Raw genomic sequence first — 129,689 nt, 5'->3', positions numbered from 1 at the left:
AGGGTTAATTTTATGCTGATGACTGAGGGTTAATTTAATTAATTTAATAAAGTTAACTGTAGGTGCAGTTATAGGTAAAGGGGGGCAAACTCAGGGGAATCTAAATCCTGGGGGCAGTGTGAACATTATTAATGTATTTATTTATAAAAGTATGGTATCAGTGATATTCTCTGAATGATTCGAATCTCTGTAAGATTCGGATCCTTGTAAGATCCGGATCCCTGTAAGATTCGAATCATTCGACTCTTCGGTTCATTCGACTCTTCGGTTCATTCGACTCTTCGGTTCATTCGACTCTTCGGTTCATTCGACTCTTCGGTTCATTCGACTCTTTGAACGACTCTCTGACTCTATGAGTCATCGTTCCTGTGAGAATTAATGAGCTGTAACCTGACCCCAGAGTGCTCTGCAGATGACTCACAGCTCTAGGATCAGGTTACAGCTGCATGATGATTCACAGACTGAACCGCTACAAACGAATCGTTCAGTCTAGTGAACCGACTCATCCGGATCACTAAAAAGAACCGGATCAAATGAACGATTCGTTCATGATCCGGACATCACTACTAGCTGATGCACCACCTATGACACGGTAGACGAGAGTAGTGATGGGAAGTTCGGATCATTAAAGTGAATCGGATCATTTCGATTCGTTCACTGAAATGATCCGATTCATGATCCGGATCTTCGGATCACTCAGTGTGTCTGCACGGAGTTACTGTTTTCCAGTAACTCCGTGCAGGCACACTAACGATTGGCCCCGCCCCTTTTATTATGAATCCTCCCCCCTGCCTCCAGTGATGTCAATGAAGGCAGAGAGTCGTTCAAAGATTCGGATCTTACAGGGATCCGAATCTTACAGTGATCCGGATCACTGTAAGATCCGGATCATTGTAAGATCCGGATCATTGTAAGATCCGGATCTTTGAACGACTCTCTGCCTTCATTGGCATTCTAATCATTAAGAGAATGTCACCATACTGTTATAAATAAATATATTAATAATCACTGCCCCCAGGATTTACATTCCCCTTTACCTGCAACTGCACCTTAAGCTAACTTTATTAAATTAATTAAATTAACCCTCACCATTAAATTAACCCTAAACACCCCATCAACCATGACTGCCCTAAAATTAACCCTTAACACACCATCAACCATGACTGCCCCTTAAATTAACCCTTAACACCCCATTAAGCATAACTGCCCCAAATTAACCCTAAACACCCCGTTAAGCATAACTGCCCCTAAATTAACCCTAAACACCCCGTTAAGCATAACTGCCCCCAAATTAACCCTAAACACCCCATTAAGCATAACTGCCCCCAAATTAACCCTAAACACCCCATTAAGCATAACTGCCCCCAAATTAACACTAAAGACCCCATTAAGCATAACTGCCCCTAAATTATCCTTAAACACCCCATTAAGCATAACTGCCCCCAAATTAACACTAAAGACCCCATCAACCATACCAATTTATTAGGTAATTTATCTGGAGTACATGCAATTAATTTAGGGGTAGTTATGGTTAATGGAGTATTTAGGGTTAATTTCAGGGGCCGTTATGGTTAATGGGGTCTTTAGGGTTAATTTCAGGGGCCGTTATGGTTAATGGGATCTTTACGGTTAATTTCAGGGGCAGTTATGGTTGATGGGGTATAAGGGTTAATTTTATGCTGATGACTGAGGGTTAATTTAATTAATTTAATAAAGTTAACTGTAGGTGCAGTTATAGGTAAAGGGGGGCAAACTCAGGGGAATCTAAATCCTGGGGGCAGTGTGAACATTATTAATGTATTTATTTATAAAAGTATGGTATCAGTAATATTCTCTGAATGATTCGAATCTCTGTAAGATTCGGATCCTTGTAAGATCCGGATCCCTGTAAGATTCGAATCATTCGACTCTTCGGTTCATTCGACTCTTCGGTTCATTCGACTCTTCGGTTCATTCGACTCTTCGGATCATTCGACTCTTTGAACGACTCTCTGAGTCATCGTTCCTATGAGAATTAATGAGCTGTAACCTGACCCCAGAGTGCTCTGCAGATGACTCACAGCTCTAGGATCAGGTTACAGCTGCATGATGATTCACAGACTGAACCGCTACAAACGAATCGTTCAGTCTAGTGAACCGACTCATCCGGATCACTAAAAAGAACCGGATCAAATAAACGATTCGTTCATGATCCGGACATCACTAGACGAGAGACGTGGGTGCTGACAGAGACTTTGGATTCCTCCTGCATTTTGGAAACGGGAGTGTAGGGATTGTGGAGATACCGGTTTAAGGGGGAGTTTGTTTTCCTTTTGTTAGTTTTGTTTGTCATATGGGAACATTGGAAAAGGAGTGGTAGATGAGATTTCTCACATTGTTGTTCTCTCAGCTGAATGCTACAAATGCTATGCTGTTAAAATGTGATGACTGATACCTTTGGACTTTTTATGCTTTATTTCTCATCATAATAAACAGAGTTTAAATATATATATATATATATATATATATATATATATATAATATATATATATATATATATATATATATATATATATATATATATATATATATATATATATATATATATATATATATATATATATATATATATATACTGTATTGGCTCAATTCTAGGCCGCAGCCTTATAGTTGCTTATGGTGCTATTTTAAAGACGTCTATTTGGTAGAACTTTGTTTAGCCTATGGACTTGTGCTAGTTAAGGTGAATCCACTGCAAAACATGTGGTCAAGGGCGTACCTAGAGTATTTGGCACCCGGGGCAGATCCTGTATGTGGCTGTATAGGGGGCTGTATAGGGGGTTAAAAGGCATTTCTAGAGGCAGAGTGGCAGATAGGGGGTATGAGGCAGAGTAGCCCCCTATATGCAACTCTGCCTCCAGAAATGCCTTATACCCCTCTAAATGCCACTCTGTCCCATGATATGCCTTTTAACCCCCCATATGCCAGAGTAGGTTGACAGATATGATTCAATATGACAGATATAATTCAATATGTAATTTGTTAAAAAAAAAATGTTTTTGTGGGGGGCCCTTAACAGATTCTCGTACCAGGGCCCTGAGGGTTCTAGTTACACCCCTGTGTGCCACCTCTGCAATTGCCCCCCAGGCCGCCCTAAATCCGGGCCGATGGGCCGGACGGACGACCGTCAGACAGGCATTTAATGCGGCTGCGGCCGCAAAGTTAAAAACTAAGCGGCCGCGAGCAGAATTGAATGCGGCCGTCACGCGTAGCTGGCGGGGGAGGGAGGGGGGCGGTCCGCCGCGGCTGCCGCTCATCTGAGGGCTGCCACCATGCCGGCACGCCTCCAGAAACGGTGCGCGCGGCAACTGAAGCCATGCCCACCGTCTTCCGCGCTCAGTGCACAGGACAGGAAGAAGAAGAAGAAGTAGAAGTAGAAGAGGAAGAGGAGGAAGAGGAAAAGTGAGAGTGAAAGAAGAAAAGGTAGGAGAGAGTGGATTAGTAAGTGTGTGAGAGTGATGGGTGTTATGCTGAATGTAAGTGTGTGAGAGTGATGGGTGTTATGCTGAATATAAGTGTGTGAGAGTGATGGGTGTTATGCTAAATGTAAGTGTGTGAGAGTGATGGGTGTTATGCTGAATGTAAGTGTGTGAGAGTGATGGGTGTTATGCTAAATGTACGTGTGTGAGAGTGATGGGTGTTACGCTGAATGTAAGTGTGTGAGAGTGATGGGTGTTACGCTGAATGTAAGTGTGTGAGAGTGATGGGTGTTACGCTAAATGTAAGTGTGTGAGAGTGATGGGTGTTATGCTGAATGTAAGTGTGTGAGAGTGATGGGTGTTATGCTGAATGTAAGTGTGTGAGAGTAATGGGTGTTATGCTGAATGTAAGTGTATGAGAGTGATGTGTGTTATGCTGAATGTAAGTGTGTGAGAGTGATGGGTGTTATGCTGAATGTAAGTGTGTGAGAGTGATGGGTGTTATGCTGAATGTTTGTGAATGAGGGTTTCAGATAGCATGGATGTGTAAGTGTTGGGGGATAGCTTGGCATAGGAAGTCCGTAATCACATTCCTTTCATGCCCAGATTCCAGCATGTAGTGGCTGCCTAGGCATGATAGGAGTGTGATTGCTGTTATAAATTATTTTTTGGTCCAACTTCGGTGTGTTAACACTTTTATTGGACAGAATAATTCAATGACAGTATTAATATATATATATATATATTTATATATATAATTGCAAACAGCAATCACACTCCTATCATGCTAAATCAGCCAGCACATGCTAGAACCTGGACATGATAGGATTGTGATTGTTGTTATATATATATGTGTATATACATATATATATATATATATATATATATATATATATATATATATATAATGTGTGTGTGTTAATATTATTGTTGATTTTTTTGTCTAATTTTGGTGTTACTTTTAATAAAGTATTTTAAAGTTTTTTTTTGTTTTTTTTTTCAATTTTGGCCAAGTGAATGCTGAATTTTTAGTTTCAGTCCAGAATTTTCATTTCGGTGCATCCCTACTATATACTATGCCAGTCACTAAAGTGGTAAGCCTACACCACATCAATGTTTGGCTTAGTATATAGTGATAGGGGTTGTCAGTGTCTGGCTCAATGTATAGGCACACATTGACGGTGGTACCGCATAATCCCTAAGTATATAATGATAACAATTATGCTGTACCCCTGTCAATGTTTGCCTAACCATAGAAACTATGCAGTTTTAAAGTGTGTGTGTGTGTGGGGGGCACATACAGGATCTGCCACAGGTGCCAAATACTCTAGGTACGCCCCTGCATCATGCGGCTGTCAGACCCAATGGCCATTCCTCAGCTCCTCTTCCCACGTCTTAAAAGGGGTGTGATGAAGAGCTGAGGCATGCGGTGTGTGCACGCCGGCCACTTTAATTTCATTAGGCGCTGGTGGAGTGACTGCCGCACGACGGCCGCTTTCAATGTCGCTCGCAGCCGCTTTGATGGTGCAATGGGCCAGCTGACTAGACTTGCCCCCCAGGCCTTAGACTGCCAGCCCTCCCCTGGCCATTTCTGCCCCTAAACACAAACTTACTACTAACTAATTTAATTAATTCATTCACCCACTCAATAACATTCTTTCACCCATTCACTCTCCCTTACCTCGCTTGATTTCCCTGGCCCGGTTCCTGCTCCCTCTGCGTGGGAAAAGAGTTTCCTCATACATTGCGGCCACTGGACACACCCCAGATGAGTGGGGCGTACCGCCCTCTTCGCCCCCCCCCTTTAGGTATGCTACTGCACGTAGCATAATTCTACCTGCGATCGATACAGACTTGACAGTTTTTTTCAGACTCTCCACTAAATTGTTCAACATTGTGGTGAGAGATCTTGTTGGTTTCACATTTAATGTAATTGTTCATGTAAAAATATGTTTGATACACCCAGCCCACAAATGCCATTTCATTCATACCTTATTATTTTTGTTTAATAATCCAAATGCTTTCATAGATTCATGAAAATCCTCTCTGTACAGTACATTTGGTCTGTGTGCCAGCTCCCCAGCCCATCGGATTGCACATCAGTACTGTGCACATGCAAATACACACTGTCAGCGAGCTCCAGCTTGCATAAGATTTCCGAGTGGCCTTAAGTGACTCTTTGATGAGCCTTTAAATACAGGAATCGTTTGTAAAACTAGTAATTAATTTTTCAAACTGAGATTAGTTACATAAGTAGACATGCCTGTTCAAGTATGGTGAAAGGAAGTGATTTGTTAACAGTGTTAAGTCGGAGTTGACTTTAGAGACAATTGTTGGCTGAGCCTTTATTGCAAAATTAGTTTGCCATTCTGACCTTGACTACACTCTCCTTAGTGCCACTTCAGCCACAACCAATCTGCTTCCAACAATGAAGAGGAACAACATAAATGAGGGACAAGTTTGAAGGTAAAATCATGCAGATCAATTTAAGACACTTTTACTTACATAATGAATTGGACCTGTTATCCCATCATCAAATAATGTGTACTTAAATTAGTATATAAGCATGAAAAAACATTGTTTAGAAAGGTTGTACTAAAGGAAGTTTTGCTTTCTTGTTGACTGGTGGGTGATGACACGGTGAATTCTGTAACAATGCCAAAAAATCATGGGTGTCCATACATGCGGAGACAATTTCAGTTATCAGCTGTGCCCCTGGCTTTTATATCAGTATTATATCAGAACTTCATAACAGAGTTTGTTCAATGGGCAGTAGGCATAACTATACTTAGTGGACCAGAACTGATTCTCTTAGGGAATTTAAACAATGGTGCCTTTTAGTACTAGTTTGTTAAACAGATCAGTGGTTTTAACACATTAATATACTGTGTATCACTCTAAGGCTAGATTTCCACTTGGTTTTTTTTTTTTTAAACGCCAATAGCGCCACCTGGCGTTTTTTTAGTGAAAAACGGCTGCAGCCAGATGTTAGCTGCTCTTCAATAGGAAATCGCAAAATGCCATTTCCACTTGGCGTTTTTCTGTTTGGCGTTTTTCTGTTTGGCGTTTTTTCAGTCCTCTTTGGCGTTTTTCTGCTTTTTTGGGCTCTGTGGCAGTTTTTCAAAATCGCAGCATGTTGACACTCTGGCGTTTTTTTCCAATAGAAGTCTATGGGAGAGAAAAAACGCCATGAAAAAGCCATGTGGGTTTATTGCCTTGGCATTTTTTATGGCGTTTTTTTCCACAGTTACAATGCAGAGGATGGACCCAGTATCTGTGTGTCCTACGAGAAATAGGCTGAAAACAAACAGTTTCACACAAAACAAAGTCCTGGACTGGTTCATATTGAATTTTACACCATTTGGAACAAGCATGCCATTACAAACAAACATACCCAACGCATCAACTGGATCCTGCGTGCCAAAAGCTACAGCAAACAATTTGCACCATCATTTGGGGCCAATCTTCCCAGAGGAGCAGACATTCGGAATAAAGCATGCCTTACAAACCACAGAAAAGAGACAAAAGGGTCTACCAAGTAAATGACATCAGGAGAGGGCATTTGCCATTTATCCTAATCCCTTTTAGCTGGGTGAAACTTCTAACTTGTAAAGGCTGGAAAAACTGCCTAAGGTCAAAAAAAAGCAATTTCCACAGAAAGGCTAAAACTCCAGAAAAAAACGCCAAAACGCAGGTAAATGCAGTGGCAGTTTTCTTGGCGTTTTTCCTGACGTTTTTCATCAAGAAAAAAACGCAGGACAAAAACCCAAGTGGAAACCTAGCCTAAATGTGATTTGATAGTAGTGTGTCTTTCACCCTTTTAATTTAGTTACATTAAGCTAATTTTTATTCTTAATGAATTGTTTTTGAGCAGTTACTTGTAGACCTTCCATTTCACAAAAACATGAAAGGTGGTGTTTTTTTTCCATTTAGCCCTGGGCTAGGATCCAGGTCCCTTGCAGCGCTGCAGGCAGGTGGTGGACGTCTGCGCAATACATGCAGATAACCTCTGCTCCTGCCCCCCACTTCTGCCGGGGCTTCTATGTGCGCCGCCCAGACATGACCTTTCGTTGCTCACAGGAGCCCCAGAGGAAGTGGCGGGCAGCAAGAGCGCAGATGTTCACCGGCAGTCTGGAGCGCGGAAGGCAAGTCTGGGGATGCATTGGTGAATCTGGGGGCATAAGGCATATCTATTCGTGTTTATTAGATAAAATACTCTTTTAACGTTCCACTAATGTGCATCTTTTCCTTAAAAATATTTTTTCTTTAAAATAGCATTAAACTATAAGGGTGTCTAACTGCATTATCTGTGTTGGGACTCTTCATTTTTGCAAACAACAAAGATGAAATTAGCTAATTTTCAGGGTCTTAAAATGTAATGGTGGACCCTTGTACTCAGTGATATATTCTGGCCTAGGCGATCTAGAGAGGTAGGTCTAGGAGGATGGCAGCCCCTGTGCCACGTTACAAGGAGCCAATCACCCATATAGAGTCCCTATAGGCAACTGTTCAATGGGCAGTTAAAAAGGGAGATCACTGATCTCCCCAACTCACTATAACACTATGGAAAATTATGCTGAGTTTGCACAGTTCTCTACCAGCCAGAGATAAATACAATGCTGGTACTGCTACTTTATAGGTGACTAAGTTGGTGAATGTTGTCAATTAAACAAGGTGAATTAAAATCTGTCTTCTGAGTCTAAATTCTAATCAGATGATACACAATACTTATAGGCTTTCCTAGTAATGTATGCCTGCTTAGCCAATTCAATAAAAAATTCAAGCAACAAGCAGAAAACTAATTTAACCAGAAACCAGGTAACAATTTAAAACCACTGAGAAAATAACTAAACCAACCCAAAAAATTAAAAACAACTAGCAAGCCACTAGATAAACTGACCATTAAATTAAAACAACTGAAAACCAGCTAGCAAGCAAATGCTTAAAAAAATAGGGATTATCTCTGGCAATTAGGTTAGTATCAGTAATCACTGATTCGACGCCCGGATTACTGGTTCCTGCGGCAACTGCTATGACCTCACCTGGTCACAAATGGCCATTGACTGCTGGATCAGAAAGAATGGTATTTTACGCTTTAGAATCAAGCAGCTTTGGTTTTCTAAAGAGGAGGTCTCTGCCATGTTCTGGACTTACAGCAGCACAGGCAGGGCCGGCCTTTGGGGTGTGCGACCGCACAGGGCGCCACACTCCAGGGGGGCGGCGGCTTTCCACACCGGGTGCCGCTCATCAGGGGGGCACCCGGCACCCCTCCAGAGACGGACAGTAATGTCAGCCGCTGGAGGAGCAGGCTCGCAAGGGAGCGGTATCGGAGGTCTTTAACAGACCTCCCGCTCCCTTGAGTGATTTTAAGCCGGTTCAAGGATCTCCCTTCAACCCGTCTGAAAATCACTCAAGGGAGCCGGAGGTCTGTTAAAGACCTCCGATACCACTCCCTTGTGATCTGCGCGGCAACAGCTGCTGTGCGCCGGGGTTTGTTGTCAGATCCCGGCGCACAACACTGAAGCCGCGCCCACCGCTGTCCGTGCCCTCTGACCCGGAAGAAGACAGAAGAACTGAAGAAGAGGAGCAAAGAGAAGGAAAAGGAGCTGTAAGGAGAAAAGAGGAAAGGTAGGAAAGCATTCAGTGAGAGTGGATTGGTGTATGTGTGGATGGGTATATGTGTGGATTGGTGTATGTGTGGATTGGTGTATGTGTGGATTGGTATGTGTGTGGATTGGTATGTGTGTGGATTGGTATGTGTGGATTGGTATGTGTGGATTGGTATGTGTGTGGATTGGTGTATGTGTGGATTGGTATGTGTGTGGATTGGTGTATGTGTGGATTGGTATGTGTGTGGATTGGTATGTGTGTGGATTGGTATGTGTGTGGATTTGTATATATGTGTGGATTAGTGTATATGTGTGGATTGGTATATATGTGTGGATTAGTGTATACGTGTGGATTAGTGTATACGTGTGGATTAGTGTATACGTGTGGATTAGTGTATACGTGTGGATTGGTATACGTGTGGATTGGCATACGTGTGGATTGGTATGCGTGTGGATTGGTAAGTGTGTAAGAGTGATGGGTGTTATGCTGTACCATTTCCAATGTCTTTTTCATGATCTAATTATGCTCTAAAAATACATCATAACTCCCATCACTCTATAATGTTCCATACAGTGGCAGAGCTGAAAGGCAGAGGCCTTGCACCCCCACTGCAGGACTCCTGAAAGGTAAGTGAACTTCAAAGAGGGAAAGGGTAGATAGTTAGATGGGGGTAGATAGGGAGAAGGGAGTGAGACAGGGGAAAGGGGGTAGATAGGGAGAAGGGAGTGAGAAGGGGTAGATAGGGCAATCATACTCCTATCATGCCAAGTCTGCGAGTACATCCTGGAATCTGGGTATGCCTGGGCATGATAGGAATGTGATTGCTGTTAATCATATATATATATAATATTGTTATTTAATTGTTTTGTCCTATTTTGGTGTGTTACTTACTTTAAATAAAAGTGTTAGATTTTTTTATGGTGTGTGGGGGGGTCATATTCGGTTTATGGCCAGGTAAATGCTGCACTTACGGTTTCAGTCCAGAATTCGTTTCGCTGCATCCCTACTACTAAGCCAGACAATGAAGTGTTACGCCTACACCACATCAATGTTTGGCGTAGTATATAGTGATTGGGGTTTTGTTACAAGTTTTGTTACAAGTTTTTATTCCTTTCTTTTTTTGGGATGGGGGGGCGCCAGAGTAGTAGTCCGCACAGGGCGCCAGAACACCTAAGGCCGCCTCTGAGCACAGGGCCATCTTTAATATTGATTAAACCCTGGGCAAGCACTTTCTTGAGCTCTCTAGCATGCAGTCACGCTCTTCACCTCTTCCCTCCTTCTGACCTGCGTGACTCCACGTGACATGGCCTCTCCCAGACACACGCAGTGCAAGGGAGGAACTCAATACTACGCCGATCACATGGTGTGGGTCCGGCGCGTGATCTGAACCGGACATGCAAGTTTCAATCAAGTTCAGCCTTAGGTGTTCAGGTGCCCTGTACGTCCAATTATCACCAACATAGTGCCTTTGTCCCCTTCTTCTTTGCCACAGCTCTATTTTCCTCTCTCATGTCAAATAAACAACACATGGAAATACACCATTGCAAGTATAGTGCATTGCAATAAATAATGCATGGAAACCTTAGATTACAGGCATAGATCACAGATAACACACACCCAAAAGGCCAGTCCTGGCACTCAGATTACACAGGAGTTGCCCCAGCAACCAGATTTTTCTTTTCGTTCAATCTCCTCCTGTTTTGGTTCTGTCTTCCTCTTTCTTCTTTCTCTCGTCTGTCTTTCTCCTCACAACTGTTTTTGTCTGTCCTCATCATATATTCACTTTATACTTATATCTTTCATTCTTCTTTCTCTGTAGCTTTACCTATTTTTCCTTTCTTCATTTTCCCGTTCTTTCCTTTCTATCCTTCTTAATTTTTCACTTTTTCTTTTTTAACGTCTTTCATCTCTTAACCTTCTTTCTTTTTGTTCTCTCTTCTCCTCTTATCTCTTCATTTTTTCCTCCTTTCAGCACACATATTACAATTCACTTTCATTACTCCCATCACACCTCATTCCAATTACACACCACTCCTATGATACCCAGCCATCACATCTAATGCCCATTATGCCTATCCTCTGTCACGGTAACCCCCTGAGGCTCAGGACACATGAGGGTAGATTTGAATTTGGGAAGGGGGCACTGATGGGTTCCTGGGGAGAGTCCTTGCCCATCTGCCCAGTCCCCTGTTATGTCTAAGTCACCCTCATTAGGGGGCACAGGGTGACCGGAAAACCCTGTCTGGTCTTCCCTAACCAGACTCCCATGAACTAGCCAGCTATGCACCTGACCAGGACATGCACCTGACCAGGACCTAGGAGCAAATCCATGCAACTGGACAGCGGCAATGACCGCCGACAATTGGAACTGCATCGCTACAGAAATCCATTGTCCCACCACGTTGTTTTGGGCTTATAGTATGCTCATGGTGGGCAACACTCGGAGGTGGTTACGGAGAGGGAGCTCATTTGGGAACCCTGGTTTTATTATCTTTAGGACCACGATTTACCCAGCTGCTGCTATGGAACTCTGGCTCGGCTACTGCAAGTACTATTCTCGGGGACGTGTCCCGAAGCTGGCGCACGGAGTCCCAACGTCAGATCAAGACGCTTTTTCGAACTCGGACCCTGAGCTTTCCATTGGTACCCCGGGATTGACCCTGCTCCCTCTGGATCTATGTTTGTGTGTAGATAAACTCAGTTCGTGTTTCACACCACAACATTAGTTATGTCTGATGATTGGGGTGGGCTGCTTTGACAACTTATTATCCTTTTCAGGACAATATTAGCACTGTGTAGCTAGCACAGCTCCGTGAGATTGCTGTCCCGCTCCATCTTGCCAACGTTAGTCCCGTCTCTTGGCAGAAGGATGCGCAGTTTGGCGGGTGTACCCAGTCAGGGTATTGGGCATCCCATTACAGCCACCACATATCACACTCCACTCCTATCACACCCAACTATCACACATCACACCCATCATACCCAGCTATCACACATTACACCTCTGCCATTGATGTCAGTGCCATAGCCAAAACCCTGAAAGAACTAAGAGTTCTCAGAGAGTCTACCTAGACACTGTTGGAATCTCTTCCTCCCTGATGGCTTATCACTATAACAGTAATTAACAATGCAGGGCTATATAGAGCCCTGCAACTGCAGTGGGGATTTAAGTGAGTTAAAAAAAGGTAATGGTCTTAATATATAAATAAAATATATATATATAATGAAAATAAATACAGTATGACATAATAAAGGGTTATAAAACAGATCTTTAACCCCTTGATGACAATTGCCGGTCCAGGCACGTCGCGGAAAATCAAGGCCTTAACGACAAATGACGTGGCAGGACCGGCACGTCTTTAAACGGGTGCAGAAAGCGATCTATTTTCGCTTTCTGCACCCCGACCTCAAGGCATTCAGCAACGCCATGATCGGCACAAAGGGGCCATCTCTGGCCCCTCCCCGGGGCGTCAACATCCGCCATACTTTGTATGGCGACGGACGCCCGTTTTTAAAAGCGTTTAGGAGGCGATCAACGAGCGCCTCCTAAACTTAAATGGTGTCGCTAGAATGCCTCGATCAGGAGGCATCCAGCGACACCAAACACTTACGCCTCGATGGGCTGTGACCGCTCCGGAGAGCGGTCACAGCCGCAGCTGCCGATGATCTTCGCCTTCCGCAAGATGGCGGCGGCCCGGGAAAAAAAACAATTAAGGTGAAAAAGTTCACTAGAAGGTCTCCAGACCCTCTAGAGAACTCTGGCTCCACTTGCAGGTTGAATGCAGGTACTGCATTCACCATGCAAGTCAATGGAGCCTAGCTTTCTAATCACAGTGTGATTAGTAAAAATAAATTAAAAAAATAAAATAAAATTAATAATAATTAGAAAAATAGTAAAAAAACAGTAAAATGTAAAAATAATTTCCCACTGATGTCACTATCAGGGGAACCTTCAAGTTGAAAAAAAAGTTAAATTTTTTTTTTTAAAAAAAAGGCAAAAAAAAAATAAAATCTATATATAAAAAATATATTTTTGTGAGCAAGTCCTAAAATTGGCATATTAGCTTAAAACAATTCTCACATGGAAAGAGTTAAAATACTGGCATATTAAATGCCCATGGGGTGTCTACTTTTAAAAATTGTATGATTTGATGGGGTAAATTGAATTGGCCGGGTTCAACAATGTCCCAAATAACACGGGGGGAGGATGGCCACACATCTAATTTCCAATTAGAAAAATGCACACGTACCAAATGTGGCCTTTTAGTTCCCCCCAAAAATGACAAACCCGTGCATGTGGGGTATCACTGCGCTCAGGAGATGTTGCTGAACACATATTGGGGTGTCGTGTGACAGCGGCATAAACCAGGAGCTGTAAATTCATACATAAACTAGGTGTGTGGGGGAAAGATACACACAAAAAAATACTACTGCAAACTGTGAAAAGATTCTGGTGGTAAAATGTGTGCATGCAAAGAGTTAAAATAGGTGTTTTGTGATAGTGACATATACGAGAACCTTTTAATTCATACCTGAAGTAAAATGTGTGTGGAAAAACAAATGCAAAAAAATGACTACCACAAAGTTTGACAAAGACTGGTGGTAGATATGGTGCATGGAAAGAGTTAAAATACTAGCATTTGAAATACCCTGGGGTGTCTAGTTTTCAAAAATATATGGCTTTATTGGGCACACTGAAATGGCCCGGCTCGAAGATGTACCAAATAGGGCATGGGCGGTGGATCCCCAAATGCCAAAGTTCAACATTGAAAAATGCGCATGCCCCATGTTTGCTATGCCTGCTATGCCATGTTTTCATACATTATGCATACCTACAAAAATAGGGTTTTTGTATGTCTTATTCAGTTGATCTACATACGCAAGTGCTGTTTACATGTGTTTATTTGATCTATACCTGAACTACAGGGAGGAAGGAAAAGGGAGGTGTGGCTAAGTGAATGAGGGGACAAAGGGACTCTGGGGATGATTACGGATGAGAGGACCTCTCAAAGTCACAGTGGAGTCAGAAGGAGGAAAGACTGCACTGACTCTCACAGTCTTCCCTTAATCTGCAGTAGGTGTGGCAAATATTTTTTTTGGTGTGGGAGCGGAGGGAGTGATTGCATGCTGGGAAGCGTGGAGCGGGGTTCAAGGAAATGCTTGCCTAGGGTCCCATTTTTTGCAATATTTAAAAAAATGTTTTTATTATAAAGATTGCACTTTTTTACTATATTTAGTGTATTTTGTGTACATTATGGTTACCAGTGTTTCCAGTTATAAATTATTGTACTTATTTGGACTTTTGCATAAATAATCTATAATTTAAACTGGTTGTTTGTTACAAGATGTTTTTCCTTTGTTTTTTGTTGGGGGGGCACCAGCAGAGTAGTCCTCACATCGTTGAGTTGCGCAAGAGTGATTTAAAAACAAATCAATAAAAATGTACATATTTAACATTTTGAAATGTTGGGAGGTATGCAGTAGCCTAGTTGGATTCCTGGAGTCTCTGGTCTAAATTTAGGTCTAAAATGTGGAGTGCAGTTTGTTTTCTTTTTGCCTTATCGTATTTGGGTCGAATTCATTACAGTTAATTTCAAGGTGAACCAAGACATCTGTGCAGCAACCATGTCCCTTGAGACCTCAACAGCTGAGTGCCAGTTGTATGGTCATGTCCCCGGATGCAGGGCTGGATTAAAGCTTCAGCTCCAGGCCCCTACTTGAAAATAGTCTTTAATGTGGGGCAAAAGCCTGCAGCGACCATGATCGTTTCGCACGGGGCCTGCTGCTTACCTGTGCGTCGCTCACACACTGTGCGACTTACGTCTCTTGTACCACCCAGGGGAAGCACCAACCCAGCAGTCATATCAATTTACGTCACGTTATATGACCCTGCTGTGGTCCTGCTTCCCCTGGGCGGTACAAGAGAAGTTGCTTGCACAGAGTACAAGCAACACAGAGGGAAGCAGCTGCCCCTGCGGATGTCTGTAAGCGGCACAGAGATCTGCATTTCGGGTAAGGGTGTAGGGGAGGGTGTATGAAGTTGTATCTGTGAATAAGTGAATGAATGAGTATCTGTAAATGACTATATGAATGAGTGAATGAATCTTTGAGAATGAGTAAATGAATTAATATGTGTGTGATAGCATGGATGTGTAAGTAGGGGAGCAGGGCACTGGGAGGCTATGTGTGGCTAGGATGCCACATGGAGGCTGTTTGTGGCTAGGATGCCACATGGAGACTACTTGAAGGCAAAGATGGTGTCATGGAAAGGGCTATCGGCCGAGCTGTGATGTGAGAGTGTGGGTGTAACAAGGGTTAAACGCCAACCAGACTTCTGGTGCGTTTGGTCACTTTCCCCACAGGGCACAAGGCAGCTACCACCAACGCCAGCCAGTCACCCCAAAACTCCCAGTGTAAAACAAGCTGCCACCACCAAGAACTTTAAAACACAATCCTCTAACTGATATCTATATAGTTAACCCCTTGGTAACTTGATATATATATGTATATAAAAGGCTATCTCTGTTTAATCTGAGTACATTAATTCACAGTGCTGTTACACAAAAAAATGCATATAAAAAGAGACAGTCATAGTTGGTACAAGCAGAAGCGTACCTAAAGTGGGGTGGTCCGGCCTTGGTGTCACTCATTAGGGGGGTGCCCGGGCAGCCGCTTTACACGGGCCAGCAGCTTACTGCTGTGGTGCTTGTGCATTGTATGAGGGAACTCAGCAGTAAGCTGCGGGCCTGCTTTAGGCGGCCTTTGGGCTGCATATATGTCTGCACGGCTGCCCCCCCCGGACCAGGGAAATCAGCAAGAGAGGTAAGGTGGTGCGGGAGAGTAAATGTGTGAGTGGATGAATGAATGAATGAATGAAGGTAGTAAGTTAGTGTTTAAGGGGGCATAAATGACACAGGCAGGCTGATTGGGTGCAGAGATGGCACAGGCAGGCTGATTAGGGGCAGAGATGACACAGGCAGGCTGATTGGGGCAGAGGTGGCACAGGCAGGCTGATTAGAGGGGCGCCCGCTGATCAGGGCTAGTTGGGGAGATCACAATCTTGCACCTACCTCGGCGCGGCCCTGAAGACCGGCCCACGGGAGGCGGCTTCTCCGCACGCCCCTCCCCTAGAGATACGTGGCTTCGTGGGGAATCGTGATTCTCCGGCTCGGTAAGTGCCCGGCGTATAAGATGACCCCCGACTTTTGAGAAGATTTTCACGGGTTAAAAAGTCATCTTATACGCCGGAAAATACGGTACATTTAACCCCCCAGTAATTTTCATTTTTAGAAAACTTACTATGCATCCATGCTGCCTTCTCCTACTGCTGTATTCCCAACACAGGCTGTCCAAACAGCAGTTCTGGAGGGTGGAGCGTTGACGTGATGACGCTGACGCTCTAGGAGGTGGAGTTTAGGGGGTCTCGCATGGCGGGGGAACGCTGAGAGGACTCGGGCGTGAGACCGTGAGAGCTCGGCGAGCGGGGTTTTTCCGGTGGCTTGGCGGTTCGGCGGCTTCCCCAGGATTAAGTGTGGGGCTGTGCCGAAGTGCCGAAGATATGTATGCCAGAGCCGACGATTGCCGGGAATAAAACCCTCATTAATGATTAAGCCGGTCCGGCTTTAAGCGCCAAAAGAAGGGGGAAAAAGAAGAAGAAGAAAGAGAGAGAAAAGAAAAGAAAGAAGGGGAAAAAAAAGGAAGGGGAAGGAGAAAAGAAAAAAGAAAAAAAAAACGAACAGGAGCAAACAAAGGGGAGAGAGGAAAAGGCGTTTGTAATATAGGCGTTTGAGAGGGGAGAAAAGAGGAGAACGCCTAGAAGAGAAAAGAGGCTGTGTTTCCTTCCTCCTTCCGGGTCTATGAAACGGACTGGACAAACAGATAAGAGTTTTCTCTATTTTTCCTTTTTTTTGCATATATTTGTTTTTTTTTTCTTGTCATTTACTACCTATCTAAAGATATCAAAGTAACCTACATGAACTTTGAGCGTTTCTATACATTACAAGCAGGAGTATACTGTATACTTTAAATATAAAAGCTCACTGAAATTGGTTAAATTCTTGGAACGAATCACTGTAACTTCTAAAAGAAAACCTGACTGATTAACTTTTTTTTTATATATATATACAAAATCGGCTTCTTACAATATGCCTCCTAAGTATCAAAATACTAAAAATAAAGAAAAAGAAAAAAAAAGATCCGAAACAAGACAAAGGAGCAATTTCCTTTTTTTCGCCTAAACTAACTAAAGAGGTTTTGATTACTCACATATAGACTCATTTTCTTCAATGGAGGAGTCACGGTCTACTCCCACTAAAACAAATAATGAAGCTATAACTCCTGATATGCTAAGAAATTCACTGGATGATTTAATGAAAAATATAAAGTTAGAAATTCACAACAGTTTTGAAGACCTCAAAATAGAGATCACTACATTGACTAAGAAACTAACAGGAATAGAAACTAAATTGGTGAACCTGGAAAATCAACAGATTATTACTGCGGAAAGAGTTAAAAACCTAGAAAAAAAACATGAAGAACTACAAAATAAGATCTCAGATCTTGAGGACCGCTCACGCAGAAATAACTTACGTTTCAGAAATATCCCAGAGTCATTCTCTAATGAAAAATTGCAAACATTTCTAATGGAATTGTTTCAGCATATACAAATAAAAGATATCCCTATAGGGAATCAAATAGAACGGTGCTATCGCTTGAGGAAGCCTAAAACAATTGCCGATGAAATCCCCAGAGACGTTATAGTTATATTCGTATCCTATCATCTGAAGGAAGAAATTATAAGAGCAGGAAGAAACAACACTATGAAAGATTCTCGCTTTAAGAACATTCAAATTTATCCTGACCTTTCCACTTTAACAAGAAACTGGAGAAGAACTTTCCAACAGGAGCTAAGATACCTTAGAGAAAAAAATATTAAATATATTTGGGGTTTCTCTAGAACCCTGAAAGTCTTTTGGAATAATGATTTTGAAATTTTCACTTCAGCGACTGATTTGAAAAATTGGTTTAAGAAGAATAATTTATAGGTTCAGTGAATAGATGTATTAGTATTATGATTATATTAAAATCGGTAATATTTTTTATTATATAAAGGTAATAATTTTTTTTTTTTTTTTTAATATACTCTATCTAAGGCCATATTGGGACATAGTCTTCCGTTATATGTTATTAAACGGGTCTTATATATTTTTTTTTTTTTATTACACATTATTAATACTGCACTACCTACAATATACACATACCACCATAATGAAATCACAATTAACAGCAACATATAATACTGACTGGGTATATAAGATACCTATTAGATGAGATAATTTTTCTTTTTACACATTATTAATATTTGCACTACTTACACTATACACATATCACCATAATGAAATCACAATTCACAGAAACATATAATACTGACAGGGTAAATAAGATACCCATTAGATGAGAATTTTTTTTTTTTTTTTCCCTGTATAGTATACACAAACACATGAATTTACACAACACTGATAAGGCATGAAGTAGCTATAACAAACACTCTTTACACTTCAGTTTGATTTATGTTTTGATTATCACTAGGAATTCTTCCATTGTTTCTTTTTTTTTTTTTCTTCTTTTATTTTCACTGTATATAGAGCGGTAGGACTTACACTATTATCATATACACATTAATGAATTTAGGTACCATGAGACACTCATACACGTTTTTTATAATTTTTTATGTTTTTGTTTTTTTTTTTTGTTTTTTTGTTTCTCATCCTTTTTTTCTTTTCCCCTTTTATACGGTTGGTAAAAAAAAAATACCAATATGGCTCTACTGGGATGTTTTCAAGATAATGATTTTTTTTTTTTTCTTTTTTTTTTTTTTTTATATATAATGATAGTCGGAAGGAAACTATCTAAAATTTGTATATCTCGAGCTATATCCCTATAATCTTAAAGCAACTATGCAAATATCTAAAATAGGATATATTAGTGAATTAACATTGTCAAATTAAGATATTTACGAGATAATGATATGTTTGTGAATAATTATTTAATTATGTATTTTTTTTTCTTTGAGATGTGATAAGGATAGTTGGATTGAATCTATCTACAACGTGTATATCTGGAGCTATACCCTTATAATCTTAAAGCAACTATCTAAATATTCAAAATGGGATATATAAGTGAATTAATAATTGTCAATTAAGATATTTGCAAACAGGGAAAAAAAAAACATGTGTCGGTGCGCTAAGCTAGTCACAGGCTATTAAGATACCGTATTTGCTCGATTATAAGACGAGGTTTTTTTCAGAGCAAATGCTCTGAAAAATACCCCTCGTCTTATAATCGGGGTCGTCTTCTAATCAGACCTCAAATAGAGGTCTGATTAGGAGACTAAGATCCAGATCCCCCGCACCGCTGCAGGGGACCTGGATCCTCCTATCGTCGCCCCCCCCCGCACGCACGCACGCACGCACTTACCGGTGCTTCCGGACGTGAAGTTGGCAGCGGGGGTTTGTATGCGTCTGTCGCAAATACCTTCCCCGACTGTCAGAGATCAGAGTTCCAGAGTTCCTGATCGCTGACAGCCGGGGAAGGTATTTGCGACGGACGCATACAAACCCCCGCTGCCAACTCCACCTCCTCCCGGCTGCCGCGGAATGAGACGTCAACCCGCTGCCCCGGCAATACAGCAGGAAATTGGAAGCACCGGTAAGTAAGTAAGTGTGTGTGTGTGTGTGTGTGTGTGTGTGTGTAGGGCATTTCTGGAATGCCTTACACCCCTATATGCCACTCTGGCACTTAGGGGGTTAAAAGGCATATTATGGGGAAGAGTGGCATATAGGGAGGTATAAGGCATTTCAGGAGGCAGAGTGGCGTTAAGGGGGCATTTAATAGAGCACTCTGCCTCCTGAAATGCCTTATACCTCCCTATATGCCACTCTGCCCCATAATATGCCTTTTAACCCCCTAAATGCCAGAGTGGCATATAGGGGTATAAGGCATTTCTGGAGGCAGAGTGCTCTATATAATGCCTTTTAACTCCCTTAATGCCACTCTGCCTCCTGGAATGCCTTATACCTCCCTATATGCCACTCTGCCCCATAATATGCATTTTAACCCCCTAAATGCCAGAATGGGATATAGGGGTATAAGGCATTTCTGGAGGCAGAGTGGCACGTAGGGGGTCAAAAGGCATACCATGGGGCACAGTGGCATATAGAGGGTTAAAAGGCATATCATGGGCCACAGTGCCATATTGGTGTGGCAAGCCTGGGGGCAGATGTGCGTAACTGGGGGCAGGTTGGAAAATACAAGGAAATAAAAACAAAAAAAATATTTTTCTCAATCATAGCTTTTATTAAAAAAAATAGTTTACATGAATTAACATTTACTGGTAAAACTTTTTTCCTTTAGGGTCGTCTTATATTCAGGCTTTTTCTTTTTTTCCTAAGTTAATATTCAGATTTTGGGGGGTCGTCTTATAATCAGGGTCGTCTTATAATCGAGCAAATACGGTATTTTCAAGATATGGATTTGTTTTTGAATTTTTTTTTAATTTATTTTTTTTATATATATATATAATGATAGCTGGAAGGAAACTATCTAAAATTTGTATATCTCGAGCTATATCCCTATAATCTTAAGATATCTACAAGATAATGATATGTTTGTGAATAATTATTTAATGTTTTTTTTTTGTTTTTTTTAATAATGATAGTTGGAAGGATACTACCTAAAATTTGTATATTTGGAGCTATATTCCTATAATCTTAAGGTACTCATGTAAATATCTAAAATAGGATATATAAGTGAATTAACAATTGTCAAAATAAGATATTTACAAGTTAATGATATGTTTGTGAAGAATTATTTATGTATTTTTTTATTTTTTTTATTATAAATGGTGGATTTTGACTGGGGGAATAGCCTTAATGATATATACATCTATTTTGGATAAGGAGATAGACACGCAATGAACAATTTTCTTTTCGTTTTTTTTTTTTTTTTTTTTTTTTTTTATAACATAGATAACCCGCCTAACTTCCACCACGAGACCCCTAAAAAAATTCTCTACCTGTTTGTTCAATTGAACTTAAAAATGTGTCTAGTTACTTTGGTAACAATTGTGACACATGAGTGTGTTATGTTCTTTGTGAGAAAGATTTTTTCTTTCGTTATAAAGTCTTTTTATGTTTTTTGTTGTGTTGGAGACATTATATGTAAATTATATCGGGAAATAGAGGTTGCCCTGATTTTAGGAAGGAGAGCTGGGACCCGAGTGGCAAATTTACTATAACTATAGATAAGCTTCACCATGGAATGGTGATTAAATGTATATCAGTAAATGCCCAGGGTCTAAACTCTCCTACAAAACGTCATAGAGTTTACTCACATCTGCGTAAGGATAAGATAGATGTGGCTTTCTTTCAGGAAACCCACTGGAGATCTAAGGATAAAATGTTATGGGGAGGGAAAGCCTACCCATTTACCGTTTCTGCATCATTGAATAATAAAAAGAGGGGGGTAGCGATAACTTTTTCGAGCAATATCCGAATACAAACGAACTTTGTGGATTTAGATTCAGAAGGGTGCTATATAATTTGGTTAGGCTTAATCAATGAGATAAAGTATACCCTGGTTAATATTTATCTTCCCAATACAGAACCTTTATCACAATTTCAAAAACTATTGGATAAGATTGATAAAATTAAGATAGGCATATTAATACTAGCCGGGGACTATAACTGTATAATAGATGAAACTATAGATAAAGAGGTAGGCAAAAATAAAATGATTAACAAGAACTTAAAAAAAAAAGAGCGAAATCATTTCGTAATATTATACTAAATATTTTTAATATTATATTAAAATCAGCGAAATTGCCGAATATAACAGAGGCACAACAAGAGTTATTATATAGACCACTGGAAAAAAAAGAGCTAAGCGATATAATAGATAAGTTACCAAAACAAAAGGCCCCAGGTCCAGATGGATTTACAAATTTATTTTATAAATCCTTCAAAGAGGAACTACTAGACCATTTAATGGGGACTTATGACGAGATAACAAAAACAGGCACCTGCCCTCTGTCACCAATATTATATATTCTTTCTCTTGAACCCTTTGCAATAAAAATAAGGAATAATAAGGAGATAAAAGGTCTTAATATAGGTACGATAGATTATAAGATTTCATTGTATGCGGACGACGTGGTAATTTCTTTATCTAATCCACTTACTTCTATGCCCCACTTTTTACAAGAAGTAACAAACTTTAGTAGAGTATCAAATTATAAGTTGAATTTGAATAAAACTATTGTTCAGAGCAAGAATATCGACCCCCAAGCATGTAAGAGACTTCTAGAAGCCTTTTCTCTGACAACTAACACTCACGAATTCGAATATCTAGGTATACTCATTACTGAGAAAACCGAAGATATAGTTGAGAGGAACTTTCTAAGCTTATTGAAATCGACAAATGTAACTTTAAAAGAATGGCGGAAAGGATATCTTTCATGGTGGGGTCGAGTAAATGCTTTAAGAGCTTATATAATACCTAAATGGTCATATATGTTTCGGATGCTTCCATTAAATTTTCCACAGAGCTGGTTGGAAATTATCCATTCCTGCTTCTTAAATTTTGTATGGAAAGGTAAAACTCCCAGAATTAATGCTAGGTTAATGGGAGCTAAAACAAAAGAAGGTGGAATGGGGTTTCCCCTGATTAAGCTAATATATGAAGCAAGTGTTCTATTTCATATAGTTAGAACCTATCAGGAACAATCAAAAGAGGAAGTGTGGTATAAAATCGAACAGAAAGCAGTAGATAAACATAATTTGAATAGTCTTATTTGGACTACAAATGATAGAGCTAACATTGCCCAAATACAAGGTAAAAATAGGATTTTAGAAAATATTATAGCTAAATGGAGCGACATTAAAAAAAAGATTGGCATTAAAGATAAACTTTTAGATTTATTAGACATACAAACATTGGAAGATAATATAGAGAATATATCACTAAATACATGGAAAAGAACGGGAGCTAAAAAAATCATAGACCTTATGACTCAGGGACAAATAACTCCATTTCCCACCCTTATGGAAAAATATCAGATAACAGACCCATCGATATTTAAGTATTTGCGAATAAATTTTTTTATAAACAAACATGTTTTTGTTATACAAGAAGAACCAATTAAAAAGTTAGCTCAAATCTTTAATTTAAATATGGTAGAGAAACTTTACTCTAAATGTTTGGAATATACAAGAACAAAGGAGGGAGATAAGCATATACGGGCACCTATAATAAAATGGGAGAAAGAATTAAACACAACGATCTCAACAAGAGAATGGCTAAATGCATTCAACAGATTGAACTCTAGGATACATGACCTGTCTTTGCTCGAAACTCAATTTAAAGTTTTAAATAAATGGTATCTTGTCCCGACTAGACTTGCTCATATGTATATTAACAGTTCTAAATTGTGCTGGAGATGTAACCAGATGGAGGGTACATTTCTCCATATTTGGTGGTCTTGCCCGATAGTGGTGGAATTCTGGAAAAAGATTTTCGAATTCCTAAGGAAAATTAATATTATTTTAAATATGTCTCCATCATCTTTTCTACTACATATAGGTTGGCCATCCCTGTCACAGGTCCAGTTAAATATTACTATCCACAGCTGCTTAGCCGCAAAAAAAAATAATTGCAAGGGAATGGAAGCAAAGTAGAGACTTAGAACGGTCCTGTTTTTTGAACCAATTGAAGACTCAATTAATAATAGAAAAAGAAGTCTCCCGGTTATTAAAAACAAATATTAAAAAAACATATATATGGGATCAATGTCTCCAAAAACTGGGATATACCAATAGATAGCAGATGAAGCTGATAAAAGGGCCACCTCTATTTTAGTTTCTTTGTAAACATGATTTTGTCTCCAAGTATGTGTATGTCTATATTAGTTTTATTTTATGTATGGATTATATAGTAATTTTATTTATGTTGATTTATATATTATGTTAGAAATGTTGTTTTTGACTGTTATATGTATATATACCTCTGTGGTATATTTTTTGTTTTATTGTCTTAAAAGAAAATGGTAATAAAGATTATTTGAAAACAAACAGCAGTTCTGACAACCTGTGAGAGAAAGCTTGCCCATTATAAACCGGTCACTTGATGACCCTAAATATCTTACATGCAACCAGATTGGCATGTGCCTTGGCTTAATACCTATAATTTGATACTATTGATATCAACTGTGGTTGATTACAAACTTTAATAGTTAAACAGAGAAAAGGTATTTTTTTTGAAATTTGTTTTAGCATTGACTGGTTAATGTGCATTGTTACTACTGATATTAGGAGGATACCTATGTAGGTTGTTGCGCTGCCAGTCTCTCTGGTGTTGTGAAGTAGAATTTTACATATAATTTCTTTAAAATTAAAGTTAATACTGGATAATGAGTCACACTGCCAGAAGACAAGGAATCAGTGCATGATTTGGTGTCTGACAAGGATGTACCACACTCCATTTCTCAACTCATTGACATTCTATACATAAACCATAAACATTTGTGTTAATAAGTATTGTGATTGACAATGGCTGAATTATAGGACTTAGGATATATATATATATATATATATATATATATATATATATGTATATATCCTATCAGCTTTTACTGATAAAAAGTGTAAGCCAATGTGTTACCCTACTCCCTCTGCTTTTGTATCAAGTGAACAATAATCACAATGATTTGAAGTATCTATTACACTACCTGTTATGAACATGCTTGCTAATCTATGGCCCTACAAATTTATGCCGGGCTACAATTTATAGGTCATAGTGTCAAACTATAGGGAGTAGTGTTGATGGGTGGATCTATGGAGGGAGAAACGGCAGAATCCTTTGGTTGTAGGCATAAAGAAGAGGATGTGGAGTTGAGCGAAGTGAGGTCGATTTGCATGACTATGTGGCGCCACAAGCTGAGGCTTCATGATGGTAAGTATGACGGGACACCCACCATTGCTTCCTTCTGCCCATAGTTACCAGGAATACAAGACTTGGATCATCAGCTGGAAATAGCGTTAAAGAAAGCAGGAAACACAGCCTCTTTGGTACCTCGGTGGCACTGGAAAATAGTGCTTTATTTATAATTCTTCTATGTGGCACAGTGTTAAAGGCCTTACTGAAATCCAGATACGCAATGTCTACTGCACCACCTTGATCAACTACTTTAGTCACCCAATCAGAAAAATCAATAAGATTTGTTTGGCATGATCTTCCTTAGGTAAACCCATGTATTTTATCTTGAAACCCATGTGACTTCACATGTTCAACAATCCTGTCCTTTAACATAGTTTCCATGAATTTCCCCACTACAGATGTAAGACTTACTGGCTCCTCCCTACTGCCTTTTTTGTGAATGGGCACAACATTCGCTAATTTCCAATCCCCTGGGACGACTCCCGTTACCAATGATTCGTTAAATAAATCAGTTAACGGTTTTGCTAGTCCACCACCAAGATCTTTTATTAACTTGGGGTGTATCCCATCAGGCCCCATCAACTTATTTGTCTTTACCTTAGACAACTGAAGTAGAACCTCCGCCTCGATAACCTCACATATTTCAAATTACTCAGTCTTTTTTCCTAATTGAGGTCCCATTCCGCCATTTTGATTTGTAAAAACTAAACCGAAATATTAATTGAGGCAGTCAGCTAGACCTTTATCCTCTTCTACATACATTCCTTCGTTTGTTTGTAATCTAACTAATCCTTGTTTTACTTTCCTTTTCTCATTTATATATCTAAAAAATGTTTTATCTCCCTTTTTTACTAACAGGGCAATTGTCTCTTCTGCGTGTGATTTGGCAGCTCTTATAACTTTCTTTGCTTCTTTCTGCCTATCTTCCTCACTTTTGGGTATTTTTGAATTTACTAAAGGCTACCTTCTTACAATTTTGGCCACTTCTGGAGAGTACCACAGCGGTTTCTTTAATTATTTACTCTTACTGACCAGCCTAATACAATTTTCTGTTATCTTCAATAATACAACTTTTATATAATAATCCCATTTCTACATTGCTTCAGTCTGATAAGGACTCTCCTAAACATTCTCATTTTAGAAAAGTCAGCTTTTCCAAAATCTAAAACTTTTGTTTTTGCGTGGTGTGACTCAGTAACTGTTCGTATATTAAACCATTAAACTGTTGGCACTGTGGTTATCCGAAGCTTAGCTACACAGCGTGGCTATTGTCCTGAAAAGGACAAAAAAGCATCATAAGGCCCACCCCAAGCATCAGGCAACACTCATGTTGAGGTGAAAACAGGACTTATTTATTTAAAGCAGATACAGAGCTTCACAAGTAAGAAAAGGGGCAAGACAAATATCACAGGATGTAATTACCATGTCAGGAAGGAAGTAATTAGAGACATAAATAATTACATTAGTGGGGGACGTAGACATGGAATGATGATAGACATATCATTGGCTTGAGACAGACAATGGCTAGGACACAGAGATAACAGGAGCTCACAGGATTAACAGCTACCTGTTGTGTAATTGATAATTAGGTATGCAGCAGTGACACCTAGTCATACCTACAAGGGGTCTTAAGACAAGGGCTAACTCACACAATAACAGGGGACTGGGTAGTAAAACATGGGGAAAATCAGTAGAAACCGACCGCCTGTGTCCACACACAGAAGTCTCTACAAGGCCTGGGCCCATAGTCTGTAATGAGGAGGCTGGCTCTCAGGCCTCTCCAGGGGCCCCAGTGATGGAGGGTTCTGTCACAGTTTAGGGATCTTATTCCCTAAACTGCGAGCATTTGTAGACCTGACCTTTAGCTTTTCATTTAACACTAAAGCTGCACTTTCTGTCCTTATTTTGGGGGGCAAAATATATGCTTCTCCCTATTATCTGTATAGACCAAGCCCCCAGATCCACCCACCTGGTTACTAAGTAAATTGCCTTCACTTTCTATACTGTCTAGCCCGGTATTTGCCCCCTCCCATTCCTAGTTTAAAATCTCCTCCAACAGTCCAGCCATTCTCTCCCTAAGCACATTGGACCCTCTTGCATTTAGGTGTAATCCATCATGACTATAGAGATCGTACCCCAAAGCAAAATCAGCCCAGTGCTCTCAAAACCCAAATCCCTCCTTACACCAAGACTTCAGCCTTGCATTTAGCTGCCTAATCTCCCGCTGCCTTTCTAGTGTAGCGCATGGCACAAGTAGTATGTCTGAGATACTGATACTACCTTGGAGGTCCTTTTTTAATATTACTCCCTAAATCCCTAAAATTACCTTTTAGGACACTCCATCTTCCTTTTACTATGTCATTGGTGCCAATGTGCACCAAGACAGCTGGATCCTCACCAGCCCCTCCCAATAATCTATCCACTCTGTCTGCAACAAGCCGAACCCGGGAGACAGCAAACCTGTTTTCCTAATTATAGGATCCCCTACCAACCACAATCTGCCTGGGCTTCCTTTCCTTCCGGATCCCCTACACACTGGATGAGCTGCTCTCCCGGCTCTGAGTCTGCTTCCCCATCATTCTCTCTTAAATGGGCAAATTTGTTGAGATGGAGAAACTCTGGCCTGGCTTCCTTCTTCCTCTTCCCTCTCCCACTGTCACCTAGCTATGTGTCTGACTCCCTTCTGACTGATCTCCTCCCTCCTTGTTAGGGGCCCCATCTAAACTCTGCTCAGTGAGCAAGAGACTCTTCTCAAGATTGCCAAGCTATCTAAGTTTTTCAAGCTTCCTCTTACTCTAGGGAGGGACGTGAGCACTTACAGAATTCAAACAATATCTAGCTTACCTTACTTTCTCTTTACAACTCCTTTGTTGCACTGCTGCGGTGCACAAACTGGCCACTTACAGAAAGCAAGTCACTTGGAAGTCCCTTACTCTGAGCATTAACAGACAATGACTTCACCAAAACCAACCTAGCTTGCCAAGTTATCCATGTACCATACCACACACCAAATTTGGCAGGATGCCCCAACCCAGATCTGAGGTTCCAAGCACCACTCCCTGCAAGGAACTTCCCACCAGTTATGACCACCAATGATCATATCACCACATTAACCCCTTGGATACCTGGCAAGCTACTGCCCGTGACTGTGACTAATGTAACACCACTCCACAAACTCAACCATATAAGGGATGGGGTGGGACAAACACCAGGTAAGGTTAAACTGCTCAGCACTCTTGCCACTCTAGTCCATTCCGGCCCCCATGGGCTTCAGGATGCTGGGGCAAATCCTATGGCTGCAATCTGGGTGCTGGGGCATATCCGGTATATGCAATGTGGGAGCTGGGGCAAGTTTATATGTACATATTACAAAGTTGAAATGGGAGGTCCAAAGCAGATAGACTTAGTTGCATATTTCACAGGTTGTCATTAATGTTTTGCAAATATTTTTCCTTATGTATGTACAGTACTGTATATATAGTTTTATAATTGCCCCCCCCTTCTGTCCCTGTCCCCTCATGTGCCCTCCTAAATATGATTGCTGGAGATGCCACATGGTAGGCCTGCATTGCAAAAGCTAGTCTGTATGTCTTTCTAAGACCTATGATAATGCTGTAAGGGAAAGTTAAATCTAGAAGGTACCAAGTCTAATGCACAAGTCTAAGATTTAACAATACAACGTAGGGATGCACCGTTATAGGGGTGGCTGAAATATATCAGCCGAAAAGGGCATTATCGGCAAAATGCCGAAAAAAACAAAACAAAAAAAGGCTGAAAATAATCGTCTGCAGGGGCTGGACTGCTTACCTGCAAGTTGGTCGCACAGTGTGCAAGCAGCATCTCGACCAGGAAAAGCAGGAACCCAGCGGATTCACGTGAATGCATATCACGTGACTCTGCTCCGTTCCTTCTTCCACTGGGGGCGTGGCCAGAGAAGTTATTAGAGAGGAAGCAGCAGGGCCCCTGCAGTAGTCTGCGAGTGAGATCTGCAGTTCAGGTAAGGGGTGGGGGAGGGTGTATGAGCAAGTATGTGTGATTAAGGGAATGAATGAGTACCTGTAAATAAATTAGTATGAGTGTGTGTGTGTGGGGGTGGCATAGGGAGCCTGTAATAAAACTACTATCATGCCCAGGTTCTAGCATGTGCTGGCTGCCTGGGCATGATAGGAGTGTGATTGCTGTTAGACATTATATATATAATATTGTTATAGATTTTTTTGTGTGTTACCTATTTTTAATAAAACCAAATGTTAACCATTTTTCATAAAAGTAAGTAACACACCCAAATTGGACAAAACAAAACGTAGTGAGTCAGAATGATTCAACTATTCAACAGCAAGAATAGAGGACTCTATGCCGATTTGGGTTTCCTGTCCCACTACACAGGTTTTACATAACCCCTCACCTGCTATATGTACTGTATTTTTAAGTGCACCATGTTCATCTATATTTACCTGTATATATGACAACATGTGTAGACATATACATTCCCATCGCTATATTCTTAACGGGGGGGGAGGACAGTGGCAGCATATCTCGGGGGGGGGCAGTGGCAGCATATCTCGGGGGGGGACAGTGGCAGCATATCTCGGGGGGGCAGTGGTAGCATATCTCGGGGAGGGAGGACAGTCGCAGCATATCTCGGGGGGGGGACAGAGTGGCAGCATGTTTTTTTGGTGCTTTTTTAAAGAAAAAACTTTTTCTTTAAAAAAGCACCAAACTTTTAGGGTGCGGCCTATATACGGGGGCGGCCTATATCCGAGCCAATACGGTATATATATGATTGTTAACGGCAATCACACTCCTATCATGCCCAGGCATACGTAGATTCCAGCATGTACTGGCTGACTTTGCATGATAGGAGTGTCATTGCTGCTAACAATCATATAAGTAAAATTGTTATTGAAATCACACTCCTATCATGCCCATGTTCCAGCATGTACTGGGCATGTGTCAGGCTCATCATCTGAGCCTTTAACTGGATGTTGGAGTCCAGAGCGCAGGAGTGTAAGAACACACACAGCGATAGAAACACACTTCAAAAATGAGACACAAGCGGAATGTTTGGTTATAGGTATATTAAACAAAGCAAAGCAGACATCTCACCGTAAGCAGCAGAGTAGGATGCATATCATGCATACAGACTGCTGGGGAGTATGAAGGTAGAAAAGTTCAGGTATCCAAAAGGGTCTTGGACAGGTAGCAAGCAAAAGGGGAAATCCAGTAGGCAGTCCAGGTCAAACAGGCAACAGGCTGGCAAAAGTGTAAATCCAAAAGGCAGTCCCGGTCAAAAAGGTAACAGGTGGCAGGCAGGCAGGCAAATCCAATAGACAGATTCAGAGTCTGTCATGAACTGTGGCTCCAAAGAACTTAATGAACTCACAACGTTGTTAGTGAGAGGCAGGGATATAAAGCCTGTTCATTAGGTCAGGTATGAGTGATCTAGGCTTCAGGTGAGGGAGGCAGCTGAACAGAAATACACAGCTGAACAGAAATACACAACACATTCATTATAGCAAACAAAGGGTAAAACTTTAACTATCCTGCAGTCAGGATAGAATCCTGACAGCATCATAGCAGTATGATTGCCGTTAACAATATATACCGTATATATATATATTGTAATTTGCATTTTTTTTGTCCCATTTTGGTGTGTTACATACTTTTAATAAAAGTGTGTTTTTTTGGGGGGGTTTTAAAGGAGGGGAGGGTCATTTTCGGTTTCGGCCAAGTGAATTCTTAATTTTTGGTTTCAGTCCAGAATTTTAATTTTGGTGCATCCCTACAACATAGCTCTAGTCCTTACTATCAGGCCAGGCCTGTTAACAGTATGATGTAGGTTTATATCTGTTACTAAAATGGACCCTAATTGCATGCTTTCTGTTAGGAATGATTGCTTATGTGCAAAGTAAGCTTTGTGTATTTGAAAGTTGCTGAAGGGAAATTAATATTGCATTGTCGGGCGACAGTGTATGAAATTTAGTAACAGAAGACAAGCATAAGGGGCAGGGTGGAAAAGCTGTGACCACTGTGTGGGCAGTTCATTGTAGGTTTGCAGAAAAAAAGACAATTTCAAAATTCATGGTAGAGATATAATGAGAATGCAATATAAATTATGTTGCAGGGACATCACTCACGGCCTTACACCTGCAGCCAGCGTACAACTTGTGAGTACAGGGTTACGACCATGACCTGCAGCTAATAGTAAGCTTTTGCTTCCAATAAGATAACTGAAGTCCATGACCATCTAATACTTATCTCAATGATAGCTGCTCATGGGATATGCTCATACTTTGTAATTTGTGTGACAGTAAAAAGAGAAATAAAAGTGGCTTTGTGTGTACATTTTGGAGTACTTCCCAAGTGCATTTATTGTAACAAAAATGGACATGGCCAAACAAAAATGGACATGGCCTGGGGCAAATGGGGCCCCATAAATTTACCCTTTTCCATACTTGATGTACTCACATAAATCAGACATTGTTTTGTTCAAGAAAAGTGGTGCCTTCATTTAACCCCTTAAAGACCAGGCTGTTTTTTATTTTGTGTACCTTTTGTGACCAAAGCTGTTTTAACTTTTGGGGTCCTCGTGCTGTCATTTTCTCTTCTCCCATTTAGTGAACCCACACAAGTTATACCGTATTTGCTCGATTATAAGACGACCCCCCCAAATCTGAATATTATTTAAGGAAAAAAAGAAAAAACCTGAATATAAGACGACCCTATAGGAAAAAAGTTTAACCAGTAAAAGTTAATTCATGTAAACTATTTTTTTTAATAAAAGCTATGATTGAGAAAAATATTTTGTTTTTATTTCCTTTTATTTTCCAACCTGCCCCCCCAGTTATGCACATCTGCCCCAGAAATGCCTTATACCCCCTATATGCCACTGTGCCCCATGACATGCCTTTTAACCCTCTATATGCCACTGTGCCCCATGATATACCTTTTGACCCCTTATGTGTCACTCTGGCATTTAGGGGGTTAAAAGGCATATTATGGGGCAGAGTAGCATATAAGGAGGTATAAGGCATTTCAGGCGGCAGAGTGGCGTATAGAGGGTTAAAAGGCATTTCTGGAGGCAGAGTGGCATTAAGGGGGTTAAAAGGCATTTCATAGAGCACTCTGCCTACAAAAATGCCTTATGTCCCCCATTTAACACTCCCCCGTCCCCCAAACTTACCGGTGTTCTGACTCCCCGGTGTGTTGTCCGGGCAGCGGGTAGACGGCTACATGATTCGTGTAGGCAACTTCCGCTGCAGCCGGAAGGAGGCGCGGTTAGCAGCGGGGGTTGTCTGCGTCCATCGCGCAGACCTTCCATGACTGTCAGAGAGAATTCCCCACACCGGTGGGGGGAACTCTGCTCTCTGACAGCCGGGGAAGGTCTGCGTGATGGACGCAGACAACTCCCGCTGCTAACACACCTCCTTTCGGCTGCAGCGGAAGTTGTCTACACGAATCGCGTAGACGTCTACACGCTGCCCCGGCTACATGGCCGGGGAGTCAGAAGCACTGGTAAGTTTGGGGGGGGGTAATAAATGGGGGGCATAAGACAGGAGGAGCCAGGTCCCCTGCAGTGCTGCGGGGATCTGGATCTTAGTCACATAGTCAGACCTATTTGAAGTCTGATTATAAGACGACCCCGATTATAAGGCGAGGGGTATTTTTATTCGAGCAAATACGGTATATTGTTTTTTCAGGACAAAAATGGTTTTCTTCAGTGTCGCAGAATGCGACTACAATAGAAATGAAAACCATTTTTTTGCAATTTTGCTTAGGGTTTCTTCTGGTAGTAGCTGGGGAGACACAGGGAAAAGTTATGACATACAATAAATAATTGCAAAACATCATCTGTGTTGGCAAAGTACAGGTCCAATCCCAAATCAATATCAGCACTCCACAGTCCTCAGAGCTTCTAATATTTAGGCAATATGGAAAAACCTGTAACAGGGGAAAATCAGTAGCCTACACACAGAGGTCTTTACAAGGCCGGGACCCATAGTCAATAGAGAGGCTGGCTCTCTGGCCTCTCCAGGGGCCCCAGTGATGGAGGGTTCCTTCACAATACAAGGCTGTCTAGAGTACTGTGCCAAACAATATTCAGTCATGCTTTTTTCATATATCAGGAAGGTAATGCCCAGTTGTATGATCAGACATAACTATTGTAGGACTGTACTGGCGCTCACACCAAGCACCATTATACTCAATCTGTCTAATAGAAGAGAGCCCAATCTGTCATTAGGCAGATGTTTCTTGCAGAGACAGGGAGATGTCCCTTTATCATGTATTTAATTAACATGTTTATTGAAGAAACATATAAAAATACTAACTACACCTATCTTAACATAAATATGTTTATTAAAAATGTTTTTTTAGATTATTATATAGTATATTAAATAAGAATGCACAAACACATAGGATCTTTCAGAAGTCACATTATTTATGATTTATCCCAGCCAGGTAGACAGACAGCTATGAAGACAGGTGCTCCATACTTATGAGCCGAGGTCATTGCTAGATGCCTCCTCACTAAAAGCAAATACAAAGGAAAAACATTTCTTGTTCTCTAACAGTTATCGAGAAAATATAAAATTGTTTAAATACTCATGTAGTTAAATAGTGATTTTCATGTCTAAACCCTGGGCACTAAACAGTAGTGGGTGTTTTTTTAATTCCCAAAACTTTATAATTTCTACCACCAAAGTCAGATGCACAGAGTGATGCTTGGTTAGTTAGTTGACTAGTATTTGTTGGCCATTATATTTGTTTCATAGGCAATTTTCTTTACAAAAACAGATAGCATTTATCTGATACAGGTAAGGCTGCTCCACTGAGCAAATGCCCTCCTTCTCCATCTGATTAGAGCTCCTCTTGAAATCACAAGGAGCATGCAGTGGTCAGGCTAGCCGATATCATACAAAGGAGGGGGCAGTACAGAATGAAGACCACGGGGGTCAGTATGGACTAGAGTGGGTCCTGGCAGAGTGCTAAGCAGAGCTAGGCTAAGATGGAAATTGTGGAATTTCAGGGAGGAGTTTTTGTTTGGAGGTTATTTAAGGTTGCTGGTCACAGGGGTAAGGAGCCACTTTGTTTAACCTTACCTGGTGTTGTTTGTGCCACCCTTCCTCCCCTTGTGTTGCTGCATTAGTCACAGTTGTGGGCTGTAGCTTGCCTGTTATCCAAGGGGTTTATGTCGTGCTATGGTCATTGGTGGTCATAACCGGTTGGAGGTTCCTTGGAGGGAGTGGTGGTTTGAACCTCAGGTCTGGGTTGGGGCTTCCAGGTATGTGCCTTCCCAAAATTGGTGTGTGGTATGGTACCTGGATAACTTGCTTATTGTCTCTGTTAACACATCTATGTTTATGTTTTCAGGTTTTACGCAACAATGACTGTGTTAAATAAAAACAGCTGTGGCCTTTCCTATATTGTGTGTTGGTGTTTTATTTAATTAGTAACTGGGCCAAGCCTGGCCCTTGGGTCAGAGCTACATCTGTGAGGGTAACTGCTAACAAATAATCAAGACTGTATTCCAGATGATCATAGTCATAGACAAGATCATAGTCAAGTGGGTCTAATCTGAAGCATCTGTGGTCCAGCAAGGGCAACTGGGAGTAGCTCAACATACAAAGGCCCCTGATGAGCTACACGTATGTCAGATATCCAAAAAGACACTAGACAGGGGACATGGGGGAGACCACAGAGCCTCTTGGTGGCAAAAATGGATTAAGGTGCATTTGTCCCCAAACAGCTTGTCTGTGCCATCATTCCACCTCGCCCTCCAACATACACGCTAGCAAAAATAACATACTTACACAAGTTTACACATGCTTACTCATGCTCCCTAATACACACTTACACACTGATGCCAACACACATTCCATCCTACTTACACATAAATGCTTACACACAAACATGTACACATACATGCTCACACTCAAACACTGACACATACACGTATTCATGCTTACATACAGTTATACAGACATTCATAATCACACACACTAATAGACATTCATGATCCCATACACATACTCATAGACATCCATGCACACATACACTTATACATAGACATCCATGCCCACACACACTTATACATAGACATCCATGCTCACATGCACCTATACATAGACCTTGTGACCACCTGCCTAATATTGTGTAGGTCCCCCTTTTGCCATCAAAACACAAAACATCCCTGTCGAGACCTCTGAAGGTGTGCTGTAGTATCTGGCACGAAGACGTTAGAAGCAGATCCTTTAAGTCCTGTAAGCTGCAAGGTGGGTGCGCCATAGAATGGATCTTGGTGCCATGTGTTCTCCAGGTAGTAGACACACAAGCAACCAGCCATCCTTGTGATGTAAAGAAATTGTGATTCATTAGACCAGGTCAACTTCTTCTATTGCTCCGTGGTCCAGTTCTAATGCTCACAAGCCCATTACAGGAGCTTTCGACAGTTGGTGTTGTACCAGCTTTCTATCAGAACCAGCATTTTCAGTCATTTGAGCTACAGTAGCTCATCTGTTGGATTTGACCACACAGGCCACCCTTCACCCCCGCCTGCATCAATGAGCCTTGGCTGCTCATGACCAAGTCGCTGGTTCACCAAACTCAAATACAGTGCCTTGGACCACTTTTGATAGGTCCTGACCACTGCAGACCAGGAACACCCCACAAGGGCTGCAGTTTTGGAGATGATCAAACCCAGTCATCTAACCATCACAACTTGGTCCTAGTCACAGTTGAAAACCTGGAATTAAAATGGATTTGTATTTGGATTTCATGTAATGGACGTACACAAAATAGTCCAAATTGTTAAAGTGAAATGAAGAAAATAACTTTTCAAAAAAATGTATTCACACCATTTTCTATGAAGCCCTAAATTAAATCTGGTGCAACCAATTACCCTCAGAAGTCACACAATTAGTTAGATTGCACACAGGTGGACTTTATTTAAGTGTCACATGATCTGTCATATGATCTGAGTATATGTACACCTGTTCTGAAAGGGCCCAGAGTTTGCAACACCACTGAGCAAGGGGCACCACCAAGTGAGCAGCACCATTAAGACCAAGGAGCTCTCCAAACAGGTTAGGGACAAAGTTGTGGAAAAGTACAGATCAGGGTTGGGTTATAAAAAAAATATCCAAAACTTTGAACATCACACGGAGTGCCATTAAATTTGTTATTAAGAAATGGAAAGAATACGGCACCACAACCAACCTGCCAAGAAAGGGCTGCCCTCCAAAATTCACAGACCAGACAAGGAGGGCATTACTCAGAGAGGCAACAAAGAAAACAAAGATAACTCTGAAGAAGCTCCAAAGCTCCACAGTTGAAATTGGAGTATCTGTCCATAGGCCCACTTTAAGTCGTACACTCCACAGAGCTGGGCCAAAAAAAACACTGCTTAAAGAAAAACATAAGCAAACACATTTGCTGTTTGTCAAAAGGCATATGGGAGACTCCCCAATCATATAGATGAAGGTACTCTGGTCAGATGAGACAAAAATTTAGCTTTTTTGGCCATCAAGGAAAAAGCTATGTCTGGCACAAACGCAACATGTCTCATCAACCCATGTGAAGCATTGTGGTGGCAGCATCATGCTGTGGGGATGTTTTTCATCAGCAGAGATTGGAAAATTGGTCAGGATTGAAGGTATGAGGGATGGCCCTAAATACAGGGAAAATCTTGAGGAAAACATTAGGAAACCTGTTTCAGTCTTCCAGAGATTTGGGACTGGGACAGGGGTTTACCTTCCAGCAACAGCTAAATCAACTCTAGTGGTTTAAGAGGAAACATTTAAATGTCTCTACACAAGGGACCAATTGAGGTCATCTTTTCTTGCAAATGTATACAAAAGAAAAAGACAAGTGATCATTTCTTTTTAAATGTTTTCCACCCGGTATGACTATCACACCTTTCACCTGAACCCCTCATTTCCTTCTGTTACCCCTGTTTTCCACCTGGTATGTCTTTATCCTGCATGTCTCCATACCCTGCTGCTCTCAAAGGGTTAAATTTGGTGCCCTCTAGCTTAATTGCATGTGTTAGCCAAGGTGTGAAACATCTGCCTCCTGTATGCAATCACCTTATCTGACCACTTGTGATGCAGCCTTATAAATTTCTAGGCCTCACTTGGAAATGTAGCTGCTGTGGCCTTACCCCAAGTAAACAGTTATGAGTTACACTGGAGTTAAACCGGAGGGAAGGACATACCAAGTACCACTGCAGAAAGCAGGATTTCACCCGCGCCGCACCCCTCCTGTGGAATTCCCTTCCCCGTTCTGTTCAGACTTTCTCCCTCATACGCAGCTTTCAAAACCTCTCTGAAAACCTACCTGTTCTGGGAAGCGTACAACATTCCTTCCCAGTACTCCCAACCATCATAATCAAGCCATCTGAACAATCAACAGCTTCAACGCATCATTGGAACCAGATCATCCCCATCCAAGCAGTCCTCTCCTATTGTCTCACTTCCCCTCAACCAACGACTAGATTGTAAGCTCTCAAGAGCATTGCGCTCCTCTCCTTTGCACCAGTTTGTTATTGTATGTGTTTTTGTATGTGACATTTTTCTACTGACTGTAACAGCGCTGCGCAATCTGCCGCTGCTTTATAAATAAATGTAATGTAATATGACTGAACTTGACCTAACAGTAAAAATCACAGTAATTTGCAAAGCATATTGATATGTATTCTTAACAGTTATTTAAGGGGGTATGTCCAATTAAATAATAGATAAATACAATCTGTACGCCCACCACTTTATATAGAACAATAAATTCTTTCTGGGACAGTAATACATACTTAATATTCTAAGTGTTTTTAAAACTTACATTTTACTTATCTGGAACTTTAACACAAATACTTCCATACCCATGACTTCTAAAGCCTCTTCCATTGTGGCTTGGAAGCCTCCTGGAGCTTAGAACACTGCAGCAATGACATTAAACACTATCTAGCACCCAACATCATTATGTAAGTGCACATTGTGGCCTTATGTATGTGGAGGCTGCCTTATTGTGGCAATACGCGGTTTCACACTAGTGCGTCTGATGCCATGAGAGCCATAGTTTGGCTGAGAGAGTTAATGCTGAAGTGCTGTGAAGACTGAAGAAATGACAGCTTGGGCACATGGAGGGAGCCAGAAAGCAACAATACCCATGTAACACTTGGGTACCCTATTCACTACACAGTTATGCCATCAGCAACAAAAAACACAATTGGCAATTTCCCTTTAATATGTTATTGAAGGCAAAATCACTTTGAGTAGGACAGTTCATTCAAGGCAAAATCACTTTGCGTATAACAGTTCATTATCCTTTTTTATGACATTGTGCCTCTAAAAGGGTAAGTTAGATGAGGTGGCTAACTTGATGGGGTGTCTCTTCCTGCAGCTGTTAATTTTCAAGGATAAATGAGAAGGACATGTCTGTTCTTATCCCAAGGATTTTTTAGCTCAGAATTTCAGTTGGACCTTGGATAGATAATGTCTCATCTCTCAAATATAAAGAGTCTAGTGCTTAGATCAATACAGCAAGCAGGTTAGACATCATACAGCCTCTTTTTGCACAGCATGTCTCTGCGCATTTGCCTTCTCACCCTACTAATTGCTGTCATGATGCCCCATTGCTGCCAGGGCATGGAGCGAGATGAACTTGGGATGAAACTTTGTGGGAGAGAGTTCATCCGAACTGTTGTCATGTCCTGTGGTGGATCCCGATGGAAGAGGTACTCCCCAGAGCCTGGACAGGAAAGGCCTAACCCATACAGTGAGTAACTTTCCTTTGTTGTTTTTAGGGTAAGTGTTTCAAGGGGTTATTACCAGATGTATGTGGAAGGGATGGATTAGAAAGAAAATTTGAGATAAGAACTCAAAAAGTACTTACCTCAAGCTAAAGGGCTAAAAGAGGTATGTTTCTTTCTCAGAAGTGATTGTTCCCTATTAGTTAGTTAACACAAAATAATTTTATGGTGTATGTTTTTTCAACTGTATGTTTATGGAGTATTTAATGATCGAGTTATATATTTTGACAAAACAACATGGTTATTAGCTCTGTGAGCTCATCTGTGAGCTCATCTGAATAAGACCATGGTTATCAGTAATTGTACGTTCTTTTTTTTTTAAATACACATATATTTGAGATTTAAATAGATCATTGATCTTTTAGAGGAGGATACTGATAACCCAATTGTAGCTTTATGGGCTTATAAAAACCATAATGTCTTAGTAGATTTTAACAGATAAACCAGATTACAAAACTGCCCATTAAAGCTGGGGACTAGCAGACAAATATTTTTCCTGGTATGTCTTAAACATATACATTACAGGGCCTCCAGCTGTGAAACATTCACACAAAAACACTGGTTTTATTTACAAATGTCTGAATATGTAAAAATGTATCATGCACTTATCCACATTAAACATTAGTTTGACTATTTTTCTAATTTAGCTTAATCATTTGCCATTTGTAATTATATACATTAGATGAAGAGCTGACTCTAACATCAGATCAGTTTATTTTTAATTTATAATAAGAAAACACCCGAGATATATGTAGTATGCTAGGTCTCACATATCTTTAGTTTGTGCACATGACACATGGCTATGATTAGTAATTATATAAATTATTGGTGGAATGGTCTGTTAATAAAATAGTTTTTTTACTGTAAGACAAAATTCACTATGTATTCCCCCCCAACTGCAGGAGATATTATCGACTGGCTCAACAGAGATTTCCAGGAAGATCCTGAAGGCCTGAACTCAGTGTATGGAGAAGGAGCGCGTGATCCGCCATCTCCATCCTTACATCAAAGAGATCCAACCATGGAGCAGTTGCGTAGTTCCCTGTATGATACACTAGTTGGAGAGGAGCAACAAGATGTCAGCCTCCGTATGAAGAGAAGTGCAGGACCTGCTGGATCGTGCTGTCAGCGGGGATGCACTAAGACTGACCTAATGAAGTTTTGTTAAAGACAACAATGCTATTCTGTAGTGTTATCATCTTCCCAAACTTTGCCTGGCCTGTCATGCTGGTGATGGCCACCCATATACCTCCCCTAAAAACATTAAATAGCATTATTATAATCAAAATGGCTTTTTCTCCCAATTCTTTGTTTTATTGATGTTGTAGTACATGTTAGGGGTTTCTAAATAAAACCTGGTTTAACGTAAAGATTAATGGTAACATTAAAACATGTAGCAGACACTGACCTTCTTAATAGGACAGTCAACATCTGGGGGCACCTACCTGCCATCTATCATCAGATTGTTGTGTAAGTGTGACTACACACACCATACAGCCTGGACACAAACATTAAAGTCTCAAGACACCAGTGCCATACACAATGTCCGGTGTGCTTGTCCCCAATAAAACCGCCTAATGGAGGTGACTGATTGTTCAAATGTCTATCAAAATAGATGTGATAGATGGTGTTGTGATGTTTGGCTTGGTTTCTGGATACTGATAATTTGGTGACCCTGATTTCAACCTGCTCTGATTGCTAAATACTTTCTATGGAGCTCCTTCCCTGATAATATGATTTGTAGACATTCGTTTTAAGGCGAACATGAAAACGAACACAAATAGTGTATTTTCTTCCTTCAAACCGAGAAACGACATTGTCGGCACTGGGGTGCCCTTGCCCTGGGATGGCAGTGCCTACTGCCTGCCCTGTCTTCCCTTAGTTTTTAAAATATTTTTTTTTCATTAGATTTTGTAATTTCAGGACAGTCAGTCAGTCAATAATATAGTTATTTAAGCTGAACTGTTTGAATTATGAATTAAATAATATAATTTATAAATTTAATAGTACTACTACTACTACAATATAATATATGATAATAATAATATTGTCATGTAGTATACTAGTGTACATGACTACTAGTGTGTAATATAAAATCATTAATATTTAATAATAATATTATTCTAGTTCATTTTAGCTAGCTAAATTATCTATATTATATTAGCTTATTTTGCTTGAGAAATTCTGTTACTTTATCCCACATAAAGATTAACCAGTCCACTACTACCCTTAAGCTTAAACTTTGATTAGTTGATAATTAATTTTATTATTAATTAGATTAATATAAGAAATCCCTAATAATGTATTACTTTGTTAATAATTTAGTTAATAGATGTTAATTTTAAAGTTAAGCTAATCTTACTAGTACTGGTGCTGCAGTGCTTTAGATTGTGCTTTGCAACAGCAAGAGACAAAGTAAATTTTTCTTCTTAATATTATTAATTAATGATTTTATTAATTTTAATTATTTTTAATTTCATTTGTTTTGCTCACCTCAGTCCATTAGTGAAGTGAACATGTTGGGCTAGTGAGTGCAGCCACATAAGTGCTGTGTGTATTTTTGTTCAGCAAGCAGTGACGGTAACTGTTTTGCTAAATATTATTTTCTCATTTTTAATTTTATTTTATTAAACACCAGGGGCGTAACTAGAAGTCTCAGGGCCCCAGTGCGAGAATCTGTTAAGGGCCCCCCCCAACCCAATCTACCCTCCTCTCACACCATCTACCCCTTCTCAGGCCACTTTTTTGTTTTTATTTCCTTTTATTTGCCAACCTGCCTCCCCCAGTTATGCACATCTGCCCCAGGCTTGCCACTCTGCCCCCTGATATGCCTTTTAACCCCCTATATGCCCCTCTGCCTCCAGAAATGCCTTATACCCCTATACACCACTCTGGCATATAGGGGGTTAAAAAGGCATTTCTGGAGACATAGTGGCATAAAGGGGGTTAAAAGGCATATCATGACAGAGGTGACACTGGGGAGCTGAATGGGGACAGGGTGACACTGGGGAGCTGAATGGGGACAGGGGTGACACTGGGGAGCTGAATGGGGACAGGGGTGACACTGGGAGGGGCTCATTGGGGACAGAGATTACATGGGGGGCTGAAAGGGGACAGAGGTGGCACTGGGCAGCTGAACTTGTGAACACATACAGGCACAGAGATTTTTTTTGTTTATTCATTTAAAAATAATAATTTAAAAAAGCATTATGTTGTTTGTCCCCCACGGACACACTTACATACACACACATACTGATTGTTTTTGTTTTTGAGAAATACAAAAAATATTATACAGTTTGTTCAAACAATAAATTAGTTCACCTCCTACTTCTTCCACTTTGGGGCTTTTTCATCTTGTCCTCCGTCCTCTGGTAGCTGCACACTGTTCTCTCTGCTGACAGGATGTCACTGACATGACATCTGGTGCTCCAGCACTCTGAATGCGAGGGGGCGGAGCTTTCACCCCTCAACCTGCTCTCATTCTCATCATCACTAGGCGGCCATCAGATTGCTGGAAATGTAAATCTAAACGGCCGGTGCGTGCTGATGCCGCCGGCCAGAGCTACTTTAATCCTTTTTTTATTTATTTCATATGCCAGATAGGCTTGCCATATTAAAAACAAATAAATAAATAAAGTAGTAAAGTAGCTCCGGCCGGCGGCATCAGCATAGTGATGGGAGCAGCGTGAGGGGAGAAAGGTCCGTGTGAGGGGGCGGAGCTTTCATACCGGCCGGCGCTGCTTTAATACTTTCTTTTTAAAAAATTTAATATGGCAAGCCGATCCGGCCGGCCGCATCGGCACGCAGTGGCCGTTTAGATTAGATTTCGGCAATTGTCCCCCTCCCCAGCCCGCTCCTACCAATCCCGCCATCCGCCGGCCCTGCTTGGGCCCCTCTGAGTGGCAGAATTCCAGGGCCCGGTTGCAGTCGCGACCCCGGTAGTTCCGCCACTGTTAAACACGCCTTAATGTTTTGCTCACCTCAGTCCATCAGTGAAGTGAACTTGTTGGGCTAATGAGTCTAGCTGCATAAGTGCTGTGTGTTTTTGTTCAGCAAGCAGTGACGCTAACTGTTTTGCTGTTAAATTTTATTTTCTAATTTCTTTTCAAGAAAGAATGACTGTGTGACGACAACTGTACTAAGCAAAGCTTCAAGGCAGCTGTAGTACTAGTAAAAAGAAAATAATTTAGCAAATTTCTGTAGATTTAGCAGTAGTACAACTATATCTGTCTTCTGTATCTGTTTTAAAGTAAAAGTTGTTTAACCCCATTATACAATAATTAATTATAATTTATAATCTATTAATATTATATACATTTATAATATTAATTAATAATTAATATGATATACTGATATAACCTCTCTTTAGCTTAGTGGGCTTGAGAGTGTCTGCCCTTGCCTACAGGTAGACTTAGAATAGGAAGGAAATATAGCTTTAGCATAGTAGTAGGCTCTTAAGCCCATGTAAATTTTAAAAAATAAATAAAATACTGCTTTACAAAACAAAATTAGTGTATTATAGTTAAACTTGAGTTAATAACACCATTTAGTGGCTTTAGTTAACCAATTTTTTAAATAACTTGAGCACTTTAGCAGACTGCCAGTGCAGTTGTGCATAGTTTTTCAGCAGTAGCACTGAAGAGAAACTTCCTCTAATTTCTTTGTGTTTCCATTTTTTTAAAATCCTATTTTTCTTTATAAAGATATTTTCCCTGTCCCTCTAGTTTTAAACACTACACTACACACATAACAAAAAAATTGAAATGGATCCTCCCTTTGTGACTAAGAAAAGGAGGGAGGGACAGGCTCCATCTACCACCACCACCAGTTTTTCTACGATGCAGCCTTTGCGTCAGTCTAGTAAGACAAGTAAGCCAAACTCTCGGTTGTTATCTGGGGAATCATTGCTTGAAGGATCCATGTCATCAAGTAAAGGAAAGGCACCAATAGCAGGCAGTAGTAGTGCTGCAAGGCCTACCAGCTCTATGTTTTTTTACTGAAAGCCTAAAGCACCAGATGCAAGTTCAAAGTTAAAGGGTAGCACAACTAGTACTACTACTAGCTCAGTGAGTAAAAAGAGGTGCCTTTTGCCCCCAGCAGCATCTTCCTCATCCACAAGCAGCATGCAATGTACCAAGCAGAGGACATTTCGCAGCAAAACATAGTGGTGTTCCCAATCCAAAGCAATCTCGTTGTTTCTCATTCAGGCTTTTTGTAGAAAATCCGCCTCCCAAGACTACCACCTCTACCACCACTAGTGCTATGCCTGCTGTTCCCACCGGTACTGCACACCATTTCCTCCTAGCACCCCCTCTAGCAAGCCACCAAGTCCTTACAATATTTTTGTAAAGACCGTTAGAGAGAGGGCTACACATAGTGGAACTCCATCTAGCAAGGTACCAGAGGAGAGTTAGACTGAGAGGCCAAGTAAAGAGGCTCTGTTCTTCCTGCTCGCACTACTACTCGTCATGATATCAGTCTTAGCTCCAGCCTAGCATGAATTCCATTTGATCTGGCTAATGAAGAACTTGACTATGAGCCAGAGGAAGTGGAGGAGAGTATAGAGGAGATGAGTGGTCAGAAATCAGATTCCTCAGGGAGCGGTGTACGAATGACTAGTGCACAATTTTCCCCTGAGCCTCCACCTTTTCCGCTACTATCATTATCACCACCTACAAGCAAAACCTACCAAATCTGGTAGAATAAAAAACAAAATAGCAGTCCCACTAGCATTTCTATGGCCAGTACTCCTGTTTGCACTGGCACAGTTACCAGTGCCACCACCAGTGCTGTAACTGTGCCAATAAGAAGAACAATCACTGTTAGTAGCAGCGTAGAGAGTCTAGAGACAGAGAGTGTACCATCTCCCAGTGTTTGCAGAACTAGTCCTGCTGCTCATCCACCCAGAGCAGTAGAAGCAGCAACCAAAGGAACTGTCCAAGGCTCTCCGTGCTCCAATTTGGGAGCCCTATGAAAGTGTAGAAGAAGGACGCTATGGAAAGTGCAAACATTGTGGGAAGCTAATAAGCAGAGGGAAAGTGTCTGGGCATTTCACCAGTGTTGGCCTGAAGCATCACCTCAGCACTCAACACAACACTGTGTTATTGGGGAAAGATGCAGAAAAACGTAGGGCAGGCAGCATAGCTGGTGGCTGGGGTACTAAAACAACAACTAGTATCATCTCCAGAGAGACTGGAAAAAACACAACAGCTGCTTCTGAGCCTATAGCAGCTACAGCTAGTGATGGCAGCCAAAGACTAAGACAGGTTGGAACACTACAACATGTCCAGCCCACCCTGGAAGAATTTGGGGCATTCCACTCCAGGAGGTCAATGTCCAAACAGCAGGCCAATAAAATAACCACTTATGACTTGTTGGTCAGTTCATTGCTGTTGGAGAGGCATCCTTCTCCATGATTGAAGGGGAGCCTTTCAAACAATTGATGGAGGCTGTGGCTCCACAATACACAGTTCCCTCACGTTCCACTTTCAGCAGGAATATTGTCCCCTCACCGTATGGGTCCTGTGTTTCAGCAGTGATAAAGGAGCTTTCCAAGGCTGCTGGGTCAGTGTGTACATATCACAACAGATTTGTGGATTGCACCTAGCAGGCAGCATGCCTTTCTTTCCTTGACAGCACACTGGTGGCAGCCCGGTGTGTCTAAGGAAGCTGCTGCCGCAGGCTAACGATCATTCCTTCTCCATGCAGAAGTGATGGATGAAAAGCACACTTCTGAAAATACTGCATTCAATAAGGAAAATGTTTTGCCTTTGGGTGGGAGCAAAGGCAGGCACCAATGTTGAAGTTGGGTTTGTGGTAACTGACGGAGGTGCAAACATGGTGAAAGCGCTGCAAGATGGTCATATTGTTGGTGTGCGCTGGGCAGCCCACATCATCCATCTTGTAGTAAAGGCAGCAATGTCAGAAGGAGGAAGTAATTTTGCAGCAGTAGTTCTGTCACGCTGAAGAAAGATCGCTGGGCACTTCCACCACAGTGTTAAGGCTAGCCAACTTTTGAGGGAAGAGCAAGAGAGGTCAGGTCTTCCCGTACACTGTCTATGACAAGATGTGAGTACGTGGTGGAACTCCACGTTAGACATGCTGGATAGGATTTTGGCGCAGCAGAGGGCAATCCATAATCTTGCCTCAGAGCACAATATTGGGATTACATCTCTATTGAATAGGGAGGATTGGACAGTGATCGCCCAGCTAGTGGCAGTCCTTAAACCATTCAGGAATGCCACAGAAAATTTAAACTCAAACACTGCCAGTCTGGCCCAGGTAATCCCAGTGTTCTACCATCTAGGCAGCAAGATGGATGTGTTCATTGAGAACTGTGAGGCTGTTCAAGGTGGCACTCTAGATCCTGACGTAGCAGCCATAATCAGGAAGCTGAAGGATCTGCTAAAAGTATGCCTTCACAAACGCATGGAAGAAAGTCCATAAATGATGCTAGCGTGCCTTTGCGATCCAAGGATTAAGGGAAAGCTAGCAATCAAATGTAATGTCCTTAGTAGCTACCGGGAGCAATTGGTTCAAAAGGTGCATGACTAGCAGCATAAAATGGGAATGCTGTCTGAAGAGGGAGAGGTGCAGGGGGAGGAAGAGATGATGTTGTCTGCTACTCCTAGCACCAGCATCAGCAGCAGTGCCATAAGCAGCACAACACAGCTGAGTGGAGCAGCTGCGTTTTGTAAGAGGCACTTGGGAGTATAGTTGAAGCATCTGACAGAGCTAGCAGCGGAAAGGAGAGTAGTGCTGCGGAAATGGTCAAACTTTACCTCTGTGAAGTTCCTGCTGCGCCTAATGTTGATCCTCTTAGCTACTGGGATGAAAAGAAGAGTGTGTGGCCTGCACTCTCCTGGATTGTGCAGCAGCTACTATTATGTCCGCCAACCACTGTTCAAAGTGAGCGCATGTTTTCTATGACTGGAAATATACAGCATCCACACAGATACAGAGTTTCTTAAATTCAATTTGCCAGAGTTGGGGTACCCAGCTCTTAGCTTAGAAAGTTACTTTTCCCAAATGGTCAAGGTAGTTTCTCCCCCCTGGTTGCATCTGTTTGTGCTGTGGCAACAAAAAAGAAAACCCAAATCCACGTGTAAATGTAAAATAAACAAATGAATACTTCCCACAATGAGAGCAGCTACCAAACAACACTCTTCCTCAAAGTGTATACAGATGCAGGTCAGAAAAATTGGAGCGCATATACATAGGGGAAGAAACAAAAACAACGCCAATAGTGTAATAAGTCCAAAAAATAATAAAATAAATATAGTGTAAGTACCACTCACAAAAGGACTGGATAATCAGGCTCATCAAATGTCAAACTTCAAAAAACGTTATCTGTAAAACCAAACATAAACCAGGATGGTGCAGTATCTTCTGTAACCTGATCTTAAAAGATCAAAATGCACTTACAGTTAAGATGTAGCACAACTCAAGGAGTATTGTGCAAACGCATGTGGAAATAAAACATCCGGTGTATGGTTAAAATCTCTCCAATTTATTTTCTCTCTCTCAACGCGTTTTGCCGATGGATCGTCGGCTTCATCAGGAGGAAAGGAAATCAAACGGCAACATAAATCATCCATGAAACCATGTAGTTGTGCTACATCTTAACTGTAAGTGCATTTTGATCTTTTAAGATCAGGTTACAGAAGATACTGCACCATCCTGGTTTATGTTTGGTTTTACAGATAACGTTTTTTGAAGTTTGACATTTGATGAGCCCGATTATCCAGTCCTTTTGTGAGTGGTACTTACACTATATTTATTTTATTATTTTTTGGACTTATTACACTATTGGCGTTGTTTTTGTTTCTTCCCCTATGTATATGCGCTCCAATTTTTCTGGTCTGTGCTGTGGCAACGCCTACTACCTCCACCGGTGTAGCCAGCTTACGCTTGGGCCAAGTGTTTGAGCTCTGGAAGTCCGCTGCCAAACGTCATTAACTGACAGTGTTTGGATTCTTTGCTTTGGGGTGAAACAGGTGAGAGGGTCGTCAATTGCCTACTCATTCACCTTTTCCGTTTCTAATGCTACTTCTACTGGTGGTGGTGCCAGCGTCTTTTGCCAGCTAGTTCGCTTCCTGGCTAAAGTCATGTCTCAAATGTCCCTAATGGTCAAGGTAGTTTCTCCCCCTGGCTGCGTCTGTTTGCGTTGTGTCAATGCTTGCTACCTCCGCCGGTGTAGTCAGTTTACGCTAGGGCCTAATGTCTGAGTTCTGAAAGTCCACTCTCAAATGTTTTTTTCCCCCCACATTCTTCCATCCGCATAGCTGCCAACAGCCCCTACTTTTCTGGGACAGTCCTGTTTTTTCCAGTTCTGTCCCGGCAAATTTGGGTTGTTGGTAAATTGCAAATGTTAGCAAAGTATGTAAAAGTGGTCTAAAATCCCCTATTATTCTTTTCTTAAACTATGGATGTAATATGATAAATAAATAATCCTGGTTTCTCCCAGGCCAAGTTGCTCAGAGTGTTTGTGTAAGTCTTAGACAACTGCTCTGAGCAACTTGGCCTGGGAGGAATGGGGATTTCATTTTAGGGCAAAGTACACTTCAGTACACTTCAGTAGCACCTCGGATCGCCCCATGATTTAAAGGTCCCTGTGTGCGACTCTATTGGACGCCAGCAGGGGGCTCGCCTGTCATCAACCAATGAAGTGCAGATGTTAACCAAGTATTAACCCCTGCTAGGGGCTAAGATAGAAATGAACATGAATAACGTACACGAATATTCACAGGAAATGAACACAGGAACGGGTGAATATTTGCAGGATACGAAGAACTTTTTTCCCGAAGACGAACACAAAGACGAACACAAAGACTTTGCTAAAACATGACTGCACTTACATCACAGGACATAGCTACATCAACCTTACTAAGTAGTTGATTTATTAGCTCTCAATAATTAAAACAGAAAGAGTACATAATAAACTGGAATGCACATTTCACTGCTTCAACTTACGCTCTCTATAAACAGATATTTATCCTAATATAAATGATGCCAAATGCTTTATATTTACTCTACTGATTATTAGCATGAAATGCTGGACAATTATGGTATGTTCTACGTATAGTGCTCTAAACAGCCTTCACAGAATTCAGAATATCTTCGATGTGCATCAACATAAACAACAAGAATTGCTGAGAGATTGTAATGGTCCAAACTGTTCAGACCAGGGGAGGGCTGGCAGCCTAAGGCCTGGGGGGCAAGTCTAGTCAACTGGCCCATTGCACCATCAAAGCGGCTGCGAGCGACATTGAAAGCGGCCGTCGTGCGGCAGTCACTCCACCAGTGCCTAATGAAATTAAAGTGGCCGGCGTGCAAACACCGCATGCCTCAGCTCTTCATCACACCCCTTTTAAGACGTGGGAAGAGGAGCTGAGGCATGGCCATTGGGTCTGACAGCCGCATGATGCAGGGGCGTACCTAGAGTATTTGGCACCTGTGGCAGACCCTGTATGTGGCACCCCCCCCCACACACACACTTTAAAACTGCATAGTTTCTATGGTTAGGCAAACATTGACAGGGGTACAGCATATTTGTTACATTATATGCTTAGGGATTACACGGTACCACCGTCAATGTGTGCCTATACATTGAGCCAGACACTGACAACCCCTATCACTATATACTAAGCCAAACATTGATGTGGTGTAGGCTTACCACTTTAGTGACTGGCATAGTATATAGTAGTGATGCACCGAAATGAAAATTCTGGACTGAAACTAAAAATTCAGCATTCACTTGGCCAAAACAGAAAAAAAAACAAACAAAAAAAAACTTTAAAATACTTTATTAAAAGTAACACCAAAATTAGACAAAAAAATCAACAATAATATTAACACACATATATATATATATATATATATATATATATATATATATATACACATATATATAACAACAATCACAATCCTATCATGCCCAGGTTCTAGCATGTGCTGGCTGACTTAGCATGATAGGAGTGTGATTGCTGTTTGCAATTATATATATCAATATGTATATATATTAATACTGTCATTGAATTATTCTGTCCAATAAAAGTGTTCACACACCGAAGTTGGACCAAAAAATAATTTATAACAGCAATCACACTCCTATCATGCCTAGGCAGCCACTACATGCTGGAATCTGGGCATGAAAGGAATGTGATTACGGACTCCCTATGCCAAGCTATCCCCCAACACTTACACATCCATGCTATCTGAAACCCTCATTTACAAACATTCAACATAACACCCATCACTCTCACACACTTACATTCAGCATAACACCCATCACTCTCACACACTTACATTCAGCATAACACCCATCACTCTCACACTTACATTCAGCATAACACCCATCACTCTCACACACTTACATTTAGCATAACACCCATCACTCTCACACACTTACATTCAGCATAACACCCATCACTCTCACACACTTACATTTAGCATAACACCCATCACTCTCACACACTTACATTCAGCATAACACCCATCACTCTCACACACTTACATTCAGCATAACACCCATCACTCTCACACACTTACATTCAGCATAACACCCATCACTCTCACACACTTACATTCAGCTTAACACCCATCACTCTCACACTTACATTCAGCATAACACCCATCACTCTCACACACTTACATTTAGCATAACACCCATCACTCTCACACACTTACATTCAGCATAACACCCATCACTCTCACACACTTACATTTAGCATAACACCCATCACTCTCACACACTTACATTCAGCATAACACCCATCACTCTCATACACTTACATTCTGCATAACACCCATCACTATCACACACGTACATTTACCTTAACACCCATCACTCTCACACACTTACATTCAGCATAACAACCATCACTCTCACACACTTACATTCAGCATAACACTCATCACTCTCACACACTAATCCACTCTCTCCTACCTTTTCTTCTTTCACTCTCACGTTTCCTCTTCCTCCTCTTCTTCTTCTTCTACTTCTTCTTCTTCCTGTCCTTCCGGTGCACTGAGCGCGGAAAATGTTGGGCGTGGCTTCAGTGTTGTTGCCGCGCGCACCGAAACGGGAGGGGGGCGGTCCGCCCCGGCTGCCGCTCATCTGAGGAGTGCCACCATGCCGGCACGCCTCCAGAAACTGGAGGCGTGCCGGCATGGTGGCACCCCTCAGATGAGCGGCAGCCGGGGCGGACCGCCCCCCTCCCTCCCCCGCCAGGTACGCATGACGGCCGTATTCAATCCTGCTCGCGGCCGCTTAGTTTTTAACTTTGCGGCCGCAGCCGCATTGAATGTCTGTCTGCCGGTCGTCCGTCCGGCCCACCGGCCCGGATTTAGGGCGGCCTGGGGGGCAATTGCCCCCCTGCCCCCCGGCCCAGCCCGCCCCTGGTTCAGACCAATCAGAGTTAGAACTGCATTACACCAGATACTATATAGATTACTATAGATTTAAAATTAGAAGTTATATAAATGATACATTTGATGCAATTAGGTATTTACTGTATATTAGTGTTAATTATCTTTAAGTAATTTTAATTTAATTGCTATAGTTGTTACTGCTTAAATCAAACCACAACAATGTAACTATATCAGTGTAAGCAAATAATCACATATTCTGTCTCAAATATAATTAAGGGGAGCAAGCCATTATATTTTGATAAAATTGCCATCTCAGCGGGGATCTCCTCCTTTGACAAATGTTTTAGCAAACTGAAAAAAATGCTTGAATAAGGAAAGGTAAATTATGGAAGATCCAGCATTATTACTTTATTAAATAACAGGAGAACATTCCATCAGACATGCAACAGATCACCAAGTCCAAGCCACAAACCCAGGTGGTGAATATGTTAATATGCACACATAATGGCCCAATTAATTGCAAGGAACACTGCTTTGAGAGCAATAGACACCTCAGTCAAGGTGGCTCCCGTCATTGCTAATTGTGTTCTCTCTAATTACACCTTGCAACCTAAACCTCCCCTCTCTGGTCAATGATGGAATGCCATGTATTTTTGACAATATGCTGCGTTACAGAATGTACCAAAACACAATTATAGCAGGGCTCTCTCCACCTAATGTATCGGTTTGTCTTAGTCTGTCAATTCTCATCTTGTCATAACCCTTGAATTTATGTATTGCATTAAGCGCTGCGTAAATTGTTGGCGCTATATAAATAAAAGATAATAATAATAATAATTGTCTGATGCATGAAAAGTGTATCTAAATATGTATGTGGATAGTTTATATTGTGTGCATTTTGTGTCTGTGTATATAGGTACATTATCTGCTGTGGTACCCGCCTTAAAATCCCTAAATTACAACCTGAATTTAGATTAGGTTGCCTAAACAGTAGTAGCTTGTTTGCATCACAGGGACTTTCAATTCAGTGTAAATTTGGCATTATTTTGTCAACTAAACTGCTATTAAGCTGATTTGCATTGCACCTGCATGTGGATGTCCTATCTTAAAGTGGATAACACCTGCATGTTAACACACTGGAAGGTACAACCACAGAAAGTGTATTTCAAAAAAGTTCCACAGCAATATGGGACAATATGGCTAGCTTCATAGAAAGTTTGACTTGAAGATCATCAAAAAGTACCCCTGAAGTAATATGTTCCCCTCAAAGACCCAATAATCATTTGTTTCAACCTTGATATCTTTGCATCTGATGGCACCATGTCTGCGTTTGCCTGCACTGTGTGGCTATTAGATAAGCTTGTACAATGGTTAAAAATTATCAGAAACATATTAGGAGGTTTAACTTTTACAGGTTAAACTTTACATGATCTGGAACTTCACATCATTGAAAGCCAACATTAATGCAGGTTTCTCGAAACTGATCAACTTGAAGCTCCAGGTCTCTAAAAGATGGCCGTTCAGAGGGGAAGGAAGACCAACAAGAAAGCATCAACTTGTATACCTACAGTAAAGACACAAACATTTCATAGAGCCAAACAATTCAGTTTAAGGTGAGATCATATACAGTGATAAATACAGTTACACAAAGGGTGATACAGAAACGTAGAAGCAAAGAATTTGACATCAGATATTAAACATTTGGGCCTGAATTACAGATTCACATCTTAATCAGTCATTGACCCTATCTTAGATTAAGGATTGATTTATACGTATCCCAAGCATGTTTAAATTTTCTCGCTGTATTAGCCTCTACCACTACTGCTGGGAGGCTGTTCCACTTATTTAACCAGCCTTTCAATAAAATAAAACTTCCTTGCATTGCCTAAACTTCTGACGCTCCAGTTTTAGGAGTATTTTAACTCTTTCCATGCGGCAATTTTTGTGAAGACATAGTGGTAATTTTAGAACTTGCTCATAAGAACTTTTTCTTTCTTTCTTTCTTTCTATTTATATATGTTTGAGCTATTTAAAAAATATTTGTTGGAACTGGGTGGTTCCCTTGATGGTGACATCAGTGGGCAATTATTTTCACATGTTACCCAATTATGACATTTTTACAATTTTTTTTCCTAATTTTTTTTTTTTTTAAATTATTTTACTAATCACATTATGATCAGTGCACTTGGCTCCTTTGACTTGCATGGTTGTATGCAGTACCTGTGTTCAAACTCCAGGGGGGCTCAAGAGTTCTGGATAGACCCTTGTAAACTCGTTCGCTTTTCAGTTGGTCTTGTAAGTGGTAGTGATGGGAAGTTCGGATCATTAAAGTGAATCGGATCATTTCGATTCGTTCACTGAAATGATCCGATTCATGATCCGGATCTTCGGATCACTCAGTGTGCCTGCACGGAGTTACTGTTTTCCAGTAACTCCGTGCAGGCACACTAACGATTGGCCCGCCCCTTTCATTATGAATCCTCCCCCCTGCCTCCAGTGATGTCAATGAAGGCAGAGAGTCGTTCAAAGATTCGGATCTTACAGGGATCCGAATCTTACAGTGATCCGGATCACTGTAAGATCCGGATCACTGTAAGATCCGGATCATTGTAAGATCCGGATCATTGTAAGATCCGGATCTTTGAACGACTCTCTGCCTTCATTGGCATTCTAATCATTCAGAGAATGTCACCATACTGTTATAAATAAATACATTAATAATCACTGCCCCCAGGATTTACATTCCCCTTTACCTGCAACTGCACCTTAAGCTAACTTTATTAAATTAATCCTCACCATTAAATTAACCCTAAACACCCCATCAACCATGACTGCCCCTAAAATTAACCCTTAACACCCCATCAACCATGACTGCCCCTAAAATTAACCCTTAACACCCCATTAAGCATAACTGCCCCCAAATTAACCCTAAACACCCCATTAAGCATAACTGCCCCTAAATTAACCCTAAACACCCCATTAAGCATAACTGCCCCCAAATTAACCCTAAACACCTCATTAAACATAACTGCCCCTAAATTAACACTAAAGACCCCATTAAGCATAACTGCCCCTAAATTATCCCTAAACACCCCATTAAGCATAACTGCCCCTAAATTAACACTAAAGACCCCATCAACCATACCAATTTATTAGGTAATTTATCTGGAGTATATGCAATTAATTTAGGGGCAGTTATGGTTAATGGAGTATTTAGGGTTAATTTCAGGGGCCGTTATGGTTAATGGGATCTTTACGGTTAATTTCAGGGGCAGTTATGGTTGATGGGGTATAAGGGTTAATTTTATGCTGATGACTGAGGGTTAATTTAATTTATTTAATAAAGTTAACTGTAGGTGCAGTTATAGGTAAATGGGGGCAAACTCAGGGGAATCTAAATCCTGGGGGCAGTGTGAACATTATTAATGTATTTATTTATAAAAGTATGGTATCAGTAATATTCTCTGAATGATTCGAATCTCTGTAAGATTCAGATCCTTGTAAGATCCGGATCCCTGTAAGATTCGAATCATTCGACTCTTCGGTTCATTCGACTCTTCGGTTCATTCGACTCTTCGGTTCATTCGACTCTTCGGTTCATTCGACTCTTCGGTTCATTCGACTCTTCGGATCATTCGAATCTTTGAACGAGTCTCTGACTCTATGAGTCATCCTTCCTGTGTGAATTAATGAGCTGTAACCTGACCCCAGAGTCTGTGGCTGAGTGCTCTGCAGATGACTCACAGCTCTAGGATCAGGTTACAGCTGCATGATTCACAGACTGAACCGCTACAAATGAATCGTTCAGTCTAGTGAACCGATTCATCCGGATCACTAAAAAGAACCGGATCAAATGAACGATTCGTTCATGATCCGGACATCACTAGTAAGTGGCAGCAATGTCAGTCAGTGATGGCACTTGTGGTTGCTCTTCGGAGGAAACACAAGGCAATCCGGGTAGGGCGGTTATATTGCTGAATGCCTTGATATTGAGGCATGGCAGCAACACCAATTACGCTTGAGTAAAAGTTCTGTTTTAGCAGGACGCCATTATGGGGGGGCTTTACTTCCTTTGTTGTGAAGGGGTTAAACAAATCTGCCAACTGTTTTGCAAGGACACTCCAAGGCTATTTAAATAATTTTGGATGCATCCCATCTGGCCGCATGCATTTGTCTGTTTTTAAATTGTTGTTCTCTAAAAACACAAGCTTTACATGTCTCATTGTTTTTCTTCAACCTTCCTCTGTAAAAACTGATCAGATATATTAATTTAGGCAGTCAGCAAGATCAACATTTATATAACTTCCTTAATTTGCCTTAAATGCTATTATTTTCACATTTCACTTACCGTATTTGCTCGATTAAAAGACGACCCTGATTATAAGACGACCCCCCTAAATCAAAATATTAATTTAGGAAAAAAACAAAAAGCCTGAATATAAGACTACCCTATAGGAAAAAAGTTTTACTAGTAAATATTAATTCATGTAAGCTAATTTTCATATTTAATAAAAGCTATGATTGAGAAAAATATATTTTTTATTTCCTTTTATTTGCCAACCTGCCCCCCCCAGTTATGCACATCTGCCCCCAGGCTTGCCACTCTGCCCCCAGAAATGCCTTATACCTTTTGCTCTGGAAAAAGCCTCGTCTTATAATCGAGCAAATACGGTATATTTCAAAAAAAGGTTTTTAACGCCCCTTTTTTGTTGTCAAGTCACCATTTCTAAATACAGGGTAGTTAAAGGTGCTGGTAGTAATTCACCTCAGCAGGACAGGAGAAGGGGGCCCGTAGTCTCTTTCCAGCACGTAATATTTCCACAAGGCAGCACACAGTTTGCAGAGAATTATGAAATCCCATCATTCGTAGATACTCCTATGGGAAGCAGAGAGGAGACTACAGGTACAGTACATGTAATATCACCAGATCAGTGTCTAAATGGTGAAATTCTCATTGGGTTCTTAGACGTGAAGGTGAATTTCTAGAGAATCCATAAACTTACAGGGTTACAACATCTTCTTTAATATTCATAAAATTAATACACACTTGGCTTGTCTTTGGAGCACTGAACAGCCATTTATAAATTAGATTTAATTCAATTAGATCTACTGAAAATACAATGGAAAAAACTCTACCTTATGGTTATGTGTAACTAATAATTCCTGTAGGTATACTGATAAGCCCATATTTCAAACTCTGCATAAAGTCTCTCTCCATACACTCCAAACCAAGTGGACTATGCAAATAGAACACATCCTCATCAAAACTCATCCCCCCCAAAAGTGATATTACATATGTCTAAACTGTATTTTTTGTGTGCCATATTGGAAACAAAAGGAATGGTGATTAATGGTAGCTCTGTCTGATTTCCAGTTTATACCAATGCCCAATATAATAAGGTTTTTTTCCTTTCTTTGAGCATGTGACTACAGTCGTTTTGGGGCTTGGAGTGCCTGGTATTTAAAGTCAGCCATGGAGCCGACTGACAGCAATATAACCAAATATTGGATGAAAGAAAAAGATGAATACAATAATATCCACATTATCATATCTGACATGGACGTGGGTCATCTCAATCTGTCAACTGAACATGTGAGTGAGGAAACAGAAAGGCTACTTACAGTGTTTGTGCTACAGTCTTACCACAATCATTTGGCTTACACATGTTTTAAGACTACAGCCAGAAGAATGCCAGAAACCAGCCTATTAAAAACAAACTTCTTCAGCTGGTAGGTCAGGTACAGGGGTGGGAACATTTAAAATCACTCACAGCAGGAGGACTGCAGATCCTGTCACTGTAGGTGAAAAGTTCATACAAAAGGACTCCAAAACTCCAAATGTCAGACTCACGGGAATACACACTGTCAGAAAGAGACTCTGGAGCATGCCTGAGAAACATAGAACATGTGAACAGGGGCACTTAATTAAGAAATTAAGAAAAACCTGTAGATGTTTACAGAACAGAACATTAATCAAGAAACATTTTTATGTAGCTTTGTTTTCCTTTTGCCTACCAAAATATGGGACTCTCCCCTCTTTCTCTGACAACATAATACTCCTTGTCCTGAGGAAGGATCTTGGCTAAACCAAAGTCTCCAATCTTCACATGATTCTGATTTTCGACCAGAATATTCCGACTTGCCAGATCTCTGTGTACATATCGCTGAAATCCCAAGTATTGCATACCCTGTGAAACAAGTGTAGTTAAATATTATGCAGAGATTCAGTGGTTCAGTGATTCAATAATATGGACAAATACTTCTATGAAGGGCTTGTATGGAGTGGAGGAGCCACTGGGAGAGTCTCAAACATAGTTGTATAGAGTATAATTTTGCAATGTGACTTTTCATGGAGCCTGGGAATAACCATATTTTGTGAAATAAATGTAAGGATACATGTTGGATAAACTACTAAAATTAAAATACATTAATAGTTGTTGATTGTGGCACTTTGAAGGGCTTGTATGGAGTGGAGGAGCCACTGGCAGAGTTTCAAATAAAGTTATATAGAGTATAATTTTGCAATGTGACTTTTCATGGAGCCTGGGAATAACCATATTTTGTGAAATAAATGTAAGGATACATGTTGGATAAACTACTAAAATTAAAATACATTAATAGTTGTTGACTGTGGCACTTTGTAGGAAAACAGAAGTTAACAAAGACAGATATAAAATAATAGTATAATGTTCTTTTGAGACATTTGAATTATCAGGTAAAGCTTAAAGGAGGATTGCTTAAATAAGGTAAATTATGGGCTCACCTTTACTTCACACTTTTCTCGATTTACCTATTCAGCCATTTCTATCATTCCCATTCCTCCCTATACCTCCAGCAATTTCCCCCATCTCACTTCCACTCGTATTTTATTCATCATCCTTCTCAGGCTTTTGCATATTACCAAGCACTATATTCTACCCCCTTCACCCAGCAAAAAAATTTCCACAAGAATCCCAACTTGCCTACCTATGTATGTTTTGTTCTAGGGGAAGGAGCAAGATGAACTCAATGATCTATGTCACAGTAGTCACACTGCTCCTTGCAATAGGTAATCTGCCTCAAGACAAAGGCCACAGAGATATGGTGCTTTTAAACCCTACACTCACAGTGTCACAGAGATCAATGCCAGAATCAGGATAACTCTTCTTACTTCTTGAATCAATGTAGAGGGAAAAACTGAAAATAATTTTGCAAATCTTTTAATGCAGCTAACGGCATTCCTTTAACTAATGAACCATGAACCTGGGTCCAGTTGCAACCAGTTAGGGCTCTTATTGCTCCTAAACTTCGTATTGGCAATAATTTAAGTGAATTATGCAACTATCACAGGCAATACTGTTATATAGGAAGATGAGATCTTCTTGTAGACAATGAAGATACACACCCTAAGAGGGTCCACAGTTTATAAGGTTTAGAAGAAAGAGGAAGTGGCATATTACATTTTGTCCTCCATTGCACAATTTAGCAGCTGCGGACATCAACAGAGTTTGGCCATATAAATATACAAAGAGAAAGGCTTAAACAATATAGCTTCTTTACACTACACCACCACTTGATGATGTGCAGAGCTGGGATATGGTGATAGCACAACAGCCTTTTTTTCATGTCATTTGAAAGTTTAAAGTGGCATAGATTAATATATAGATAGGCGAAGTTATGTGAAGTGTTGGGTGGAGCAGTAGAAGGACTTTAGGAGGATATTAGCAATAGGATAATACACACCGGAAGAAACAATACTATATATTCAGCAGTTCAAGGGTTCCATCTAAAGGAAAATCTTCACTTGAATACATGCTCAGTTAACAATATAATTCATTTATGAAGGTAAATCTATAATAGACTGTTAATATTTTGAAAGGTCTCAAGTGGTGGAATCTCCAGCTTTCATATTTAGGGGGGGGGGACAGGGACCAAAGTAGGGGGGACAGGGACCAAAGTAGGGGGGGCAGGGATCAAAGTAAGGGGGCAATTATAAAATGCTACATATACACTATATATGTATATATGCATTATATGCATAATATGTACTTATCTCTTTGATTTAAAAACCTTGATTGAAATATATTTAAAAAATAACAGCTGAACTGGCAGTTATTTTTCATTCTTTAATATTAGACCCTGCTTCCGATATATATATATATTAATATTAGACCCTGCTGCCGATATATATATTAATATTATACCCTGTTGCCAATTTATTTAATAGTAAAAAAATTGGACCCTTCCCAAGCATTTCCTTGGGCCCCGCTCCACTCCCTAGCACGCAATCACTTCCTCCGCTACCACACCAAAAAAAAATATTTGCCATACTGACTGCAGATCAGAGGAAGACTGTGAGAGTCAGTACAGTCTTCCCTCCTTCTGACTGTGCTGTGACATTGAGAGGTCCTCTCCCTCATAATGAGGCAGTCCCTTTGCCCCCTCATTCACTAAACCACACCTCTCTTTAACTTACTCCTTGTAGTTCAGGTATAGATCAAATAAACACATAGAAACAGCACGTGCAACTGAATTAGACCCTGGATTTTCAGGTATACATAAATAATGTATGGAAACATAGCATTGCAGGTATAGATCAACAGGACACACAAACCCAGCATTGCAGGTATAGATCAACCGGAAATCACATCAAGTAAACAACACATGGAAACAGCACTCCAGGTATTTATCAGCTGAATAAGAAATACAAATCCTGTATTTATATAATATAATGTATATAATTATATTTATATAATGTATGGAAACATAGCATAGCAGATATAGATCAACAGAATAACACAAAAACCCAGCTTTGCAGGTATAGATCAATTGGAATTCACATACAAACTCAGCATTAAAGGTATAGATAAAACCCCCTAAATTACAGGCACAGATAACAAGTTGCACACCCCAAAGCTAGCCCTGGCATCCACATTGCCCACATAGAACCTGACCAGCACCCAAATTACACACACATAGGATTTGCCATCTTTGTCCCCAAACAGCCCAGCATGAGTCAACATTGTCCCCAAACAGTTGAGCGTACGCCCTCTTTGTCCCATAAACACGATACCTGTGCCATCTTTGTCCCATAATGACAAATCAATTATACACCTATGATTCACACAAACACTTTTACAGTCACTCATTAATTCACTTTCATTTACACAATTCATTCACACAATCATTTATTCTTTCACAAATAATTCACACATTCATGAATGCATTCTCACTCATTCACACAATTCATCCACACATTAATCCATTCATTCTCTCTCATTTTGACTCTTTATTTCAATATTCTTGCTACCCTCCCTTCTCCCTATCTACCCCCTCTCCCTCTTTTCTTCCTATCTAACCCTTCTAACTCCCTTCTGGCCTATCTACCCCTTCTCATTCCCTTCTCCCTATTTACTCCCTTCTCCCTATCTACCCCCTCCTAACTATCTACCCCCTCTCCCCGTCTCACTCCCTTCTCCCTATCTACCCTCCCTCCCCCGTCTCACTATCTATCCTCTCCCCCCTTTGAAGTTCCCTTACGGTGGGAGCGCGAGGCCTCTGTCTCCGCGGTGCACGCTGCTTCACTGCTGAGTGCCGGAATATGATGTCATGTTCCGGGGCTCAGTATGAAATGCCGGCACTGCGACCAAGACAGAGGCCTCACGGAGGGAAGTGAGAGGCGCCGAAAGGTTGCTGAAAACGTATTCCTGAGCAACCGATCGGCGCCTTTCTATCTCCTCCACGTCTATCATGGCTGCACACAAAAAAAGACGGCGTTTCAATTAGGGGGGCACATGGGGGGGGCCCACTAGTCTCAAGGTTAGCCTTTTAAGGTGTTCCCAGTTATGGACATAATTTGACGTAATGCATGATGTCCCTCAGTTTGTAATGACAAACCTTGCAGATCTGGGAGGCATAGAGGAGTAGATGATAGGTACCCAGTCTATCTCGGTTATTGGGGAGATATTCACGGAGACTCCTATTTGGAAGATATTCCATGACCAGCTGGAAACTGCGGCGACCTTAGGAGGAAAATAGTTTTAAATATCAACTCATGTGGAAAGAAATTTTATATGGAAAGCATGAGATTAAAGGAATTATGAGTAGATACTAAAAAATAAATTAGCATTAAAATATAAGCAAAAAGAAAAAAATAAAAGCATGAAATTATTTGTAGAATTGACCAACTAGAATCTCTTTTAGTACGTCTGTCTTTCTCTTGGGTCTCCCGCTTTCCCTTTTGAAGCCATGCTTTTTTACCTTAAATGGGTACAGAAGGAGGCCTATATGGAAAATATTATGCTTTATGAGTAAAGGGCATAGTCCTATGGTATTTGGTGATATAAAAGGAGTTTCTTGGACAGATTTTGTTGAAGATCAGTGCAAGAAGATACCTGGAACAGAGATACCTGCATATTTTGCATGCTCCCATTTCACTCACCTACACTATAGCATATCCCCTTGTATTTGACAATATAGTCATTGTGAAGGGAGCGCAGAATCAGACTCTCTCTCTGGAAGTCACGGACATGTTCAGCGGTACTATGCTGCAGCTTCTTTACTGCAACCAACTCGCCTGTGTTATCATCCAGGGGATCGTAACGGCACAACTCGACACTTCCAAAATTTCCCTAAACATAGAGAAGGCAAGATCAATAGCTCATAATTAATTTTACCTTCTTATGAAAACAGTAAAGAAGTATCAGAGTAGATTAATATCCTTTGAGTCAGTAAGTAAGCCCAATCAAAAAAACAGATCATTCGACTAGACTTTGCAAAAATGAACAATGACCATGCCTATCATACATCCACTTACACTCACCAACCAGAGCTGCATAGATGGAAATCCACTCAAATTGTATGGGGTTGAATAGACTACATCCTATTATTAACAGATATTAAAGCTTTTTCTGCGCTTGGTATTGTCATTTTAGCATATTCTGAATGAAGAGTAAACATGGGAGGGCCCATCTTGTGCACATACAGAGAACCTTGCGAATACACAATCACTGAAGGCACCGCATGAAAATCATACACACAGGTACAAGAGGGTGGATGCCAAAATTAAGACTGATGAAAAACTTAAGGAGGGAAATGTGAGTTAATTGAATACAACAGAGGGAGAACACATAGTCCACCTTCCCACCTTGCCCAGAAATGTAATATGCTTAAGATGTCTTTCCTCGTAAACACTAGGATCTTGATACTTCCATGCAGGGTAAGACATTTTGAATCCTTCACTTGTCTGCTGTCCTCTGGAATCCACCAACAACTCATAATCTGTGGGCAAAAATGAAATAGATATTTAGGCAATGATCACTTCTATGAAAGGCATGTGTTTGTAAAGTGATTTCTATAATGTCATTAAAATAGGAAAAAGAGCAGGCATTTAGCAACCTTCTCCTGCTCACATCCAACACATTTGTAACCCCCAGCTACAAAGCCTGTTGCATTTCTGTTTTAATTTACAGGTTTGATCTATTGCTTATATTGTACCCTTTTAAGTAATATCTTACCAAATGTAATAAGATTGTTGAGCTCTCGTATAACAGAGCGAAAGGAGGGCCTCAAAAGTGGGTTGTAAGACATGCACTGTTGCTCCAAGCTAGCCAATTCTATCCAATGCGAAGCTGGAAGCTGTTGCTGTTCCTTATAAAACTGCAGTTTCTGAAGAATGAGAACTCAAATATATCATAAACAACAGTAGAATGGTTAAAAATAAAGATCTATCAAAGGAACCTCCCACACACATGTTAAAACAATGCTAAACATGCACTGAGTGTGATTAAATGAAGTAGAAAAAAGAGAAAATAAAAGTTTATTCACTAAAGTTGGGGAGTTTTGCACTTTACTATGCAATTCAAAGGGCTATCCCAAAGATATCTCATTGATTTAACTGTGTGTTATCCATGGCTGCCTTTAATATTGATTGGACCCTGGGCAAACATTTGACTAGACCTGGGCAGCTCCCCCTTTCGCCCCGTGTCATAGAGGGCCATCCAAGAGCTTTCCTCAGAAGAAGCTCACAGGGGTTGAACCTTCCTATTGTCCCCCATCTCCTGCTTGCCACTGCACACAAGCGGTATACTCTCTAGTGAAAGTGATGGTTTCTGTGAGAGTTCCAGGAGCTCTAATACAAACCTTTACATCTATGCCCAGAAAACATTCCCATTTTTTTCAAGAAGCCAAATTGGCACAAATAGAAGACAACGGAGCTGACTGTGCACTACAGCTCTGGAGAAGCAGCTTCTCTTAAAGGTGAGTGGCTTTTTTAAATGAAATTTTGGGATGCATATCAAGGTACATGTATTTTACTTTATGCTAAGTATTTTAACGGAAGGTTACACCTTCCCTTTAAATTAATTCCTACAGCTTCACATTCAGTTGGTGAACATTCTTCTGCTCCGATCACTAGCATCTGCTGGGAAGTTGTTTCTTACATCAATCATTCTTTTGGTAAAAGCAGTACTTTTTTATTGTATTTAAGCAGCTCATTTTGGCAGTTTTCGTAAAATAGTGATAATTGACTGAAGGTGGAAAGGAGCAGACAGTGGAATTAATTACGAAGAAAAACGTTTAAGAAGGACTGTTTTACAACCACTTGCCACAAAGACACTGAGGCCAAATTCACCATAGATGGATCCTCCATACTTAAAGGCACAATGCCATCATTGAAGATCTCCCATAGTGTGACCCCAAAACTCCAGCAGTCAGATTCCAGTGTCAGGCTATTAGGATCACATACACATTCTGGACACAACCAGGGTATCCTTTCTACAAGCACTGCAAATGTAAAAGAGGAACATTGCATCAGAAATATGGAACCACCACTGACCACCAGTTTTTAAAAGGCATTTCTTCAGTGTGCTAATATAATGAGTAGGCCACAGTATGACAATTTTGTTTTGAAATCCATTGGTTGCATGTGACTGTGTTCCATCAGAATCTGTTATATTAATACTCTCTTATTTAGTCACTCAGTACCAGAGGTCCAGCTCCTTGGGCGATATGCATTGCTAAGAAGATCAAAGGAAAGACATGGACGGTCTAAATAATTTTAACTATCATCCAAACATTAAGTACAATACCTTTTATAAAAAACATAACTGTAAGCTTAACGGAGCTGGCTGTGGTGACTGGTTATTAATTGCAGCAGACGATGCATACAGAGTATGTTTGGTTCATGTCTTCCATAAAGGAAAAAATGTATTCACTGATAACTGTGAGTTAGCAAAAGATGTGGACATTTTAGCTTGCTGATATCTCTTTATATTATGAAGGTGTCAACTTCATTGAAATACCTGGGAACTTGTTGGGTCTGGGTTCCTGGAGCCTACACTTGTGAGATGCTTCCAGGACTGCCCACTGACATCAGTGGGTGGTCCAGCTGACGTTGGGGCGTTCCCACTGATGTCAGGGGCTTCTCCGCCGACATCATCGGGAAACACCCCCATTTAAAGGAGAAATGGGCAGGGAGTGGGGAATGTCAGGACCTCGCTCCTGCGCCCTGGAGGATTCAGGTGTTGACCTAGAGTTCCCAGATATGTTCATTGAGCCTCTTGAAAAAGACGATACTATTTTGTTGTGCATAATGCATACATTTGTTAGCTAGTGTTTAAGAACTCTCCATACATTAACTAGACACTAAGCAAGACCTGATAAGCCCTTTCAGTAGGAATATCTAGCTTCATAACCCATGATGAATTGGCAAGATTATTTCTCCTGGAAACAAACAGGTTAGTGAGCTATAGCTTGAAAAGAAAAACATTGTAAAAAGTAGCATAAGAAAACTTTGGGATGGAGTGCATAATAAACATTATGTGTTTTTACTATAACTGGACAAAGATAGAAGACGGAAGAACAAGAAGATGCAAGAGAAGAATCAGAGAAGGAGATAGGGGCAAGGAAGCATTCAATGGAGAAGGTAGGGAAGACATTGAGTGTTGGCCCTGACTGATGCTACAAGCCCAAAAGAGAAGTAGGGTGGAAATAGGTTATAGAGCTGGATAAAAAGTAATGTTGGCTATTTTCTATACAATAAAGCTTTGGTTCAAGAAAACGAGTACCGTATTTTGTGCTAAAAGTTTTCTCTTTCTATGTGCACTCTCTCACCTCACACAGCCACAAAGCTGCATAAAAGAAACAACGGCAGCAGAGTGAGTAGAAAATGATGTAACATATATTACAGTTTTAGATCAGCTCCTGAACACTAAAGCAGCACTATGATGATCCCCATTAACAAAAATAAATTCTAAATTTCAACCTTGTGAATGGATTAACAATTGTGAATACATCTGCCTACTGAATCATGAACAATTAAACCCAAAACATTACTATAGTGCAGGAAAGATATGCAATAGTGCATTGCTATTTGTGCACAGGAAAGATATATGCGCCTTCTGCCTTAATGGTTTGATCAACATGATGTGTTGACCAGTGTTTTATATATCGCTATGGATAGGTTTATTATAAAGTATATGTATATAGATTGTGGTGGAAAATAGATAACAACTAGCTTAGTCGGCTCTTCTTCTTGATTTACTAAAATACAATACAGACAGTATTGGGTAACGTGCACGTGGCTGTGATCATGAAATGATTGCTCCATCTGTACAATTTTTCCCATTATCAACTCACTTTCTTTTTCCAGGACTCTGATGCTCACACCCCTGTCACTTAGTTTTATAAATGGTGGTGTCTCCTTGTCTCCTACACGGCTTAGGAGGATCTTCTTAGCTGAAATGTTACCATGAACCAGATGCTTATCCTCCTGTGAGAGCCAAATCAGATATTGGAAAATGAAAAATAAGAGGAAATATCACCATCTTGGCATATCACCAACAGATCAGAAAATGCTCACATATAATAATAGCTGAACTTTTGGGATTCAGCATAAATCTATGTCTCATTTTTACATATTTTTTACAAAACATACCATGTAGCAGAGAGCATACGCCAACTGTTTGACAACTTCAAGCTTCCAGCTGATGGCAACTGGACCTCTCTGCTTCTGCCTCTTCAGATATAGGTCTAGAGCTCCCAGGCATACAAACTCTTGCACCATTATAACTAGGTTATATTTAATACAAGACTAGTTAGTTGATGAATGCTGATTCCACAAATCTCACTGTAAGCACGCTGTAACATAATCACAATCACAGTGTGTGTGATGTAAATTACAATGTGGAACTAATAAAATAGCACAAACAAAATATTACACAATACAATGTAATCAGACAACATGGCCCACAGCATGATGTAACAAACTTGACCATACACTTACTCTGTTCCCGTACACACACTCCATGCAGTAAGACTTGGTGTTTGTGCGAGAGCTGGTTCATTATACTGGCTGCTTCTAGGAAGGACTGAAGTGGGAAAATTGAATGAAACAAAATGATGAAAACAGTTCAAGAGACATAGATATATCTTAGAAAAGGTGTGAGAAGTAGAAAGGCATGGTACACTATTGCATATGTTTATTGGTCAGGAGCAATAAGACAAAAAACTGAAGAGAGAAACATAAGATATTGTTGGATTTTAAATGCAAAATGTCTCCCAAGAAAGTAGGGGGATGTATGTTACACCATAATCTACTATTGAAAGATTGTGTGGTTGGCATATTTGACAGTAATGCAGTGGTTGGGCAAAATAACTGATTTAAGTTGCAGGTGCAAGGGACTTCTTATACCTCTTGGTAATGCTGGTAAGAAGGATCCAGGATCTTAAGCATGACTTTAACTTCTCGCTCTACTTCATCATCTGCACATCTAAGTACACCTTGGATAATTTTGGTGAAGGAACCTTTTGCCTTGGTCATCCCCTGAGGAAAATTGGAAATCAATCTTTATAGCTCACTTCAGGCATGCCTTTATCCACCCATTATTCTAATTACATCATACTACCACTTTTAACTACTGCTGAAACTTACAAAACTGATGTCTTTAAAGTGAATCTTTTGAAATGTCAGAGGTTGAATGTTCCTCCTCTGTCTTCCTGGTGACAGAACCTTTTGAGGACAGCTCTCACGCAGTATTATGAGGTTGGATTTTTCTGATGGAGAAAATTGTGTCGTTTGATTAGACTTCCTTTAGAGGATTGAAACTAAATAAATATTAAGTTACAGAACTTTGATTAGCTTTTTTATCTGCATTCTCCTTAATGTATTTCGTCATCTCGCTTTCTGTACAAATTCTGTTTTCTTTATAATGAATGACTAAAAATAAGCTCAGAGGAATGAAGCCTGGCAACAATACCCTTACTCTTAAATAGGGTTTAATTTACATGACAAAATGAGTCATTTAATCTTACTTCCTTAACTATGCATCATACACTACCAACTTGCCACTTCTTGTGGGAGATATTTGTCATGCTTAGTCCTTCACAACATATAGGTATGTTTTTTTTTTATCTGGCCTGTAGCTCATAGTTTTGTGAATAAACCGTTACCCAACTGTATTGATTAATTCTAATTTATATTGTGTTCCATATCACACACACTATAAAGTTGAATGCACCAGATGCAGGTCACCACAAGAGGGCCTTAAGGAGTTAATGATGATGTCATGATGCCTGTTGGAGTTCCACTTGAGTGCATGTTCATTTGTATCCTGACCTTAAGAGTAAGCTGCTGATATCAACATCCAGAGCTAAGTTCCTCAGTGTGCCTTTGATTAAGACACTGGCGCAACCACAGGGGTCACTGGTGCAACCCCTGTGACTCCTTCTTCCTGTTTCCTTGTACTGGTATAAAATTGAAAGGGCCATTTTGACATGGGTCGCAACGATTCAGGTGGGAAGAGTACTTTCTAAACAATTATGAACCGGCACGGGGAGATAGAAACGTATCAGGGTCACGTGAACTGAGGCTGCTCACAGAGTACTTTTGTGTGTGTGTAAGCATGCATGTGTACTTGTGTGTGTGTGAGCATGCATGTGTACTTGTGTGTGTGTTTGAGTATGCATGTTTACTTGTGTGTGTGAGCATGGGTGTGTAATTGTGTAAGTGAGGTGAGATGGAGTGTGTAAATATGTTGTATGTTGGAAGGGGGGGCAAAGAAGGCACAGACCATTTGTGTGTGGGGCAAAGATGGCACAGACTAGCTGTTGAAGTTGGGGTGCCCGGAGCAATTTTTTTGCACCAGGGTCCGGTGGTTTCTAGTAACGCCCCTGGATTGAGATTATGTTTTGTTTAAAGTCTGTTGTATACGTATTGGGTTCATGTTTTAAGTAGCAGTTTTCCTGCTTATGCCTTTAAATAAATTTTTGAACCCTTTTCATTATATTGCCTAGATCAGGGGCATCCAACCTGTGGACCTCCAGCTGCTGCAGGACTACATGAATTCTTTAATAATAAAATTGTTTAAATAACCAACTGAGATACACTATTTGGACAAAAGCATTGGGCTTGATGAGACGTGCCCAGCAGGTACTAGAACTCTTGTTCAAAGTGTGGAAAGAACGGCCTGTCCGGTCCTACGGTTTAGCAGCTGGAAGAATGTTTACAGTTGTTTGTTAAGTGTTGTTGCTGGGTTGGGAGTGAAGTAATAAATAGTAATAAAGCTGTGGCCTAACCTCTACCTACAACAATTGGTGCCTGGTGTCATAATAGGAAAAGGTGGGCATTAGGGTATGAGATATTGGCCTAAGCAGCCATGTAAATGTGTACATCAAGACAAAAACTGACAAGAGATTATATATATATATATATATATATATATATATATATATATATATATATATATATATATAGTGATATAACATATTATAATTACCTTTGGGTCTTGGAACACAGCAGGAGGTGAACTGAGTACAAATCCCACCAAGGCGTAGGCTGCATTGCTGGTAATGTTCCAGAAGACCCCTCACGCTGGAGAAGTAACGGGAAACTGCAGCCAGGGAAAATGTATCATTGACACACAGGATGAGACAACCCTTGTAATCTTTTCCCAGAGGATTCTGAAGAGTGTTTGAAAGAAAAAAAAACGTGTTCAAACTAAGTTCTGCTGCCTATAAGCAGTAAGTAAAACTGGAAACAGACAACCAAATACACACCAGGACAGGCTCTGCCACACTGACACCCAAACATACACACACACCAGGACAGGCTCTGCACACCGACACTTCAAAAATGCTGGTATTTTAATCACTTCCATGCATTTTAATTCTACCATTAGCCTTTGTAAAACTTTATGGTAGTAAAAAATTTTTTTATTTTTTTCACACACGTTGTACTCCAGGTATAAATTCACCGCTCCTGGTATATGTCACTGCCAAACAACACCCCGATAAGTGTTCAGCACACACACACACACCAGTTCTGCTGCCTATAAGCAGTAAGTAAAACTGGAAACAGACAACCAAATACAAACCAGGACAGGCTCTGCCACACTGATACCCAAACACACACACACCAGGACTGCCTCTGCCACACTGATACCCAAACACATGCACCAGGACAGGCTCTGCCACACTGACACCCAAACACACACACCAGGACAGGCTCTGCCACACCGACACCCAAACACACACACCAGGACCAACTCTGCCACATCGACACCCAGACACACACACCAGCACCGTCTGTGCCACACAAATACCCAAACGCATACACCAGGACAGGCTCTGCCACACTGGCACCCACTCACACCAGGACAGGCTCTGCCACACCGACACCCAAACACACACATCAGGACGGGCTCCGCCACATCGACACCCCAACACACACACCAGGGCAGGCTCTGCCGCACCGACTGTGAAGAACCATGTCTGATCCTTACTGTTATTATTATTATATTTATTTGCAACCTGTTTGAATGTGGCTGCAGCTCCGGCCTTCAAAGAGACAATCCTGTAACTTGGCTGGGGCTCTTAATCAGCCAGCACAGCCCTGTCTGCCCAGACGGCACCTGCACTACAGGGGGGGATAACACAGGTGGGGGAAACCCATTGTATCCCTTAATCTCCTCACCTGATACATCCCCTGTATACTGATGGGATTTGTGATGGGATGTGGCTGATGGGATTGGGGGTTGGGTTCGGTGCACATTGAATTGAGATTGTATATAAATTCTGTGTGTTTGTAATAAAGAGAGTTCTGTTTTAACCTCAAAGCATGAAGTCCTGTCTCATGATTGAGGGAAGTGCTGGTCTGTGACTGCTTTCTTCGGACAGCCACAGCGTGTCCGCTTACTGGAAGAGGGAAGGAGCTGACGGGTGGATGTGTCCAGTTTGGGGCACAGGTCGATCCGTCACACCGACACCCCAATAATGCAGGTATTTTAACCATTTCCATGCACTAGTTCTACCATCAGCTTTTGTCAAACATTATGGTAGTAAAAATATTTTGCAGGTATAAAATCACCGCTCCTGGTATATATCACTGCCAAACAACACCCCGATAAGTATTCAGCAACATCTCCTGAGCGCAGTGATACCCCACATGCATGGGTTTGTTAGGTTGTTCGGGGACTTTTTGAGAGGTGTGTATTTTTCAAATTGGAATTTTGAAATGTCAAAAAGTCTGCCCACATATCCTATTTCGGGTATCTTTAAAGCCGGCCAATACAATTTACCCCATCAAACCAAATATTTTTGAAAACTAGACACCCCATGTTATTTGAAATGCTGGTATTTTAACACTTTCCATGCACTAATTGTACCACCAGCCTTTGTCAAAATTTATGGTAGTACATTCCCCCCCCCCACACACACACACGTTGTACTTCAGGTAAAAATGTACCACTCCTGGTGTATGTCCCTGTCACACAACACCCCAATATGTGTGTGTGTGTTTTTTATGAGCAAGTCCTACAATTCACGCTATATCTTAACAAAAATTCCCACATGGAAAGAGTTAAAATATTGGCATTATAAATGCCCATAAGGTGCCTAGTTTTAAAAAATGTTGATTTGATGGGGTAAATTGAATTGGCTGATTTGATGGGGTACATTTCTGATGAAGGGGCTGATTGCAGAAAAAACTTGGACACCCCCGTTCTAAGATAAGAGTTGTCAGAAATTTTGTCGGAATATTGCTTTTGTATAGTAATGTTTTTGTCTCGTTGAGCTGCTGTGTGCTCATGTGCAAAACACTATGGCAGAAGTCTCTTTGTAGAATTGGGCACTGTGGTTCTCAGTGCTCTGCCCATAAGTAGCTGTGCCTAGATGATTATGCTTTCAATAGAATGGATTTGGCTATGCCTACATATTTTTCAGCCAGACTGTTAGCCTGTGGGAGATATGGACTAAAGGGTTTATGCCCTATTCCCGCATGGAACGGATTGAAACTCAGCACTTGGATATTGATTTGAAGGCCAGTATGATAGTGGATGATTTCAGTTGTACTATTTCAAAGTATTTGCTATAACAGTCAATGATTGGGTAATTGTTCTCTTCATTATGGAAAATATCTGTGGCTAGTCTTTGCTACGCACAAGAAGAGATAGTTCAAGGGATGAGTGGTTCTTTTGTGTTCTGTCTTTGAAATTCACTGCAGGTATCACAAACTTTCACAAACCTCTCAATGTCAGAGTCTCAATTGTACAGAGCAATGCCTAAGTTTCTCTTGCCAGCCATTGCACATGAACGGACACAGTTTTTCTAGTTGTTTGTCTTGTACTGTCTCTTGTCTTATTTTTTTCCAGTCTGACATCTGATGGACTAAAACTGTGTGCATGGACTGAAACTGTGTGCACTTCTTCCTCCAGATCAGTTTATTTCTTTGCTTCATGTCCTGATGGAAACACTCTGGATAGTGTGTCTTTCATTAGCATTTCCTTCCCTGGTTTGTACTTTACAGTAAGATCATACGGTTGCAGTTTCATTATCATTCTTTATAAGCATGGAGGGACTGAGTTTAGTGGTTTCATAATTATTTGTTCTTAAGGCTTGCGGTCAGTTTCCACCAATAGTGGACGCCCATAGATATATTGATGACATTTTCACACCTGTTTACAATGGCAAGCATTTTCTTTTCAATTTGGGCATAGTTGGCTTGAGCTGTTGTGAGTGCCCATGAGGCATAGGCCACTGGCTGGCCTCTTTGTATCAGCACTGCACTCAACCTTGATCTTTCCTCAGTGGTGGTGCTTGCATTTTAATAATTGCTTGTATTTTGTTGGGATGAGGTTTCAAACCTTCTTTACTGATGATGTGACCAACGTAGCTTACCTCCTCAACACCAGTCTGAAGTTTGCTTGGGTTTAGTCTCAGATTTTTCTCATGACATCTCTCAAATGATGCAATTAGGTTTTTGTCATGTTCAACACGGTGTTTGCCAACGACCAACAAATCATCAATTATAAATTTCACATCCCACCGATCTGAAATGAGCTCATATGATTTTATTGTTGAATATTTCTTGAGTAGATGCTACCCCGAAAACAAATTCTTGTAAATCGCCTTCTTGCAACAGGGGAAATAAAAGTGGAGAGCTTTTGGTTTGCCATGAAATCAATCACTTGTACACCTCACTCCTGAGTCAGAATAGAAAAAACTCAGTATAAAGCATTTTAATCTCATGTGCCGTTGAATGAGGAAATGTCCTATAAATAGAAGTGCCTAGTGGATCCTTATTTAGTTGTTTATTGAACAGGAAAAAGTCCAGGTCACAATAAATTATGAAGCCCTTGCAACAGAAAAATGACATTCTGGTAAGATCAGCCAAAGCAAAAGCAGGATGCAAAGACAATGTAAACTGAACAGAGCCACAACGCAGAACAAACTCAATATGCTTGTCCATGGGATTCCTAAAAGAAGCAGAATCTGTGGCCGGAAGAGTAGGGAGGTAGGACATGAGTTCAATAAGACAAATACAGCAGTTAATGAATAAAATTAAAACAAGCTAGTAAAAATGCACATTGTAGCCTACTACATTAAAAAATGCCCGGATACCCTACCTCCACACACACTGTCAGCAAAAACTTGTCAAACTCTTGAGGTGAGCGGCGTAGGACAAAACTGCCAGCCACACTACCATTTCTCTTCAGTTTATCCACTGCAAATTCTGAGCTATGGGAGAAATTTGGAGTAAAAGGGAGAAAGTCAGGAATATAAGGGCTTCAGGTAATGTCATCAGGAAATAAAAATAGGTTTAAGCAAGAGAGAGCATGGGTGAGCACATAGGGAGGTGATAAAGAGGAAAACAGCTAAAGGTGCTGTTTTAACTTGTCAGGTCACTGTGAGCTCTACCATGTTTACATAAGAAACGTAAGCAGGGTTTTCATTTTATTATTTTCCTAGTATTTTAAACATGGCAAAATGACAAAAAACATTTTTTTCTACTGCTAGAACAACAAAGCTTTTCAACCTATGGGCACCATTTGTTTTAGACATATTACTAAAATAGGTGAAACAGTAATAGGGATGACCTTTCTAGTGTCACATTGAATGTAAAAATGTTTTAAGTGTAAGGATATGTTGTGTCTAACTGACAAAACCTCAATAAGAGGTTTAAAAGGGTAGCACTTGTGACTCACGTGATAGGTCCATGGCAATGGTTCTCCAAGTTCCACTTCAGGCTAGGAGGTGCCACCTCTTCACAGAAGTAGTGCTGGGTGTCTGTGGTTAAGCGGTAATAGCCATCAACCAGAGACACAAATGACAGTGCTTCCTGCAGGACTGGGAACTGGAACTCCTTAAGGAACAGGGATTAGAGTCATAAGCTGTGAAAGATTTAGGGTAGGTGCTAGTCAGAAAAAGTGGCAGAAGAAGGGCTGGCAAAACATCCACTATTCTGAAGCAGCATAAATTGTAGCTCTGGGTATCATTTGATCAGTCATGTTTTTTTCTGTTTATCTCCATACCTGTTTACATATCTAAATTCCTGTTCATATACCCAAACTCACCAAGACATTGTTATCATGTTTGGAGATCGTCACTACACGTCCTTCTGCCACTGCTGAGTCAAAGCGGGCCTGTGTTATGCGTATATCTACTATGTCTGGAAAGTCACAAAATGTCTGCCACAACTGTGAAAGAAGTAATGTAAAAACGGTATTGTCATTCCACATAATAGAGCAAACATAATACAATGAGTAATTTGTGTATCGAGAATTTTTAAGGGGCGGTGAAGATCTGTGGGTGGTGGTGTTGTTTCCTATTTTGCTGGTGGATTAAATGACAGGAGGCCTTTTACAAGTTTTAAACTGAATTTTGTGGCATAACGGTGTGAAATACAAAGTCAGAGTATAACAAAAATGAATGTAGAATTAATTATGTTGCTTTATATTATGTTATACATGTATCTTACTGCTATCTAGCAAATGTTTATCAAAAAAGTGCATTTAACAACTTTACCTCTCCCTCAGCTAATGGCTTGGTAAAACCACAAAAGACATAGAAAGCTAAAAGCTCATGGGTCAAAACATGTAAAAAAAAAATTTCATTGTAAAAAAGGAGATAAGCGATTAACTGTAGAGATTTCTTGCGCTGGAAAAACGGCTTAGTGTGTCTCTTCCTTCAGCATGTTCTTTCCTCTGCTTGTTGATCTCACAATCTTCTTACCTCAGTCTCTATATTCCTCCATGAGATGCCTCCGCCTCCAGACACCCTAAGGAACAGGTGGTTTCCTCCATCTTGCGGACTCCAGACAGAGAAAGTCTCCACACCAAAGTCTTTGTTCATTTTCTCCAGATCCACCAGATATTTGAGTTTGATGAGAGGAAGGCTAAGGGTGCAGGCCCAGATCTTCCTCAGGGACACTGTCACTCTTCTGCGAAGCCTTTTGCGTGACAAGAACCTTAGCTTCAAAATGCTCTGACGCAGTTTCTGTGGGATGCAGTGCTTGTAGCTGGTTTAGAGAGATATAGTAGTGATGGGATACTCAGATTTGAAATGCATACCTCTTTGTACAAAAATAAAAATATTTATAAATGTAACCATGCTTTAAAAAAAAAATCAGGATTGCTTCCAATATTGTTTATAAGCATATTGTACTTGTCTGAGGTACTACTCTTGTTTATTATGTGTCCCACTAGTGTCGATCCTGCCTCATCATTATGAACACTCACCTCATGCTGCTTAGGATCTGCTTTGGAGTCCTGTTACTTTCCTGTGCAAGTCTTATCATATCAAGAACTGCTAAACCAAGGCACTGCTCCTGTACATCAAGGCTGGAGGGCAGGTTAATTTGTCCATTTAGAAAATCACTGCGACACTATAAGGACGAGGAGGGAGACAGAGTACCGCTAACTTAAGTTGTCACTGAAACACTGAATATGGTCATAGAAGAAACTAACATATATACCATTCATGTCTGTTTTGTAATCCATCTATAGAGGAAGTATGCAAGATTATTGTGGATTTATAGCAACTTCTAACAATTCCCCCCCAGTTGTTGCCAGTTTGTTCTAATAGTATCTTTAGTTAATATGAATGAAGCCCATAGAGCAGTGTAGCTTAGGTGGAGTGGGCCTTGACAGAGCTAGGTGGTGTGCATAAGGAGTGATTTAATTTAATTGGTTAAAGTTTGTTATGGGTGGGGTTGATATCAAGGGTATATAAGTGGGAACCATTTTGTAAATGGTCACTTAACTGCTTTTCCAAATCTTGGTTGTTCATTTATTTGGGGCGATTCTGGTTTGGAGAAGCATTTGCTTTATTTTGCAGGTATGGAGCAGGAAATTGAGGAGCTTCTAGAAGGAATTCGGATGGCTATGCGGGAATGCGGTACCAGATGGCTGAGGGAGTGTAACGATTGGATGAGAAGGACCCCGGATTGCGGAGTGAGCCAGGCAAACAGGAACCAGGAGTAGCCAGGAGAGCTGGAACCGAGAATCAGGTCCGGTAACCAGTAAAGCAGGAAGCTGAATCAAATCCAGAAGAGTAGTCAAACAAGCCGAGTCAATCACAACGATCAGAGAACAGGAGCCAAATCGGAAAACAGGAGCGAAGTCAGCAAGCCGGGTCAAACGAATAAATAGTCACAGTAACTCGTACAGGAAAACAGCAGAATACACCAACCAAGGGTGACCCACAAGAGGAAGTCCAGGTTTAAATAGGGAAAGGTGGAGGTGTGTCCTGCATTAAGAGGTCACCCGAGGTTATAAGAACACATTACAGATGTAAAATGTAATATTATGTTTTGACCACACAGTGGCGCCGTGAAGATGCCGACCGGGTAGCGGTGGTACTCGCTGCCCGGGAAGCCACCTGAAGAGGAAGCGTCGTGGGACCAGCCACGGAGCAGGACCGGAGAGGCAGGTAAGTCCATACAGGGAGCAGCTGGCGCTCGTGCTGGATGTCGGGGTGATCCCTTCTGCGGGTCGGCCTGTACGACTCAAGAGACCTCCGGAACGATTGAGCCCAGCAGTGTCGATGGGAGGACGGCGTGTGCGGAGTCGCTCTGGGGAACAACGCAACGAGAGTGGAGGAGGCTGCAGCGGAGCTGGTGTTCAAGGTGCAGCGAGGGCTCCGCGTAGTCCGCAGCGAGTGTTGGTTGAATGGAGCAGTGTGGATGATGACAGCAGGTATGGCGGAATGTGCGCGGGGGGCCCCTTGAGGTCTAGGGCTGCTGTCAGGTCTGCGGGGGGCGAGACAGAGGGTAGCATGGTTGACGGTACATCGGGCCCGACGACCAGAGTGGCGAGACTCCACCAGTGTGTCCCTCAAGGAAGGTAGGAGTGGCCGATGCAGTGGAGAGGGTTATTTGCAACCCCAGGGCGTTGTCAACAGGCCTTCAGACCGGGGAGGGCACTTTTTCTGCAACGGCACGGCTGACTGAAGAAGATGGGAGTTACACGATGGGCCACTGGCGACCTTGTGGTGCTGTCACCGCGTTGGCGGCCGTATCATTGGGTCGGGCAGCGTCGCGAACAGGATGCCGGGACATTTGAGGCAACTAGCGGGAGGCAGGTGGGCCGCACTCCGGATTTTGGAGGCCAGACTCAGGATGTTGTTTTTTTCAGGGAGGATGAAGGGGTTCTCGACTGGTCGGTGGGGTTACGTAAGGTTTTAGGTCGGGCTTTTATTAGGTCCAGATCTCCTAGCAGGAGCCCTGTGGGGTAGGGTGGGGGGTAATAGTCATTTTAGATCGCGGATTCCTGTCAGGCAGAGTTTTTTATCTTGTGGGGATTCTCTTGTTGTGTCTCGGCTTTCCTCTCCTTCAAGGTCCAGTAGTCTGAGAAGAGCCACTCGAGCTACAGCCGGAGGTTCTGGTGGTGAGTTACAAACAGGTTAATACTCAAATTTTGATAGATGGTTTGAAGAATTTGTTGCAGAAGGGGTCCCATAGTGAGTCAGGTTATGGTCAGGTTTGGTCTTCGGTGGGCTCCGGGCAGGGAGCAGTTAGTTCTGTGGTGGTTCCAGAAGCTGAGGGTGGAAAGGTGTCAGCAGTTGGTGTCAGCTCTTCAAAGGTTAGTGTCGAGAGGGCAGTTAGTAGGTGGAATTCCTAATTTGGCTAGGCAAAATGCCTATGTTTCCTTTGCTGGGGGTCCATCTTAAGCAGGAAGTTAAAGATAAGATTTGGAAGGGTGAGTTTGTAGAAATTTTCTCTCTGTTGCAGTTAGATGAGTTTCTTGATTTGAAGGAGGAGGATAAGAAAGATGCTAAAAAAGAGAAGGAAGAAAAGAAACGGTATAAGAAGATTCCCAAGTCGTTTGGAAATTGGTTGAGGGGGTTCTATATTTTGGCTAGTGTTCTTGGGGAGAAGCCGCCTAACTTATGCTCTCCTCTTTTCTTTTACTTGGATGGTATTTGGGAAGCCTATAGAACTTATGGGGGTTTAGCATGGTGGAAATATGACGAGCAGTTTAGGCAGCGGTTGTCAGCTAATCCAGGTATGCGGTAGGACCAAATGGACCTACCATTATGGATGAAGCTTATGATGATGCAGAAAGCGCAGCCCTTTCAGCCAGGGGCCGGCGTGGGAGGACAGGTTTCCACGGCGGCTAGTAACAAGAAAGGTTTCTGCTGGCTGGTTAATGACAGCCAATGCAAATGGGGGTCAGCTTGTAAATTCATGCATGAATGCGCCAGTTGTGGGGTTCCCATAGTCTCGCCAGATGTTTTAAGAAGGGTAAATCAGTTGGAATAGCAGTATCTGCTGTGTCTGGGTCAGGGGCCGCTTCCTCTGGGGATAACCCCAGTGAGGTTAAATGTGATGCTCCCCTGGCTAACCCGCTACTGTGATTGCGAGGCGGCTAGGTTGTTGATTGAGGGTTTTCATTGGGGTTTTTATATTCCGTTTTGTGTTCGACAGTTTCCAAGTTGTAGTCGTAATTTAAAATCAGTTTCAGCGTTTCCAGAGGTGGTGAGGGAAAAGTTAGCTAAAGAGGTCTCTTTGGGTAGGATGGCAGGACCTTTTGTCCTTCCCAATTTACAGTTGTCACCATTGGGAAGTATTGGTTGATTCATCACCTATCGTACCCGAGGGGCTTATCGGTAAATTACGATATTGATGGGGTGTTGTGTTCTGTCTCCTATGCATCATTTGACCAGGCTGTCGAGTTGTTTAGGAGAAGGGGTCCAAATGCTCTTATGGCTAAAGCGGATTTCGAATCTGCTTTTCATTTGTTACCAATTCACCCTGATTGTCATCATTTACTAGGTTGTTCTTTTGAGGACCAATATTTTGTTGACCTGTGTCTCACTATGGGTTGCTCCATTTCTTGTTCTTATTCTGAGATGTTTAGTTCGTCAAGGTAGAGACAGGGAGTCGGTTTTTGGTGCACTGGATGACTTTCTTTGTGTAGGTCCTGAAGGCTCTGGAGAATGTGGTTATTTGCTGTGGATGCTGGAATGGGCAACCGGGTTGTTTGGTGTACTGCTGGCCACAGATAAGACCGAAGGTCCCACTACCTGTTTGAGTTTCTTGGGTTTGGAGATCGATTCAGTTGTGGGTGAGTGCAGGCTTCCGCAGGAAGTTGGTGGCGCTGTGGGATGTGGTTTGTGAATTTCGAGGTGCCCGTAAAGTGACTCTGCAGCGGTTGCAATTTTTGATTGGTTGTTTACATTTCGTGTATCGGGCAATACATATGGGCAGGATTTTCATCAGGAGTTTGTCTAGGGCAACTTCAGGCATGTAGGGTATGCGGGGTTTGGAGCGTAGCGCAGTGAGACACCAGATGTGCAATAGAGGCAAACAGGCAATGTCAGGAATATCAGCAAGTTTATTCCACAGAATAGAAAAAGGCATAAACTGTACCGTGTAGCAATCCTGAGGTCAAGGGTAGGTGAAGTATAGCAAAGTCCATTAAACAAGCCGAGGTCAAGGGTAGGAGAGGTATATCAAAGTTCATAAACAAGCCGAGGTCAAGGGTAGGAGAGGTATATCAAAGTCCATAAACAAGCCGAGATCAAAAGTCCAGTAAATCCAATAAAGAGGTATCAGCATACAGGTTCAGCACGGGTATCAGCAAACAGGTAGGTAGAGACTTGAACAATCAAGTAATGAGGCCTAGAAGTCGTGGGTTTAAATAGCCCTCTAGAAATCAGCTCCTCCCCACCAATAACAGAGACCCCTCCCCTCCTCCGTATGTACAATGGAGTAGTGACTGTCAATCACTACTCCTCCCGCCCCTGACCAGGAGTTAATCATTATTGGAGACGCTGACCACGCCTCCCCGCCATCCCTCCACGTGTGGCGTTTCTCCCGTGCGGCATTCGCCGCACTGGAGTTCGGGGATGCGGCCCATCGTAGGCCGCAGCAGGCCGCGACCGCGTGGCTCACAACGGAGCCGCGTGGTACGCGGACGAAGTCCCGGGCGTCCCGCGACTCCACCATCGGGTGGAGACCTGTGCCGTCGACGGGGGAGTGAGGTAGGACCCTGACAAGGCGTGAAGGATGCGCATCATTTTATACGGATTTCGTCAGCTATGAAAGCTGATCTGGAGGTTTGCGATGTATTTTTGGAGCATTGTAACGGGAAAGTGGTTTTTTGTAGGGATTCAATTTCCGCAGAGGACCTGGGACTTTATACAGATGCTTCTGGGAGCATAGGCTTTGGGGCGTATTTTCAGGGACAGTGGTGCCTGAAACGTTGGCCTGATTATTGGAAGGGCAGTTCGCTCATGCGTAACTTAGCATTTTTGGAATTCTTTCCTTTGGTGGGAGCTTTGTCCCTATGGGGGGATTTCTTCTGGGATAAAAAGTGGTCTTTTTCTCGGATAACATGGTGGTGGTTCACGCAGTGAATCTGCTGTTGGCCTCGTCAATGGCGGTGGTTCGGTTGTTACGAAAATTTGTGCTGCTCTGTATGTCTGTTAACGTGGTGTTTTGAGCTGAGCATGTTCCTGGTTTCTTGAACGTTATAGTGGACTCCTTATCTCGTTTTCAGTGGGATCGGTTCTGCGAGGTGACGCCGGGGGCTCGGGACTCTGGTCTTGGTTGCCCAAGGGGGTTCTTGAGAATTTTTGAGATGGCGGCCTGATGTGGTTGGGCCTGATGTGGATGTGGTTGCTGCATGAGGACAGGTCAGCGTTGTCTCGGTTTCAGTTTATACGGATTTTTCATATCAGTTTGGAGTCTTTGGGGCTGGATCCAAAGCAATTTGGGACTCATTCTTTTAGGATTGGGGCTGCTACGGAAGCAGCCCGGTTGGGTTTCAGTGATGATCTGGTTAAAAAATTTAGTTGTTGGGAGTCGGTGAGGTTCCGGTCGTATATTTGCCCGGAAAGCTTGTTATGACAGGTGGTTTACTGGTTTGGGTCATTTATTGGTTTTGTTTTTCGGGTTTGGCGGCATGGATCCTGGGGCATTCTTACATCTTCTGGGCTGGTCGGAGAGCCGCAGTTCGTACGATGGAACAACATCTGGGCATTCTGGAGGATCGTCTGTTACTGCGGTGGTTTGGTCTTCGGGGTGCAGGATGGAATGAAGTGTGTGCGGAACTGTGGCAGCTCTTACAGGTGGAGCGGGTTCCGGACATTGTTTTGTTTCATGCGGGGTCCAATGATTTAGGAGTGGTTCCCCAGCGTGATTTGGTTTGGGGAATGAAGAGGGTTGTGGAGAGGTTGCGGGAGTTGGTTCTGGGAGTTTTAGTGTTGTGGTCTGAGATTGTTCCGAGGTTGAACTGGCAGCATGCTCGGGATGCGGTTGCCCTCGCTCGCTGTAAAGGTAAAGTGAATAAGCTCATGGCGAGCTTTATTAGGCGATGCGGGGGCCTGTTAATAAGGCATTGAGAGCTTGAGTAATTGTTGCCTGGTTATTTTCTTGAAGATGGGGTCCACCTAACGGATGTGGGCCTGGATTTTTTGAATTTGGGTTTTCAGGACGCGTTAACCCAAGCTCTGCTTTTGGGTGTGGCGGAGCTCAGACGGCTTGAGGGGGTCAAGGTCTGGCCTGTGGTGGGGATAGTTTGGGATTATTGTTTGGTGCAGTGGATTTCAGGTTTGGTTTTACTAATTTCACTTGGTTCAAGTTAGTTTGGTAGGTTTCCAGCTGGCCTGTGGCTCAGAACCTGGGGTGGTGTAGGGGTGTCTCGGTATGCCCCTGCATTGGTTATTTGGTTAAGTTGGTGGCGTAGGGGTGTCTCGGTATGCCCCTACATGGTTTGTTATTTGGTTAAACGGTCTGGTAGGGGTGTCTTGGTATGCCCCTACTGTGGTCAATGTGTTAATGTGGAGGCACCTGGTATGTGTTGGTGCCATTGTTATACGGTTAATGTGTTTATTATGGGGGCTCATTGTTAATAAAAGGGAAATCTGTTATCTATGTTTTAACTGTGTTTGTCTGTTTTGACAATGACTCTTAAATATTGTAAATGTAAATAAAGCTGTGGAAATTATATTTGCACCTAATAAAGTGTGTGCGTCTTTATTGGGTATGGGGGCACAATTCAACTATGCGCCTGTCATAGCTTAACAGGATACAAACACAGATTTTAGTGGGATTTGCATTTACTAAAGCAGGAGTTGGCAGAGGGATTTTAACTCCTTGAATTCACTATGCACTTTAATGCCATCTCTCCTTATAAAGAGTCTCACTGTAGGCTCTAAATATCAATATGTAAAGAGAAGAGTAATAATACATGGCGTACAGAGAAATCAATTGTATAATATTAAATGGTTCATAAAGCACTGCGAACCATTAGCCTCAAGCATGTCATGACAACATAAGGGACATTGTGGTGGGGAGAAAGCCAATATAACATTTCCATTTTTTGTGCACAAAGTCACCCTCAACCTATCACATCCACTCACTTATTATAATGTAAAATGTGAGGTAATAAACATCCCCCTCCCATACCAACTGAAAAAGCTTTTACAATTAAATTTAAATGGCTACTGGACTTTTTAGGGTCCCTAGAATTAATATTACTAAATACTACTCAGGCTTATACAAAGCAAATTACTCCACCTTCATTAAATATCTGCATCAAAATTATATTTCAGATCGTGCAACGAAATATGATTGTGGATCCCTAGGTGGCTTTCAACAAAACAATGCAAGGTCTCTGTAAATACTCCAATAAGTTTGTTTAGCAGATCTGTTTGGCTGCCAAAATATGCATTGCTAAGGGCTAGAAGAGTACCAAATGTGGGAGAGGTTTGCACCAAAGTGGATTTTTTTTTCAAATGGAGAAGTTAGCAAGGGATGGATACCCAGGAAACCTTTTGGAAGATGTGGAAACTCTGGTAACTTTGGGGCATGGCTCTTCCATTTCTTTTCTTCCCATTTGTTTCTAGGGCTTCTGGAGCAGTGAAGCAGAGATCAGTACACAGAAAGATGTCTATTGCTATGAAGCATTTGGGATGCTATAAGGTGGAGCTCCATGATTAACCACAACATGAGGACCATACAACAGTTCTATGGTAAGTTTTTTGAACTGTTGACATTTATCTATGATTAAATGAGACAGGACACCATTCCTTACAAAGTAATTTTTAAACAATTGTTGACATGAATTATTGTAAATTGTTGCTTGGCATCTTGATTTCTACCTTTGTTGTTTTTGTTTTTCTTTATGTCGGACTAATTTTTTTTTGTATGACAGCAACACATATTTACAGGTGGTGCCACTCTAAGTGATTGGAAAGACTGATGTACGAAGACAGATGTTTAAATATTTTTATACAAGATGCTTTTGTGCATTTTGGCATATCTCACCCAGATGTATTGTATTACTCTGAACAATATCCACACAGTATAAAATTCTGAATGCTCACCTGGGCAAAAAGATAGTTGATGACCTCATAGCTAAGCAAGGGGTCCGGGTGTAGATTAAAAAGGCTGCAGCGTAGAGATTTCTTTCCATCTGACTTAATCCAGTGGGGGAAGAAGAACCTTTAGTATTTTAGAGAGTAGTGTAGAGAATAGTAGTTTAGAAAATAGAAACTAAATTAACAAATAAACGAAGAAAACATATTGCGTGCTGACGCCCGCAACAGTTTATTGAACATAAAGAACAATCACTGGGGGGTAGGGGAGGGAAAAAAAAGGGGGGGTTATGGAACACAACATAATGTAAAAATGATATCAGATCATGCAATCAACCTACCACAGCAAATAAAAAGGAGGGAAAGGGAGAAAAAAAGGGGGGCGGGGAGGGAACACAACATAGTCTAAAATATTCATAGAGAGCAATATCGGTAAACGGATGTCAAAGATTATGCAGTCAACCCATCACAGCAAATAAAAAGTAGGGAAAGGATTATTTGGACACAATAATAGCGGTAGGCAAACATCCGAAACCTCACGGCAAATCAAGGCAAACCACCTGTGAGACCAAAGCAAACCCCTTTGTTGAAAAGAACATAACAGTCCATAATAATGACAAGCAGATATCAAAAGTCAAAGAAAAGTCAAAGAAATGTGAAAAAAATAATATTTATGTACTTATAAATAATGTTTAAATAAACAAAATGTACTGAACAGATATGGTACAGCATAACTCCCATTACTATATACTAACCCAGAGATTGATGGCAGTGCAGCATAACTCCTATCACTATATATGGTAAGCCAGACTTTGTCGTGGTAGGCCTCTTCTCCTAAAACAGCCTCCCCATGCCATCGCTGCACCTAAAACAGCCTGTCTGTGCCAGCACTGCCCCTAAAACAACCTGCCTGTGCTACAGCTGCCCCTAAAACGTCCTGCTTGTGCCACCGCTGCCCCTAAAACAGCCTCCCTGTGCCACAGCTGCCCCTAAATCAGTGTCCCCCCTGCAGCAGCTGCCCAGCTGTTGCACCTCTGCCCATAAAACAGCCTGGTTCTGCCACCTCTGCTCCTAAAACAGACTGGTTCTGCCACCTCTGTCCCTATAAACAGCCTACCTTCCACTTCTTATAACTCTTCTCAGGAAGTGGGGGTATATATGTATTTAAAAAAAATAAACATTATGTGTGCATATGCATGGAAGCTAAGGACGTGTGAAAAACAGAATCTAACAGGAGCCCTATACCAGACTCGTAACAAATCGGGAACAAAAGAGTCCACGCAAAAGTCAATGCTTGCGGAGCTCAGGAGCTTTCAGGAGCTTTCAGACAATAGTCTGTATCATACTTGAAATACAATGTATGGCAAAAAAATACATACAAAAAATGAATACAACAAACTTTGACAAAGACTGGTAGCAGAATTAGTTCTTGGAAAGAGTTACAATACCATCATTTGAAATACACTGGCATGTCTAGTTTACAAAAATATATGGGTTGACTGGGGTAAATTGAATTGGCTGGATTCAAAGTTGTCCCAAATAGGACATGGAGCAACAGTCAAAATGTGGTGAGCTCCGAGTACTCACAACCTATCACTCCTCAATGTCTCCTGTGCAACCAGAAGCCAGGTGTATGAGCAGTGTCATGGCGCAGAGGGACTTGCCGTATGGATGCAATCCTTAGTTGGCGTCGAGGAAGGGGCAGATTGGCAACCGTATTTCCAGGATCAAGGCCCATGGAGACTCAATCTGCAATCTGCATGTCAGGTATTCCAAGAGTGTGCAGAATATCTTGAAGCTCATGGTGGTGTTTGAGAGTGATGGACCTGTTGTCGTGCCTAATTGTCAAGGCAAAGGGGTGTCCCCAGCAATAGGGAATCCTCAGCCTCTGCAGCTCATATGTTAATGGCCGCAGGGTGCGCCTTCAATGCAATATTAGGTCAGTGGCCAGGTGCCCACCTCTCTGGCACGAGCAATTATGGTTTCTTTCAGACAGTAGTCTGTAGGGGGCAAACAATGTCCCTAGGTGGAGTCCCCAGGCCACCTCTCGGTCGAAGGGCTCGGTGTACCCTATCGACCAGCACAGGAGCATCAGGTGGTCGATCCAGGAGGCTGTTGAACAGAATGGTGAGGAGCGCCATGAGGTCCTCAGGGGCGTCCGATTCAGGTACCATGCAGATGTTCAGCAGACGACCACTGTTGTGCAGATTTTCGATAGGGCGTCAGTGGTCTCCCAGGTAGCACAGGTGTCGTTCACCTGTCTGCTTTATGTGTGAGTTGGTGTGGTGTTGTCGGGCCGCTGTATCTTGCACTGCCAGTGCCTTCTGTTCCAGTGAGGTCAAATCTGCGCAAAGCGCGGAGACCTCATCTCTGACAACCTGCTTGAGCTCTGTAATGAGCGTGGAGAAATCCGCAGTGCCAAAGAGAATAGTTAGAGCACCTCCGGTGGATGAGGTGGTTGTGGCGGGTGTGTAACCGGAGTATTGTCATCCGTGGAGGAATAGCTAGCTGGAGACGCAGCCTCGTGGTTGTCAGAGGCTTGAGAGGCCAGGTCCGAAAAGATTCCCGGAGGGAGGCCGAAGTTGACTATGGGCGACCACTCAGTGTAGGGTGTTCCGTAGTGGGTATTTGTCAGGACCGGGGTCCGTTACCTACCTCGCGGCGGGAGTCGTCGTCGCGGGGAGCGGATCCCGGGCATCAGATGCCTCGCGGCGCGATCGCCCGTCCGCGGGGCAGGCCGTATCCCCGGCCTCGATTCAGCCGCGTACCGCGCTTAGCAAAAGCGCGCGCTTTCCTCGTGGCGGGGGGGCGTGGTTACACCCCGGAGGCAAGAGATGGACAGAGGGAAGATGCTAATCAGGAAGGGATGGGGAGGAGCTTGCCTCCCGCTCCCATACCAATTACCATGCCCATGAGAGATGACCAGGTATGCTCAGAAGGGAATTAGGTGTGCAGGGGAGGAGACCAGGTATACTCTGAAGGGGATCAGGTGTGCAGGGGAGGAGACCAGGTATCCTCTGAAGGGGATCAGGTGTGCAGGGGAGGAGACCAGGTCTACTCTGAAGGGGATCAGGTGTGCAGGGGAGGAGACCAGGTTTACTCTGAAGGGGATCAGGTGCGCAAGGGAGGGATCTCCAATCAGAAACACTATAAAGACCCTGCAAATCCTACACTAGTTGCTTGCTAGTTGAGCCGTGTTCCTTGTGGATACCCTACGACCTTCTGCTTGAAGATTTTGATGTTCCCTGCTTGACTTTCTGGTGATTGAACTTCGGCTACCCTTTCTTGGATTCCTCTACCTGCCTTTGCCCCTTTAATTGGAACTGTGCCTTCGTTTTTGAGAACTGTGCTGCCTGCCTGTTGACCCTGGAATTGTTTGCTAGACTACGGTACTGTGCTTTATGTCTTTTGAACTGTGTGTTTGAAACTACCTTATTCATTAAAGCCTTTTGGTTACCTGATCCTGCGCTACGCTCCGTCTCTGGTTCTGACAGTATTTTTATTGTGTCTAAGGTGTAAGCGACGGCGAGTAGTTAGCTGATGCGGCCATCCTGAGCCCAGCTTTCTAATCATAATGTGATTAGTAAAATATTTAATAAAATAGAAAAAATAAAAATAGTTAAAAATAAGTAAATAAAAATATCCAGAGACGTCACCATCAGGAAAACCATCCAGTTCCAACAAAATGTGAATATATAAAAATTAAAAAGTACAAAATCGTGGCACGGAAAGAGTTTGATGGGTTAAATTGAATTGGTCAGATTCAAAGATGTCCCAAATAGGACATGTTCGCAGACTGACCAGATGTCAAAATGAAAAAAAAAAGTGTACCTCCCAAATGTGCCATTTTAGCACCCAAATAACCTGACAAACCCATGCATGGGTGGTATCACTTTACTCAGATATTACTGACATAGTGGGGTGTTAGGCAGTGACATATACCAGGAACTGTCAATTCATACTTGAAATACAATGTATGGCAAAAAAAAATACATACAAAAAATGAATACAACAAACTTTGACAAAGGCTGGTAGTAGAATTATTTCTTGGAAAGAGTTACAATACCATCATTTGAAATACACTGGCATGTCTAGTTTACAAAAATATATGGTTGACTGGGGTAATTTGAATTGGCTGGATTCAAAGATGTCCCAAATAGGACATGGGACAGAAGTCAAAATGTCAAAATTTCAAGTTGAAAAACTTAATTGCGCATGTACCATATGTGTTCTTTTAGCCTACTCACTCCTTTTTATGTCATGACATTTCTCAGATCCACCCCTTTTTACAAAAGGCGCTGCCAAAACCTTAATTCATGATCATATCAGTTATAATCTTAACATCATCAACTCTACTTTATCTTCCCTATACATGCTTAATTTGTCATTCTTCAAAGAAGCATATTTCTTACTTGTCAGTCATCCAATACCAACTGGCAGTCCCTAAATTGGTTGCTAATATCTGCCTAGATCAAATCTGTCAGGATTGGGTTTGGAGAGTAAGAGCAGAGGATAGTTCAAAACCATGTCAGGAACAGTCCAAGTCCAAGTCGGGCCGGCGGCAATCAGAGAAAACGGTAGTTCCAGCTGGGGTCAGAAAACAGACAAGCAGGGTAGTCCAATAGGAGAGCCAAAGGTCAAATAACGGAGAATCCAAAAAAGGGTCTGTAGCAAGGAGAGCAGGGAAGAACAGGAATCTGGAGTCCAAGGGCAAACAGGAACAAACGTTCTGAAAGACTGGAGTAAAGTGGTCACAGTCTGAGGGGTTTTTATAGTGCTGCAGGTATCTACTCCTCCCCTGTGTTGAGCAAGCCCCTCACTGGATTGGTTGCTAGAGAGGAGTGATTCCACAGCACCTGGTTCACTGTTTATGTGTGGAAACATTATTGGTGGATAGTTGATGGTGGAGGCAGGCTTCACCTCCCCTCCACAGGTGTGCAATATTATGCTGATGTCTGGGGTTTGCTGGAACTTTAGGCCACGGTTTTGGCCTACCGGGCTACCGTGATCGTGGGTAGATGCCGCTACTACAGACTGCGGATTCGCTTACTCCACGATCGCGGAGCTTTTGGATGGCCTGCAGTGAGTGAGGACAGCTAGGGAGCGCAGCTAAGGGTGAGAGGGGCATGACATAAGCTCTCTTTGTGCCAGATAAGTAGTCTAGCCCTTCCCTGGTGCAGGTAATTGAGATTGCTGAGTTTAAAACTGATTAGAAGGTGGGTGGAACTAGCATGTTGCCTGAAAAACCAGACCTTGGGAGAGGTGCAGAAGAACAATCTGCTGCCCAGAGATGTCAATGAAGGAGTCCAGAAGCTGGGTTAATGTGGCTGTAACACAACAGTAAGATAGCCCAGCTATATTCCAGAAAGAGAACTAAAATGCTGCAAACAATGTCGAGAGAAAAGCAGAACCTCGTCAGCTGGAAGAGCACAACAGACATTTTGCACAGAGCACCATAACCCACGCATGAACTTGTCTTGCACCAAGTGAGGAAAAATACATGTGTTCTACAAGTTGCAAAGGAGCCTGTAGCACCACACTACCGGGACTGAAATCTCTGCAAAGTCAATTATCATGGATGAATGTTGAATGAGACATTAAGCAGAACCTTACCTACTCCCAAGGAAGCAGTGAGCAGTCACGGGTTAACAAGCATTTCAACATGGAAAGATTGAAGAACTTAAAAGGCATCATAAAGCTAGCAGTAGAGTGGCCAGAAAATGACATATACAAGTAGCCTGTAAGCTGAAGTCTGCACAGTGGTGTATGTATGATGTCTAAACAGTGATGTATGTGTACATATCCAGTGCTGCTTTAACTGGCAATAACAGATTGGTGAGCCAATCTGGATCACTACCACCAGTAAAAGTGTAGTCTGGATCCCACCACATTAACTTCCAGAGCCTTTACTAAATATTACTACTGCCTATATCTCTTAAAGCTTTAATAATGACTAATACATTACAACAACATTTTAGTTATGCTGTACCCAGGAGGGCTGGCAAGAGAGTAAGATGGATTATTGTCCTCTGGATCATGCCCTTAAGGCAGGGCTTGACAAATTTGTTGTGACTCTAGGCGCCAGGTAAAAAAGTTAGGAGCCAGGATTTTTTTAAACTAACAGTTGGTCAAGAGTGATCTGATCATCATCAGCCCGCTTACTAAACTCACAGCATTTGACCTGGAAGCACCCTGGACTTTCAGGTCAGTGCTGTTTTTTTTTTTTTAATTATTATTTTTTTTAACTCTTTCGATGCTGACGTTCCATTGGAGCACAGCATTGACTGATATTTAGTCCCCAAATGTTAACCCCTGCAATGCCACAAATGTATCATACACAATTGTGGCACTGAAGGGGTTAACGCTGCACTGTCGCTCTCATGGAGCGATCAGGCAGCAGGGAGGTGTTGGGGCTGGTCTCCACACTCATGGGGAGACCAAAGAACCCTCTCCCCTGTCCCTGAAGCTGCCTCTGGCAGCTGGGACACAATTGCTGGTCTAAATACCAGCCATTGCAGGGGGAGTCTCTGATGACTGCTGTAGGCTTCCATGCCTACAGGAATCATCAAAGGGCTTGTGGGGGCTCGTTTTTGCTGTTGCTGGTCTGCCTGGGCTTCCAGGCAGACCACCAGCAGCAGAGCCCCTTACAAAATGGGAATTAACCCCTAAAATGCCGCATTGAAGGAGTTAACACTGCACTGTCGCTCTCATGGAGTGATCAGGCAGCTGGGGGGTGTTGGGTCAGGTCCCCACACTTGTGTGGGGACCCAATCAACACACAACCCCCTTCCCTGAAGCTGCCTGTGGCAGCTGAAAACACGATTGCTGGTTTTCCAGCAACCGCGTTTTCAGCCTACAGGATCACTCCGTGGGAGTGATCTCAGGCTCGGGGGCGGGCTCGGAGTGGCTGTGCTGTCTGCCCAGACTCCTGGGCAGACAGCAGCAGCAGCGCCCCCGCGTGGTTACTCAGCCTCTTACATCCACAATTTTTTCTGGATGTAAGAGGCTGACAAAACCTAGGCGCCAGGACAAAATTCTCTGTCGCCATGGCGACCTGGCGCCTGGGATTTGTCGAGCCCTGCCTTAAGGTGTTCATTGCTATTCTACACAAAGCATTCAAAGACTTCTAGAGCTAGAAGGACTATGAGAAGCATTTGTGCCAACATGGATCCCTTCTGCACTTCTTTCATGGGATTTATATGCAACGCGTGCAGTACAGGGCTAGGTGCGCACTGCATGTTGTCTGCCTTGTCTGAGACACTATTAATGGGCGACTGTACTTGACTTGTGGACTCAATTGTAAATGTTCAAAAAGAGGTCACTAGGCTCCAACCCATTGGAAAAGTCCAGGATAATGTGCGGTGAGGGCCAATGAGTGGCACATAACAGATGCCCTATTTGCTTGGGTTGTGAAAATCCCACATCACATATTTAGGTAGCTTTGTATCACACGTTCATCAGTAAGATGAGAGCAAAATACCTGATTCGATAAAGCACAACATAAGAGGAGCAGTTGTCCACATTAAAGATGTAGTTTGGATTATACCATGTCTTGAGGTCTGGTGATGCCAGAGCAAATAAGGGATGGTAGACAGGCAGGATCCCTGATGACACAGACAAAGGAGACATTTGTCTACAAATAATTACATTAAATTAAATTTTGTGGTAACATACATTATCATTAAGATGTAAATACAGATTTACCCCTACTGATTTTGGTAATATTGATGTAGAGTAGGGGCTTCTAACATTATATTTAATAAAACTACTTACATTTAATGAACAACTTGTTTTCTGCCATCATCACCTATGCAGAACATATCATAGGACTATTCATATATGTAAAAAAAACATAGACAACTAAAGCCAATACAGCCCCTGAATTGTGGGGAGGGCCCTGTCCAAAACCACCCCCCCCCCTTGAGCTTGTTATATGGCTGGGTCTGTGGGTCACATTTCTTCACTCCAGGACACTGACTGAGTCTGAGGGACAATATATGGCATAATTGCACAAAGTGTGAAGATCACAAGGGACTGCAACATCTGCTGGCAGCTGGTCTTCCCTCTCCACAGCCAGCAAGTATGTTACTGTGTGTTTCAGTATCTAACGGTCTGTGCACATGTGTTACTGTGTGTGTGTGTGTGTAAGTATGTAACTCTGTGAGGGTATTTGTGTGTAAGTATTTTACTGTGTGTGAGTATGTATGTGTGTAGGTATGTTACTGTGTGTGCATGTTTAAGTATGTTACTGTGTATCTGTAAGTATGTTACAGTGCATGTGAGTGTGTGGCTAAATATCTAACTATGTGTATGTTAGTGTGTGAATATATGTTAATAGTCTACTGTGAGTGTGAGTATATGTGTGTAGGCATGTTGCTATGTATATGTCTGTAAGTATGTTATTGTGTGTGCGTGTGTAAGTATGTTACAATGCATATAATTATGTTACTGCGTGTATGTATATGTGTATACGTTACTGTGTAATGTGTATGTGTGTAAGCATGCCACTGCTACTGGACTCCCTCTTCTCAGCCAAGGTAGAGGTGTTTTTACCTATGGTTGTGTGTGTTGGTATCCTAGTGTTTGTGAAAGTATGTCAGTGTATATGTAGATATGTTACTGTGCGTAAGTATATGTGTGTATGTAAGTATGTTACTGTGTGTGAGTATGTGTGTAACTATATTAATGCATGTATGTATGTGTAAGAATGTTACAGTGTGTGTGACTATTTGTGTAAGTATGTTACTATGCATGTGTGCGTGTAAATAGGTTACTATGATTGTGGGTATGTGTCTGTAAATATGTTACTGTGTGTGCTTGAAAGTATGTTACTGTGTGTATGTGTGTGTTAGTATCTGTGTGTAAGTATGTTACTTTTACTTGACCCCCCACTCCTTCTTAGCCAACAATGGTAGAGGTGTTTCTGTAAGTATGTCAGTGCTTGTGTAAGCATGCGAGAGTGTGTAAGTATGTCACTGTGTGTTATATTGTATACGTATGTTATTGTGTCTGTGTGCATGAGGAGCTTGGGGGGAAATGGTAAGCCTCACAGGTGCTACTCTCACAAACAACTGAGCTGATGTAGGATTTGCTTTCAGATACTATTATAAAGCGTTGTCCTCTTACCACAATTTTTGGCTGCAGTGATGCACAATTCCTCTGCAGAATATTGTCCCCCAGGAAATGTAATTTGTGCCTCTGAGTGGGGATCAGAGGACAAGGAAGGAAGATGTAAGAGTAACTGGAGTGAGCCTGTGTTAGTGGATGAAGTGCTACATGATCGGGACCCCCACAAGAGTGGTGTATCCTCACCAGACATCTGCAGAAAGAAAGAAAGGCATCAATCAAAACAGTAGCTTATCTCAGAAGCCCTCAGACAACTAAGCAAATGTTATTTTTTCGAAATATCATTTTCAAGTACAGCTCTTTCAGACCTTTGTTGAGTTTTGTGAAGATGTTTGAAAAAGGACATTAACATTGTTCACATGAGTTTAAGCATTAATTAATAAGCATTCATTTTGCTGATTTTTTTTTAAAGAGAGATGTTTCCACACACTAACTTATGAAGGACAAAAACCTTTGTGTCTTTTTTTAGAAGATAAGTTAAGCTACCCTTAAATAATGTATAGTTCGATCAGTAACTATACAGGTTATATAGGTCTAGGGATGGCCCTTCATGAAGCAATGTAAAGTAAGTAGGTTGAATCGGCAACTCTCCTGCAAACTCACAGTTTACTGAATAAAATTACTTTTCATGGCTGACATATATATATATATATGAATTTTGGATATATTTTCTGAAATATTACCTGTACCATGTGCCAAACCAAGGAGACAGCAGTAATTTAGGAATATAAATGCGTGGCTGTAGGAAGGAGGGATTTGGGTTTTTAGAAAACTAAGCACACTTTGCGGTCAGCTACAGACTCTATAGCAGGGATGAGCTGCACCTCAATGGTGAGGGGGCTCCTGTACTGGGACAGAAGGTGATATTAAACTAGAGTGTTGAGGTGAAGATAGCAGGGCAGTGCTTAGCTTTGGGAATTTTGCGTTTTCTTTAGTTCTTGCGGAATGATTAATGCTGACACTCACTTCAGATGAACAGCTTTTCTTTTTTCAGTAACAATATCACTTGTAGAGTTCTTGTTCAACTAACATCAACATGTGCTCACATAAACCCCCCCTACTCAGGGAATCCCCTGCCTATTAAAGCAACACAGTCCTTTAATATGCACATATCACTACAGGGAAGAAGCGAAAAGAATGGTATCATGTGATCAACAGATACAGTATCTCACAAAAGTGAGTACACCCCTCACATTATTGTAAATATTTTATCATATCTTTTCATGTGACAACACTGAAGAAATGACACTCTGCTACAATGTAAAGTAGTGAGTGTACAGCCTGTATAACAGTGTAAATATGCTGTCCCCTCAAATATAACTCAACACACAGCCATTAATGTCTAAACCTTGGTAAAAAAAAAAAAAAAAAAAAAGTGAGTACAACCCTAAGTGGAAATGTCCAAATTGGGCCCAATTAGCCATTTCCCCTCCCCGGTGTCATATGACTCATTAGTGGTACAAGGTCTCAGATGTGAATGGGGAGCAGATGTGTTAAATTTAGTGTTATCGCTCTCATACTCTCTCATACTGGTCACTGGAAGTTCAACATGGCATCTCATGGCAAATAACTCTCTGAGGACCTTAAAAAAAGAGTTGTTGCTCTACATAAAGATGGCGTAGGCTATAAGAAGACCCTGAAACTGAGCTGCAGCACGGTGGGCAAGACCATACAGCGGTTTCACAGGACAGGTTCCACTCAGAACAGGCCTCACCATGATCGACCAAAGAAGTTGAGTGCACGTGCTCAGCGTCATATCCAGAGGTTGTCTTTGGGAAATAGACGTATGAGTGCTGCCTGCATTGCTGCAGAGGTTGAAGGGGTGGGGGTCAGCCTGTGCTCAGACCAGACGCCGCATGTTGCACCAAATTGGTCTGCATGCCTGTTGTCCCAGAAGGAAGCCTCTTCTAAAGATGATGCACAAGAAAGCCCGCAAACAGTTTGCTGAAGACAAGCAAACTAAGGACATGGATTACTGGAACCATGTCCTGTGGTCCGATGAGACCAAGAAAAACGTATTTGGTTCAGATGATGTCAAGTGTGTCTGGCGGCAACCAGGTGAGGAATACAAAGACAAGTGTGTCTTGCCTACAGTCAAGCATGTGGTGGGAATGTCATGGTCTGGGCCTGCATGAGTGCTGCCGGCACTGGGGAGCTACAGTTCATTGAGGGAACCATGAATGCCAACATGTACTGTGACATACTGAAGCAGAGCATGATCCCCTCCTTTCGGATACTGGGCCGCAGGGCAGTATTTCAACATGATAACAACCCCAAACACACCTCCAAGAAGACCACTGCCTTGCTAAAGAAGCTGAGGGTAAAGGTGATGGACTGGCTAAGCATGTCTCCAGATTTAAACCCTATGGAGCATCTGTGGGGCATCCTCAAACGGAAGGTGGGGGAGCACAAGGTCTCTAACATCCACCAGCTCTGTGATGTTGTCATGGAGGAGTGGAAGAGGACTCCAGTGGCAACCTGTGAAGCTCTGTGAACTCAATGCCCAAGAGGGTTAAGGCAGCGCTGGAAAATAATTGTGGCCACACAAAATATTGACACTTTGGGCCCAATTTGGACGTCACTTTTGTTGCCAAGGCTTAGACATTAATGGCTGCTTGTTGAGTTATTTTGAGGGGACAGCAAATTTACATCGTTATACAGGCTGAACACTCACTACTTTACATTGCAGCAGAGTGTCATTTCTTCAGTGTTGTCACATGAAAAGATATAATAAAATATTTACAAGTGTACTCGCTTTTGTGAGATGTATATAAATAGCTAAACGACAAGATGTGCTGACACATAGGTTGAAAAATAGTGCACAAATGCCTGCATTTTGGGGAATACGATCCAAGCATTTACTGCTTTGGTACAAACAGAAAACCAATGGCCATTTTAAGGTCTCCCCCTTAATTCATAATGCACCTTACTTATAGATATGCTCCTCTGCCACAGATATGCCACTCTGCCCCTAATATGCTTTATGCCCCCTAGATATGCCACTCTCACCCCCCAGATATGCTTTAACTGGAGAAGCACCGGCAGAAGTCCTGGCAACGGAGGTTGTCTATGGACATCGCCGCAGCCGGTGATCGTCTGCAAGGTACGAGTAGACAACCTCCGCTGCCGGCAATTCCACTGGGGCTTCTATGGTGGAGCACTGGTTGGTTAGGTCACGCCGGTGCTCCACTATAGAAGCCCCGGCGGAAGCACCAGCAGCGGAGGTTGTCTACACGCATCGCGCAGACGAACATGGCAAGCAGAGAGTAGGATCCAGGTCCCCTGCAGCTCTGTGGGAGATCTGGATATTCCCCCTGCTTCTTGCCCGCAACAGGGATATATGAAAATAACAAAAACTGCATGTCCTGGGCGTCGGGCGATATGAACTGTGCATCCCTGCGCTAAACCCCAAATAAAGACCTAAAGTGATGGAAAAAAGTGCGGCCTATATTCGGGCCAATACGGTAAATTAAAATGTTGATTTAGTGGCGGTTACTGAGACCTTATACAATGAGTTAATTGACTTGGATGTTGCCAAACCAGGATACATGTTAGACAGAAAGGATAGAGATTGCAGAAAAGGAGGGGGGGAGGTTGCCCTTTATGTTAGAAATAGCTAAAAGGTTAACCTTATACAAGGTAAGGAGGAGAACCCAGAGACCTGGGTATCTTTAGAATTTGGTAACAAAGTGATTGTTCACATTGGTGTAATATACTGTACAAAGTAGACTCCCTGGACATGCAGAGGAGCTTAATCATCTGCTAGTTGAAAAATAACAGTAAAAGGTGAAGTTATTGTTATGGGGGACATTAATCTCCCTGATGTAGTCTGGAAAAAACAAACATTCTTTATAAGGATTGGGTCTGAGGCAATTGGTAAACTACAAATTTAACTAAATGTGTTTTCAGGCACTATTAAACAAAATATCAGCAGCTCAACATTAAGTGTCAAAAGAAATAATAAAACAAAAATATATTTTATTCTTTCGTATTTATTAAAGCACTCCAATGTTTTGTTGTATTATTAGTATTTACAAATGGAGACTTCATTTCGGATGTTACTGTAGGAGAATATTTGGGCTCCAGTAATCATAAATCAGTCCGGCCTAATATAAGGACAGAGGTTGCATTGAACTATGGGTTTTATTTTAGAATGGATTTTTCCAAAATGGAAAGATTTGTAGGTGAGGCTATGATCGTCCAGGAGAAATTGAACTATTTAAGAGATGTTCTGCTAACAGCAGCAGAGCATTTTATTAAACTAGGCAGCTGTGGAGACATATAGGTGCAGGGGCAGCATGACTGGTCTAGGTAGACCAAGCAAGGTGTTAATGTTTCTAGTGATGTGAGGGCTACAGGAAGGGAGGAGGGTCAAGGAATGGACAGATGATCTGACTAGGGGATATATGTAAGTCATCTGAGATGTACTGCCTGTCTGTTGCAAGACGATCACTGAAGACGCATGACCGCCCAACCACCCTAGGTAGAAGTCCTGTATGGTACTTGGGAATGACGGGTTACATCACGGGATTAGTTAGCTAGAAGATGAGGTCATAGGTCAAAGGTGGGGGCCCTCTGGGCTTGTGACTGGCGGCTAGAGGGTTAATCAGCTTAGTGGAGTTTCAGCTAGATCTTCAAGGGTTAAATGTTATCTGTACCCAGTTAGTTATGAGCGGTTACGGTTTAAGTTAATACGTTAAATATGTTTTCTATCCACTCCATAATGCTACATGCATTAACTCTTTGTTTCCCAGTAATAAAGTCGTGACCTTCTCTATCCAACTCAGATGTCTTGTGTCTTATTTGGGGGTATGTAAAGGGGGAGGTTACTTGGTGTAGTGATATTTGTAAGAAAAAAGAAAAAAAAAAACGAAAACCACTGTGGTACTTTGCAAATGTGGCAAATATATTGAAGATGAAGAAGCTAGCTTTGAGGAACTATAAACAGACTCAAAATGAGTAAGATGGGAGCAAATATAATGCAAATATAAAGCTTGGGGAGGCAATGCACATTATTACATGGCCCAAAACAAACACGGTGGAGAAAATTGCCAGGTTACCAAAAAAAAGGGTGAAAAAAACTTTAGCTGACTACTGTAAAACAAGTATGTTTACAGAGGAAGTTCTACTTGATCTATCCAAAGTAAAAACACACAAATCTAATAATATTATTATTTTAAAAAAAAAGTTTAATTAGCTTTTATTTGCATGGTCAGATACATTACTTCTCAGCATTAGAATGAATAGTGTGGCTAAGGGATATGTCCTAAGTGAGTGAGAATTTGCAAAATATTTAGATAGAATGTATCTTTAGACACTACTGCAGCCCCTCAGACATGAGGGAGTATGAAGCTATTGATACTATCTTAGAGATACTGAATTACACTACTTAAGGTTTTTGCCTTTCCACATGGCTTATGTGGAAAGGCAAAAAACTTAAGTAGTGTAATTCAGTATCACTAAGATAACAGAAACTAAAGTGTGCACAAGGATCTCCCTAAACTGAAAAGAAGAACGGATAATGTGGCAAGAGGTGTATATATACATAAATTCCACACTAGAACCAGGAACTTTGGAGGACACTTTTAAGGTGCATATGCACTTTCCTACACCTGATTGATCAAGTTAATCTGAAAACCTCTTAAACAAGTATGTGTCCTAAATAATAAAGCGCAGCGTGCAAATAACACACAGAGAGGTGTTTGTGGCGAGAAAGGTCACTTTTACTTAAACATAATACATGGCGTACCCTCCTTAATGTGTCATTCCCGGGGGCCAACTTCTGATTCAAGCATGCGCTGAGCAGAGACCACGGATCCAGGCTGCACCTGCATCTAGGCGTCACGCACCTTGGGGTAGGGGGCAAACTAGGGTGTCTCCTAGCCTTCCATTCCCCCCCAACCTTGATAGCTGGCTGAGCCCTCCAACTCAGCTGCTATCGTGGGCATTACCTGGTGTATCAAGGCGCTCAATGCTCATCTCCCCTGGTGAGCTAATTGAGAAAATATGGTTTGGTAGGGGCTGGTTAGGACAGGGGGTTACTCAAATATCCACGTAATTACCCTAGTAAATTTGCCTAATATCCGTGCCGTTTTTCCATGACTAGTTGAATACTCTTTTGAGGACCTGGGAGCATGACACCTTAATGGCCTTTGCCTCATACAGTCCCTCACTATTCTTCAGCTTCTTCAAACATCACAAAATACATTTTAAAGAAATGGGTAACACCTGTGAGTTTTAGATTACAGGTAAAACACCTTTTGAGTTTTTGGCATGCAAAGCTTACTATAACACTTTTTGTGTGATTCGAGATGCCAGTCTGTGATTACACAGGTTATCCTAGGACCAACTCACTGTTTTCTGTAGGGCTGACACTCTGAACTTGATGCAACTCCTGATAAGCTACAATAAGATTGTTTGTGCAAGAGTTCACCTGAGTGTGTTCTGATGTTCTATCACGTTAAAAGGGCTTGTCTTTTGTACCAAATTAAATATGGTTTTGTGATTTAATTTTAAGATGTATAAGGAAGTATATTTTCCTTCTCATGTCACCAAACCTGCATATTTGCATGTCAAACAAAAATGTTGAATATAATTTTTAAATGCAACTCTTTTGTTTATTAGCACACTGATTACATTTCAGCTTTCTCTAAAATGCAAATATTAATGCAATATTAGTGCAATAACACATTAGCTACACCAACTAGCATTCAATCAACCCATTCTTGAGGCTGTTTTTATATAATATAAAAGTATGCTTCTCATGATCTTACATGCCCCATGTAAAACAACGTTGCGTCCCGTTCTTGTATAATTTTGCATATTATACTACTACAATTTTTGCTGATTATTATTTACTCATACATAACATATTATTTGCAAAAATGATCCTGAAGAACACCATTTGTGCATAGTATAAATGTTTTTTAAAAATAATTAAACAATCATAGCAAGCAAATATCCTACCTTCAAGAAGTTCCTATGCTGACTTTTAGCTTCTATATGTTTAAAATATACCTAGTATAAATGTTTATGAATGTGTCTGTGTGTTGTAAAGGTATCTGTCTGAATGTTTGTTTTTGTTGAGTTGTGTGTAAATTTTCTGTAATATATTAATGTATACATATGTGCTCATTTTATCTTGAGTTGTCCATGCAAAGATATGTATGTGTTGATATGTATGTTGGTTATCACTTATGTATGTATGTATGTCATTGTCTGTGGATGTGCAAATAAACACAAGCTGCAGCTTGATGCGTGGGTTTCTTTGAATTCAATGAAGAGAAATAGATGTTTCCTGTCACAGTGTGTACCTGACCACATGTAACTTCCTGTATAAAAGTATTAGTCTCAGAAATGTATCTCTTTTCATTGAATAACCATATCAAAGTGTTTAAATACTTACACTTACACACTATGCTTCACAACCCAGGACCTTTACAAGCCCAGGGGCCAGAAGTTGTGTGGCGTTGTCAACATTAGTTAAAAATCTTTTTCCTCTCCCAGTGATGGATTACTATGTTAAGTTTAACCAACAGTATAGTTTTTTTACCCTCACTCGTTCAAATCTGAGACGCAGAACAGTATGTCCGGGATTATTTGAAGGCACCTTGCAAAATAAGGTCCTACTGGTCCAACTAATTTCATCGTTGTTCTTAAAGCTCACACTCATAGACTAGAACCTCTTAATTTGAATGTTTACCTGGTAATTTAAATGTGAAAGAACACAAAATGAAGTAATAACGTTATAATACCTTTTTATTTATTGTTTTATATAGCGCCATCAAATTCCATAGCGCTGTAAAATGGGTAGAGGTGACATAACAAGAAGTATATAGCATAACAATTTGATTTACAGAAACAACAGGTGAGGAGGGCCCTGCTCAAACTAGTTTAGAATCTAGAGATACAACATTTTACTGAATATCACGATTAGCAAGGTTAATTAAGTGCTCAACATATCGGATGCAATAATGATTTTTTATGTTTCATTCTGTTCAGTTATAATGAGATCAGATAGGCTCATGACTATTTTTTTAAGTATAGTATTTCATATGCAATAAGTGAAATAGGACAACATTTGTTGTCTCCCAAATGTGCTGGGCCTATGTTTCCTGAGCTTGCCTCTAGGACTAAGTTACTAATGATTAGTTTATATTGTATTTGTGGTTTGTTTTTCTGAATACAGTTTTAAAACTGTAGCTTATGTGTGATAAAAGATAATCCAATACTTGCAATGTGGTTAACCATTATTTATGAAATACTGAAGGGATTATGTATTTTTATGAATAAAAAAGGGGTTCTGGTTAAAAGCCTTAAAATGTGATTTTACAAATAAAAAACCAGGGGACTCAGGATTATTAACCAAGGGGGGTGTCAATGATTACTCTCCTTCTTCCCTAACTCTGTTTAAAGAACTATGGCATATATTACCGTACATGCTCTTGGGGACGATCAGGAGCAGTCTTAGTACCAAGCAGCGAAAGCAGCCGTCTGCTGGAGGAGCAGGACCGGGTAGGGAGATCTTCTCTAACTGTCCCTGAATAAATGGAGCATAAGGTCTATTCATACAGACTTCTGCTGTAGTGGTCCCTTCCAGTGTTTTCCGGCGATTGATGCTGATGACTGGGTTATGATGTCATACTCTCGTGTTTAGCACTGAAGTCAGGGGTAACCGTGAAGGAACACCAAGAGAGGTCTGTAGGAGCAAACCTTGCACTCAGGGGCACAAAGGGGAGAGAGGATATTGAGAAAGAAGAGAGATAATGAGCAGAGATGGTGGGAGATAATGAGAACGGGGAGAGAGGGGGAGAAAATGTTAAATAAGTGAGATAGGGAGAGATAAAGTGGAGAATAGATAAGGAGAAATAAGAGAGAGATAAAGAAAAAGGTGAGAGAAAATAAGAAAGGGGAGAGTGAGTGTGTTCGTGTTTTAAAACTGTTTTTGTGTTAGGGCAAGTGTGTCTAAGACCAAGTGAGCATGTGGCTGCAAAGGGAAGTGTAAGCCAGAATATTTGTGTGTCAGGGTAAGTGTTAATGTACATATGTATGTATGTATGTATGCGTGTGTGTATACTGTATGTGTACATAAAGTCTTGGGCCGGCCCTGCGTGTGTCATTTTTACAGTGACTGTCAGTGTATGATGTTTGCATGAGGGAAGTACCAGTGTACAGTGTTATAAAATGAAGAGTATGTGGAGTGTTAATGTATGATTTTAAAATGGGCATGTATGGGGGGTGTCAACGTACAGTGTCAAACTGTGTGTCAGTGTACAGTTTACGAGTGTGTGTGTTTTTGGGGGTGTCAGTGTAAAGTGTTAGACTGCGTTAGTAAGTATATGAGTGTATGAGCCAGGAAATCTGCCCCTGCAAAAAGCCTAATTGCCATGCACCCTTCTCTGTACATTTTTTTTTATTTCACTGCTCATTGAGGGGAGAGGGCTTATAAATAGATAAAATAACTTTTTGGATTAAAAAACTACTTACTCCTGCTAAAGGGGATGAGGTCCATGTAAGCACCCTTTCGATGCCATGAGATTGGAACCCCAAGGGTACAACCTGTAGGGAACAGATGGAACATTTACCTTTTAAGGGCAAATATAATTACATTATATTGTGCTAGTTGGTGTATTTCATTTCAATTAAGGTTTATTATCATTTTAAAATCTTATATCAAAGGTATATAAGGTTTCATCATCTCACAGAAAGCATTCCATGCAGTTTAGTTAAGATGTGATCCATAAACTGATATTAGACTTCCAGCATTGTATTTTGAATGAACAAAAAAAGAGAAACAAGTAAATAAATAAAAAAATGCAATAGTGACTCAGAAACACATTTCAATGCAATGGCAGTTCATTAGGGAACGTGTAGAAGAGCGCCGTATCTGACTAGAAGCATTGAGTTCAGGGATTTGAAGAAATTCAGCAATAAGGGCTGGAGTTTTAGGGATTGCTACCATATATATAGCATGGAACCTTCTTGCCTGCTAGATGTCAACACTTTGAGCGGGATTTTCTCACCATATGTGCTAGCTTCATCAGGCATCAGATACTATTGACCCTCTCATTGTCTCCTCCTCCTCTTGCCAGACATTAATAGAGAAGTTAAGGTGCAGTTCCCAGTCCTTAAGTTCTTAAGGAAGTTCTTAAGGAAGGGGGTCCAGTGGGTTACCCCCTCCCATAATTTTTATAGCAAATTTAATAATTGAGAGCATATTAAGGAGCTTTAGTCTTTTTGACCATTTAAGCCTTTAAAAATGTGGCCACAGAGTGGGATCCCAGTACTGAATTTTCCTGTTGAACCCCAGTGGGATCATCTCACATGCATGAAAAAGGATCACCTGAGAGAGGGTACTGATCAGCTAATAAAAATTCCATGTTTGCTATTCCCAGCCATACCTTCAACCTTGGGACATATAAAGTGTTACTCGCTATTCTGGGTCTGCCGCTAACATTAAGAAAATCAACAAAGATGTATTGGATGGAGGTTAACAGCCCAGGTGGTATTTCTAGTGAAATTCAAATTACTTGATGCTATATCATTTCAAGATTTAAGGCATTCAGTGTGTGTCTGATTCAATGTGTGACAGCTTCAAAGTTACTTCCATTACCATGAAATTATATTAATGCCCCATGCTTGGGACTTGGACATGATGCTCTTATGGTAGGAAACTTTAGTGTATTCTTTAAATAAGTCTAACAAGACAGGGAGAGACCTTGGGTTTGGTCAGGGAGGCTACAATGTCAAATAAACCAAGGGTGGGGCCTTGATCCTGGGCACCTTGATGTGTACTGCCAAGGGCTCCAGGACCAATGCGTAGAACAGAGGGGAAGGGGGGGCAAACTTGGCCCATGCCATTCATGATGTGTAACTGTGCTGACAGGAAACCCAGCATGGAGACACAGGCTGGCAGGGTACTATACAGAGCCATGATTCATTAATTCATTTATGAATTTGTGTGTGTTATACACTGATTTTCTACCCGACATAAATCCCACTTGATCGGGATATAGTAGGGATGGTAGAAAAGGGCTTATTCTGTTGGCTAGAATTTTTACATAGATGTTAATGTTACAATTAAACAGGGATATAGGTCTAATATAAAGGCATCTGCCTGGTGTTTTACAGGTTTCGGGATTGTAACTATAGGTGCATGCAAGTTTTCTTTGGTGATGTGGCCTCTTTCCATAAAGGAGCAAAAAAGGCTAAAACATGAGGCCTCAGCAATGAGTAGAATTTTTGATTTGGAACCTGGAGCAGCATTTTTCTTAATTTGGTGGACCAGTGGTTTAGTGTGGGCTTGCAATTGGTCCCTCATGTAATTAAGGTAGGTAAATTAATTGTTGCCATTTAGGTGTCTATGTCATCCTTGTATGGTTGGGTTGTAGAGTGATCATCCCTAAGATTATAATGCCCGGAATAGTAGCGGGAAAATAAGTCTGGCATCTCGGGCTGGAGATTTTGTGGTCTGAGAGTCGTAGTTTAATGCCGACTTATATTAAACCAGCCTTATTTCCCTTAGCATAATATCTTTGTTTAAGTCTCTGGAGCATAGCAGTTGATCTTTTGTAAGTGTGTCAATTAAAGTTTCAGCTTAACTTTTTATGGTTCCTTAGGGCAGGGGCGTCCAACATGCGGCCCTGGGGTGCAGCCCGCGGAAGATTGGCAGCCAGGGCAACGGGGATCACAAGAGCCCTGCTGTGCTTACCTGTGGGAGGGTCTTTTGTACTGCATAGAGGAAGCGGAACCCAGCAGAGTCACGTGAATGTACGTGACCTCACATGACTCTGCTCCAGTCCTGCTTCCTCTGTGCAGTACAAGAGAACGCAGAGGGATGCCGCGCCCCCTGCTAAAGTCTGTGAGCGGCATCAAGAATCCTGAATTTGTAGTCACAAAACTTTCTAGGCCCGGAAATCAGTGAGAGGAAAAGTAAAGGTTTTGTGTCATTTACTTTATTTTAATCTGCATATCTTATTAAAGGCTATATTTTCTCACAGTGAAAAATGAGTGCAGCCCTCACACGTATACAATTCTGATGAAGTGGCCCACTGCAGAAAAAACTTGGACACCCCTGCCTTAGGGTATCCTCAGACAAGTTAAATTCCAGAAGGAGCTGTTCATGGGTTTTATTTCCTTGTCATTTTAAAAAGGAGGCTAAACTAATCAACCTTCCTCTTATGACTGCTTTATTTGTGTTCCAGATCATTTCAGGAGATAGTTTTGGGTAAAGATTGTCACAAACAAAATTGTTCATGTGTTCCTGAATAGAGACGCTGTGTTCTTCCTTTTCCATTGTTAACCGTACACACACCCTTACCGACAAATGGGTATATTTCATTTTATGACCTAACAAAAATGTTCACAGATATTTTAGCAGGAGCACATTATTGCAATGTTCTTTTTTAGGTCCTGTCCCCGGACAAAATCAATCTTAATATGAGAATCCGTGTAATATTTAGAAATAACAATAAACCAAATCAAAAGAAAACAAAAGGTGGTTTAGAACTTAATATTATGTAGAACATGGGTACTTGTGTATTTGTTGTGCTTCATCAATTCACAAAATCCATACCTGCCAACAGTCCTGAATAAAAATACTGCCTATGCACATTACATTACACTGTGCACAGGCAACATTAAGCTATGTATGTCTGAGAGACACAAACAACCTGAACGCTGGTATATGAGCAGCAGACACCTCGGGACATGAGGGGTGGAGCCTAAAGTAGATGGAGTTATGCAGCACCACACAACCTAGCTTACTTTAGGATCCTTCCCGTTTATGTCCTGGGACATAGTGATGGGAAGTTCGGATCATTAAAGTGAATCGGATCATTTCGACTTGTTCACTGAAATGATCCGAATCTTCGGATCACTCAGTGTGACTCACAGGAGTTACTGTTTCCCAATCCCTCCGTGCAGACACACTAACGATTGGCCCCGCCCCTTTCATTAGTCAATGAACCCTCCTGCCTGCCTACTCGAGTGATGTCGCAATGAAGGCAGAGAGTCGTTCAAAGATTCGGATCTTACAGGGATCCGAATCTTACAGTGATCCGGATCACTGTAAGATCAGAATCTTTGAACGACCCTCTGCCTTCATTGGGATTCGAATCATTCAGAGAATATCACCATACTTTTATAAATAAATACATTAATAATCACTGCCCCCAGGATTTACATCCCCCTTTACCTCCAACTGCACCTTAAGTTAACTTTATTAAGTTAATTAAATTAACCCTCAGCAGTGATTATTAATGTATTTATTTGTAAGATCCGGATCCCTGTAAGATCTGGATACTTGTACAATTCGAATCATTTGAATCATTTTAATCATATGATTATTTTGAATCATATGAATCATCGAATCATTCGAATCTTTGAATGACTCTCTGACTCTATGAGTCATCGTTCCTCTGTGAATTAATGAGCTGTAACCTGATCCCAGAGTCTGTATCTGAGTGCTCTGCAGATGACTCGCTCTAGGATCAGGTTACAACTGCATGATTCACAGACTGAACTGCTACAAATGAATCGTCTACTGAACCGATTCATCCGGATCACTAAAAAGATTCGGATCAAACGAACGATTCGTTCATGATCCGGACATCACTACTGGGACACCTGGAGCTAAAGTTGCAAGTATGCAAAACATATAAACCTGTCCCCCCCTTCCCCCTAACAAGGCACCAAGGGGTTATAGCCTCAAAACAAAAGAAGTCAGACCTTTCAAATTATGTCTGCGTTGCACAGGCAGGGCTGCGCAGGTGGATCATCACAGAGGCTAATTAGTTGGGTTAAAAAGTGCAGTTTTGAACCTGAGGGAGAGGTCGGTGTTGAGAAGTCTGTTAAGTTAAGACTGGATGCTACCAAGTGGGTTCCCGATAGAACACTTATAGAAGTGAGTTGTATTACTTCCTATGTATGAAGAAAGAAGTGTTTTTCTCATAGTCACAGTGACCTCTGGTACATGGTGCTATTTAAACTGCTAACCATCGGTGATACAGAAGATCCTTTAGTTTAGACACTTGCATCAACAATAAAAAAAATGCAAAACTGAATAAACAAAAAAGAAAACCAACAACCCTCTCCCAAAATCCTACTGGCTCCCTGTTGTGGGAGCTCTGGGCGCAGTCGGGCCTTTTGCATTATTTTTTTACTTTATGTCATAAAAATGGATGTGAATAAGTACATCCCTGGGCAGATTCCCTTTAAGGTTATGAGGCCTAGCCACTTTGTGTACTCAGCCCTTACACTATGCAACTAGTTCTGATGCCATGCAAGTAGATGTTTTTTTCTGAATACTGTTTTTGAAAATGCAAGTTATATTAAATCAAGCTTTAACATTAAAAACTGCACCACAAACTTGGCATTATATTATACAAATAAATGTTAGTAATCTGAAATGTACTGTGTAAGAATGTTCCAGACCAGGAAGTTCGTTTAGAAGTTAATCATTTTACTGCAATGATTATTGTATGCTTGTTTGACATAATTATAGTTATGTCTTCTCTATTTAGTTTCTGCTATGACATGGTGTATGTCAAAACGTGCCAGTTTCATGAGGAAAAGGGAATTTCCTTGAGAATGATCATACTCTTTTGCCTGGGTTTTTCCCTGGTATTTTCTTATGCATGAAATTTCTCTTTATATACAAGGAGATGGACTCAATTGGTGACAGTCCAATCAGGGCTTAATACTTTTGGTTAGAGAACTATAAGGGATTAAACCACAGTGTAATAAATAACAAAAATATTAACTTGGGACCATTGGGACATTCCAACTACAGTTTTTGTGTTTTAAACATTTAGTGCTGTGAAAAAGTATTTACCCTTTACTAATTTCTTTTATTTTTGCTTTCAGATGAAAAATGTTTGAGATAATCCATCAATTTTAACTTTTAAATGTTCATTTCTTTTATTGAAGGTAACGAGTTAATCAAAACTTATATCATCCATGTGAAAAAGCAATTGCCCCTAAACATAATGATTGGTTGTGCCACACTTGCTGGCAACAACTGCATCGAAAGGTTTGCGATAACATGACATTTTAAGGTCATGCCACAGCCTAGGCCACTCCAAAACCTTCATTTTGTTTCATTTGAGCCATTCAGAGCTGGACTTGCTTGTGGGCTTCATATGAGTTTTGTGCTGCATTCTGCGTTTCAGTACACAAACTGATGACTAGACATTCTCCTTCAGGATTTTCTGGTAGAGAGCAGAATTCAGGTTTCATCAATTATGGCAAGTCACTCAGATGCTGAAGCCGCAAAGCAGCCCCAGACCGCCAGACTGCCACCACTGTGTTTAACCGTTGGTATGATGTTGTTATCGTCGAATGATGTGTTAGCTTTATGTCAGATCTAACGGAACCCATGTGATTCATTGGATTCCATATTTCTATTTTAACCCTTCCCTATTCAGCACCTGAATATCACTGCTGGGTCTAAATTAGTAGGTAACATTTTTGACCCTATCAATCTCTGTTAAGGTGTGTGGTCCTGATCACCCTTTTATTCATCCACATGACTGCCTGATCTAACACCTGGTCCCACCCTGGCAAGGTATGCGTCATCGTCAATTTTGCTCATTTGTTCTTTTAGCAAACCATTCATTCTCTCTGTAAGTCCTGTTGCTTGTGGGGGAATATGGTACATGCATGCATACACCCCTTTACTCTACCCATTGTCTCATAATCTTTCTAGTAAAATGTGTGCTATTATACAATTACATTTCCTGGGGCAAAACATACTATTTGGTGAGCAACTACAGCAGTTTGAGAGTAGTGGTTTTAACAGCCTACTTTATTGGACACAACACCAATTCCTCATCTAAGGGGTAACGGTCCCAAATAATCTATTTGCCATACTTGCCACAGTTGACCCTTTAACGTTTTCGAGACATTTGTGGAGTCTTTATCAGGTTCCTGTCCCTCCTAGAGGAGTCCTCTTCCTGCTCCTGGGGGTGCCCGCACTCCATTACCGTGGCCTATGGGCCACACATCTCCGTTGTAGGCCGCATCCCCGGCCTGGAGTGAAACACACCTTGCATACAGCAAGCATGTGTTGTCCTGAAAAGAGAGAGCTAAAGTGGAATGAAAGGATATATAAACATAAATGGGAGAGATGAGATAAAGAAAAGGGAGAGCTAATGAGAAAGGACAATCAAAGAAAATGGGGAGGTAGGGAGAAAAGAGATAGAAAAAGGAGTAGAGATAAAAACAATGAACAGGAGAGATAAACAGAAAATGGAGGCTATATAAACTGAAAAATGGAGGATGAAAGGGAAGAGACGGGGAAAAGGGTGAGGTAACCAGAAAGAGGAGGAAAAAAAGAGAAAGGAGTAAATAAAGAGAAATAGGGGAGAGGAAGAAAAAAGAGAGATAAAGCGGAAGAATAAATAGAAACATAGAAATGGACGGCAGATAAGAACCATTCAGTCCATCCAGTCTGCCCAACAGATAACGAGAGAGAGAAGAGAGATGAATAGAAAAATTAGGAGAGATAATGAGCAAGAGGAGGCCCAAAGAGAAGATGAAAGATTAAGGGAAAGCAGAGAGATAAAGGGGATAATGAGAAAGCAGAGAGATGGACAGAAAGGGGAGAGATAATGAGATAGGTGAGAAATTATGAGAAAGGGGAGAGATAATGTGTTTGTGCTTTGAAATGGAATGTTAGGGCAAGTATGTCTAAGGGCATGCAAGTGTGTGGATGTATGGTGATGTGTAAGCTAGGAAGTTTATGTGTAGGTAGGCGCAATCGTAAATGTTCATGTGTGTATGGGCAGGCGTGTGTTTATGGTCAGTCATTTATAAAAGATAGGTTATATGTGTGCATCTTGACAGTCTATCCAATACATTTATTGTTTTGGACCTAAAGTGTATAGAATGAATAATGGGTGCATGTGAGCCAGACTGAGAGAAGCCTTGACTGACACGAGCCCTTAGTGAGAGGAGACCACTGTTGATGCAATATGAGTGCTGGGTAAATCCTGTGTCTGTGTGCAACTTGGTTGCTGGAATAAGTCCTTATGTGTGCAACCTGGGTGATAGGCAACTCCTTTGGATGCAGCCTAGGGGCTGGGTAAACCCTGTTGATGTAATCTGAGGGTGCTGGGCAGTTCTGTGGATGCAATCTTGGTGCTGGGGAAAGTCCTATGTGTGCAATCTGTGTGCTGGCAAGTCCTATGTGTGCAATATGGGTGCCAGGGTTGGTCTTGTGATCTACGCCTTAAATCTAGGGGCCGTCAACATAGTGGAGGCAGGTCATGTGTATGACATGCTCACATCAGTATACAAGGGCTGGACCCAAGGGATGGAAAAATTATGTTTCGCTTAAGGTGACAAAAATCCTTGCACCAGCCCTGTTCTTTTAATTTATCTATTATCCAAAACAGGCTGAAGTATGGTTTTCAAAAATGTTGTTCACAAGTTTAGGACATATTCTTAGTTATATACAGACAATGATCTTCAAGCCTAGCCCGATAAGAAAAAGAAGATGGATTACAGTATAAACCGTAAGTATGGCAGACAAGTGCCAGTCACATAACATCACAAACCATTCATACATGAGGTCCATGCCATACCATGTCTAGAAATTTCACTTGTTGTTCAAGCCCTTGTATATTGTTTTCATTTACGGTCCACCAGTTCCTCAGGTGTGTAGTTGCTTGTCTCTGCGGCATATTGATTTTCTGCTGTTATTCTCCACCCTAAATGATAAATTACCAAATCTCAATTTTACACATGTGGATAGGTCTCACATTCAATAAATGAAATTGTGAGCACAATTATAAGAAAGGACTGAGAATTCAATATAGTAATTACTTATTTATTAAAAATAATAAAAATTACAGAAATCCAAAATTAAACAGCGCATAACATAGATGCCTATTAAAGTTTATATGCATAAAAAATAAACATACCAGTCAGTCTCGATATGAAGTCTAGCTTCAATCTCTCGGTCTGCCCCAGATTATAAACAAAAATCTGCATATATATAAGATTTTATAACCAGACCTGCGTTTTACTACCTCAAAAATAGTACTAACTGTCAGAAAAAAATCAAGAGAAGAAAATTACCAAGGCCAAGCTGTTAATTTTTTTTTTTTTTTTTTTTTTACAGAATAGCAAAATCATTCTAATCTTAAAACACAAAAAAATCTTACGTAACAGAAACAACTAGTTCTGCGTAGTTAAATCCTTAACCTTAACTTTTTCTGAGACCTGTAACAGTCCTTAACCTGTAACAGCCCCATACAGATAGTAAACTAAACTGGGGGTCCAGTAACCAGCTTTGATCTCTGGAGCCTTCAGGTATGAAACAGTATATGCAACACATATAAAAAGTGACAAAGAAGAGAGATGGCATTTTGTTTTTAACAGTTCAAAATGCTTACATGGGGATCCACAAATATTTTTTTCACAGACAGGATAAGGTAGAGCATGGGTGGGCTAATATTTCCCACCTATTCCAATGGGGTGTGGTATCAGAATTATATAGAGAATTGGCAGGAATAACATTTTGGCATGTTCATAAAAAATGCCACCTGAGGTGGCTGCCTAGTGGAGTTTATAGGAAATAAAACCCAGATAGACAAAGACCCAGGTCTGAATAGTTTAAGAGGTTCAAAGTAAGAGGCAGCCTGCACACACACTCCATCTAACCCCACTTACACAATTACACGTCCATGCTCACACATACAAGTACACATCCATGCTCTCACACACACACAAGTAAACACCCATGGTCACACACATACACAAGTACACATTCATCCTTTCTAATCAATTTTGGAACCGGTACGAGGAGACAGGAAGAAGGGGCCCCCTAGAGGTGCGGCTGCGACCACTGGGGCCCCTGTAGTTACGCCAGTGAATCCAGCACTACTTGGTGATCTCCTCGAGAAGGACATGCAACTGCAAGATCCTGAAAATGTGGTTCTGTGGACCTGGTTTTTAAATGTAACTAGACGCAGGAGAGCTTGAGATATCTTTATTCCGGTCATTGTGCGGAACCCTCCCTGCTTAGGATAGACAGTTAAATTATTGAAAATACTGCTGTTTTTTTACAATTGATAATTGAAATAGCAACTATTTATTATTATTATTATCTTTTATTTATATAGCGCAAACAGTTTACGCAGCGCTTAATACAATACATAAATTCAAGGGGTATGACAAGACAAGAATTGACAGACTAAGACAAACCGATACATTTGGTGGAGAGAGCCCTGCTCGCAAGCTTACAATCTAGAGGGAAATGGGGCGACAAACATAAGGCATAGAGAAAGGGTGAGAGGTAGTGTGGTGGTTGTATCGATGACAAGGAAGTTCTAGCAGCTAAGATGGTATGCTTCTCTGAAGAAGTGGATTTTTAGATGTTTCTTGAATGTCGGGAGGGAGGGTGAATGCTGAAGGTTCCTTGGGATTAGATTCCAGAGATATGGGGCAGCTCGAGTGAAATCTTGTAGACGGGAAAAGGAAGAGGTGATGAGTGAGGAGGAGAGCCTCAGAGCATTTTAAGGAGAGGTAAGTACCCCCTCTTGCAGCCCTCCCCCCACCAAGGATTACCATGTCATGGTGTAGTACTATTTGTTTACTCTCTTATGGAATCTCAACGCAAGTATGTATTTAACCTGTTCATCCTTTGATAATGTTCCATGCCATTGTGAAATAGGTAGGATTTAAATCGTATTGTGACTATATGAAATGCTTTGTCTTCAGTAGTGGTGGGTGCACTTTGGGCACTGCTGCCATATAGTTCAAAATGCAGGTTACTGATGATGTTCAAAATCATATTTTACTGTATTATTCATACTAAACATTGTACTGTAAATCTTAAAGTAGTAACAAAAGAAAGTCCTACATAAAAACGAATATATAATTTTTGTATGCTAAAGGTAAAAAGGAGACGTATTGTTACCTGAACAAAAAAGGCTCAATGTTATAGGGTACAAAATTCCTTAATAAAGAAGGGGTAAAAGACCCTAGATAACTGGCTGCCCGCTAATTTTTGGTAGGAGGAACAACAATGGTGTTAAAAATTAAGAGAAACAAAGTGGAAAGGGTATGTGAGTGAGTGTGGGTTCTGTTTCTCAGATATGTGCGATATAGACATTTTACCTTATATATGGATTGTTTATCTTTGAGTTATATTGGTATCACAAAATATAGATTTGATGACTATTTCACTTTATTTAACTTTAACTACTAAGTGTTCTACAGTATTCTTGACAAATATTACCAAGGAAAATCACAGGTAATAAACGTGTATCTTATGCCATACTAAAGTGATATGAATTGGAAACTGAAATAAAGGCTGGTGTTTTTTTGTTTTTCTAAAAATGTGGCAATTCAAGTCCAAGCCCATTTCTTGCTCAATATTTTCTGTTCACTAAGCATCATTCAAAAATAATATTTTTTTTTGAACTTCCAGGAAGTACAGCACAGATTAATTGGATGTTAAATATAAATAAAAGAGTGACGTTAACACAGGTTTTTCTTCTAAATACATAATGTGCAGACTGGTATAGAATTCAAGGAGTGCTATTTTGTATGTATAAAACATTTTTTGCATATATAATTAGAATGTGAAATGCTTAAGAAAGAAATTGATACACAATAACAGAATAACACTAAGGCAGAAGACCACATCCCACAAGCGTGTCAGGAAAAAGCTTACGTTGTGTTTTTACCTTCAGTGTCAACAAAAAACCCCACAGATGTTGTATTTCTCTAAAAGACATAGACATCATAAATTGTTCAATGTGCTAAGAGTTTTAAAATATAGATGTTTTCACCTTTTTATAATGTGTTGTATGTCTAGACCGTCAGCAGATTCCATATTGCAATAAACCCCTTATGGACCAGGGCAATTTTTGCTATTTTGCTATTTCTCCCTTTAACAAATGAAAAACCATATGTATATATGCATGACATTATTTTGTATAAACTAAAATTTGAACTAGTTTTATATTTTGTATAAACTAAATTTGAACTAGTTTTATATGTGTTTAAATTATTGAGCCAATGAGAATAAGTAGCCAAAATACACTCATTGGCCACTTTATTAAGTATACCTGTTCAATTGCTTATTAACAAAAATAGCTAATCAGCCAATCACATGGCAGCAACTAAATGCCTTTAGGCATGTAGATGTGGTCAAGACAACTTGCTGAAATTCATCAGCAATGGGGAAGAAAGGGGATTTAAGTGACTTTGAATGGGGCATGGTTGTTGGTGTCTGACGGGCTGGTCTGAGTATTTCAGAAAACTGCTGATCTACACAACTATGGGTTTACAGATAAATATCCAATGAGCGGCAGTTGTGTGGACGAATATTCCTTGTTGATGTCAGAGGTCAGAGGAGAATGGGCAGACTGGTTTGAGATGACAGAAAGGCAACAGTAACTCAAATAACCACTCATTATAACCAAGGTATGTAGAATACCATCTCTGAACGCACAACACATCGAACCTGGAAGCAGATGGGCTAGAGCAGCAGAAGCCCACACCGGGTGCCACTCATGTCAGCTAGTAACAGGAAACTGAGGCTACAATTTGCACAAGCATATAAACATTGGGCAATGAAAGACTGGAAGAACATTGCCTGGTCTGATCAGTCTCGATTCCAGTTGCAACATTCAGATGGCAGAGTCAGACTTTGGCATAAACAACATGAAAACATGGATCCATCCTGCCTTGTATCAACGGTTCAGGCTGGGGGTGGTGGTATAATGGCGTGTTGAGTGGACTTGTGCATTCGTATTCGGGCGAACATGAAAACGAACACGAAGGGTGTGTTTTTGTTGTTCAGCCCGAATACCAAAGAAGCAAACATAGCGGCAGCAAAACGTACACGAAGACAAAGACATACAACAGAAAGAATCTTTGTGTTCGTCTTCATTAATATCTCCAACTAACTCTCGTATGGACTTTTAACTCCTGGAGCAGTTCTGCCGTCAGGAGTTAAAGGTCTGTACGAGTGACTCTATTGGTCGCTGGCAGGGAGGTCCTTCATTGGTTGATGCCAGAAAATAGCTCCCTGTCTGCGACCAATAGAGCCACTCGCATGGACCTTTAACTCCTGGAACCTCCCAAGGCTGAGTTTCGCTGTCAGGAGTTAAAGGTCTGTACGAGCAACTCACACTTCATTGGTTGATGGCAGTGGAGGCCCCTGCCGGTGACCAATAGAGTTGCTCGTACGGACCTTTAAAATTCTGGCCAAAGCTGTTGCCTACCACTTTAACCCCGTATTAACGCCTTAAAAAAAAAAAAGAAGAAAAAAAATCAACTACGAACAATGTACACGAATATTCCCCCGAACCAAACACAGGAACGGGCAAATTATTTTCTCCCCACGAAGAGTATGTTGCTGACCATGTCCATCCCTTTATGACCACAGCGTACCCATCTTCTGATGGCTACTCTCAGCAGGATAATGCACCATGTCACAAAGCTCACATCACCTCAAACTGGTTTCTTGAAGATGACCATGAGTTCACTGTACCCCAATGGCCTCCACAGTCACCAGATCTCAATCCAATAGAGAACCTTTGGGATGTGGTGGAAGTGGGAGCTTCACATCATCAGGGCTGGCACCACCTATAGGCAAAGCTTCGCCAGCAGCCGCGCACCCTGCAGCTGCGAACTTGATGGGAGACAGACAGCTGCGCAGGCAGTGCAGGCTGCAGCCGCAAGCCACCGGCCACGGTCATTCATTAAGCGTGGCCACATGGGGAGGAGTGGGTAACAAGCCTTGTTAACTGTAACGATTGGATGAGGAGGACCCCGGACGGCGGAGTGAGCCAGGCAAACAGGAACCAGCAGTAGCCAGGAGAGCTGGAACCGAGAATCAGGTCTGGTAACCAGTAAAGCAGGAAGCCGAATCAAATCCAGAAGAGTAGCCAAACAAGCCGAGTCAATACCAACGATCAGGGAACAGGAGCCAAATCAGAAAACAGGAGTGAAGTCAGCAAGCCGGGTCAAACGAAGAAATAGTCACAGTAACTTGCACAGGAAAACAGCAGAATACACCAACCAAGGGTGACCCAGAAGAGGAAGTCCAGGTTTAAATAGGGAAAGGTGGAGGTGTGTCCTGCATTAGGATGTAACGTGTAATATTATGTTTTGACGCTGTGCTACCTGTTTACCGCGTGGTCGGCAGTGGTACTCGCTGCCCGGGAAGCCGTCTGAAGAGGAAGCGTCCCCGGACCGGCCACAGAGCGGGACCGGAGAGGCAGATAAGTCCTTACATTAACAAGAGGTGGGGTATAAGTGGGTGTGGCAAAAAGGGGATGGGCTTGTGAGGGTGGAGCCAGGGGGCTGCAAAATTATGTTTTGCCTAGGGTGGCAAAAATCCTTGCACCCGCAATGTGCAGCTGACAAATCTGCAGCAACTGTGTGATGTCATCATGTCCATATGGACCAAAATCTCTGAGGAATGTTTCCAGCACCCTGTAGAAAGTATGCCACAAAGAATAAAGGCAGTTCTGAAGGCAAAAGGGGATCCAAGCAAGTACCAGCAAGGTGTACCTAATAAACTTTTTCCTGATTTGGAAACCCACCTAAGACAACCATGTCTAGGATTTTCGTTTACTTAGGCAGTTATAGGGCAACTATTACATTTTTCAACCTCCAGGTTTTACAAATTTGCCATTGTAAACCCACAGCAAAAATATGTCAGTAAGCTAGTACAGATCCCAAAATAACATAACACCAGACACATGTTCATGCAATTAACCCCGTAGGGACAGAGCTGTGCTAGTGTTTAGCTGTAATTCTCATTTACTGTACCCACACAAGTTATATATTGTTTTTTCAGGACAAGAAGTTAAATAGATTGTAATATTTGTCCTAACTTAGAAATACCCAAGGTTTTTATGTTTTCTTTTTTTGGGGGAATTTTGACATGTTGAAAATTCTGCCCACATATCCTATTTGGGATATTTTTGAAGCCGGTCAGTTTCATTGACCCCATTAAATCATATATTTTTGAAAACTAGACACCCCAAATGTCTCAAAGATGTTCCAAATAGGACATGGAGGGTAGTATGACCAGATTTGAACAAAAATGGTTTTGAAGTAGCTACTTATACTTATTGCCCTATAATAATATTGGGTATTTCTAAACTCAGAACAAATATTAGAATCTATTTTGCAGGTTTTTTCATTAGCTTTTGTAGATGAGCAAAATATTTTCAAGTAAAGACAGAAAAGTCCTTTTTTCTCCATTTTTTCACTATATTGTATACTTTTTTTTATAGTAAATTATATGATCCCATCAAAATAATGATATCTAAAGAAAGCCCTTCTTGTCTCTAAAAAACAATGTTTAACTTTTGTGAGTACAGTAAATGAAAAAGAATGAAAAAGAAAATTACAGTCAGGAGTCGTCTCCTGACGACTACCATTTCTGTTTAATAATTATTTAGATAGTTACACCCTCCTCTCCCTAAAGAAATCTATCTTTAAACTGTTAGGATTATTGAGCAATATAAAGAGAATCAATTGGCAAGTAATTGTTAAGATTGACATTTCTACAAGGAACTGGCAACTAGTTCTAATTGGTATAGTAAATGCACATGACTGCTTTGTGATTCCCCTTTCACATCTTCAACTTATGAGAGCTAAATTAAACAATCATATAATCATATAATTATTACTTTGTTCTTGTATGATAATTCCGACAGCATATTGGTCAATGGCCTCTGGGATTCTTGAAAACCCATTAATTTTAGCAAGGCAGAGAGAATTTGTTTTTACGACCACACCCCTTTGATGAAGCAATGGAGATGAGTAATGTTTATAGTGATTGCCTGATTAACCACTGAAACAGGTTTGTCAGAAATGATGCATTAAAATCTATGACTACAGTGCTACCAAGTAGCTTACCCAACATCACCTTAGATAAAAGTACAAGAGTTACAAAATGTGACTAATAAAGTTATGGTAAGTATCTAGAACTCAAAAGGTAATCAAAATAAATTCTACTTACATAAAAAATAAACCATCATCATAAATCATATATTTTAGTTATTTCTGTGGTTTTGCTATATATTTAATTTTTGGAAAATGGAATACTTTAAAATGTATTCTGTAAATTATTCTGTAAAATAGTGGCTCCCAAGACAGGCACACGAACAATACTTGACTTAGTTACCACAATCTTTTTCAATAAAGAGATTTATAAAACCTTATCTTGCTCACTAGCATGGGCCCGAAATAGATGTTACACACACAGTATAAGCACACAAAGTGTATAACAGCATGTAACTGAAATATCTACATTTTGTTTATAGTAATATTCCCAAAACATCACTGCTTAGGTCCATAGCCAGAGAACCCAACCACCAACTAGTTGCCTTACCAAATTACGACAGACATGATTGGGCCCCAGGATTATTAAAATTTTACATAACCAGTGCCGCTCTAAATCATAACCTGCAAGCTCTTTTATCTCCCCAAACATTATGCTTTGAACAGCCATCAAACTATTAACATCATCAAAGAACACTGGCCATGCAAACGGTTTCCCCGTGAGAGAATGAAAAACATACATGCAAAACAAGGACGAGAAAAAAAAACATCTAAAGAAGTTGTGAGGATGGTAAAGATGCACAGAGTTACAACTGTGACTGTCTGCTAATGGCCATGGGTAGTTAAGTGCCAAAGGTACTGTTGAGCATTTTTTTTACTTTATAAAATATTAAAGCCCCTAAGCCCGGAGCCGTAGCTAGCTCCTATTGTGCCCGATGCAAGAATGGAAAATTGTGCCCCCCAGCTATTTTTTTACAGAGGTTATTTTATTTACACAGCTCTTACATACTGCCTTTACACACACCTGTCCATAAACACACATATACACATACACTGCCCTTACACACGCCTGCCCATAAACACACATATCCATAAACTGCCCTTACACATGACTGCCCTTACACACAACAGCCCATTAATACGCATATACACACCCACTGTCCTTATGCAACCCTGCCTTTACACACATACACACTCACCAGCTTACAAACATACAAACACACACATATTGATACATGTATATACACATACCCCTACATATGACTGCCCATAGCCACTGCCTTTACACACACGTATACAAATACACTGCCTTGACACAAGCCTGTCCATACACACGTGTATTTACATACACTGCCCTCAAACTCCCCTGCCTTTACACACACATTAACACACACACAACAGCTTACAAACACACAAATACCTACACTGCTCTTACACACACACTGCCCATACACACACACTGCCCTTACACACACACCAGCTTACAAACACACACACACATATACACAGCCCTTACACCCCTTTTTCTCATCTTTCATTACTTTTCTCATCTTCCATCATCTTCAATCTTCCATCCTGTAGTGGGAGCACGATGTCTGTCACTCCAGGCCTCTGCTTTAGTGCTCCCTAATCACTAGGCGCTGGCTATTGATGCAGAGCGCCGGAGTGACATCATATCCCGGCAATCTGCATCATTTGCCGGCGTGTAGTGATTAGGGAGCATGGAAGCCGAGGTCAGAAGTGGCAGACCTCGCGCTCCCTAATGTTGAGCTGGTTAGAGGGGATTGGGATCTCCCCAACCAGCCCTGCTCATCAGACAACTCCTCCCCAAACCAGCGCTGATGGTGCCTGGGTGCACACTACCCACAGGGGCGCCTGATGAGCAGGTCTGGTTGGGGAGAGCACAATTGTGCAGCTGCCTCAGCAGTCCCCTGATGACCGGCCCAGGAGAGGTGGACGCTCTGCTCGCCCCCTGCCCTATAGATACGCTAATGTTTTTTAGGGTCTTTGTGGTGAATGCCCCCCCCTCTTTCCGACTTGGCTAGAGAGAATATTATTATTATCTTTTATTTATATAGCGCCAACAATTTATGCAGTGCTTAATACAATACACATATTCAAGGAGTATGACAAGACGAGAATTGACAGACTAAGACAAACCGATACATTAGGTGGAGCTTACAATCTTGGTGATCTCCCCAACCAGTCCTGGAGGCTGCAGCTGCTGATCGGGCAGCTGTGCTCAAGCCCTCTCTCACCCTTCCTATGGCCCTACCTAAGCCTTCTGCATTTCACAGCACAATGTTTTTCTTCATCACTCTTGATTATTTCATAGGCTTCCATGTATAAGATGGCTTATTTGCTGAACCCAGCCACAAGGGGAAAAGGCACAAATGAATGCTCCTTACTGAATGGGTTCATTCACTGAACCTTTGATTTCAGGGAGCAGTGTTTCATACATAACACTGCTCAGAGAACAGTAACAGTAAAGAAATTATCCTGAAAAAATGTGTGTTCGAGATTAAGTGAAATTTAAATCCGTTAAGTAGTGCTGGGAAAACAAGGACTGATAACATCACCATATCCGTAATTATAAAAATAGTCCTGTAAGTTTACGTTCCTGTGTGCACAAAAAAGGGAGGTGTGTAATATGCGTTTCCTGGATGCCATCAGGGTAATACACAGTTCAGGATGATTCCGTTGCCCATTACACATTTTCCTGGATGTTTATTTGGATTGGTAACCACTTTTCAGCACACAATCATCAACTTTTGTTGTACCAACTTCTTTTGAGAGCTACAAGTGCCCATCATCCTTATCATCATTCTGGTTGATGGTAATTGTAGTCCATAGGAGCTCATCAGTATTATTAAAAAATATTTAAAGAAATGTGTGTCCCTATTTGTTTTTATTTTATTTTTTGAATGGGAGGGTAGAGTCGGGCAACACCTGTGACCAGTGGTGTATTTAGGCTGGGATCCACCCTAGAACCAAACCCCAGCTATCCCAGCACTCACCTCCCTGCGGCCGCCATGGGTATAGTGTCATATCCTGGAGTCCCCTAAATGAATTTGCCTCTTTCTCCACTCTTTACCATGCACATGATACACTTAGCAGCATTCAGCTACAGTGCTTGCTCGGGAACGCTGGGGGCTGGGGTCTAATTAGATGTGTCAATAAAGTGTCCCTTTAAGGATGCAAATCTTAGGCATAATCACTAAACACAGCTCATTTTTGTAAATGGGGAGGGAGAGATAGATATGTATTCAAATCCTGTGTATAAAATCCTGTCAATTAGCGCAGACAACCTCTGCTGCTATCCGACACTTCCGCCAGGGCTTCTCTGACAGCCATAGAAGCCCTGGCGGAAGTCCCGGCACCAGTGGCTGTTGCCTGCATGCATAGTGCAGACGTCCACAGGCAGACCCCAGTTGAAACCAGGGAGTCTGTAGCACGGGGAGGGGGTATAAGGCATATCAGGGGGGCAGATTGGCAAATAGGGAGGAATAAGGCATATCTGAGAGGCAGAGTGTCATACAGGGGGGCAAAGGGATATTAGGGGCCAGAGTGGCATATAGGGGGTATAAGGCATATCAGGAGAGGGCAGAGTGGTATATAGGGGGTATAAGGCATATCAGGGAAGCAGAGTAGCATATAGGGGAGTGTAAGGCATATGTGTATTACATGAAAATACTGGTTCACCTGAATGGGATTTTTTTTTTGTCTTTCAAGACTTTTAGTAGACAAAAAAGTATTCACGTTTCCTAAATGTGTTCCCTTTAGCTCATAAAAAATGAGCTGCTTAGGGCAATATTTCATACCTTTCTCTGTCAGCAAGAAGAGTACCACACATTTAGATATTGGTTCTTGACCATAAAGTTTAAGTCTACACTCATGTGAGATGGTTTTGCAGCAGACTCTTTAGCATCGTTGAAGTGTTTTTATTCTGACTTGTTTAGTGTATTTAAAAGAAGGTTCAAGTTGTGTCAAGTTGACAATATGTACACAGAACAGAAACTTCTTTCACTTCTTTATGTTTATGAGGGTAATGAGACACTTGACGAGACAAAAAAAATTTAGTAGCAGGTCAATTACATAAAGAATTGATTAGAATTAGAAACAAAAACAGAGGAATGGTATCCCAAATATATATAAAATATAACTTTTAATAAAGTCTGGTTAAAAAACAAGCCTATATACACAATGTAAGAACAGAATTGATTTAAAGCAAAGCAGCCAGATAATCAAATAGCTAAGTAGACATCTAGAGGAAATAAAGAGCATTACTACTCTACCTGGTATATATTCAGGTAGGTGTAAAGTATACAAAATAAAAATTAAAACAAAACAACTTTGCTTTTAAGCAATTACTCACCTACTTACATTGTATATAGACCTATTTTCTGTTTTAACCAGACTTAATTAACCCCTTCATGACAATGGCTGATGTTATTTTTTGTATCTATCGTGTTTTTTTATTTTCCCAATTACTGAACTCACACAAGTTATATATTGTTATTTTCAGTACTTTTACTTTTGCTCTTTAGATATCATTATTTTGATTGTATCATATCATTTACTATAAAAAAAAGTATAAACTATGGTGAAAAATTGAGAAAAAATTACTTGAAAACTTGAAAAATCTTATGCTCATCTATAAAAGCTACTGAAAAAAACCTGCTAAATAGATTCTACTTGTTTGTCCTGAGTTTAGATATACCCAATGTTTTTATGGGAGGGTTTTGGCTTTTTTTCTGCACATTATGGGGCAATAAATACAAATAAGTACAAATCTGGTAATCCTGTCCCCATGTACTATTTGGAACATCGTTGAAGCTGGCCAATTCAATATACCCCATCAAACCATATATTTTAAAAGTCTAGACACCCCATGGTATTTCAAATGCTAGTATTTTAACTATTTTCAAGCACTAATTCTACTACCAGTCTTTGTGGTAGCATTTTTTTACACACATTTTACTTCAGCTCCTGATATATATATGTCACTGTCAAACAACACCCCAATATGTGTTCATCAAAATTTGCAGTAGTATTGTTTGTGTGTTTCCCCCCCCCCCACATACATTCTACTTCAGGTATGAATTTATACCTCCTGATATATGTCACTGTCAAACAACAACTCAATATGTGTTCAGGAGCATGTACTGAGTACAGTGATACTGTACACATTTGCGACGTGTGCAATCTTCAAACTGGAAATTTGACATGTGGTCATCCTGCCCCCTGTGTTAATTGGGACATTGTTGAACACGGCCAATTTAATTTACCCCATCAAACCATACAACTAGACATCCCATGGGCATTTAACATGTCAGGATTGTAACTCTTTCCATGTGAGAATTGTTTAAAGATAATTTTAGGACTTGCTCATAAAAATAAACTTATCACATTGTGATTAAAAAGCTGGACTCCATTGACTTGCATGGTTGAATACAGAACCTGTTCTGGAGAGACCCACTTGGAAACTTTCAAAACTTATTTTTTTAAAGGACGTCACCATCTTGCGAGTGGCATAAGCTACAGCTGTTCCTGCCCTGCACTGAAGAGATTGCACTGAAATTGTCTGCAGGTAGAACACGTATATCCTTATAACCTTATAATGTGCTTAAAAGGCTATGTCTAAAAATATAAGCAAATGAGGGATCCCAGGTAACAATGGTTAAATAATCAAAAGGTGACATACTTTGTGCTTTTTGTGTGTTTCATAGACATGTCCATGGTGACATAAGTCTATTTTAGTTTGCTTGGTGTCCTGTATAAGGCTTAGGCATAAGGCTCCCTGTCATCTCTTGGTCCAATAATGGTCTTTCCTAATTTAAAGCCTATCCATAAGTATGAAGGCATTATAAAGTATTTCCTTTACAGTGTATGGTTACATTATTCTTAGTATGTAATGATCTGATATGCATTTGCAGGTGGTATTACTGTGTATAAAATATTTTTTATGATCCTGCGCTACCTTTCAACTAAAAACTGCCCCCAGCATCTCAAGACAGAGCATGTATGTCACATTGGTAAGTAGGGGAATTCTAGGTACAATGGAGATTTATGGCTGAATAAAACAAACAACAGTGTTTCCTCATCCAAATGAACAGCAAATTATTTCTATGTTCATGAGTAATCCATTTACTACCTGAACAATGATGGGTCCTACCGTCTTAATTTCAAAATTAGTTAAAAACACTTGCTGGCATTATTACTTGAGGACAAAAGTGCTGATGACTGGCATACTAGATTAAATTCCACCAATTATTTTAATTCAAATTACCTTGGCAATTAAGCTCTAAAAATCTACTTATAGTCACCCTGACAGCTGCGTTGGTCATTTTCACTGGGCAGGCAGTTAATCATGAGAGGTTTGTACAAAAAAAGTAAATCTATTGCCAAGGTCAGATTAAGGCATTTATACGAAAAGGGCCCCTCCTTTTTTTCCCCTCAACTATTTTTCCACATCAACAAAAAATAATGAACCCCTATGTGACTGGACTGTTTTTAAAATTTTTGTACCCTTCAATAACATGTTGTAAACAGTGTTTGCATTAAGCTGTAATTTTCTCATTTACTGTACCCACACAAGTTACCGTGTTAGCGCAATTATTTGCTTGACCCTGATTAAAGGACGACCCCCCTGAAATTTGAATATTAATTTAGGGGGGGGGAGCCTGAACATAAGACTACACTATAGGAAAAAAGTTTTACTAGTAAATATTCATTCACGTAAACTTCATTCATTCATGTAAACTATTTTTTTATATTTAATAAAAACTATAATTGAGAAAAATGATTTTTTTGTTTTTATTTCATTTTATTTGTCAACTTGCTCCCACGTTATGCACATCTGCCCACAGTTATGCACATCTGCCCTTAGGCTTGCCACTCTGCCTCCCAGATGAGCCTTATACCCCCTATATGCCACTCTGCCCCAGATATGCCTTAAACCCCCTATATGCCACTATTTGTCCAGACTTTATAAATACCCCAATTTTTTGTTTTTGCAAGGCAATAAGTACATGTACCGTATTGTTATTTCAAAACCATTTTTTCCAAATATGTTCATCCAGTGTCCTATTTGGGACATCTTTAAAGCCGGCCAATTCAATTTACCCCCATCAAACCTTTTTTTTTCGTCAAAATTTGTGGTAGTAATTTTTTGAGGGTTTTTTTCAAACACATTGTACTTTAAGTATGAATCTTTAGCTCCTTGCATATTTTACTGCCAAACAATATCCCAATATGTGTTCAGCAACATCTCATGAGTACAGTGATACCAGCTAGGCATAGGTTTGTTGGGTTGTTTGGAAAATGAAAAACACACACTTCCCAAATGAGGCATTTTACCCCAAAAGGCCACATTTAGGATGTGTGCATTTCCTAATTTGGAAATTTCATAACTGGTCATCCAGTGCTCATGTCCTATTTGTGACATCTTTGAAGCCTGTCAATTCAATTTACCCTACTTAAACCATATATTATTGAAAACTTGACACCCCAGCGTATTTCAAATGGTGGTATTTTACGTGTGCTGTTCTTACATATAGTACTGCAAGCTAATGTAGCAAAACAATACAGTAGCTTGAGGACAGTGACGCTTGTTTAGAAGTTATCTACATAGGAGTGGTATCCCTTGTTCATAAGGGGGAATATTAGGTCCCAAACAATCTGGTTATTGGTCCCCAGATGTTCTGGGCAACTTTAAAAGGTCCAGATGTCCGTGTCCTTCTTCTGTATCGTCTGGGGTCTTCTAGTGTTCATGTGTCTATGTCCTTCTCTATTCCTTATTTTTTATTTATGTATGTTGACATGCAATGTGAATAATGTTGGACTTTTATTTCGCATACCCTGTTTTTTTTTTTTTTTCGTTTCTCTGTAGTTCTGTATTTTTCTTGTTTTGTAAACCCAATAAACTTTAAGTGTTAAAAGGTCCAGATGGCTATCTTTTACCTCATATACACCTTCACTCCATACCTTGAGCGCTTGAAAAGAATAATGCTTGAGGCCAAGAAAGCACAAGCCTCCTCAGTGCTATCCCTGCGCTACATCATACTAAAAAAAATATGAGAAGACTTAACCACTAGTGGGTAAAAAAAATAGTGTAGTAAGTAAAGTTATAACAAACAGAACAGAGCATACAATGAAAATCCAAAACATACCCCCTTCCCCCCGGTCTCTCACAAGATAGAATTAAATACAATAAGATGATCAATCCAATTCTTGAAACATCGAGGAGTTTTACTCTTTTTTTAAGCATATCAATTGTCACTAACTGTTTGCATTTCTGTGTTGTACCTGGCACGTCAATTGTCAAGAAGGGCTTAATGTGAAATAATATAGAATCCTCTTCATTCCTTCATGATATCACACCCTGTTCATATTGATGTAAGACTGTGGGGTGCAGTCCTCTCACCAGCAGAGTACCAGCACATGCACAACCTGTGACTAGACACACAAGCCCATGTAGCATGCATGGAAAGTGATGGCAGTGAAGCAAAGCAAGGAGAAGGAGGTTAAACAACCAGTCACAGGACATTATGTGACATAAAGCCGTCCCACTTTTCTTGCCTGGGGTCAGATGGACACTGGTAGACAGGAGCTGGTCTGTAATAAATTAATTAGTTAACATATGTACCTCTTATAGAGCTGGCTCCTTTCTGCTAGTGGCTGACAGTCCTTCACATTAATTTAGAGCTTAGAGGTGGCACACCTTATGACAGCAGTATAGCAGCTTAGGCTACTACAAGTCAAGTATGTCTTCTAGAGGATGAGGGCTCAGGTCATCAAACCACTCTAGGACCCATGGAGAAATTGCTACATATGTTCCTTGGACTTGCACTGTTCCTTGTCTCCTGATTCTGCTTGTTCCTGTGATCTTATGGTTCTGACCCGGCTTGCCAGCCCTGCCTGACGGCTCCCTGCTGTGTCCAGTTCCCTGCCGTGAGTCCAGTGTCATGCTTGTGGGTTTCCAGCTATGATCGTGTTGTGTGTCTTGTCCAAGGGCTACCAACCTTATGCCCTGTCAGAGGGCTTCCAGTCGTGTCCCCTGTCAGAAGGCCTCCAGCTGTGTGCTGCCTGAAGGCTTCCATCCGTGTGCCCTGTCCGAGGGCTTCCAGCCATGTTTCCAGCACCTCGTCTGAGGACCTTCCAGCCATATATCCAGCACCTCGTCCAAGGACCTTCCAGCTGTGTTGCTTGTCAAGACCACTCCTGTTTTTTTCTTACCTGTTTTGCCAGCTTACTCCAATAAAGACCGTATTATAATAATATCCAGCCTTCGGTGTGTTTCATTCTGCATGTCTGTTCCTTGTTACTATGGATCCTGGGGTACAAACAGAGTGTCAGGATCGGTGACTCCCACCTACGTCACAGAGAGGATCTTCACCCCGGGGGGGGGCAGGTTTCGGACAGCAGTTCCCCGTGGCGCGATATAACATATAACCTGAAGTTTTTAACCATGTTACCAAACCTATAATTGTCCCATTGTTTGGGCATATATTGGGAGATATAACGTATTGACATCTGACTACTACGGTCATAATTTCTTACATAATTATTCACAATGCATATTAAGTGTTTGTGCGTTAGCATGGATGTGTATGGTTACATAATTCCTATTACTTAATGGTCTGAGTTGCATTTGTAGGTGGTATCACTGTGTATATAATTTTTATGACCTTGCTCTACAGTACTATGTTGGGAGGGCAAAGGGACGATGGGGACACTTGGCCTTACTTGCCTCCCGGGCCAGAAGCTGCCAGCCCTCCACTGAATTGAAAAATACATAATGCAAAAAAAATAATCATAATATTTGCACATTTTCAAGTTACACAATACACAACACTTTGTAACCTTGGTAAGGTTGTGAAATAAACTTGTTGTTTTAAAATCACATATATATATATAAAGTACTGCAGAGAAGAAAAGAAGAGAGGATGGACTTATTAAACATGACTAAAAAGTGTTAAAAGGATATATTTTTTGTATCCTTTTAACACTTTTTTTTACTCATGTTTAATAAGTCCATCCTCTCTTAATTTCTTTTTAATGATTTATTGTTTAGTTGTATGACCATACTCATTCCCCCAGTTTATTTTAAAGATCTATCTGTACTCATTCAATTTAACTCCATATTTCTGCCTTCTACCTCTTGTTTTAGCTTCACTAGCTTAACTTAAAGAGACACTCCAGTCATCATATGCATTTTAATTTTCAATTTCCAGTTTTCAGAGTTACACTTTAACTTGGGAAAACGATAAATTATTTTATTCAAGACATGCTAAGCTATTCCTAGATAAACCGTGCATCTTTTCATGTAATATATTGGAAAACTATGAAAAAAGCAAACTTTTCTGAATTATTTATTTCTTTATAAATCAGATGTGGTTATACATACATGTAAATTACACATGCAACCCATAAAGGTCACAGTAAACAATACAGCACATGGTAGGCACATATAAGAAGGGGTTAGCTTCTGTAATTACGCTAAACAGTAGTATTCCTAAGGGGGAGGGCAGTCCGCCCCAGGTGCCACTCATGGGTGGACAGGGGGCCGGCCCACCGGCTGCCTAACGCGGGCCTGCTGCTCAGCCGCCCTCCAGACCAGTGAAATCTACAAGAGAGCTAAGAGGGTGCAGGAGAGTGAATGGGTGAATGAATGAGTGTTTAGGGGAAGAAATGGGACTGCCTGTGCCGCCTCTGCCCCTTTAGCAGTCTGTCTGTGCCACCTCTTCCCCCTAAACAACCTTTTTAGGGGTAAGTGGTGGCACAGACAGACGGTTAAAGGGGTAGAGAAAAAAATAGATTCTACTATTGCTTTTTTCTGCACCTAATGGGGCAATAAGTACAGGTAGCGTTTTGCTATTTCAAAGCCATTTTTTCCAAATCCGTTAATTCTTCCACCCATGTGCCATTTCAGGTATCTTTGAAGCCGGCCAATGCAATTTACCCCATCAAATCATATATTTTTGAAAACTAGACACCCCAGGGTATTTCAAATGCTAGTATTTTAACTCTTTCCATGCAATATATCTACCACCAGTCTTTGTCAAACTTTGTGGTAGTAATTTTTTTGCATTTTTTTTTTCACACACATTTTAATTCAGGTATGAATAAACAGGTTCTGGTATATGTCACTATCATAAAACACCCCAATATGTGTTCAGCAACATCTCCTGAGTACAGCGATACCTCACATGAATGATTTTGCCTGGCTGTTTTGGGGCAAAAGGGCCACATTTGGGGCATGCGCATTTTTCAGTGTTGAACTTTGGCATTTGGTGATCTACTGCCCATGCCCTGTTTGGTACATCTTTTAGCCGGGCCATTTGAAAACTAGACACCGCAGGGTATTTTCATTGCTGGTATTTTAACTATTTGCATGCACACATTTTACCATCAGCATTTTGCAGTAGTATTTTTTGTGTGTATTTTCCAACACACACCTACATTATGTATGAATTTATAGCTCCTGGTATATGTCGCTGTCACATGACACCCCAATATCTCCTGAGTACAGTGATACCCCACATGCATAGGTTTGTCGTTTTTTTGGGGAACTAAAAGGCCACATTTGGGACGTGTGCATTTTTCTAATTGGAAATTAGATGTGTGGCCATCCTTTCCCCAGTGTTAATTGGGACATTGTTGAACCGGGCCAATTCAATTTACCCCATCAAATCATATTTTTTTTTAAAGTAGACACCCCATGGGCATTTAATATGGCAGACACTGGCAGGTGAAAGGCACATATAGCCCTGTAGAGCAGGACTGAATTTCCACCACAATATTAAAGAAATTTAAAAAAAGGATCCCCTAGAGTAAGAACAGTCAAAGAGGTGCAGCAGAAGCAGTAGTAGTAGAGCACTGGGCCTGGGTAGGCAGACACTGGCAGATGACAGGAAGATGCAGCCGCATGGAGTAGGACTGAATTTCCCCAATATTATATATTGTACATAATAAATTGTCACCAATATTTATTTATCAATGAAGAATATTAGATGATATGATATGAAGATTACTGTTTGGCTGGTAGCATAAATGGGCAACTGTCTTAATCAACTAAACTCTACCCAGGGAAACATGTCTGATATAGTCCCTGTAAGCAGTTCTATAAATTAAATACATACACTACAGTAGCTACTATTGCTTCTCCAATCCATCCTACAACAGTAAATGTAAACTATTAATTAACTTGCAGTATGGTAGGTAAGCAATGAGCATTGACCTCTACTAACCTAACTGTCACTGTCTCACACTCAAACTCTTATCAGTTTGTAACTGCTGCTACTGAGAAGTTAAAATGGTGTCACCACACATATATTGAATGCTTATCCCTTCCCTTGTAAATGCTGATTGGTTATTGGACCCATCAATTACGGCCATTAACATAAATGAGCCCACCTCTCGTTTTTTGGCTA

The 129,689-nt window shown here is 41.1% G+C and overlaps 2 protein-coding genes across 2 annotated transcripts; one reads left to right on the top strand and one right to left on the bottom strand.

Moving 5' to 3' along the window:
* The first annotated feature begins 38,632 nt into the window (after nucleotides 1–38,632).
* INSL3 (insulin like 3) lies at nucleotides 38,633–40,143 on the top strand. The gene is made up of 2 exons (XM_053456067.1): nucleotides 38,633–38,828; nucleotides 39,765–40,143. The coding sequence occupies exons 1-2, from the start codon at nucleotides 38,633–38,635 to the stop codon at nucleotides 40,028–40,030; spliced, it is 462 nt and encodes a 153-aa protein (XP_053312042.1). The 3' UTR covers nucleotides 40,031–40,143.
* A 12,507-nt stretch (nucleotides 40,144–52,650) lies between these two features.
* On the bottom strand, nucleotides 52,651–92,629 carry JAK3 (Janus kinase 3). The gene is made up of 23 exons (XM_053456059.1): nucleotides 92,437–92,629; nucleotides 90,791–90,914; nucleotides 83,320–83,437; nucleotides 75,225–75,370; nucleotides 74,719–75,004; nucleotides 74,061–74,183; nucleotides 73,692–73,849; nucleotides 73,113–73,224; nucleotides 68,988–69,171; nucleotides 67,145–67,266; nucleotides 66,905–67,036; nucleotides 66,497–66,581; nucleotides 66,149–66,282; nucleotides 65,851–65,983; nucleotides 63,845–63,996; nucleotides 62,730–62,880; nucleotides 62,360–62,493; nucleotides 61,655–61,844; nucleotides 61,111–61,235; nucleotides 57,250–57,422; nucleotides 57,006–57,123; nucleotides 56,000–56,110; nucleotides 52,651–52,798 (listed from the first exon to the last, which is right to left on the bottom strand). The coding sequence occupies exons 1-23, from the start codon at nucleotides 92,627–92,629 to the stop codon at nucleotides 52,679–52,681; spliced, it is 3,324 nt and encodes a 1,107-aa protein (XP_053312034.1). The 3' UTR covers nucleotides 52,651–52,678.
* Between the last annotated feature and the right edge of the window lie 37,060 nt (nucleotides 92,630–129,689).

This window comes from Spea bombifrons, chromosome 1, assembly GCF_027358695.1.
Source record: "Spea bombifrons isolate aSpeBom1 chromosome 1, aSpeBom1.2.pri, whole genome shotgun sequence".
NCBI lineage: Eukaryota > Metazoa > Chordata > Amphibia > Anura > Pelobatidae > Spea > Spea bombifrons.
Note: the sequence above shows the minus strand (reverse complement) of the source record. Positions and strands in the feature narration are given on the sequence as shown.

What these genes read in the sequence shown, in the direction of transcription:
- INSL3 (XM_053456067.1), top strand. Translation starts at nt 38,633, where the DNA reads ATGTCTCTGCGCATTTGCCTTCTCACCCTACTAATTGCTGTCATGATG. An exon ending in GGAAAGGCCTAACCCATACA is followed by an intron (nt 38,829 to 39,764) that starts GTGAGTAACTTT and finishes CCCCAACTGCAG; the next exon opens with GAGATATTATCGACTGGCTC.
- JAK3 (XM_053456059.1), bottom strand. Translation starts at nt 92,629, where the DNA reads ATGTCTGGTGAGGATACACCACTCTTGTGGGGGTCCCGATCATGTAGC. An exon ending in ACTTTAAAGACATCAGTTTT is followed by an intron (nt 67,037 to 67,144) that starts GTAAGTTTCAGC and finishes AATTTTCCTCAG; the next exon opens with GGGATGACCAAGGCAAAAGG. An exon ending in AGTGTGTGTACGGGAACAGA is followed by an intron (nt 66,283 to 66,496) that starts GTAAGTGTATGG and finishes AATATAACCTAG; the next exon opens with TTATAATGGTGCAAGAGTTT.